This window comes from Spinacia oleracea, chromosome 2 (assembly GCF_020520425.1).
Source record: "Spinacia oleracea cultivar Varoflay chromosome 2, BTI_SOV_V1, whole genome shotgun sequence".
Lineage (NCBI taxonomy): Eukaryota > Viridiplantae > Streptophyta > Magnoliopsida > Caryophyllales > Amaranthaceae > Spinacia > Spinacia oleracea.
The window spans coordinates 13,267,697-13,411,875 of NC_079488.1; the positions used below are offsets into that span (position 1 = coordinate 13,267,697).

At 38.0% G+C, this 144,179-nt stretch overlaps 3 protein-coding genes and 1 non-coding gene across 4 annotated transcripts; 2 read left to right on the top strand and 2 right to left on the bottom strand.

The window, feature by feature from the left end:
• The first annotated feature begins 18,415 nt into the window (after positions 1 to 18,415).
• Positions 18,416 to 28,791, top strand: LOC110797994 (protein STRICTOSIDINE SYNTHASE-LIKE 4). The gene is made up of 6 exons (XM_022003121.2): positions 18,416 to 18,688; positions 19,930 to 20,145; positions 20,285 to 20,352; positions 23,153 to 23,389; positions 24,284 to 24,416; positions 28,347 to 28,791. The coding sequence occupies exons 1-6, from the start codon at positions 18,524 to 18,526 to the stop codon at positions 28,611 to 28,613; spliced, it is 1,086 nt and encodes a 361-aa protein (XP_021858813.1). The 5' UTR covers positions 18,416 to 18,523; the 3' UTR covers positions 28,614 to 28,791.
• Positions 28,792 to 29,417: 626 nt separating this feature from the next.
• LOC110797996 (proteasome subunit alpha type-6) lies at positions 29,418 to 37,841 on the bottom strand. Its single transcript, XM_022003126.2, has 9 exons — positions 37,585 to 37,841; positions 37,366 to 37,460; positions 37,202 to 37,283; positions 36,291 to 36,387; positions 32,412 to 32,470; positions 32,226 to 32,308; positions 32,016 to 32,111; positions 30,920 to 30,979; positions 29,418 to 29,826 (listed from the first exon to the last, which is right to left on the bottom strand). The coding sequence occupies exons 1-9, from the start codon at positions 37,658 to 37,660 to the stop codon at positions 29,734 to 29,736; spliced, it is 741 nt and encodes a 246-aa protein (XP_021858818.1). The 5' UTR covers positions 37,661 to 37,841; the 3' UTR covers positions 29,418 to 29,733.
• Positions 37,842 to 39,214: 1,373 nt separating this feature from the next.
• Positions 39,215 to 56,969, bottom strand: LOC110797995 (ATP-dependent DNA helicase Q-like 3). Its single transcript, XM_022003123.2, has 21 exons — positions 56,813 to 56,969; positions 55,064 to 55,186; positions 54,803 to 54,957; positions 54,571 to 54,678; positions 54,445 to 54,452; positions 54,248 to 54,331; positions 49,262 to 49,402; positions 49,131 to 49,165; positions 47,277 to 47,360; positions 46,097 to 46,185; positions 45,020 to 45,172; positions 44,829 to 44,925; positions 43,327 to 43,330; positions 43,067 to 43,216; positions 42,882 to 42,974; positions 42,720 to 42,785; positions 42,437 to 42,567; positions 42,010 to 42,107; positions 41,733 to 41,860; positions 40,457 to 40,557; positions 39,215 to 39,824 (listed from the first exon to the last, which is right to left on the bottom strand). The coding sequence occupies exons 3-21, from the start codon at positions 54,951 to 54,953 to the stop codon at positions 39,356 to 39,358; spliced, it is 2,190 nt and encodes a 729-aa protein (XP_021858815.2). The 5' UTR covers positions 54,954 to 54,957; positions 55,064 to 55,186; positions 56,813 to 56,969; the 3' UTR covers positions 39,215 to 39,355.
• Positions 56,970 to 132,654: 75,685 nt separating this feature from the next.
• LOC130468282 (small nucleolar RNA R71) lies at positions 132,655 to 132,761 on the top strand. The gene has a single exon (XR_008928688.1). It is a non-coding gene; the product is annotated as a small nucleolar RNA R71 (small nucleolar RNA).
• Positions 132,762 to 144,179: the final 11,418 nt, after the last annotated feature.

Genomic DNA, 144,179 nt, shown 5'->3' on the forward strand with positions numbered 1-144,179 from the left:
TTCCCCTGCTCACGCGACCACTTTCCCCCCCCCCTTCGCTGTTTCACCGCCGCGAGCCACCTTCCACCGTCGCCTTTGGCGCGTTTCTGCTCGGCTGCGCCGCCCGAACACAGCCACCCCAGCGTCCCGTTCTCTCCTTCCTTTCCTCCTCCTTCGTGCCCTGCTGCTGCTTCCTCTCTCCTTTTTTTTCTTTTTCTCTCGACATTCAGGAAGCCAGGAAATCAATTCCTGACTTTTGAATTCTTTCCCTATTAAACCCAAAATAAAAGTGTTGGGCCCAATTCTAACATTTGGGTTTTTGGTAAGCTCAATTCTTATCTCTATTTCCAGATTTATAAATTTACCCTTCATGTTTTTCTAAATAAATTTGTTAAAGTATTTCAATATATGTTTATATAAATAATTACTAATAAAATTGTTTATTATTTTAGGTAGGAAAATATACTTTATTATCGGTTTTACTAAAAATAAGTTACTAACCATGTTTATTAAAAATGGAATTTAAATGATATTTTGTGTAAATCAATTTATGAAATATAAATATATATTTTGATTGGTATTTCGATTAATAATATTTTCATTAAATTATGAAATTATGTTTTTATTAAAATTCGTTACTTATAAATGAATTCTTATAAAACTTATTATTCATAAAATGGTGAGTTACTAACTTAATAATTTAATATTTTGAAAGAAATTAGACTCGGGGCTCAGGACGAACGAACCAAGGAAAAAGGCCTAGCAATCATGGAATTGAGGTAACGGCTATTGCTAGTACCCGCAATCCCCTTATAAATGTATTATGAAAATTATGACGTTATGATTGGATTTATGAATTAAATGTTTTGTCATGTTTTATGGATTGTGGGAATGAAATATGATTTGTTTGAATTGTTTGTTATAATATGATTTGATTGAGTTTTCTCATAAAATGATGTTTATGCAATGCCATGAAAGAATTGTTATTTTATTGATCCCATGATCAAAACGATGTTTTATGATCTAAAAGAGTTATGTTGTTTCAACTGAAATACAAGCCAAGGCTTGGTAAAAATACATAAAACATGATAAATGAAAGTGAAAGACCTGGTTTGTCTGGCGGTATATAAACTACCATCTTCCTATCTACCGGTCATGCATGCACCACGGACATCTGTCCACCCATGGATCACGAGCCCAGGCTCCCATGGTTTATGAGCCCAGGCTCAGGGCCCAGGCCCATGTTACGATGATGAGCCCAGGCTCAGGGCCCAGGCCCAGTGGAGAATTCCTTCACGGTTCGTACTTGCCGACATCTAGCATGTTAAATTGCAAAGTTTATAAATGAATTAAATATGATGTTTTATTAAATGTTTTACCCATTCTATTCCCCCTGTGTTATTAAATAAAATGAGTTGAAATGAATTTACGTTGCTAGGGTAGTCGTTACTGAGTCTTCGGCTCACCGTTTTGTTTTCCGTTTTAGGTACTGCGGGGAACGATGGACACGAGTAGTGGCGAGGAACTTCACTATTATATTATTCACCTAGTTTATGCTTAATGTTTTAATAGTTTAATTAAAGACTTTTAGTAATTTATGTGCTTATATTTTGGGAATATAAAGGATTATTATATTAGATTTGAGGTTTTTATGGCTTATGTATGATGTTGCCTTGTAACTTCCAAAAGAGAATTACGGCAGGTAATGTCCCGACCAAATTAGGTTAATTCCGCTGCTAATTATGCCTTAATAAGTGATTTAGAGGTCGGGGCGTTACAGTTTGGTATTCAGAGCAAAGGTTCTGGACCATAAGTGCTAAACCTTACGGGTTTTTGCGCATAGTAGAATTCAATAGGCTTTAAGCAAAGAGTTTTAAGGAATAAGTTAAAAAGAATATGTTAAAATCAAGTCAAGTTAAAATGAAATGAGTGTGAGCGTAGGAACGCACGGGATAAAAGGGATTCATTTCTTATGTTATTGATGTTTTCTTGATTGAATATGTTATGCGAAATATCGATTATCGAACTTACCAACGATGCCACGAACGAAGCTCACATCAAAGCGCAACATTCACAATGACGTCTCCCACAATGATGTTTCCTATGATGATTTCTATGACGACCAACCTATAGAAGACCCCAAGGAGATGATGGAACGATTAAGAAACTGCACGTACGTTGTCAACTGAATTAGTCAAAGATTCTCGGCAAACGAAAGTTACTAATGAGCACGGAAAAGCGTCACTATTTAAGAAGTTTTCACCTTCGAATCCACCAATCTATGATCTCAAGCCAATTCGATGGAATTTAAAAGACTAGATCAATCATATGGATCAACTACTCGAAACTTTCGACATACTCTAACGAATGGAAGCGAATATCGTGCGAAAAACGAATACTTGTTATTTATGTCAAGGAAAAGATTATTTCGTTAAAGATTGTCCTAAACCATCTCCAACGAATATCGGAACATTAACCTCGACCAATCATTAACGAAACAACAATAATGCTAAATCCATCACGCCCGTCAACATACGTAAGAAATTACATGATAAAGGACAAAGGTGACGCCAACACTGATATTATTTTGATTTAGCTCTCTCTCGCTTTAGAGTCGAACTTCCCTTGATTTTATGTTTACCGTCACATGTCATGTTATGAGTTTTCTACCCTAGATAGACTAGGCAAAGTCTAAGCATTTCCTTGGAAGAAGTTAAGTTAAGCATAGTGCGAACTCAAAGATTTTGTTGATAGTTTTGAGGATTTTGATGGTTGTGAAATCTTTAAGGATAATATAAACGTTAGGAGTACCAAACGAGCATAAGGCTGTGGTTGATCACTAATTATGTTAAGATTATTCTAATTTTTAAAGTGTTAAAGTTATGAACAAAAGTGATTCTTGGGTTACCTTTCCGATGAATATTTTGATGTTTATAAGTACTAAAGTCTGTTATCTAGAAGATGATTGAGTAAGGAAGCTAAGAAGTTATACAGAAAAGTTATGAACCCAACATGAGTTATGATAAGAGACCCAGTTGAGTTGAGCCATGAATAAGATCTTGCGGATTTTACCAAAGTAAGCTATCAAGAATTAGTTTGTCGATAAGGTTTAATGATAGGGTACCGAAAGAACATAAGTTTGTGTTTTGAGTGGCGAGTCACCGATTAAATCAAGGATTATTCAAGGTTTAAAGCATGCGAGTAGAATTGATTTTTGAGTTACTATTCCGCACTCTTTATAATGATTGCTCTATGGTTGTAAGTATCTAAGTGTATTTTCAGATATGTGAAGGAAGCTAAGCTAGAATTTTAAAGTTATGTAAGAATATTATGCGAAACCAAACATGATTGAGGTTACACATGAAGTTCTGAGAATTATAAAAGAAGTTATCAAGAATTAGTCTTTCAGTAAGGTTGATGGTATTCTTGGTTTACCTTTCCGCGTCTTTAATAGGGATTATTTTTGTGTATTTATCTAAAAGGATACTTGATAATCTCCATAAAGTAAGTTGAACTAGAGAATGTAGGGTGTTACAAAGATGTTATCTATGATTTATGGTGGAAACATGAACCTGAGTTTGCGTAAAGCTTTGAGGATCTTACCAAGGTAATTTACCGAGAATTATTCTGTCTATCAGGTTGATGGTATCGATGAATGTTGTGAAATTCGAAAAGGATTATGAATGATTGAGGAATACAATGGAGTTGAGAGTAGAGAATCGACAAAATGACATGTCTATAGGACCAGGTAGTCTGAACTGAGTTTTCTATGAGCTAGATTGTTTCTAATAAAGGCACACTTGATGGCTTAGCGTTATCTGCAAAATACGAGATTCATTGATTTAAAATATTAAGGATAAGTAATGAAGTCGTATGTCTAACGATATATTTCTAGCCACGTGATTGGAATGGAACCCCTGCAACGAACATAGTCGACGAAGTTATTCAACGTAGAAGAAAAGATCGGGGTTCGAAATCAAAACGTATCGAATAAAGAAAGTCAACGACAAGATTCCTGCAGCAAAGGAGCCAATAGCAAATGGAAACGAAATATTATTCGCTTAAAAACGATATGATTTACGAATCACGATGTTGTATGAATAAGGTTAATTAATGATGAAAATTTCGGAAGCGATATGCGCTAATTGAGTCTCAAACTAAGATGTGTTACCATCACTAGTATATGAATATTATACTTATGTTAATTGTGCACGTTTCAATTAAGAATTATTTCTTTACGATATGCTTTATGGATTATGTTTACGCTGGCATGATTGTGTTGTTAATAACTAATGTTTATACATGGAAGCCGTCTCCAATGGAAGTTCTCCCGAGCTCAGAGTACGAGATTATTATTATAATAAATAACTTTTACAACTATTTGAGTATTGCAATTGATAGATAAATATTTATTTTCATTATATATACATATATTTTCAGAATTATAATTTTGCATTAAAAACTACTACTTTTGGTGGAAAATATTTTCAAACAGGATCTCGCAAAGTAAAATAGGAGCCTAGTCTATGCTAACAAGTTTGCCCCTTTTATGTTCTTTGCTCCTCGATCCTATTATATGAAATCAAGTGGAGATACGAAAGACGATGGCGAAATGTAATTGGCCTTAATGACGATTAAGGATCAATATATAATTTTGCCCCTTTTGCATTCTTTACTCTTCGATTCTAGGTCTCGAGTTGAAGCGGAGTCCTAAAAGATGATGGCGGAATGAAGGCTAGACATTGTCGGGATTGAAATAAAATTTTGAGATATTGGTTTTAAAATAAAACATCATACTTTTATTCGAGCGTTTTCAATTTTCAACAAACATTTTATAAATCTAATTTTCAAGTTTCGAGGACGAAACTTTTTCTAAGGGGGTAAGAATGTAATACCCCGAATTTTTAAAACTCGATTAATTATGCTTAATTATTTTTATTTAGCTTAAAATCGTTTTAAAGCCTTAATTTGAACTTTATTTTAATTAACGAAGTTTTATTTCGCTTGAATTTTTAATATTGCTACACGATTTATTTTTTCACTTTATAATTTAATTTTCATATTTACGAGCTTAACGAACTTTTTAAATTTTAATTATTTTCGGATTTCTAAATTTATTTTATTCGGAAACTAAAGTAATTATTTAACGTTCTTATTTTTATTCGGAAACTAAATTTATTTTTCGTTAACGATATTTTTTTTATAAACAATTAATTTAGCTAAACATTTCTATTTTTAGTAGTTTCTTAAAATAGCAACTAAAATCTAAAATTTTACCTATTCTAAAAATTATGAAAATGCTCATGCACACTCAAAGCCAAAATACACAACTCTCTTCTACTCCTCTTTCACGTGTCAACCAAGTCAATGAGCAGAAAATTTTCTTACTTTCTTGACTCCTCTTTCTCCCTAATTCAGTCCAAGTTCATTTCCTTGGGCTCCAAGTACTACAGCTTCTTCTTCAATCTACATGTCTTCAAAAACCAGAAAATTGAGATGGAATTTCAACAACAAAAAAAAAAAAAAACAAAATACAATTTCAATCATCCCTCCCATTCTCTTCTCTGTCGAACCACCACCACCCTCAGTGGCTGCTGCCACTGAAACCACCACCAGCAACCACGTCCCAGAACCACCACCACGCCTCACCCTACCTCCCCTGCTCTCTCTCCTCGGACGAACTCCCCTGCCTCCCCTATTTCTTTTTCTTTTCCCTGCTCGCAACACCATCCACGCCGCACCACCACCTCCAGCCACACTCACCCTCTCTCCGACCAACCCCGACCACAAATCCCGACAAGCCGCCGCCCAGAACTAGCCGGAAACCCCTCAAACTCCCCCTGTTTTCCCCTGCTCACGCGACCACTTTCCCCCCCCCTTCGCTGTTTCACCGCCGCGAGCCACCTTCCACCGTCGCCTTTGGCGCGTTTCTGCTCGGCTGCGCCGCCCGAACACAGCCACCCCAGCGTCCCGTTCTCTCCTTCCTTTCCTCCTCCTTCGTGCCCTGCTGCTGCTTCCTCTCTCCTTTTTTTTCTTTTTCTCTCGACATTCAGGAAGCCAGGAAATCAATTCCTGACTTTTGAATTCTTTCCCTATTAAACCCAAAATAAAAGTGTTGGGCCCAATTCTAACATTTGGGTTTTTGGTAAGCTCAATTCTTATCTCTATTTCCAGATTTATAAATTTACCCTTCATGTTTTTCTAAATAAATTTGTTAAAGTATTTCAATATATGTTTATATAAATAATTACTAATAAAATTGTTTATTATTTTAGGTAGGAAAATATACTTTATTATCGGTTTTACTAAAAATAAGTTACTAACCATGTTTATTAAAAATGGAATTTAAATGATATTTTGTGTAAATCAATTTATGAAATATAAATATATATTTTGATTGGTATTTCGATTAATAATATTTTCATTAAATTATGAAATTATGTTTTTATTAAAATTCGTTACTTATAAATGAATTCTTATAAAACTTATTATTCATAAAATGGTGAGTTACTAACTTAATAATTTAATATTTTGAAAGAAATTAGACTCGGGGCTCAGGACGAACGAACCAAGGAAAAAGGCCTAGCAATCATGGAATTGAGGTAACGGCTATTGCTAGTACCCGCAATCCCCTTATAAATGTATTATGAAATTATGACGTTATGATTGAATTTATGAATTAAATGTTTTGATGTGTTTTATGGATTGTGGGAATGAATTATGATTTGTTTGAATTATTCGTTATAATATGATTTGATTGAGTTTTCTCATAAAATGATGTTCTTATGATGCCACGAATGAAAAGATGTTTTATGGATCCCAGGATCCAAATGATGCTTTATGATCTACAAAGAGTTATGTTGTTTCAACTGAAATACAAGCCAAGGCTTGGTAAAAATACATAAAACATGATAAATGAAAGTGAAAGACCTGGTTTGTCTGGCGGTATATAAACTACCATCTTCCTATCTACCGGTCATGCATGCACCACGGACACCTGTCCACCCATGGATTACGAGCCCAGGCTCCCATGGTTTATGAGCCCAGGCTCAGGGCCCAGGCCCCATGTTACGATGAGCCCAGGCTCTTATGGGCCAGGCCCAGTGGAGAATTCCTTCACGGTTCGTACTTGCCGACAACTAGCATGTTAATTAAAAGTTTATGAATGACGTTTTTCATTAAAAGTTTATGAATGAATTAAATATGATGTTTTATTAAATGTTTTACCCATTCTATTTCCCCTGTGTTATTAAATAAAATGAGTTGAAATGAATTTACGTTGCTAGGGTAGTCGTTACTGAGTCTTCGGCTCACCGTTTTGTTTTCCGTTTTAGGTACTGCGGGGAACGATGGACACGAGTAGTGGCGAGGAACTTCACTATTATATTATTCACCTAGTTTATGCTTAATGTTTTAATAGTTTAATTAAAGACTTTTAGTAATTTATGTGCTTATATTTTGGGAATATAAAGGATTATTATATTAGATTTGAGGTTTTTATGGCTTATGTATGATGTTGCCTTGTAACTTCCAAAAGAGAATTACGGCAGGTAATGTCCCGACCAAATTAGGTTAATTCCGCTGCTAATTATGCCTTAATAAGTGATTTAGAGGTCGGGGCGTTACAGGACGTCTGGTTTATTTGGCTGTCACGCGACCAGACGTTGCCTACTCTGTACATGTCCTATCTCAATTTATGCAAGCACCAAAGGAGGCACATTGGGAAGCAGCTTTGCGAGTAGTGAGATATTTGAAGAAGTGTCCGGGTCAAGGTATACTACTTCGGTCGGACAGTGCGTTGCAGTTGGAGGGGTGGTGCGACTCGGATTGGGCAGGGTGTCCAATGACGCGTCGGTCGGTGACTGGATGGTTTGTGTCACTTGGTATGTCGCCAGTTTCTTGGAAGACCAAGAAACAGCATACTGTTTCTCGGTCGTCTGCTGAGGCAGAATATCGGTCGATGGCAGCTCTGACGTGTGAGTTGAAGTGGTTGAAACAACTACTACGCGACTTGGGGGTGACACACGACCAAGGCATGAGGATGTATTGCGACAGTCAGTCTGCGTTGCATATTGCACAGAATCCGGTGTTCCATGAAAGGACAAAACACATCGAGTCAGATTGTCATTTCATTCGAGATGCAATCAAGGAAGGGATCATCAGTCCGTCGTACGTGTCGACGAAGGTTCAGTTAGCAGATATCTTCACCAAAGCGTTGGGGAAGGCGCAATTTGAGTTTTTTTTGAACAAGATGGGCATTCGAGATCTACATGCTCCACCTTGAGGGGGGATGTTAAGATATGTTAAGATATTAGATATTATTCTGTGAATATTCTGTAGAGTCCTAACTATGGTAAGTTACCTAATGTGTACCTAGGGTTTAGGTAACTGAGTTGTACTATATATACGTGTGTTATCAATGAGAATGATACGAGATTACACAATATTTGACATTATTCCTTTAAACGTTTCATTAACATAACTCTTATCACTAAGCTATATCATGCATCTTTGACCTTCCAAGTCAAAAGTTTAAAAGATCACATAAACTAGTTTAATTAATTAGGTTTTGTTTTTGTTATGAATGAAAGATCCTTTTAGGTTTGAAAGTTGATTTGTATGACAAATTCGATGTTGGAATTATGAGAAGAAATAAATGAATAAATTAAAACACATACAAAGATTTAAGGTAGTTCACACCTTTAATTAGTGCTCGAAAATTTTCATTATCTTCTAGTATGAGCCAAAAACTCTCTATCAATTATTTGTCGATATGAAACCTTATTGTAGTTTAGTTCGGTCCCCAAATGAAATAATTTCTAGCTAGTTTGGTCCCCTCGGAAATGTAAGTCATGCACATATGAACCGGTCATTATCATATTTAGGGAAAAGGCTAGGGATACACTTGGTGTGCAAAGGTATCTTGCACACCACCAATTACACAATGCCATCTCACAAATCCCACTAAAAAAAGAGAGGGAAAAGCTTTCTGAAATATTTTTTTTGGGCGGCAAATATTTTCAGCCATTTGCGCCATTCTGTTCTTTGAGCGGAATTTAATTGCGCCAAAATACCCATTTTTCATATTTGCGCCAAACACCTCTTCACCTCAAATTTTCATCTTTCACCTCCACTAATAATAAGAGAACTACAAAGAGCCATTTTTTCTGGTTTATATTGCTAAAGCAACTGCAAAGTATGTGATTCATTTTTCCCACCCTCTGAATTTCTATTTCTCATTCTATTTTCTGCCATTTTTTAATGCATTAACTATCTAAATGAGTTATAATTTTTTTTCGAGGCATATAAAAGTCTGCCATTAAAAGAACTTCCATGGATTTAGTGATGCATATAACCTGTTTGATGAAATTACTAAGAGATTTTCAATCATATTTATTATAGTGTTTCAGTTGAGTGATGAATTGAAAGTGACAAAAGCTGGACCTATTGCAATGGCTGGAAAAAATAGTTAATATTGCAATGGATGTAACTATTATTCGTCTTTTACGAATTTGGAGATGATGAATTGGAAGTGACAATATTGAACCTTTTGTATAGCAATAAACCTGTTTTATTAAGTTATGATTTTGATTCTAGAAATTGTATAGACAATACTCCTAAATGTGTTTTGGTTGTAGAATTTGTATAAAAAATACTCATTAAAATAAAAAACAAATGAATAGGGAAAAAATAAATTATTTTTCAACAACCACATAGGTTCGAACACGGGTTTAGCTAGTGTAAGGGTAATCAAGTAACCAATTTAACGGGGGGTATCAGCACATCATAGTGGGCTACCTAAAATTTTATACAAGATACGATAGCTAATGAAGTTCATAAACAGTATGTATTCCGATTTCAGTATACATGTAATGATCCCACAAATTAAAACACGATCTCTTCAAATGCAACATTTATTAACAAGATATTTCACAATTAAAACACCCCGTCAAAAAATAAACTCGTGTTTGTTGAACTTATTCATCAAAAAATAAAAATAAAACAAATTTATCTGAATTACCCTTTGTGCATCAGGAATCAACTTGGGTTCATAATTCGACGTGGTGAAGACTCTCGTGATGAAATTAATTCATTTGTCAAGTGAAAGCTTTCACGACTTAATTCATTCGTGATGAAGTTATTTTCTTATTTTATTGTATTACACGAAGAGGTGATTTGTTAATTGATACCATCAGAATTTGAAAAATATATATATGATTAAAAGAACTAAAATCATACTCCCTCCATATAGATAAAAATGTTTTATGTTGCAAATGTTAACGTGCTGATACCCCTTTGTCATCATGGACTTATGGTCATTGCTTTACCGCTTGAACTTCAATATATTTGCGATCAACATGCCTTCCAATCCTGGCTCTAGCAAAAACAATGTTTTTAAAAAATGACATCTTTTTATGGGATCATTGATTTTTATAAGTCGTATAAATTGGTATTGTAATTGTAGACGTGCTGATACCCCTTGTCATAGTGGTGGTAACTTCAACGCTTTTGTCTAACATTCACCCGTGTTCGAATCTTAACAATAGGTTAGGATTTTATTTATTAAAAATCCCACGTTTCTTTCAATTGATGAACCAAAATCATTATGAATTTTATTTGTTGTGTTCAAAAGTAATTATAGTTGATCCTTTAAAAACAAAACATATTCTATGTACTATAAACCCTTCTCTGAAACTAAAATCATGTTATATGTAAAAAGTTGATTGTTTTGATCATTTACACAAAAGAGATTATATGTAAAACAAACCCCTCCTAAAATTAACATCATGTTAATTGTATTTGTTGTGTTCAAAACTAAATATTTTGTGGTCCTATTAAAAACAATAGATTTACGTAAAATATACCACTCCCAAAAATTCGGAAAACTTTGATCAAAATAAATAATTGTTTAGAAATCATCTCAATCTAAATCCTATATAAAAAAATAAAAAATAATAAAAAATTATGTTACAAATGTTAACAAATCATTTATGGGATCATTTTAATAAACTACAAATCATAGTTATAGAATTAAGAATATATTTTGGGTAACTCGTTACTTTTATGGAAATGATTAGATTTAGTGTAAAAATCGTCAATGTATAATTATAAGTATCATTGAACTATATATAGTATCATTATGAATAATATGAGTTATTTTTAACCGCCTATACTTCGTGATATGTGTAGCCGTAAAGTTTGTTTATGGGGACTAACACAAAATTTATTATCCCCATTGTTTATCAACATTGGTTGTAACAATTAATTAATATGAATATTACATTTAAAAAAAATATAAGTCATGATCTTAAGAAAACCCAAAATGATAGTAAAGAACAATATTGAATAATACGCGAAAAATGTCCGTACGACAATAATTTGTGTCAAGTTATATATATTTTATTTATGCTAACCTAATTTAATAATGGTACACAAATAAATAAATAATTATTTAGAAATCATCTCAAATTTTTTTAAGTTATATACTCCGTATATTTTATTTACATTAACCTAATTGTATAACGTTACACAAATATTATAATTTGAATGAAAAATAAATAATTGTTTAGAAATAATTTCAATCTAAGTCCTATATATAAAAAAATAAAAAAAATAAAAATTATGTTGCAAATATTAACAAATCAATTATGGGATCATTTTAATAAAAAAAATCATATTTATAGAATTGGAATGTTATTTGGGTAACTCATTGCTTTTATAGAAATTATTAAATTTAGTGTAAAAATCGTCAACATATAATTATAAGTATCATTTAACTATATATAGTATGAGTTATTTTTTCACGCCTATATTTCATGTTATGTGCAGCCGTAAAGTTTTTTTATGTGGACTAACACAACATTTATTATCCATATTGTTTATCAACATTGGTTATAACAAATAATTAATATAAATATTAAATTTAAAAAAAAAATATATAAGTCATGATCTTAAGAAAACCCAAATTGATAGTAAAAAATAATATTTAATAATACGCGAAAATGTTCGTATGACAATAATTTGTATCAAGTTATATATATTTTATTTATGTTAACCTAATTTTATAACGGTACACGCATATTTAAATAATTGTTTAGAAATCACCTCGATTTGTTTTAAGCTATATATATATATTTTATTTACGCTAACCTAATTGTATAACGGTACACAAATGTTATAATTGAATGAAAAATCAATAATTGTTGTGAAATCATCTGAATCTAAATAGATAAAAAATTAAAATGTCATCAGGTTATAGTAGGTTTAGGGATCATTTTAGTGAGTGATAAAGAGTCGTTGCTTGCCACCATGATTATTTACAAGGAAATAACATATTATTTGAATTTGTCACAGATCATTTACGAGATCATTTTAGTGATAAAGAAATCAGAGAACTGAGCTAATTTTGTTCTACTCCGTACAATTTTTTGGTAACTTGTTACTTTTATCGGGAGTACGCGAATATTTAATGTCCCTATTATCAAAGAGGTATATTGGAAATATAACATTGGATTTATATTTACTCTAGAAAATTATTTTAAAAACTTTACTCTTAGGATCGGAAGTTCAATAAATAGTTCCTTGTACATAATTTTTGTTTATCATACTCGGCGTGTAGTCCAATGAATAGTTCTTTGATTTTCTCTAAGATAAAATGATCCCGTATAACTATCTATTCAGATTAAAAAAAATTTTGTGTTATGCATTTACAAGGATTCGAACACAGGGCCTCTATAAGATAATGTATTGCGGTGACCAATATGGCAAGGGGGTATCAGCACATCTACAACAATATCATAAATATATTTATTGTATTTATTTTAATAAGTTATTTCAGTTTCGCTTTTGATTTTCTCTAAGATAAAATGATCCCGTATAATTATCTATTCAGATTAAAAAAAAATTGTGTTACGCAGTTGCAAGGATTCGAACACGGGTGCAGGGTACATAATCAAGGTGCGTCTTGGTGACCATCTTGGCAAGGGGTATCAGCACCTGAATATTTACAATACAAAGTATACAACAAGAATGATTATAGATTTTATGATAAGATTTCAATTACATCCTACTGTGTTAGATGGCAATAAAATGATCCTCTAAATACATTATATATTTTATTGAGCATGAACAAAGGAAATCTGATTCTGCGTTTCCAAGATTAATCTGAACTTCAATTACAATTATAGATTTTATGTTGCAGTATAAATTGTTAATTTATTAAATCTGATTTTATTAATCTGGGATTTGTTGCAAATTCATAAATTTGGGACATTCCAATTCCAATTGCAAATTCGTTAATTTGGGATTTATCAATTGCAAGTAACCACCATGAATCCGCCCAAAAAATAGCACCACCACAATTTTCGATTGTCTGTGGAGGAGGAAAATGAAGGTGGCGATTATCGAAGAGAGAAATTTGTTTTTGGGCATCGGCGCGATTAAATTCTGGGGATGGAATTTAGTTAATGAACCCTAAAGCCGCCGCTAAAAGTCACCCTTCACCCGCCGCTAAAAACTCAAGTAAAATAGATGTGTAACTCCTAACATTTTCATAAACATCTACCCAGTAAGTTGTTTACTTCTTGTTATAATACAAAATCATGACCCACCACCAAGATTAGAAAAGATAGATAGAACACATGAATGTGTTATAATATTATCTACGATTATAAATGATCATTTCACCTTTACATAAATCATATGTAGAATTCTCAAACTCGGTAAAATTAGATGTCTTATAATATTATCTACGATTATAAAATGTGTTATAATATTATCTACGATTATAAAGGATCATTTCACCTTTACATAAATCATATGTAGAATTCTCAAACTCGGTAAAATTAGATTAAAAGATTTATGTTTGCAATGACTTACGTGCTGATACCCCTTGCTACAACGGTCACTACTAAGCTGTTACAACATCTACTCTATCTGCGCAAACCCGTGTTCGATTCTTCTCAAGAGGATAAATAACCAAATTTTTTTAATTGCGGATCAAAACTATTTTACAGGATCATTTTAGTCATGAAAAAGATCAAAATATTAGATGATTTTTTGGTTACTCGTTTCCTTTATGGGGAATGCACTCATTGCATTTATGGGGAATTAAAGATAATTAATTGCTGATTGTTGAGAACTTAAAACAAATTTGAAATTCAAAATTAAAATTTCAAAACACATTTCAAATTTCAGTTTGAAATTTTCAAAATAGAAGAATTTTTAAAATTGAGGTGGCATATTATAAGTGGTGGTGTGCAAGATGCTCTTGCACACCTTGTGTACTTCTATCATCATCCCATCTTTAGAGACAAAAGCCCTATTCTTTAAGATTTATGGTTCAAGTTTTTCGTTTTAATTCAGTTCATCTTATGTCCAATAAATCCACTTTAGTTTTTCCAACAAACGCGGCCAAAAATTATTTTGTTAGAATATGTCTTGAATCGGTCAAATCCTCTTCGAACAATTCAACACGGGAATCTCGCTGCCCGATCAGCGAGTTAGGGTCCATGGGCGACGCAACATGATTTAGGGTCATTATCTTGGGCCTATTTTCTAGGCATTTTCTGCATCTATCTAGATAAAAGTACTATATAAAATCTTTAGGTAATAATCTAGTCGTATTTTGTAATCTTCATGCACTCTTCAAGATCAATAAAACTTTCATCTACTCGGTGTAGGAAATGCTACTGAAAATCCGAAAATGAGAATAAAATGTGGGCCGAATATTTGATGTGAATAAAGCTGTGACGTGTTACGAAACACTGTCTTAGAAGCAAAATTCGCCCCGACTATGGTGCAATCGTAATAGGCGTTGCCCCCCAAGATTTTACACAGCAACTCGTTTTAACGTGCACTCGAATAAAACTAATTAGGAACTCATAATATGCTCAGAATAAGATAGAGGGTAGAATGATTTTTTCAGTGTCTCAAAATTGAACTGCCCAACTGATTTTATAGGGAGTCCAAAACTGTAACCGAAGTTCAGAGAATTAATTAGTGAATAAAATCAGAATTGATTGGTGAATAAAATCAGATATTCAAAATCAAAACCGAAAATCTGAATTAAAACGGAAGCGGAAATCATGGAACCGTTTTCGTAATAAATGCGACCGTTACGTTTTTAATTAAAAATGTGGAGTGAGCTACGTAACTGAACGGTCTCATAATAACTGGACCGTCAGTTACGACTTGGCCCAAAAAGAAGGCCCTACCACACCGCGCACGTGCCACGAACCAGCCGGACGGACGGCGGCGTGCGAGTGGGGATACCCTTCCTAGCCCAAACCACTAGGGGAAACACTTCAAGAAGTAAACAACACTTCCCTATATTTAAACAAGGAGCTTCCCTATATTTAAACAAGGAGAAAAGTTCATTTTCTTTCCATGTGGGACAAAATCCTTTTCTTTAAATACTACACTTGAAAAGGCTACTTTTTATTTCCACCAATGTGGGACTTTTTCACAATATAATAAAACTCTTTCTTTGCATTGTTTCCAACACTCAGGTATATAGATGTAGCTAACATATTGTTAGTTAACCACATTAAATCTTTGTGTTCTTAATTATATTTCTTACTTCCGTTACAACATAATCTTCTTCAGTTTTCTTGTCACTTAGTAAAAAATGCAACGTATGTGCACACGTGCAAGGAGTAAAAATCGTAAGTTCTTTTTATGCATGTGTTTCTTCATTAACAATCTTCTGAGCAATATCCTGGAAATTCCCTCTTTGCTATCGTAACAAAGTAACATTAAAGACACAATAGTACTAGGATTCTCTTAGTGTAAGTGTGTGTATCACTAGTTCTTCCATAGTCTCATGACTCTCATCATTGCCTTGTGAAGCTTCGTTACTTGAATTTAAAGAATATAATCACAATACACGTACAATCATGAGTGATGGACCCATGACTGAACTGAACAAGGTTGGCGTGCGTGTTTGTACCTATGGATGAAGCCAAAAATTCATTTTTACGGGGACCAGATTTTACAGGGTCATGACAATATTGACATCATGGAAATTTATGTGAATGCTTTTGAAATAACTTGTCTGCTTCCCTCTAAAAAACATACGACGTAATAATTAGTATGCTCTAATTTCTCCACAAAATATTTAAAAAAAATATACACAACATAATTGAAATAGCATTAAAGTAGAAAAAAAATTAAAGAAAAACTTAAAAGATAGTAGGTCTTAACTCGAACCCAAAACCCCCGTTAAGAACTTCGCCTTGATTACTGAACCAAAACACATTATATGCATTATGCTTTGCTGCAATGTATATATATAATCCAATTGTGACAGGGGCCATGCCCAAAGATGGTCGTGGGCCGAGTCAGCCCGAGCCCGACCCGGCACGGGCATGAAAGAAGCATAATCCGGCACGGGCATGAAAGAAGCATAATCCGGCACGAGCATGAACGCGTGGGCCGGGCCTATGCCGCATTTTTTTTTGGAAAAAACACGACAAGACACACTAAATTTTTTAAAAAATAGGCTCAGGCACGACGGGTCAATCCGGCCCGACACGATCTCCCGTGGGCCTAGTCCATGTTTTGAACCTTTTGGCATGGCCTGACCCGACACAATACAAAGTGGGGCTGACTTAGTCCCGGCCCGTTAGACATACAACCCGTGGGGCTCGGCATGAAGCCGGACCCTACTCGACCCACGACCATCTTTAGCCATGCCCATGGCCCCGTCCCTCTTGAGCCTAACATTGTCTTTGTCTCTGTTTGTGCCCACTAGACCCTCCTACCACTTTTTCAAACAAGTACTCCAATTACGGACTCCAATTCACAGAGTATGAGAGTGGGGTCGGGATAGCTCAGTAGGTATGGTTAGAGCTTTTCTATCAGGATCAATTCTCATCCCCGCCTTTATGGCTTATTTGCACCCAAAAAGAATTCACAGCGTATGAAATTCTATATTCTTTTCATGTGGACTTTACTCTATTTTCCCTCCTTTTGTTTTTGTTTCATCAACAAGAGCTTCAGCGGATAAACGGATTGTTGATTGTTAATCCAAAAATGAAAACAAAAATATAAAAAGGTATCAATCATGACAGCTGTAATACTCCATCTGTCTAGAAATAATATTTCTAATATTTTACATACTACTTACGAGCATGTTTTTATTTAAGATTCTAGAAAATTGTCTAATTCAAAACAAAAATGGAAACTGATAATGACAAAATCTTCAAGCATACCCACTTAAATAGAGTGACGGTCGACGGATGGAAAAAGATGGGAAGACGGAAAATAAAACTACTAGTAAGAGGATATCCAATTTTAATGAGTTCATAACTTCATACCGAATTAACAGTAAAAGATTAAGGTTCTGTTCTGTTCACCTTATTTCTACTTATTTCAGGAAAAATAAGTTCAGATAAGTTCAGGAAAAATAAAGGTCGACCAAGTATAACTTATAACTAAAATAAGTTCAGATGAGTTCTGATAAGTTCAATTCGAAAAAAATAAGTGAAAATCAAGTGAATAGAACGCACCCTGAGACAACACGACAATAAAATTTACTACGTAGATAGTACTCAAAAAAAAAAAGACGACACGATAATAAATCAACCGTAAAGATTAAGGGATGACAATGGCTATAATATTTGATAGAGAATTTTTGGCATCGAACAAACTTGGGAAATCATTGTCCTCAGGACCTCAAGAGATTGCCCCGTATGTAACATTGAACATTTCGTCCATTGATTAATGATAACACAATAATAAATCAAGGATACTTTCCCCTTCCAAAAAAAGATTAACACAATAATAAATCATAACACAATAACATTGGACATTTCGTCCATTGATTAATGATATACTAGCTTACTTTCCCCTTCCAAAAAAAGATTAAGGATAAAACAATAATAAATCAACCGTAAAGATTAAGAGACAATACTACAATAAAGCTCTATTTTATTTACCTTATTTACTCTTATTTCAGGAAAATTAGTTTAGATAAGTTTACTTAACTTCAGAAAAAGTAAAGGTTATGTACCTAAGTACAAATTATAATTAAATTTAGATAATATAAGTTTAGATAAATTCAATTAAATTTAGATAATATAAGTTCGAAAAAAAAGAGGTGAAATCATGTGAATAGAACAAGTTAGAGTTGTATCTAAACCATACATTTTAAAAGCAATGGCTCATATTGATGAGAAAAAATAGGGGGAATTTCGGAAAGATAATATATGAACCATTGATTTTTCATTTGATATGCTCAAACTCTACCTTGCAGAGTTATTTTAGAACTCTAGAGGATCCAAAACCAAATAAAACGTAGGCTAAATCTACCTTAAAAATTAAGGGACGACACGATAATAAGTTTAAAAGATGCCTCTAAAAATGACATTGAGAAGGTCGGGGACCAATAAAGAGTTGTACATTTCAAACATATGTCTAAAAATAGAACTTGTTGAGTCTTTAATTTGACACCACATCTTAGGTTTCTTTTATCATCAAGCTAAGAAATAATTGCTTGATAATTTGTCATATGATATCTATCTTTCATAAGTCATAAGTAACCATGGATTCAAAATCATCAATAACTTTTCTTGCATTTTTCTTGGTAGGAAGTTTAGTAGCTTTGTCTCTTCATATATACTTATTTTCACCCATTTCACCTCAATTACTTGACGTCCCTTCATCTTCTTTAGTTAACTCCCTCTTTCCTCCCAACACTCATTTACAGGTAATCAATGTTTTAACTTGATTTTTAAGATTTTTAATTAAGTGAATACAAAGTTTCCATATGACAAGCTTGATTTTTAAATTGCTCGTCTTAAGATTCGATTTGAACTCAAAATAATAAAGGTACTCCCTCCGTCCCAGAATACTCGACCCGGTTTGACCGGCACAGAGTTTAAGGGACTTGAATTGACTTATTTATTTTAATAGGTAGTAGTTGATAGTGGGGTATTATTTTAATGTAGTTAGTGGGAGGTGGGTTAAGAGGTGGGGTTGGGTGAGAGTAGGGGTTGAATTTTTAATTATTTTTTGTATGGAGTAGGGGGTAGGTGGGTTAATAGGGGTGGAGTGAGAAACAATATAATATTGTTAGAATATTTCCATTTTTAGAAACATGTCAAGTATTAAGGGACGGCCCGATAAGGAAAACAGGTCAAGTATTCCGGGACGGAGGGAGTAGTTATTAAGATTATTTGATTGTTGGGACTTACCCTCTTTTCCACCAAAAAAAAAAGAGATTATTTAACTGTAGGGTCATATACACTTACTAATTAGTATCTGATTTTTTTTTAAGAATACCACTTATAAACTGGAATTAATAAATTATATCGGATACAACAAATTTTTAAGATTGACTCTTACTTTTTATTTTTATGATTCATCTTATTTCTACTTATTTAACAGTGGTATTATTAAAATCAATTGCTATTTGACACTTTATTTCGTAATTGGATTGATTACTCTGATTTTTGTTTGAGTTCAAGTGAACATACCCTTATTTTATATTTTATTTCGATCAGAACAAGGTCTTAAACTATCGTCTTGCCTCTTTCTTAATAAATTTAGTTTTTGGAAAGCGACATCTACATCTTCATTCTAGAATAAAAAATCCCGTTTACATTATTGTTCTTTTTGTGATATTAATTTGATTAGTCCTTTATATAAAAAAATCTCATTCACATCATTGTTCTTTTTGTGCAATTAACTTGATTAGTCCTTTGTTCTGAAATATATATATTTTAAAAGTTAAAGCGAACGGATCCTTATTTTATTCTAAGGGGAACAAAGCCTTAAATTACCGTCTTGTTTTAATAAAATTAAGTTTTGGAAGGTGATCGACATCTACAACATCTTCAAATCTAGAATAAAAAAATCTCGTTTATATCATTGTTCTTTTTATGAAATTAATTTGATAAGTCTTTTATTTCTTCTTTGTAATACTTGAATTCGGACCAATATATATAGGAAGTGACAAAGATAGGAGAAGGGCTTGTGAAGGACCCAGAAGATGTGTGTGTGGATAAGCATGGGACATTATACACAGCTAGTAGAGATGGTTGGATCAAAAGATTGCACAAAAATGGTTCATTGTTGGAAAGTTGGAAGTGGGTTAATAGTACCACTTTGCTTGGAATGACTGCCTTGGATCAAGGTGGTATTGTTGTTTGTGACACTCGACAGGTTATATACTTCATCCGTTCCTTAAATATTGCATATGTATAAGGGTTTTATTTCTTTGATGGTTTTAATTTGTCAATTATTAATTAATTTAGCAAAATCGTAGATGATTAACATATAATTCTGTATTTATTGAATTTAGGGTTTGCTTAGGGTTGATGAAGATGGAGTAACAACTTTAGTTTCGCAGTTCAACGGTTCCAAGCTATGGTACGTCGTGGTGGAATATCAATCTGTTGGATGGACAATAACTAGATGGCAATAATATACATAGTACAACATGTTTGATCACCTCAAATTATGTACCGATCGCTCTTCTATAATTCGTGGCCCCTTACAACATAAACAAACGTGAGCTCTTACAACATAAACCAATTGATTCGTCTCTTAACCTACACTCCGTAACTCACAAGTCATTAAACACACGTAGTGACTTACTGACGTAGATAATTTCAAACTACATTTGTGAGTTTAAACCCAATATACACTATAAGTTCACAATTACATTTGAAATGTTCACCAAATTGGTATTCACAATATACTAAGGTTTAAGTTAGACAATTTAATTGGAAGTAAATTTGTAGAAAGAATTTTATATGTTATTAGTTGCCTCAATATAATATCAGCAAAATCAACATATGGGTCAATCATTGTAAAAAAAATACAAGATGGGTCAATAATGAGTAAGGATAGCCCATGGGGGAAGAGCCGGGGAAAATGAATATTGAATATAGGGCTGTCAAAAATTGACCCGATCCGAGAAATCGACCGAAATCGACCGACATCCGAACCGAATATATCCGAGAAGTAGAGGCTCTTGAATCAGATCCGAACCGATCCGACATTGATCCGAAATCCGATTTGACCCGTGAATCAAAGACCCGAACCCGATCCGCTAACAACCCGAGGAGACTCGTAACCCGATTAGTACCCGATTAGCTTTAACCAAACCGAACCCGCATCCGACCCGATAGCAATCCGAAATCCGATTTTACCCGATAACAACTGCAATCGACCCGAACCGATAAAACCCGATATCCGATTTAACCCGCATTGTTCTTGACCCGATCCGAATGAACCCGAAACCGACTTTCAACCGAATTATCACCTATCCGACTTGAATCTACCCGACATCCAAAAATAACCCGACTCGATTTAACCCGATAGCCAAAAAGTAACTACCCATACTCGATTTTATTCTATCCGATTTGATCCAACTAAAATTTAGTCTACTCATTATTAATATGACTCACCTAAACAAGTGAACTATTAATTACCTAAACTCCAACTCGATATACACATTTTTGTCATATCATAGCTAATTTATTGTCATTATTCCCATATAATTAAAGGTCTTAAACATTATAAAACAGCATGAAATTAATTAAAAATTACAATACTAGTTTTTTATATCTTTGGTCTTCCCATTTCAGTATTATTTAATCAACCAAGAACTTAGTTGATGAAGTTTGGTTCTACAAATATTATACTTCAAAACATTTGTTAATCATTATTACGTTAGAGCGAAAATGTAACCTTCAGACAATTACAATATTCATTGTTGGGATATTTAATTGTCTAAATTTAACTTTATAAGTTCACTTTTACTTAATTTAGATATCTTCTATCACATTTATTTTACTTAACACTCCACTATCTTCTATCCCATTTTTTTTCTTAAGCAATAAGTAATGTCAATCCTTCGGGTGAGTTTTATGGAAACAAGTATTAACACTCCACTATGACACTATCTTCTACCACATTTATATTTCAATAAATAATACGGAGAATCTCACTATCTCATTTCACGTCTACTTTTACAATAAATTAATATTTATATGAACAATAACTTATCTTCTACTCCGTAAAATTTAGTGTCAACGAATCTTGATAAGTGTAAAGGTTAATTTTGGACGGAGGAAGTAGAATTCTAAAAATTCATTATTTGGCATGAGATATTAGAATAATAAAGCGATATGATTTGATAGTGAATTCAATAGTTACTCGATCCATTAAACATAAGAATACTACCAACCCGATCCTAGCTCAAACCGCAAACTCAATATGTAATTGACCCGGATCCGAGGTATGACCGATCTGAACTTGACCCTAACCCGAGACTCACGATCCAAACTTGACCCGAAACCGAGATTTTATCCGATCCAGACATGACACATTCCAGCAGTAAACCGGTTAAAATATTAAGTGAATCCGACATTCACCCGAACCCGAGACTTATCCGATCCGAACATGACCCGTACCCGCAGTAAACCGGTCAAAATGCAACCGTATCCGATATGCACCCGAACCAAACTAGACCCGAACCAAAATAAACCGACACAAAACCGTTTTTAACCCGAACCGGTTCAAACCGAACCCGAGATTTAGCCGAACCGAAATTACCCGACCCGAAACCGACTCGAACCCGAAACAATTAATTACCCGACTTCACCCGAACCCGAAGTTATCCGAACCGACCCGAATTGACCCGGATAGAAACATTCACCTGACATTATCCGATTTCGACAGGACCCGAACCGTTTATAACCGATCCGAAACCGATCCGATGACCCGATTTGACACCCCTAATTGAATACCAAAAAGGACTTCTGTTAGGCCCATGTGTACCAAGAAAATTAGAGTTAAGCCAACTTTTGGACCAAAGTGTCCATACATTTTGCCAACAAGTACTTTGATACTTTCCAACCATAGCCCAAGTAGATCATTGCCTCGTTCTCTTCCCCTGATATGAACTGATTTTTTTAGCTTATAACCTGGTCAGATCTGGTTTGAATATATTTTGTGAGTGTTTTTTAGTCTTGTCCTATCTGGTCTGAGTTTTTTGATCTGATCTAATAAACAATAAGGAGAAGGGGAAGAGAACAAAACCTATTGCTATTTTTCCTCCGTTCTTAGTTACGTGCACCAATTTTAACTTTTTCACTATTCACACACTTTTTATTCACTATATTTATGATTTATACGTAAGAAAAAAGTATTATGAAAACAGGTTTGCAGATGATGTGATAGAAGGAAAAGATGGTAGCTTGTATTTTAGCATAGCAAGCACCAAGTTTGGTCTCCACAATTGGTACCTTGATTTATTAGAAGCAAAGCCTCACGGCCAACTTCTTAAGTTCAATCCTCAAGCCAACGAGACATCATTATTGTTAGACAATCTCTTCTTTGCAAATGGAGTAGCTCTCTCAACTGACCAAAGTTTCCTTTTGGTATGCGAAACATGGAAGTGAGGATGATCAATTTTATCGCGATATCTTATATTATTCTTCTGTCCCGAATTAGTTTTTACTTGTCATGTCCTTACGTTTATAAAACATGACCATCATTCAAGTAGTGGCATGTAAGGTAGATTTTTAATCATAAACCATTATATACATCATAAAACGTGACACTTTTGTTTCCGGACATCTAGATTACAACAACTCCAATGGCCGTAGTTAGGGACTTGTTTGCAATATGCAAAAGTCTCAAGCTACTATCTTAACTATTGAAGTGATTTTGATAACTTAGCTTGGGAAAAAAACTGCCCAATTGGGTGATGAATTATAATTAAAATAAAATTGAAATTAATGTGAAATTGAAACCTACGACTACAATAGTAAGCAGAGCATCTTTAATGGCTAGCTAATATCATTGTAGTTTGATATGCCACATCAATTTTTCAAGCAACAACATTTTCTAGCTACAACATGCTCCAATGGTTAGCAAGTAGCTTGATTTTTGTTTAACTTCTTTATTAATTTTTTTTATTCTATTCTTACGTTTACATTCCTAATAATTAGGAAAATAAAGTAGTTGTATTTTTTCAAGCTAATTAGCTTGGCAGAGCTAATTTGCTTTGTCTAACTAATTTAACAAAATTGCTCCAATGGTTTAGCTACTTGTTTGAAAGTTTTGGAAATTGCAAGCAAGTCCCTAAATGCAACCATTGAAGTAAGTAGTTTGTCATGCCACATAATGTTTTAAACTAATTTAATTTCTAGCTAGTTTCTGTCCCAATGAGAAGCTAATTACTAAACCAGCTTGCTATTTAATTAAGTCCGCTTTTTAATTAAACATTTAATTTTAATTATAACTTGCATCTCAATTGGTCAATTTTATCCAAAAAATAAAAATCCAGGTCCAGATGCTTAAAGTATTGGCTACAAGGGGATATGCAGGGGAAGACAGAGATATTCATAGATAATCTCCCAGGTGCACCTGATAATATCAATCTTGCTCCTGATGGATCTTTTTGGATTGCATTAATACCGGTATGAACACATTTATCATCCGTCCCTTTTCAATCTTTACATTCGGTATCATACACGTGATTTAACAACTAGTGTGTTATCCGACTTTTTTTTTAAAAAAAAAATTACGTAAAAGAAAATTGTTTTTTTTTTTTTTTTTTTTTTTTTTTTTTTTGACATTAGCTTAAACAAACAAACTAATGACAACTAGAAAGAGACGGAAAATTAATAAAGGACAAAAGAAGAGTAGAAGCCGCTGTCGCCAGGTCATGAGCATGTTGAACTCGTTCCCGATCTACCTTGTTGACGCAACACCAGTTAAAGTTTTTGGCAATCCTTCTAATTTCAGCAAGCGTCCAAATGAGTTGAATGTCTGTCACATCATCCGATCTTAGCAAATCAACCAGTCGTTGAGAGTCTGAAAAAATTGTAACTCTTCCAATCCCAGCCTCAGCAGCCCAACGTAAGCTAAGAAGACATGCCGTAACCTCTGTCTGAAGAGCAGAATCCGCAGAACCAAATTGAGCTCCTCCCAGAATTCTATCACTCGGAGTATATTGGTTGTCAAGACACCAACCCATACCTGCATTCCTAGTGTTTTTGTGCCACGAACCATCAATCACGATGGTAGTAATTGGACCATGATCTTCCGCTCCAACTAAAATGACCCTCGAAAACCCTGGAGGAAAAACAGAAATCACCTCTGATGTATGCATAAACCTTAAAAAAGGTTTACGTTGATCTTGCAGAATTCCATGTTGATCCAGGCCAATCTTAATGAAAGCGAGAACAGCTGAAACAGTAGTAGCTTCCTTCCTAAAAATGCGGTTATTCCTAGATAACCACAAACCCCAAAGAGTACTAATAAAATAAATACATCTTGGGCTATTCTTGCCATCCTGACGTTGGAATAGTCGGATATAAAACAGAAACAACTCTTTGAAAGACATAGTTTCGTTGAATTCTGAATGGATTACTAACGCTCCATTCCTCCAAACTTGTTGCGCTAAATCACAAAACCGGAAGAGATGTTGATTATCTTCATCCCCCATACCACAAAGATCACACATCATAGAATGTTGAATACCTCTTTGCCCAAGATTAACCTTAGTAGCGATACCATTATGAAGAAGTTTCCACAAGAACAATTTCCATTTAGGAAGAATGTTCATAGACCATAAGGTCTTGAAATCACCATTCCCTATATCAAAGCCAAGTTCATTTGCAACTTCTGTTGCTAGCATAGCGTAGGCTGTTTTAAGTGTTAGATTCCCCGATTTATGAAATTTCCAGTAAAGGAAATCTTCAGCCTCATCAGAAGGAAGTTCCATACCTACTATTCTTCGAGCGTCGGAGAACTCGAAACAGGAATTAATTTCCCCATGATTCCAACCCGAACCCGCAGGAAGGATGAAATGATGAACCTTCCAATCCTTAGCCTGCCTGAGAGTAACCGTAGAGCTAAAAACGGGTGTATCACCATTCACCCATTTATCTCTTCCTGCCACAATCTTCTTCCCATTACCAACTTTCCAAATACAACCTCTAAGAATGTGGTTGCTGGCTCTTCCAATTCCTCGCATACCCAAAGACAAACCACGACCAACCAAAGAAGCTTGAATTCCAGTCTTTAGGGGTTTAACAAATTTTTTATTAACAACCTCAGCCAACATAGAATTGGGTTTACTATGTAATCTCTAGGCTAACTTCATAAGTAAAGCTTTATTAAGGCAAGACGAACTCCGAATTCCCAAACCCCCAAGCCCTCGAGGTAAATGTAGAATGTTCCTCTTCACCCAATGCATACCCTTGCTAGCTTTACCAGCCCAAAAAAACCTAGTGATAATAGAGTCCAATTGTGTCGTAATCGACACAGGAACTTCCAAACAACTAAAAACATGAGAAGCCATAGCAATTAGAACTGAATTAATCAAGACTAATTTTTGGCTTTGAGATAGGCAGCACGAATTCCATGCGGAGATTTTCCCTGCAACCTTATCCACCATAAATTGGAAATTAGTGTGTTTTTTCCCCGCAAGATCAATTGGAACCCCTAAATGTGTTCCAAAATTCTGGACCAAATCTATTCTCAAAATGTCTTTGAAATTTTGCCGCTCAGCTGGGGGGTATTAGGACTAACTTTAAAGAGGGATTTTTGCAAATTTAGTTGTTGACCAGAAATCCCACAAAACCGTTGGAGGATCTTAGAAATAACAGAACAACTATCCTTAGTAGCAGTGAAGAAAAGAAGAGCGTCATCCGCAAAAAATGGGTGGGTCATTTGCGGGGTTCCCCTTGTTATGTTAATACCTTTGAACTGCTTTAAATCATTTCCTAATTGAAGCATTCGAGACAAAATGTCCATGCAGAAGAGAAAGAGAAAGGGGGATAAGGGATCACCTTGACGAATTCCGCAATTTGGTCTAAACTGATCTGAAGTATGAACATTGATTAACACTTTGTAAGATACTGTTGAAATACACTGATAGATTAACTGAATCCAATGTTGCGGAAACCCATACGCTCGTAGAATTTGAAGAAGAAACGCCCAGTGCACTCTATCATATGCCTTGCTCATGTCAATCTTTAACGAAGCAAGGTAGGTCCCCCCTCGACGATGCCCATTAATTTTTTCGATAACTTCGTGACTCAGAAGAATATTATCTGTCATGAATCTACCAGAGATAAACACATGTTGAGAAGGTGAGATAATGCTGGGAAGAACCAATTTCAACCTTGCAACCATACACTTTGAAGCACACTTATACACTGTATTGCACAAGCTTATTGGCCTTAGATGCCCAGTATTTTCTGGAATATCCCGCTTTGGAATCATAACCAACAAGGAATGATTCCATTCTTTGAGGAGGTAACCTGTCTTCAAGAAACTACGAACTGCTTCACAAACCGAAAAACCCACCCTAACCCAATGTTTTTTAAAAAAACCAGCCGTAAACCCATCTGGACCTGGAGATTTTGAATCATCCATAGCAAACATGACATCCTTAATTTCTTTATCAGTAAAGGCGTGTTCCAGCATAGAGACATGAGCATCTGTGAGACGAGGCAAATCTAACTCCCTTATAACCATCTCAATATCGTCATTATGTGGTAGAGCACGATCGCAATTGAAAACATTCTTAAGGGAATCAACCACTAGTCCCTGAACTTGCTGTTGCCCCTCAACCCATGTACCATTTTGATCTTTAAGAGTCAATATTTCATTCTTTTTCATTCTTAAAAGAAAATTGTTATTATGTCGCAAGTAGGGGGGAAAATAATTCAAAAACCACAAAATTAAGTTGCTAAGTTATTTCTTAAACAAAATTCAAAGTGTCTTGTATGATTATTGCATCGTGAAAGGGTAGTAAAATTTATCACTCATCTTTAAGTTAGGTATATTTATATGGAGTATTAAAGCACAACAAATACTTGGCTAAGTTGGTAAAACTTACTTCGGTACTTATTGTTTTAATATAATAGTATAGATTAATATATATGGATACAAATTCTTTCTTTTTTTACTTAAATAATACAAATTACATTTAATTATTAATAAAGTTTTTTTTTAACCTTTGTCCAAAATCTGACATTGGAAAAGCAAGACAGATTTAATATCTCAATGGAAAAGTGAAAGAGACCTATCTCTGGTGTCCCAATGAATTTGATTGATTAATGTAATTACTTGGACAATTTTCATAGAATATCAGGTCATTACACCTAAAACAGAATACGTAAAGAATAAAAAAAGGACAGAGAATAGTTGCTTATTCTTAATTTTTTGAGGAAATTTCAATAGTCTAGCAAAGATGAGTTTAAAGACTAAACAAGCATTTTTGGTCCGTGCAATACAAAAAGTAGTTATTTCTGGTAAAATATACTAAGAACATAGGAGTAATTACCTTATTTGCATAAAATGTACATAAACAAATTGTTGTTATTGCACTTCAGATGGCAAGAAAAGGGATGGAATTTGTGCACACCTCGAAAATTGCCAAACATTTGGTAGCAACATTTCCAAAGATGATGAATATTATACAAGGCTCTCATAAGAAAGCTACTGTGATGAAGGTATCGAAAGAAGGTAATATACTAAAGAGGTTCGATGATCCCAACGGAAAAGTTATGTCTTTTGTGACTTCAGCTGTGGAGTATGAGGGAAATCTCTATTTTGGAAGCTTGAATTCCAATTTTGTTGGTAAATTATCACTAAATTAAACAACTACTTAGGAATTGATGGAAATTCTTGTATGACTAGTACAAGCTTAGGTTTGCATAGGTGTCTGAGTAGATATTAGTTACGGGCGATATCCTGAACCATTACTGGATAATCATAATAATGCTCTTATGTAAAAAACCAAAAAAAAAAAAATCATGATTGAATCCTAAAATTATATATTTATTGTCTTTGTTATGTTTTGTTTGAAAAAGAAGAATTAATTTAGTGGATAAGTCCTTGTTGTTGTTACAAACTTGAGGTCAAGTGTTTGATTATTATATAAACTTGATGCATGCAAGACCTATTGAACTTGATCACCTAAAAGAAAAAAAGTCAGATTTTGAAACATTTAAGAGGAATCTTGTTAAATTCGTCTCAATAAGTGATTTAATAATATGAAATACATTTTATATTTCTTTTGCTAATGTATAAATTAGAGATATAAATCATACAAAATATGAATTGACAAGCGTGAAAATTAATTATTAGAACATTGAACAGAGGGAGAAAATAATATGTAGCTCTTGCCAAATTCATATAGATATATATACTTCTCCGTTCATTTTTACTCGCAAGACAAATATAACAAAATCCCACGTGACTATGTTTTACCTTACATATAAATCACCAACAATGGTCTAAATATAATATGTAAATAGTGTAGAAATCACAAACGTTGCGAGTATTAAAAATCAGAGGGAGTATTTTTTATTTTAATTTTACTTCATTATTAAAGATATTAGCAGTGGAAATTATGCACAGACAAACGTAAATAGTAAAAACTAAAAGGTTGCAAACAGTACTTGAAAATTAAATCTTAGGCACTTATCAACAATGAGACTGAGCAATTCTACCAAGAAGGTGGCAATCTAGCGCACAGCTACCAAGCAACTAAACCATTTTCATCAATTTGCAGACATTCTTTCGCAATAATAACCCCCTTTTCAGTGTCATATTTTGGCCATTATCTGTGGCTACAATAAGATAAAAGCAAACAATTCTACCAAGGGGTTAACAAATTTCAAGTTACACGGTTTAGGAACATCTTTCACATCAGAAATACTAGCATACATTCGAAAACTACGCTCAGCATGCCTAGTCAAACACAACCGAATGGAATCAATCGCGCTCACTTATGGCTGTCAAATGCTCATCGATCTCCTCGGTTGTAAGCGATCTGAAAACTGGATTCGCTACCTGAACAACTCCCACCTGCAAAACAATTGACACAGTTCATGTTATACTTAGAACCCTAGTCTGACGATCATCCACATTAAAATAAAATTAAATAAAATTTACCAATGACTACCTAGGTCTTTAGTGACTTTGCAAATTATTATCTAGCTTATTAAAAGTTGTCAATTACTACTTAGGTGTTTAGTTATTGCTGTCAATTACTATAAGTGTTTAGTTATTGTTGTCAATTACTACCAAGGTGTTTAGTTATTGTTGTCAATTACTACCAAGGTGTTTAATTATTGTTGTCAATTACTACCAAGGTGTTTAGTTATTGTTGTCAATTAATAACTAGGTATTTAGTTATTTTACTTTTATTTATTAATTAAAATAATTAAAATAGAATTAACGGTTGATTATGATATGATTAGTGACTAATTGGCCGGAATATGGGTTAAGGTAGTAATTGACAACAATAAATGAACACCATTTGCCAAAAAAAAAAACAATAAATGAACACCTAGGTAATAACTGACAACTTTTAATAAGCTAAGTAATAACATGCAAAGTCACTAAAGACCTAGGTAGTAATTTGCAAAGTTTACTTGAAAGAAATTAGTTTCATGAGAAACAATATCAGACTTGGTTGGCTAGTGGACTCGAAGACTTCTGCTACAACAGGATTCAAAGAAATTATATCTGACCAATTTCAACCACAAATGTGTGAGTTTAGACACAACTCGGAGGTCAAGTGACCATATCCCTAACTACATACATCTTCTCTTTCTTATTGAAATTGCAGCAAAAGAAAGCATGTGTGAGTTGAGACACAATTTGAGGGGTTGAATGACGGGATATCTCTAACTATATTCATTTTCTCTTTCTTATTCAAATCGCAGTACAAAACATTGGGTTTTCTATTCTTCTTTGGGATTTAAGAGAAGGAAAGTGAAGGTAGAGAAGAATGAACCATTTATAGGTTCACAATTACATTTGAAATGTTCACCAAATTGGTATTCACACTACACTAAGGTATAAGTTAGACAATTTAATTGATATTGTTTCATGAGAATATATTTCAACAAAACTCATTAATAACAGAAGCAGTTTCATCAACTGAAGACAGTACCTCGATCTCAGTGGCTTTGAAATCCTCTTGCAGAACAGACTGAAGAGCAGAGATGGCAGTCTGCAAGCAAGAGAAACACAAAATTTCCAGGAACTTTTAAGATATATATACCAGGATGTTTCCACTAAAATATTTAATAATAAAGATATAGCAACGATAAATGGCAGATCACAAACGTGAACCAGCAAACACAATGTCACGAATGTGAAGGTGGCAACATATTATAGCAACAAGCCAACAACAAGACATGATGGCCACGTATATTTTTTTATGGAAAGCAAATCGAATTATATGGTAATAATTGGAAGGCAAGTATCTATAGGTTAACTTTTATGAGACAGAACTTGCACTTTTACATGTATTATAAAAAGAAATGACTAAACGACATACTAAACCTTTGTAGAGAGGAAAATATGTCTCAGGAACTTCCCTGCGCATGCATGCAACAGTAACTACGGGTATAATGGTTTTAGCAAGTAGCAACAGAATGCAATGTCATAACGACCTCTAACAAGCATGCATTAATTTAGAAAAAAACAATTACATAATACCCTATCATGAGTCACTGAATCAGAAGTAAAAGGAACCATAACATTACAGTCTCTACAAGTCTACAACAGATAACTACCACTACAATCCTGGGTCCTACCAGAAGTACAAATTTCAATATCAAATTTAACATCTAGCAAGATATTTACTACCAAGTTCATTGAACTAGTTATTAAATTGTGCTGGATTCGTATTTTCCATTTAATGTAAATTAATGAAGAAAATGAACCACCAAAAAACAGTAGATAGTCTATACATGTATAGTTGAATGTTACAAACCTCAGTTTCTTTATCAAAAAAATACTTCAAAAAATTGTTACAGTCCAGTTAAGTATGTACTATGTAGTCTCTATCCAAAGAAAGACATAAAAAGATGGTAAGAAGCAAAAGAAAAGATAAGTCAATCACAGTGCAAGACACTCTTTACACCAATTGCAAGCACAATTTAAAGAAGTATATCCTCCAACAAATAAAATAGTCAACCAGAATTGTTGATGTCACAATAGGCAATTGAGGATAAGAAAGAATAGCAGGCTAGACCGCATACCTGCACAGTTTCTTCATAGGAGAAAGCAGGATCATTTTTCATTTTCTTCTCCAGAAAATTAATAGCTTCTTGATCTTTAGATCCAGCACTTGTGGCCTATAATGAACAAGCATAATGTAAAAGTAGATTCCTGACTTGTGCTAAAATAGGATTCAAAGAAATTATACCTGAAGGAGCAAATCATAGATTAGTTTATCCAAAAAAGAATACCTTGTGACCATAAAAGTGGCCAGCGGGATCACATTTAAATAGTTGAGGTCCATTCTCTTCATCGATTCCAATAACAATAGCCACTAAAAGATGGGAAAAAAAAGGCATCAAGGAAACGCCAAATGTAAAATACAACTAAAAGGAAACGCTTTATAACGAGAAGCAGAAGTAAAACTTGGTACACACCTACTCCAAGAGGTCTCATGTAGGCATGCTGGGTATAAACTTGAGACTTATCCGCAATCCTATAAACAACAGATGAGTTGATAACATAACGTCACATGCCAAAAGTTTGGATAGTCAAAATATTATATGTTGTCACCCTAAGATATAAAATAACAAATAAAAAAAAGGAAATTTGAAATTGACAAAGCCCGTGCTTCAAAAAAAACACATCACCGCCACACAACATGAATCTAATACAAGCAGGTCTCCGATAATATACAATTCAGAAACTGAGACTGCCATTCATTTACTATCTTAAGCGCAATCCTACTTCGCTACTTCCTTTAGAGTAAACCAGGTGAGAGTGGGTAATAAAACAAATGAACCAGTCTTAGGGAAAAGTTGCACACTGAATTAGTCACTGTTTATGGCAACACATGAAATTACCATGCGCAGACAAGCCATCCAACTAAAAGCAAAATGTATATCATATTCATAAACCTCTATGAGGTATGTGCCCCACATTGCTACTTCTGGCCACACTCACTTTTGAGTTTTGACCAAGATAAATGAACATTAATCTACCAGGAGTAATGACATCCAACTATCAGATCAAGGTCAGGGTCAAGCCAGATTCAAAAGATTTAGGAGGATCTTGATGTTCATCTCACTTCATATGATCTATTCTTAGTTGCATTTTTAGTCCATTAAATCCACAAATAAAATAAAAGAAAAAAAAATCAGAAATAAAAGAAACATAAGAAAACCCTAAAGTGAAACCAAATTATAGCTAATAAAACTTCCCAAATGATTCTTTTTCGTTATTATATTTAATTTCCTCAGTTCAACAAATCAACCAGACAAGTTTTAAGCTACAATATTCACAAGAGCCGGGTTTCAGGAACCAGAAATGACACTCATTAAAAACATATAAACGTAACAAAGAGGTATGCCAAGTTACTTCAATGATCTAGAAGGCTCAAAAGATGAAAAGGAATACTTTCATGGTACAAAACCCACAAAAAGTCACCTCCTGCAAACCCCCATGCTAAAAAGAGAAAAGAAAGAGAATAGGTCACATAACCCTCTTAGTTCAGCACCAATTTTTTATAAAAATTTCAAACAAACTAAAACATGCTATGTCAAAACTAGGCCAAAACACAACTTAAATAATACTCCCTCCGTCCCGGAATACTCGCAATGGTTTGACTTTTTGCACTATTCACATAATTCACTTTGACCCTATTTTATTTATAGTATATGAAAATAAGTGTTAGCATATACTCCCTCCGTCTCTTTTTGTTCTTTACGTTTTCCTTTTTGGGTGTCTCAAAATGTTCTTTACATTTCCTTTTATATCATCACATAAATGATTTAATATTCTATCAAAATTTGTGTCCAATTACTATTTTAACCAATTAAATCCATTGATTCATTTAATCTCTCACATTTTCCCATTGTTTCATTAACTTTTTTTCATTTTTCCAATATCAGAATTTTGATAAGAGTGAAAATATTATAAATAAAAGTAATTTTTCTCGTTTACATAAAAACTTAGAAGAATCTCAATGCACTAATTAGACGTTAAAACGCGTGCAAAATACCAAACGTAAAAAACAAAAAGAGACGGAGGGAGTAATATATTGTTGGCTTCATCTTAATATATATTTTCAAAATATTAATATTTTATAAGTTTTTATAATATATAATTGAAGATATTGATGGTCAAAGTTGAGCATCGGCAAGCGTGTCCGTCAAACCGTTGCGAGTATTCCGGGACGGAGGAAGTATTTTACACAACTTGAGTCCTTAACTAACTGAGTCCAACAGGACTAAACAACTCGGAAAATCTCAACTTGTAGAATAACCGAAACATCATCAAAATAAGCAGTTCACAATGCTTCAAAAAAGTTTGAATCATCTTTACAATAATATTTCAGTAGACTATAGATTAACTTGTTTTTTAGGGTTGCAGAGGCCAGACCAAATCAGGTAGAATAACAAATCCAACCGACTTCCAGTCCCAAACTACACGAGATCGAATTGGTCTAAAGTCAAACTCAACGAGTCAAGGAAAGTAGAGCTAGACTTGCCTTCTTATCAGATGCCATTATCTGGCAACTTTCTTGCTTTAGAAAATATTAATTCTTGCTTTAACATGAAGAAATAGAAGCCAGACCACACTCTCTACAAAAGTATGCAACTTAACAAAAGAGAGTGCATATATTCCTCTTTCTTATCGGTAAAATATTCCTCTTTTCTTTTAAAAAGAATAAAAACAACTTCTCTTACAACAATGTTTCTATTTCAAGTTTAGTCCTTGTTAAAATAAAGAAGGAAGTTCCCATCATTAACAATAAAAATCCAAAACAGAAGATACGTAGAAGTTATCAAATATCAAGCCCTCAGATCCTATTGAAAATTTTCAATCTGATCTATGTTTACACATTTCACTAAAGCTCATTCCCTTCCAGAGCAGCAGCAATACTGGTAAGATGACAATCAAAAATAAAAATAAAAATAATACTCCGTAAGGAGAAGAAGAAGAAGAAGAAGAAGGTGGTAGTAGCGTGGTGGTGGTGGTTATAATGCCAAAATCCAGTGCTGCAGCTCATGAAAAGGAGGCTTATATGAAATCAACATTAAAGCATATGGATTTTCCATCACAGGGCGTTTTCTAAATTAACAAGTTTGAAAATCAGCAACCACGAGCTGCTACACCCCACCCACACACCCCCCCCCCCCCCCCCCCCCATCCATAAAAGGATAGAAAGAGACAGAGCATGGAAGCATATCGAAGATGGAAAACAGTATTTAAAAACACTTTGATATTCTAGAAGAGCAAAACAAGGACAAGGATGTATTAACCTGCGGCTAATCAGACTCTTTAACTTTCCTCTCGTACCCATGTCCGAACACTTAGAGATATCTTCGTGTTTGACACTTCTAGCTGACTTAACTATCAAGCACACAACAATAATCTCTCTTAAAAGGAAGAAGAGAGAAAAAGATGACAACATCCCATCTTAACCACAGGGACTCTCATTTGTTGGAAACAGTTCAAAACAAATAGGCAAACAGCCATTCATTTCTCTCTCATAACTCTGAGTGAGAGATCACACAAAATATACATAAAAGAAAAGGCTGAAAAGAAACTATGCACACGTTATTGCACCATAATGCTGGCTATGATCCAACAACTTTTTTTTACTCGCTAAGAACTCATTGTGCACAATACTAACCAGCTAACTGACTGCGAAATATCCTAGAGTCATCGGTAATTAGATTATAGCAAAAAATCAAAAAAGAAGCTGCCAATTGACAAGGACAACACACATCTAACCATAACAAATGCATCTTTTAACCATGTTTTTTATGATATTCAAAATAAGTTGGATGATTTTCTCATTACAGTACTTGTGTGCATTCTACAAGAGCTATGACACAACTGAGCACAAATCAGCAACAGCAGGTTCTAGAATAAATGTTGTGACTCTGTTTACAAGGTTATAACCCTGAAAAGAAACCAATGAAACCAGAAACCTCCAATCCTCCAGACGAGGCATCTTTGATTCACATCCTTGTGAGTAGGTTCATTGTTTGAATGTTGAAGTTTGTGGACCAAAAAGCTCATCCTTATTTCACTTTAAAACATTTATGATCTATTAGAAGACAATTTGTATACACTTGATAGGAAACGCTTAACAAAAGACAACCTATAACTTTCAACAAGAACACTTTCTTGATTTATGAAAGAACCAATCCATCCACATTGGAAACCACAGACTACTGATTTCACTTATCAGATGCACATCTCTTAAGAAGATGCTCTCACATCAAAATCTACAAGATAGGTTCATTATCTATCAATATTAAGAAATAATAATAAAAAGAACATACCATCTAGCCAAGGCGTCTACTGGCATTTCATATCCATATTTATGGCGAAACTCGGCTGCTTCATTCCTCGCTTGCTGAACCAAATTCCTAGCATCAGCTGGTCAAAAGAACCCGTATCGTTAACAATGAAGATTTTCCAACGATCAACAAAAAAATCCAATCATTAGGTCATAGCATTCATTCCCGACTAGCATCATTTCAATGGTAGTACATCTGCCCATCATCAACAACTTCTCAATATTACCCAAAAAAATCACTCATCGGAGAAAGAGCTAAAAACAATCCAATCATCTATAGTGCAACTACCCCCATCTAGAAAAGTATCAATAGCAATTCCATTAAATCACTCCAACCACCAAAAGAATCTAGTAAATAAGAAATTCAAATCAAGAGCACAAACCGAGACCTAATCCAATCCCGAAAAACATATCAATCATAAACTACCTTCAATCCATCAACACTACTAGTTCGAGTTCATACGAGCACAACCTTAAAAAAATCCACTCATCGGAGAAAGAGCTAAAAACAATTCACCCGTCTATATTGCAGCTACCCCTTCCAGAAAAGTATCAATAGAATTTCCATAAAATCTCTCCAACCAACAAGAGAATCTAGTAAATAAGAGATTCAAATCAAAAGCTCAAACCGAGACGTAATCCAATCCCAAAAAACATCTCAAAAATAAGCTATCTTCAATCCATCCATACTACTAATTCGAGTTCATAAGAGTCACACCTTCAAAATTCTACTTAGATACAGTTCTTAGCAACGTCGTCATGATTTCATCATCCAATTTCGTGATCAATACTAATTCAATAACAACTTCCTTTGGTCGAAATCCCAACATTTTCAATCATTTTCATATCAATCATTGAAAAAGTACGAAATCATTAAAACAGAAAATCACCCACCTGTCATTCCAGTGGCGAGCAGCCCTAGGAATTTCGTGATTTTGAAAAGATGCGAAACACTAGTTTGATCCAAAAGCTTGTCCTGTATGTAAATCCACAAATTAACAACTACTAACAACAGAAAAAAAAAACAAAAATGCAAATTGAAGAGATTAATAACTTACGGGAACTTTCTTCTGGGTGACAACACAAACGGAATCTTTACCACGAACTGCAATTGAAGTAACTCCGCCAGATTTCACTGCCTTAAATGCATACTCTATTGCAAAACAAATTGAAATCAATGGAATAATAAAAATTAGCGGAAAAAACCCTAGAAAGTAATCGAAATGCGAAAAAAGTGAAACAAGAAATGGTAGATCTTGAGGATGAAAAGAGCGTACCAACTTGAAAGAGACGACCTTCGGGGGAGAAGATCGTAATGTGGCGATCGTAACCTGCTCCGCTTCCTCTACTCATGGTGATTTGGTTCTTCTTCTGCTACCGAATGAAGTCTGTGTTTTTTTTGTTTGTTTGAGGGAGAAAGAGTGAGAGTTTGGGTGTTTGATTTTCTGGGAATGGGAAAGAGGGGGATTTTGGGGTTTTCAGTTTTAAAGTAGAGTAGCAGTGTTTGGTGCCTTCTTGCGCAAGACAGACTCCCTCTTTCCCATTCTTTTTATTTTCTTTTATGCTTTATAGGGGATATAGGATATTAGGAGTTAACCCATAATTACGAAAATTATTAAGTATACCAGCGGACGTGCATCTAAGGGTATTTTTATGTCTTTTTGTGATATCTCTCATAGTCTCATATTTCTCCTCACAAGTAAGGGGCGAGTATAACCTGGTGCACGGTACACCGGGTGCATCTAATATGTTCTTACGTAATTGGGGTTTCAGTTTTGACCAATTATTCAAGGAAGAAATAAATTTGAATAAGCAACCAGTTGTACCTACAGGCTACAGCTAAGGAGGAACTTGAGGAGGATGAAGTAGTACCTAGTCCTACAGATTGTGATCAGTATGTGTTTGAAGACTTTTGCGGAGCAGGAGCTTATGGTACTGTTTATACAGTTAAAGATACAAAGGTTGTTCTTTTGGACTTGATTTCAGTTCCATTAAGTCCATTTCATTTCAGTTCAGCTTCATACAGTCCAGTTCAATTTAGTTCAACTTCATTCAATTTAGTTCAAAAGAATGGTGGCGGTGTGTTGATTTTCTTCTTTAATAATCTTATTTTATTATTTTATTTATTATTATAATGTAAAAATTACTATTATTATATTGCACTTTTCATCTTAATGTCTTATAATATTAAATATTAAGTATTAATTTCTACATCTCAATTATTTATTTTTATTTATTATTTACTATTTATTGTTTTATTAATTACTCCGTATCAGTTATTAATTATTATTTTCTAACTATTTATTATTTTATTATTTATTATTTATTATCACTACTCCGTATTTATTATTTACTTATTCATTCAGTTTCATTAAAGTTCAATCCAGTTCAGCCAAATAAAAGCCCGGAAGAGCATACAAAAAAAAAATGCATGAATGTCAAAAAAGAAAAAAAAATGCGTGTCAATTCCTGATGCGATTTTTTCCCGCCAAAAACCACTTCCTTAAAAAGTGTATCTGTTTTTATTTTATTTTTATTCTCTACCTTTTTTTATAAAGTATTTATGTATGGAAACAAAATTTAGTTTATAAATTATGGCAATAATAGATACTACGTAATAATAATTATTCTAAATTGGTAATATTTTAGTCAAATCGCTATATTAATAGTGGAAAATATATCACTCAATATCTTGGTTAAATTACCATATTAACATTTAAAATATGCATATTAGATGAATAAATTTAAACGAGTATGTTAAAAATGTTATAACTATGTAATAGTTTTGGAGATATTCTGTTAAATATTTTGTGGAAAAGCATTATCAAAATCCGTGCGTGCACAGGATCTAATCTAGTTAGCAATAAAGGTAAACCGAGTGGTAAGACGAAAAAAACTGGCGGGTAATAAAGTCAATAAAAATGTTGCTAGAGAGTTCCCATTACTACTGGATTTACGACATGACAACATTGTCAAGTATGAGATGAGAAAGATGTTAAATAAAGTACAGAATGTCAAAGAGAAATGCCACTACTAATTAATGTAAGACTACTGCGACCTCATCCTCTTGTCTGCAGTACCAGAAACATCACCTGAATTCCTTTTCGAGTTAGAATGATGAACGGCTTGACCACCTTTCACTTTCGTGCTCCTCACAAAATCAGAGAATGAAGGAACAGGTGGTAGCACTATTTTTTTAACCGCGATATCTGATGTTTGAGCTGCTGCAGGTGGATGAACTCTAGCTTTTTCATGGATAACTTCTTCCTTCATAGGTTTAATGGAGTTATTTGAGGAGGAAGTTGATGACTCTGGAATGGATTCTTCCTTCTTTTGCTTCAAGTTTCCCATATTTGGGACGTTGGTTTGCAGCCTGGTAGTTAGATCGGTTAGACTTGCAGTTGATAGCCACCTTACTGTACTAGCCATCTGTGAAATGTAAAAAGATTTCCCGCCTTTTTCACATTTCTTGTAGCATTCATTTTCAAGGATGGTGACAGCTGATTCAATGTTAACCCTGTAAAGCAGTAATTAAGAAAATAATTAGCCAGAATTTTTTCATAATAAAATACCTATACACTTCATAAAGAAAAAAAAGGATTGGCCAAATTAGACAAAAAATCAATAAAAAAAAGTACATTTTTCCCTCCTTATATGCCAAACTACTATCACACTTATTCACACATGAGTCATTAATCCTAGTAGAAAGACACATAAGAACCAATAAACCCCTGTGAGACACATCTCAAAAGTCCGATGTCATGCTCTGTTCACCTTATTTCCACTTATTTCAGAAAAAATAAGTTAAGATAAGATAAGTTCGAGAAAAATAAGGGTTGACCAAGTACAATTTATATCTAAAATAAGTTTTGATAAGTTTAGATAAGTTCAGTTAAGTTCAGATAAGATAAGTTCATAAAAGAATAAGTGAAAATCAGGTGAATAGAACGCACCTTTAGTAAAATGATTGTCCACATGCCAATTATTTTGGGACATCCCAAAAATAGAAAGTGAAAAACATTTGCAGGAGAAAGGAACTAGCCAAAAAAATGAAGCTAAAAAGACTACGGAAACAAGTAAATTATACTATTATTTTCAAGTTCAGCAACTAATTACTACAAAAAGAAAGAGTTAAGCAACTAATTTAACCTGCCAAGCCGCTGTTGAGTCTCCTTTAAAGCGTTCGCCAGTCTTTGCTTGCATGATTCTCTTAATGCGTCGGATATCAAATTTTTGTCTTTTCTATTAGTCTGCAGTTAGTGCAATATGATTACAAAGAATATATAAAAGCATAGTAAAGAAAAGGAGGAAAGAAGGCCAATTCAGAGCTTATCAGTTTGCCACATTAAGTGGTTATTCAGACAGAAAAAGAAATAAGATCTATCAAACACCATTACAGGAACATACGCAATTTATTTATTTGTCCAAAAATTGAAGCATGCAGATCCATCTGGATCAATAAATCACAAGTTCAGGGTCATTGAGAGCAAAGATGATTCCAGGATTGCAAACGAAAAGCCCAGTCAATATTTTGCTCCCAATTTTGCTACTGAGTCATTTCTAATGTAAAATAACACAGTTTAGGTGTTGGGAGGCAAGTGATTTGAGTCAAACCTAGTAACTTAATCTCACGTGCATTACACTTTAAACTAGCAGAAATTCTTTGGAGTGCACTGAAGTTCTGCCAAATTTGTTAAGAATAATATTTGCAGGAGTCCAAAATTAGATGAAATAGAAAATTCTTCCCAAATAGAAGTCTATGAGATCATGAAAAATATTACAATTGACAAAATCTTCTGCCGTATGAAATCATTTAGCTATCAATTTCAGGAAACTTAAATGTTCAGGTAGTACTCAATTGCAATTAAAACTCCAACTACCCAACCTAAAACATTTTGCTGACATGCTTTAAGAGAGCATGACATCAGGGGTGACAAAGATAGAACAGCAGTGACGACTCGACTACTTATAAGAATAGGAGATACAAATAGTGAAATAGATGAGGAGGTCAAAATCCAACAGGCAGTCAACAGCTACTGATAATACAATATTGTCCATTTACTTGGAAATATCTTATTATCAGTAACTGTCAACTTCCTCAATTATTCATATTTTCAAGGAAATGGAAAACCAGCAAAAAAAAACAACTATTATGCCCAGTACGGACCCCGCTGCTGATGGATAACCAGGAAAAGCAAAGCGTCCTGGAACAATATGGTAAATATGAGGAATATAGCTGCTTCAATCGGGAGGAGGGTTCCGAATTTTATGATAAAGTAAAACTTAAAAAAACAACAAATGCTAGATATAGCAGAGAAGTATCCTAGAAGCTGGAAACATTGAAAGCCTCAAAGTGTTCAAGTTGCTCAGTCGTACTTTATGGTAAGGCTTATAAGAATCTACAGAATATAAAAGTGACACAGACCTCTTTTTGAGATCCTTGGTTCTGATAATACTTTTCTTCTGCTCGCTCCAAAATATCAAGTTTTTCACTTAAACGAGACTTTGATGGCAAGCTTGAGCAGCTCGAGCTCTTCAATACTTCATCGTCATCTGAGATTGAGAAAGTATCCAGTAATAATAATGAAAAGCTATAACGAGGAAAATGTATGTTACCATGCTATACCAAAATTTAATGACAAATAACAGCCAGCTTATAGCTCTACGGTGAAACTAAACCGATAAGTCAGATAAGCTAATACCATCAGAATCAGATATTTCTTCCTCAGAATCACAAGATTTATCACCACTGCGATTCCAAAATTCGCTATACTTTTCTCCATCAACAATGTTTGAGGAACTTCACAGAGAGAAAAAAAACCCGTCAACATTGACACTAAAAGTAGCAAACATGAACACTGGAAAAAGAAAATACTTATCCCGAACACTTTGAAATTACCAGCGAATGACATAAACAAATATTCCAAAAGGACAGGTTCCTATTGATGCAAATAGCTCTTTTTCATAACTCACAAGTCTCACAAAATACCAGCAAAGAGATGAAAAGGGTGAATTATAAATAATTCCCAATAAAAAATTAGTAACTCTCTAACTCTTGAGATATAAATCTCAATAAATTGTCAACACCAAAATCAGGAAAAAGATATCAAATGACGCAAACAAGGCTACCTGTTTATAACAACTCGAGACAACACGTTTCTCTGTCGAGCTGCAGAGGAACTTAACTGCTCCAGGTACTTGGCAATTAAACTTGGCTGTTTGCAGGCGTCACAGGTTTTTCTACAGAGAGATGCAGGGGCCTACAGTTTGAGTAGAAAAAATAAGATCAAAAGGAAATAGGAAGTTCATTTAAAAGGAGAAGAATAACCACTAAATACTTGTATAATATTTTTTTCTTCGGGGGGAGGAGGGGTTTTCTTAAAATAAACAGAATGTAGAAGCCACAGCCCACCTGTTCCCCAAAGCAATGAAGAATTTTCTTCCTACGGCAATCAGAACCTTCACAGTACTCAACCATCTGTAACCACCAAACATACACAATGTAGAGGCCAACTAGGAAACATAAGATCACTATCCCCCCCCACGCCTCGTCTAACCTTCATAAAAAGATCACCTGTCTAAAATCATCGAGTGACTTCTTCGACGATGCATCTGCCAAGCTTGAGGACTCTGACTTCTTGCTTTGAGGATTTTTCAAAATAAACTCCTGTAACAATGGAATTATTACAATAAAGTTTCGAGCCATTACATAGCATTGTTGTAGTTTGAATGCAAATATCCAATACTTAGAAATCCAACCATTCTCTTGCGATCATCAATGCTATAATATAAGATACTTTGACACGGCAACTGATCACGTCCAGCTCTACCAGACTCTTGATAAAATGCTTCCATTGACTTCGGGATATTGAAGTGACAGACAATTCTTACATCCTTTCTATCTATTCCCTAAAGTTCAGCCAAAAAATTCACAACATTTTTACTATATTATGTCATCGTAACAATATAGTAAATTGTAAATAGATGGGATTTCCCTGCTTAATTTTCGAAACACATACCATTCTGCATGAAACACGTCAGCTTCTATCACTTTTCAATCTCTCATCAGAGCACCATCCCAAATTGCAGCAAGTAATACAATTTATGCATAAAAAACGATGTTTAAGGTTCAGGTCTAAAGTACAAGAAGATAAACAACTATGCTTTACCAGAATGCAAAATGGAAAACAGCACACCATGTCTTACATTTGTTGTCACGCAAAGACATCCACGTAAATTATTCAAATCAGACTGGGAACAGCTTTTATTCAAACAGTCCGATTATGCAAGTTTTTGACTTAAACCTATCATTTATAGCTTATAAACACATAGATCAAATCAATAAAGCATATGATTTCTAGCTATGGATGTTACATATGTTGGATATATTTGTAACTGAGAGTTCCAGGTTTTTCGCATAAAAAAAACTGAGTTCAGATTTATGAAACATTTCAGTTACAAATTCTATCCCATTCAGTTTTAAATGTATTGTAACTGTTCCTTATTTTACGCCCCCAAGAACTGATTTCTCTTCTTAAAGTCAGTATCTTATAGTTTATTTTATTATACTGATTTTATTTGACAGATTTCACTACTTAAATCACTCTTCAGGATGCGATTTATTTTTTGACTTTAAAAGAAGACTTTTGTTGTTCATAAGAAGAGTATACAGAAAAGTCTTCTTTCTCTCTAGTTCTGAGCATTTTTATGAGTTTCTAATTTCCCCTATTTGGGTACACATTAGGGGGGAGCCGCTGTGTGAAATCTTGGGGGGCAACACCACTTCCAATTGCACCATAGTCGGGGTGAAATTTGCTTCTAAGACAGTGTTCCTAAAACGTCACAGTTTATTAATATATTAAGCAACTCGACCCACATTGTTGACCATCTACTGATTTTGCAGAGTTCTTTTCTAACAATTTAGAAGTAAAATTCGCCCTGACTATGGTGCAATCGGAAGTGGCGTTGCCCCCAAGATTTCACACAAGAATTCCTCTACTGTGCACTCAAATAGGGGAAATTAGAAACTCATAAAAATGCTCAGAACTAGAGAGAGAATAAAAGAAGAGAGAAAGAAGATGACTTTCTATGTACTTCTATGAACAAAAGTGTCAAGATAGGTAGGTGGTGCAAATTCTTCACAGCAGTGCAATGTCCGATAAGAAGCCAAAAATATACATCATAAGCAATAACACCCACACCCCCCCCCCCCCCCCCCCCACAACACACAAAATATTGGAGAACCACCAAACACCGTTTGAAACACTTTTCTATGGAAGAAATTGACATAGGTTTTTTTATTTGCCCAACTTCATTAGCCACTCATCTCTCGCTATCCCACTATAGTAATACTCTATTGGTTCAACCCATTCAACTAATAACATACATTTCTATCTGTGAAGAGTCAATGCTAACACTCATCGGGAAAGAAGTAGAAGACTTGATTTCTTATATGCACGGATGCACCAAATCAAAAACCACAGAAGTGCAATGTTATATGTATATTATAAGCAATTCATACCCAAATGCAACTGTGGCAACAACTACTTGTATCTTCGAAGAAATCCAATCATCTAAGACGGAGCTTCGTAATTTATTGTTCAAACCTGCATGGTAAGCTAAGAAAAAGAAAGAGAAACGTCATACTTCAAGCGAATAGGGTCACCAGAAGACTTATAGTGAAAATATACAGGAAAGTCCCTGTTCAGTTACCAGCGCATGATATGCCATTACTTGACAAGTGGACGGCCAGAGTATCACAAGCCGATCTTTCAAGGCAGTAGATAATTCCACAGACATCTCCACGGGATTTTATTACCCCGCATAAATCAGCATAAGTATCATCCAGAAGATCTTTATATCGAACTGCATCAACAGAAGCTTACTCAAGAAGATGACCAAAGCAATGAAACACCAATTACAAGGGTAACCATAACATATCTCATAAAACTAATAAATCGATGCTGCAATACCAGGATATTACTAAATGAAGAAAATAGGGGGAAAAAAGACAGAAAATAATGAAAGGAACAAGCTTTTTATTACAAGTAATGGTTTACTACCCCGTAAACTTCGGATTTCTGAAGCATCACATAAACATATTCGCATAATCATCAACTCGAAGAGAACATCAATTTCTTACTTCCTCTCAGATTGCTACATGAGTACTTACATCATTCCTCCAAGCCTGATATCCACCAGAAACTTAAAAAAGCACTTAAATAGAATTGTGATATACTGAAACCTTCTAAAATACTAAATGAAGTTTGATACCAACAGACAGAAACATGATAATGATGATGCACTATCCCAAAGCAAGAAGTAGTACCACAAGTGAGAAATTTGGAAATAATAGCATTCAACTGTCAGCAAAAATCCAATAAGCATTTGAATACATGATCATGCATATAACTCCAGAGTTAAGGCCGAGTTATACCTCATCAAATTACACCCAGATAAAACTATAACTGAAGAACGCAGTATTCATCTTAGGACCAACTAAGAGGTTGACTCGAGGTTTCTTGTACATTCAATACATGCCTTTGTAACCCTCATTACCGTTTACTTTTGTTAACATTCAGACAAGACAAGAAGCATATTCTTATATTCTCCTCTCAAGGCAAGGTTTTGTCACAAATTTTATTCCCCCTCTTCTATCTGCCTTCTACTCCTTATTCTATGAATGAAATAACATTAATTCCTATTCCTTGCTTTTCCTAATACACAGGTAATGGAACAAGCAAATGAATGAGAAAACAAAATCACAAATTAAGCTCACAGGGACTTCACCTTCATAATATATATTAGCGCGATTGAAGGATGATTTTAGGACTAGAGGATTACGCAAGCATAATGATTGAATCACATCAGTCTGAACCCTGCATTTGGAAGAAAAAAGAAAAACAATATAATTAAAGATTATTACATAGGGAATTGGGGATAGACAGATAGATAGATATTCCACACAATTCTTAACACAGGGAAAATAAAATCCCGTGAAGACTTCAATGTACCATTAACTAATCTGTATTCTAATCTGGATGCATCTATCCACCATGACTACGCTGCTGGAATGCTTCTGACATCCATTATACCATGATCATAGGTTGCCACCTCCTTTATGAATTGATGCAGCATAAATTTGATGAATATCATAGATAACAACTATTTGCAGTACTCTAAGTATGTGATAATTGATTTGATTGTCTCCATATTTACCAGGGTGATATGATATGCATAGAGAAGCCCTTCACATAATCTAACATCCATATGAATCATAAAATTATAATAATTCGGAGGAAATTGAGCCCGTAGAATAATCTAACATCCATATCAATCATAAAATCATAATTACTAGGAGGAAATTGAGCACTTAATCTTGTTTTCTATCTTATAGGGAAAACAACACAAGAAAAAAACTAGGAGAGGTTAACTAGAGGTACAACACAGAAAAAAGTTGTCAACAGCAGAGAGATCTCAATGGACTAAAATGGAGTATAGCCCTTCCACATAAGAAGTAGAAATTTCTTTAGTTATCCCAATATTCCCAAAATACTGTCAAAGACCTTAAGTTACATTCCCAGAACGTGCATATTGGAATTATTTGATAACGTACATCAACAAAATATTTGTAAGTGCTAGCACTTAACAAAATAGCGCAATGGATAATGTTTTGTATAATTTCAACTTCAAAGTGTATCCATTTCTGGGGTGGAGTACAACTACAGTAGAGCTGGCAGCTCCTCTAACAAGTCATAGCCAATTAGCAGCAAATTTAAGCAGATATTTCCTTCAAGGAAAAAATCATAGGAAGAGCAACTTGGAAGTTCAACAACAATTCAGTTTCAAATTGCAAAGGCTAAAATGACATCAAGTGCAAGCAATGTGATTTAGAAGTATCGTAGACAGTCTAGCAACCACTAAAATACTTCGAAATATGGGACAAATAAGAGTAGTACGTGCAACTTACTTTGGTGCAGCAGTTGCGGTCAACGCCAAAATTGGGACATCTGGAAGGATGTCTCTCAAAGAAGATAATTTCCGGTAGCTTGGCCTATAAAATTACTTGAACTGTTAATGGCACAACCATCAATCCAACCCACCAGTATAGTGAAATAGCAGAAAATCCACATAAACTCATACACCAAATTCGTACTCCCTCCGTCCCTTAATACTCGCCTCGTTTCTATAAATGACATACTTTACAGCTTTACTAATATTATATCATTTCTTTTACTTACAATGGACCCACATATATTCCTACTTCCTAAAATAACATTAAAAAAATTCAAAACCCCCCACCCAAACCCACCTCCACCCCTTTATTTGACACATTTCCCACTAACTATATTAAAAAAATACCCAACTATCAACTACCACCTAATAAATTAATAAGTCAATTAAATTGCCTAAAACTCTGTGCCGGTCAAACTGGTGCGATTATTAAGGGACGGAGGGAGCAGCGTTACCTAATCCTTCAATCAGCCCACGAACCGCGCACCGAAAAAGCGAATTACAACATCAAAATAGAATAACTTTGGTCTAATTTAGCAAATTAGGTAGCGAATTGCGAACCCGTACCCAATATCATACTAACGAACCAGGTAACACTGGGAGGGAATATCAAAAGGACTTCTAAAAAATGCAGCTGCTTGATTGATATAGCTTAAAAGTTTCAAAAACTGAACTTGAGCCCGAGGAAAGCGAAAGAATAATAAACGAGTGGAAAATCAATTATGTGACACACTGAGTGTGATGTGAATGTCATACACAGTGTGTACTCAATTTTCCTATTAGTGCCAAGAACATTTATGTGGTCAATAAAAAAAATTACAATTATAGAGCTAAACCAGTATAAATCAATCTAAAATAGAACTTGCATTCACGTCATAAGAAATCCTATAGACTTTCCTCTTTATGGCTATGGAAGCCAGTTCTAAATATCCGCAACAACAGTAAGTTATATTTCTATGTTACTCGAACTCTTCGAAAGTGTCCGACCCACTTATTAGAAAAATCTGACATAGTAACATGGATTCAAGAGGCTTTTGTGTGTTTTCCTGTCTTCAAGGACCACTCCAGGCATCATTATTCCCTTCAGTGGTTGTATGCATGTCAAACAGGGGTAGGCAAGATAGTTGGAGTCTAAGAGAAACAGAATTCTTTTCTCATGTGATGAACTACATTCGAAACATCAGACACCTACATAATGACCAGGATGTCTAGACAAGAGTCTTAATTCTTCCTGTAACACCATTTAATAACAAGTTCTCTCATACTTAACTTTATACTCCCTATGAAGTCTAGATAAAGACATTACACTACCTTCATCCCTTTCTCTTAGCAATTAGTAAGTTTCAAACTTTCAACAAAACGGGTTTCTTTTTCTTTTTTGTCAGGGCTGACTTAATTGAATTTACTAATCTAGCAAAGTGCACTATCACATTGATACTCCCTATTATGAAGGAAATTAGATGGGGGAGCTACTGCTCCAGTAAAGAAGCATGCAATAATGTGGATAGATTGTTAAAGGATAATGGCTCTCTCCATCTAACCAAAGTACTATACAGAAAAGTGTTCTTTCAACCCAAGAAAAAGGAGAATCTTCGAATTAAATCACAGTGAACAGACGTGTGAAGCTTTTGTCCTGGTTGCATTACTTGTCATATGTGAAAACATGAAGCTAAAAACCATAAATGAAACAATGCAGACAACCCACTGCAAGGAACTCATGCGAAAGATCCAGATAACAAACTCAAAAGATTCAATCTAGTATTTAACATATAGTCATTTGGTTAAGGTGAACCCATTGTATGGCACAAACCTGAAGTCATGGCCCCACGATGAAATGCAATGTGCCTGAAACATTTGATTTTAAAAATAAAAAACAATCTTAAATACTTCAGGGTAACCAATTCTTGAACTCCATTAATTAGCTCAGAAATTACAGCACACCTCATCTATGGCAATCAAATGCAACAGCCCTCTGCCATGAATTTTTGACAACTTTGCGCTGAAACCTGATGTTGCTATCAACTCCGGAGTCACGTACAGAAGCTTCAGGGAAGGTTTTCCGTAGTTCAGGTCCTCGTAAATCTAGAAGCAAGAAACAAGGTCATAGACTACAAATTGGAATATATAGGGTGAAAAGACAGATTAATGATAGTGCTTATATAGATCTAAAAATCAACATAACAGATAGACAAATTTGGTAAATATTATCATGTATTGGCTCAACGAAGCAAAGACAGAAAACTAGAAAAGTAAGGCACAAACATACTCCCTCTTTTTTTGTTATACCCACTTTCCATTTTGAGATGTTATTTTTCTACATAACTACTTTATTCTATTTTTGATAAGCATCTTTTACCATTACCCCCTTACCCCCCACAATATTTACGCCTACCCACTCCCTCACTCTCCCTTTATTCATCTCTTTCTTACACCCCTCGCCTTTCCTAGAAAAGTCTACAGTAATGCATAATTGTGATCAAATGATCCTACCAGTTAACTGCTGACTGTATCTTGACGGAAAAGGTCGCCATTTTCTAGTCATCAAAATTAATACAATAATATTTATATCTAATAAGTGACACCGTTTCAGAATATAGACGAGCCACTACCACCGCCAGCCCCACACTGGTTTATGTTCGCTATACATCTAATTAGTTATCCACGTGAAGAAAGCCTCGTCTGTATAATATCTCAAATTCTAGTACCTGAAAGCTCACTGGAGAATTTGATATTCCCGGGATATTCCCTGTTCCCTAATACGAAAGCCTCTGAAGTGGCTAGGCTTATAATGCAGATAGTCAAGACTCCAATGACTCACTTCTGCCTCTTCCAGTCTCCTTGTTTCCGCGGGAAATCTTTGGACACCTAAGTTACCATTTTGGGAGGCCACAACCCCATAAACTATCTGCCTGAAACTACCCGGCAACAAGAGCCTTCATACATGGAAAATACTAATTTGGTAGTCCCTTCGTCTCATAATATTTTTCATGGTCGTCAAACTTAATCAACCCTAACACTATTCATTTAATACGAAGTAATACTGTAATATATAAGAGAAAACATCATCATCATGAGACATTTGTTTCAATGTGTATTTTCCATAAACCAACATTTTACTCCCTCCGTCCCAATTCAAAAATCGCATTAGGTTTTTCACGGAGTTCTACGCGATAAGTTATTGGTTACTTATCTATTACATTTTATTAGAAAAGTATGTGTGATCAGGGATTGCGGATAAATTTTTTAATTTAATGAGAGAGGAAGTGAGACCCTAACTTTAAATAGTGGGAAGAGAGATAATGAAATATTAGTAGGTACATGCCATAAAAGGATATGTGTCAATTTAATTGGGATGGACGTAAAAGGAAAGTGTGATAATTAAATTGTGATGGAGGGAGTATAAGTTTAATTTATGCACAAGAAAAGATATTAATCCTTAATGGTTTAACTTGAAGAACGTGAAAGTCAAACTATGAGAACTAATGTGGGATGGAGCATGGAGGGAAAAAACATTAGTTGAATTGAAATTGTAGAGTCGTCTTTGTCGGAAATGATATTTGAGAGATCCGAGACATGATTTGAATCAATAAAATAATTTGTTGGAATTCCTAAAGTAACACATTCTTAAAGCACCGTTACTCTTTTTGTGGATTGACAATTAAGCCAGCTATACCCTTCTATTTCTGTCTTCCTTTTAATTATAAGAAAAGAATTATATTAGCAGTAGGTCTATCCTTCTATTTGTTCTCTTCCTGTCCTAGGATGTAGAGAAAATGTTGATCAGTGTGCAGGGTGGTCTTTACTACTCCGTATAAAACTCTCGTCATTTCTCTGATTCTAAGATGTAAATGAAGCTATTAGCTACTTTACCTAAAGTGCCTTGGAGAACGATAATATGTAAGAGCAGTGATAGCCCCATAGAATTCTTTGTTAATTGGTTAACTGTCCAAGATTTTATGGCTACTAGCCTACTACTAACAGCCTCTCTAGATTGCACATCCCTCATAACTTGGTCTGCAGGTCATGTGAGTCTGCTCATGAATCAGTATTCCAAATTATTGTTCGGGTTTGGAACAGAATTTTGTTGCTTCTAAACTGGACCTGTGTTTAGCTTTGAAATGGAAATCCAGATTGCTACTAGAGTGTTATGATCTCTAGGAATAAGGGTGCTATTCATAAGCTCTGTGCGACTTGTTTCACTGAAGCCTTTTATTGTGTTTGAATCCAGAAGAACAATAAGGTTAGGTATTGTCTGTCAATTAGGGCTTAATTTAAAGAAATCGTTTTCAAAACTGCAAGTAGAAGTCCTCATCAGTCAAAAGATCAGAGTGCTCGGGAGACTGCCCTGTTTTAATTTTTTGTGGTCATCAAGAATTGGTTTTTCGACTGGCCAATTGGTGTTCTGCTGTCTATGTTTCTCTCTTCTATGCAAAAAAAAAAGACTCTCCCCTTCAATCCTTCATAGAAGTGGGGGGGGGGGGGTGTTACAATGATATGCAGTTCTGTGATGGGCAGGTGTTTTTGTTGCCTTTTGCATGCAGGTGTCTTGGCTCCTTGTTCTTCTCAGGCTACTCTTTTTTAACTTAAACTTTTGTTTAGGCATTGCTGCCATTTCTGGACTTTTTGCTTCAGTTTTAGTTCCATGGATGGTTTTATTTTCAGTCTTACGAAGTACTAGTTTTCCTTTTTTTTATAAGAAAATATAATATAGTATCAGCTACAAAAATTACTCAGTAGTACATAAAAAGAGGATGAGCTTTCCTCTAAATCAGGATCTAAATTACAGATTATGCCAGTTTCTTTAAGGTTTGAATGGTTGAACCTCCCAGTTGAACAGCCCTTAAGACCCCCATGTCACGTGTTGACATTTTCCCGATGCTAAGGCCCAGCGTGTCCCATATGAGGCAACTCCCATGAGCCTGTATGCCTTACTGATGCATGTATCTTGGTACAGGTTAGTATCATTACGTGTTGTTTCCTCTACTATTGTGTTGTACAATGCTTGTTGCGCATATGGGGTAGGCTGGCCTGGATCAAGCCTCGGGGATTCAGGCGCCGTGCGGACGGTTAAAAGGCCCGTCCGTGACACGTAGTATCAGAGCCGTCTCAACATCGTCAAGTGGGGAAGGTTCCTACACCATCAAGGAACCACCAAAATTGTGATGTGCCTCCCTCCATCACGACTCGGTCTGGCGCGAGTATAAAGGGCTGTCAGCGGGATGCTTTGGTGGGGCATCAAACCAGCGTGGGTGGTGCGCTAACCATGTGAGTAGGCGATTGAGCTCGAGGGGAGCGCCCCCGACGGACCGAGGGGTTGTGTCGTGACTACTACATGGCGGAACCTGTTATGAAGGAGACGTGTTGAGCGATCAGGGAAAAATGCGTGCAACAAGCGAGGTGTTTAAAGAGGAGACGCGTTGTGCTGCTAAGGGGAGGGATTCGTTGTGCTAGCATCCTTGTCGATCGTTGGGCGAGCGCGGTGGATGCATGTCACTTGTGTTGAACGAGAGCAACATGGGTGACTTGCGCGCTGGGAAGCGGCGAGCCTCGGAGCGCCACACGAGGGCGTTTGTGGCTTAGGTGGGGGAGCTTGTCACGTGTTGACATTTTCCCGATGCTAAGGCCCAGCGTGTCCCATATGAGGCAACTCCCATGAGCCTGTATGCCTTACTGATGCATGTATCTTGGTACAGGTTAGTATCATTACGTGTTGTTTCCTCTACTATTGTGTTGTACAATGCTTGTTGCGCATATGGGGTAGGCTGGCCTGGATCAAGCCTCGGGGATTCAGGCGCCGCGCGGACGGTCAAAAGGCCCGTCCGTGACACCCAGCTGCCTTATCCCATTAGGATTCCAGATAAGTTACTTTGTCCCCTCTCCAATCTCTGTGACTCATAGTTCTGACAAGAACTATTGAATTTTCACAGGTATCATCTTAAGTAGAAAGCCACTCCTTACTATATGATCCAACCATCACAATTGGTGCCCATTTTCTTTGCACAAAACAAACACGTCACTAGTATCTGAATGGGAATCAAAAAAGAAATCAGAGGGAAATAATCAGGGTGAGAAGGAAATATTGTGGTATCTCAGATTTAAGTGCAGACAGTTTTCACGTAAGTTTTTCCATTGCATCGATTTGATCTTTCATTCCCAGTTCATTCCAAACTGAATGCAGAAAACCTAGGATATCAGAGTTCTCAAAAGCAGGGATCCAAAAGCCTTAGTTAATGTTTTCATGATAAAAGGTGGTGGTTACCATTATAAAAGGTCATGACATAACATTTATCGAAATTACAAGGGTACCATGTAAATTTCACAAAAAAATATTTACCAAATAAAACTTTCACAAGTCGAAGGGGACAATACACAAACTTCCAAACATTTTTTTTCTTAAAACAACACTCAAAACTTAATGCATTCTCTAACTCTTGTAAATATTTTTTGGTTATATAATTACTTGCTTATCAAAAAAAAAGCTTAATGCATTGAGGACACAAATTGGGTCAGATCTCAGATGCAATATCTAAAAGTAATAGCGTGCATGAAGTTTTGTCTTTATCATATTAGTATTCAGGATCAGGTGAATTGCCAAGGGATGCCTAGAGTAACCTCTACATTCCTGCACCTTCCTCTATTTGTTCTTAAGAATACATTAAGCTTAGTCCAGCAGAATTTGTATGGGAGAACAAAGTCATCAAAGTTTGAGTACATTAAGGTTAGAACTTCTACTAGGAACAACATAATCCCTTATAAATTGAATCTCAAGTATTTGTCAGATAGACAATTTAACTGTCAAGTCATAAAGCATAAACAATGACAAATCCAATTCCGTACCACTGGTGAAATGTTTGGCTTCCATTATAAGCTTACAATACACCTTTGGCAAGTGGCAACATGGAATAAAAAAAACACTCAAAAACATACCCTGTCCTTAACAGTGGATGTTTGAGTTGAGGACAGAAATTCAGCTCCAATGCCCTTCTCCTTCAAGGCTTTCACTTGGTTTTCCTAAGAGAACAGAATATCCATTTGTATATTACACAAGAGTCTGGTATATGCGAAAAAATAACACAATAACAAAAGAGAGATAGATAATTCTACAACAAACATAACGCCCTTACCATCAAAGCTGACCACGAAAATGGAAATGGTCAATTCAAGCCCTAGAATTCAAATTTGACCATAAATCAAAGATAGCATACAACATTCTTCAAGATAAGACAATCAAACAGACAAATGGCATTCACCTATAAGCGGACAAACAACAAGGACGATCCCATGTTTTGCCAGAGCAGGAATCTGATAACACATTGACTTTCCTCCTCCAGTGGGCATGAGACAAAAACAATCCCTTCCTGCATAAAAGGATCAAAATCAATACATGAATTTGATGCTAGACACAAACAAAGATGACTGAATTGCATATAGTACATCAGTAGAGATACATCATTAGCGAAACTTGAACTGAAAGACTATAACCTGATAATACAGCTTCAATGGCGTCTAGCTGCTTGCCTCGAAATTCAGAATGCCCAAAATGCCATCTCAAGATTTTGACCAAAGCCTCCTTCCCACAAATATTCTTCGGAGTCCCACAAATGTTTTGCACAGGTAATGGTGATTTCTTCATTTTACTACAGAATATTACACCTTTCATAATTAAATATTTAGTATGGAAAGGAAAAAAAAAAAAAAAGGTACGATTTCTTTTACCAGAAGTTATGGCAAAGAAAAAAATACCTGGAAAATTTTACTTCTCACTAGAGTTTTATTGGCTGCCTGAGTAGGGCCGAATGATAATTGTTTATGGTAGTCCGGGGTTTCAATGTCATTTCACAACATTGAGCAGTAACAAACGGCTACCTACAAGATCAACAAGTGCAAAAGTTGTTACACATTTTCGAAGGAAGCAGAGAAAACATAACTACAGCGAATTGAATCAAAGCCTCAAAAGAATGCATCCCCAACAGCGAGAACTCCCCCAAATGACAACTGGTCATCTAACCCTTCCGAGGTTTTATTTCCTTTTTTGGCAAATAAGGGAGATTTTATTAACCAAAGCGTGGAAAAAGCTGAAAGCTAGTCCTCTACAACAATCATACGCAAACTAAACAAACTCAAACACCAAAACAACCAGCTTTCAACTATATCAGTGTCCAGCTTTCCCCACCCTTCGTTTACAGCCCAAGGAAGCAGATACATCCTATCAGCCACAATACATCTAGCTGCAACTGTAAAAACAACTTCTCTGAAAACTTGATATATAGTCTTCTACATTCTGTCATAGATCTGCATTTCTCTGGATCCATATGCTATAGATCGTCTCAGTGAAAATCATCAGGCACAATTTAATCCTCTCCAAAGCTTGGTAATCTTAAATTTAGTGAAATACCACCAAATAATTACTTAACACACAACAATGAGTCCATCAAACCATTTCCCCACAATACTCTTATTCATGTACTTCTCAGCAACACTTTGTTTATTAAAAATAACTCCTACCTTTATAACCCAAATTGTTGCATATGACCCCCTTAGCCCTTAAACACAATGTTCAACACTAATCTTCTGGTAATCAATTTTCCATATCAAATCTCAATCCTCAATTTGAAATTGCAACCTCCAAGCTTTCCTTCCAAAAATTTATACACACATTCCTTTATTCTAAATTAGTCCAATATACATATTCTCAATTCATATGCCATGATATGAAGATCATAGCGAAACCTAAAATCAACTTCTTATCCCAAGCTTCTTTACTAAACCACCTGATACCAATTGCTAGAAGACGCCATGCTCTAGGTACGAGAATCTGACTCAACAAGGCATACGAGTAGCATAACTTCGATTTCTTATAAATTATCAACTTCATCTTAAAAGTACACACTAGAGGAAAGAGTAACAAGAAAAGGACAACATCAAAATAAAAACAGCATTTGTGTCACAAATTAGATACTAAGAAAACAGACGAGTGTGTAACAAAAAAGGGTAACATCGAAATAACACAGAATTTGCGCCACAAGTTGACCAAACATTCAATACACAAGAAAATTAACTTCGCCATTACACCATAATCCAGTAACATTAGCATAGAAAATGCGAAAAGTTTCGAAATTCCGACACTAACTGCTCGAAGGCATGTCGATTAATATCAGGACGCATTTAGGGTATCAATCGAAACAAAACAAACATCTTAACGTCAAAATAACTAAATTAAAGCAACTTAAGCATATTGTACGGACAATTGATCAAGCAATATACAACATAAAACAACTGCAAATTATCAAAATTCGTCTAAATTGAAAGCAAAAACCCTAAAACTGTCTTGGATTATGAAATTGGACATAGATTCTCGATGTAATCAGAAATTTGAGAAATAATTGGACGATAAATTGAAGCAATAAAATGAGCTTGTCGTCATTACGAAAGGAGAAGATTACAACAAACTTCGATCATGGAGGAGAGAGAAAGAGAGAGAAGGTTTCAAACCTGAAAATCGCGGGAGAATGTCCAACAATGTGAGGAGAAAGACGGTATTCCTATCAGCGAAATGCAAAGGGGAGTTTTGCCGGAGAGGAGAGACAGTGAATCAGTGAAGTATGAACTGTATAAGTTGTAAAAACCAGAATGATGCGAACCGGTAGCGCAATTCTGGCTAACTAAACTGGACCAGCCAGCATGGTCGTGTGACTCGTATTCCACACACTACTTTTAGGCCTTGGTATTTAGGCCCTATTTTTTATCGTTGAATTGAACTGAATTCAGGTTCTGTTTTTCGATTTATTTTGACTTATTTCAAATAAAATAAGTTCAGATAAGTTCTTTCAGATAATATAAGTGCAGTCAAAATAAGTCCAATAGAACGGACCTAAACTGAACTGAACTTAACTTCTTAACTTAACTGGATAATAAATAATCAGTATTACATAATAAATAAAAGATAATAATTAATAATTAAAAAAATTAAAAAAATTAATAATTAATTATTACTAATTATTATTCGTTATTTATTATTTAATAATTATTAATTGTTAATTATAATATAAATAATAAACATAAATAAATAAATAAATAATAATAATAATAAATAATAATAATAATGATAATAATAATAATAATACTAATAATACTCTCAAAAACAGAGTAATAAACAGGGAATGACGGGTTACATCCCGCACACCAGTGCAACAACAATAATAATAATACTAATAATACTCTCAAAAACAGGCGATTAGGGCACGATGTTTACGTGCGTTTAAGGTTCGCTCCTCGTCGATCATCCAGGGATCTCCGGCGTCGGCGTCGGTGTGCCGGGGTCAGGCGAGGGCGGTCAGGTGTCAGGCGACGGCGTTCAGGCGGTTTCCAGGCGGTTTCTTGGCGGTTTCGTGGGGGTTTTCGCAGGCTGTTAACATCGATTTTCGCAGCCTTTTCCGGTGGTTAAGCAGGCATTTCCGGTGGTTTTCAGGGGTCTTATGTGTCGGCGGTTTTCAGGCATTTCCGGTGGTTTAGCGCGGCTTCAGTTTCAGGTTCGTGGGTTCGTCAGTTCGTCAGTTCGCCAGTTTCAGTTTGGGTTTCAGTTTGGGTTTCAGTTTGGGTTTTCAGACATTTTCGGTGGCTTATCAGTTTTCCGGTGGTTTGGGTTTCAGTCTGGGTTTCAGTTCCGTTCGAGAGTTTCAAGTGCGTTTGTTCGTAAGTTCGTGGGTTGTTCCGTTTCAGTCTGGTTCGCAGTTTGTTGTTGCGTTTTGGGTTTGGTGTTGCAGTTTGTGTTTTTGGTGTTGCAGTTTGTGTTTCGATCATTTCCCGGCAATTTGGAGATCACTTTGGTGTTCTGTTTTAGTCGTGGGTTTCAGGTTGGTGTTCAGCTTCATTTTGGGGTTCACTTGGGTGTTTCGATCTTCTCTTGTGTGCAACAACCGTGATTGTTGTTCGTGAGTGATTTGTTTACTTGGGTGTTTTAATCGTGAGTGTGCAACAACCGTGAGTGTGTTCTCTTGGGTGATTTGTCCTCTTGGGTTTGAAATCTCAATCCTCAATTTGAAATTGCAACCTCCAAGCTTTCCTTCCAAAAATTTATACACACATTCCTTTATTCTAAATTAGTCCAATATACATATTCTCAATTCATATGCCATGATATGAAGATCATAGCGAAACCTAAAATCAACTTCTTATCCCAAGCTTCTTTACTAAACCACCTGATACCAATTGCTAGAAGACGTCATGCTCTAGGTACGAGAATCTGACTCAATAAGGCATACGAGTAGCATAACTTCGATTTCTTATAAATTATCAACTTCATCTTAAAAGTACACACCAGAGTATTATTAGTATTATTTCTCTGATCACTCACTTGCGGGATCGTCATTGTTGCACTGGTGTGCGGGATGTAACCCGTCATTCCCTTTCTACCAATTTGCAGGTTTTTACTACGGCTGAGGTGACCTTTCGTCGTATGGGAATTTGGCTATGTGGAGATTGTTTCAAGACGCAAACTCATCGTATTAGGTGTCGACATGGCAGTGGTTCTAGTACGGTTTTTATGGACCCACCTGATTCTGGGGATGGTACTATTCGTTTTACTCTCTACGGTATTCAAAAACCACAAGCTCCTGCTTCCGTGCTGTCTACTTCTGATGCGCCTCGAGAACATCATTTTTCTTTTGATGTTACTCTTCTAAACACTTTATGGTCTAAGCGGTTGCGTTCTGTGAAATCCATCCCTCCCAAATGTCGTTTGGGTTTTTCGCGAGTTCTGAAAGGGGCGCTTGATAAGGTGATTTGCAGACCAGATGACATTGCTTGTTGGGTTCAGTTGCTCGTGTTACCTCTTTGTGTCCTCAAGACTTTTTCTCCACGAAGTAATCGTGAGTGTTCCTCCGGTGTTAGGCGGCGGCAACAGGAGGAGTGTATCACCTCTGCTATTCGTTCTTGGGGTGTGCCTGGTGGTTCTGAGCAACTTGTCATAGACACATTGGCTAGCGTGTCTCCCCCTCTATTGGATGTTGACGATGACCATGATTTGGCGGAGCGTAATATTAAGCAATGCAAGAGAAAGATTTCTGACGGTCATTACACTGCTGCCGTTAGGGTTCTTTCTTCCTCAGGTCTTGTCCCTTACGATGATGCTACTCTTGCAGATTTGCAAGCAAAGCACCCTTCCGTTCAGGTCCCTACCTTACCGGATATCCCTGTTGATCATCACCTTTTTGCTTCCTCCGCTGTTGTTTTGGAGCAGATTATGGGCTTTCCGCGTGGTACTTCGTGCGGTAGAGATGGCTTGCGTGCTCAACACCTTTTGGATTGCTTGGGTGGTGCTGTTGTAGCTGTTTCTGATGAGTTGGTGGATGCTATCACTCAGGTAGTTAATCTATTTCTTGCTGGAAAGTGTCCTGCTGAGCTTGGAGGTTACATTGCTAGTGCTCCCCTTTACGCCATTGGTTAAGCCTGGTGGGGGTGTTAGGCCTATTGCTGTGGGCACTATTTGGAGGCGCCTTGTTTCTAAGGTCGGGGCTGCTTTGATTGGTCCGCGTTTAGGAAACTACTTTGGAGGTCTTCAGTTTGGAGTTGGGGTTCCAGCTGGTGGTGAGGCCATTCTCCATGCTGTCAATCGGTTGGTTGAGGCTCGTGGGGCCGATGTTGGCATATCTATGTTATTGGTGGATTTTCAGAATGCTTTCAATTTAGTTGATCGTTCGGCTTTGTTGCGTGAGGTTCGGCTCCATTGTCCTGCTCTTTCGCGTTGGGTTGAATTCTGCTACTCTTCTCCAGCGCGGCTGTATTATGGGGAGCATACCTTGTGGTCTTGTCAGGGTGTGCAGCAAGGGGATCCTCTCGGCCCTTTGCTTTTTTCTCTGGTTCTACATCCATTGGTGTGTCGAATTCGAGACTCATTTGATCTATCTCTTCAGGCTTGGTACTTGGACGATGGCACTATTGTTGGTGACACTTTGGTGGTTGGGCAGGTCTTGGAGTTGTTTTTGGAGGAGGGTCCTCGTTTAGGTCTCCATGTTAATGTTGAGAAGACGGAGGTTTTCTGGCCTTCGGAGGACCCACGCTGTCGTCTGGAGGGTGTCTTTCCTACGGATATTGCTCGTCCTGCGCTTGGTGTTAAGTTGCTTGGTGGCCCAGTCAGTACGGATTCCTCTTTTTGTAAGGAGGTTGTTTCGCAGCGTGTGTCGAAAACTGTTGTGTTGATGGATGCTGTAGCCAAGCTTAATGATCCCCAGTGTGAGTTGTTGCTTCTTCGTGCGTGTACTGGAGTTTCTAAACTCTACTTTGCTATGCGCACTTGTCCGCCTCATCTTTTCGAAGCGGCCCAATTATCTTTTGATGTGGCTCTGCGGGCTTCTTTAGAGCGCATCATGACTGCTTCGGGACCTAGGTTCGGTGACTGGCAATGGCGCCTTGCCACCTTGCCTTATTCTTATGGAGGATTGGGTGTTTATTCAGCTGGTGATGTTCGGCATTATGCTTTTCTTGCATCCCGTTTGCAGTCTTCTGGTTTGCAGGATTCGCTTCTTCGGCTTTCAGGTGTTGATGGTCCGGGACCGGCCTTTGATGATGCTCTTGGTCTTTTCAACAGGACCGTGGAGACCGACCTTATGCGTAGCCCTAGTGAGATCGCTGCCCCCAGACTCATGAAGAAATTGGCAGACATATATTTCACGAAGGTTACTGCTAATGCGGAATCCGCCTACTCCTTATCTTCACGTCTTGTTGCCCTATGGAAATCTCAGCAGGGGGATCACTCCTCAGCTTGGTTGCGGGCAGTCCCCATCTCGGGGTTAGGCCAGACTATGAACGGTAAGACTTATCGTTCGGTTCTTTGCTATCGGTTGGGTATTCCGTTGTTCTCTGATTCGACGCCGTGTTCTGCTTGCTCTCGGGTTTTCGACGGGGACATTTATGGGGATCATGCCGTGTCTTGTGCTGGGATTGTGGGTATCAAGTATCGACATAATGTTGTTCGTGATACCCTTTTGGATATTTGCTATCGGTCGGGGATTTCTGCTCGCAAGGAGGTTGATGTTGGGCTGACTAGTGTGAGCGATGAAGCTCTTCGTCCTGCAGATATATTGCTTTACTCATGGGATGGCGGTCTGGATGTGTGTGTTGACTTGACTGGGTCTTCCCCTATGACGCAATCTGGGTTGTCAGGCTTCGTTCCGGGTAGGGTTGTGGCGGTTGCAGCATAGCGGAAGCAGGATAAGTATGCGGCACGTTGTAGGGCTTTGGGTTACGGTTTCCTTCCTTTTTCCTTCTCTTCTTTTGGGGAATTAGAGAAAGGGGCTGTTTCTTTGCTGAAGCGGGTTCAGACGTACTCCAAGGCTCAGGACATTGGGGCGCGGGCAGCTGCCCATATTTTCAGCAGGATCGGGTTCGCCATAGCTAGAGGAGTGGGGGCCCAGATTGTATCTCGGCTCCCCTCCAACTTCTTGTAGTTCATTTGATTTTTGTAGCTTGTTAAGCTTGTAACGTTTTATAATAATAATAATAATAATAATAATAATAATAATAATAATAATAATAATAATAATAATAATAACAAAAACCTCTCAAACAGGGCGATTATGGGGAGTTTAGGGCAGGGCCGACGTCCATAATCCGACAGCTATTGCGGCGGTAGTAGGTTCGGCGAAGGGTTACGGCGGCGGCGCAGGTGTCAGGCATCTCTTGGGACCATTTTCAAGCATTCTCGACTTCTTTGGTGCAGTTTTCGTGTGTTTCTAGGGCAGTTTTCAGGCAACTTTTCAAGCAACTGTTCAGGCGACGGAAAGGGTTGGTGGTATTGGGTCACGTTTGTGACGGAATTATGACCATTTTGGTGGTTTTGGTCGGTTCCGGGATTGTAATCCCCCGTAAATTTATAAATTTTGTTAATATATTTTAACGTATATTATTTATATTTAAATAGAATTTTTGAATTTTAGTAATAAATATATTATTAACGTATATTTATTTTATTTTAATTACGTTCTAAATAGTTAACGATTTATGAAATCAAAATAGTTTTGAATTTTACTTTGAAAAGAATTCGAATTCAGAAAACAATCTGAATCGATTTTTGATTCATACACTCAAACCCAAATCCTAATTCTAGCCCAATTAAAATACCCAAGCCCAAATAAACCCCTAAACCCAAAAGTTTACTCACAACTCACTTATTTCTCTTTTACGTAAAACACAGCCCTAACTTTTCTTTTTCTTCTCTCGCAAGACACCAGCCACCTGCTCCGTAGCCGCCACCGTCGACGGCCAGCCACCTCACTGTGTTGCTGCCGCCGACCAACCAGCACCAACCGACGCCATTCTTCCTCTCCCCCTTCGCCTTGCAAACACCGGCACTCTTTCCTCCCTTTTCGTGCTCCTCTCAACCACCACCAGTGCAAGCAACCACCACCACCACCAGTCGCGCATCCACCGCGACGCCCTGCTTCTGCCGCGCCGACGTCCATCTCCTCCTCGCACAGCAGCAACCTTCGTTCCTCCTCTTCGTTGTTATTTCTCCCTGCTCTGCAAGCCGCGCCGCCTGCAAGACCACCGCGAGAACCTGCGGCCACCAACCGCGCCTCCTAATCCCACTGCCGCGCCTCCCTACCGCCGGCCAACACCTTATATCTTCTCCTTTTTGGTTATTTCTTAAACCCTAAGTAACTAATTATTTTAAATTAAAGTTTGTTAATTTAGATTATGTTCTTAAATTAAATTTATAATTTTTATGGTGAATATGATTTTCAGATTTGATGTTGAGATTATAAACGAATTAATTTCAGTTTTGGTTGATTGAATTATAAATTAGGGCTTATTTATGATTTATTAATTTGGATTATGTTTTCTTGAATTAAAGTTATGGTCTTGTAATTTAAATTACAAATTTCAGATTATGCAAATTATATAATAAAGTTATTAATTTTCAGATTATCAAATTACTTTGAAATATTAATTTTGATTGTTTAAAGTATGAAATTCAAGGTTTTTATGATTATTAATCATGGTAGGTTGAGTATGGATTATTGAATTTGTTGTTTGAGATACTAGGAACGTAGATTGACCTTGGTGAAGCTTTTAAATGAAGTTATATTGCTGAAAATTTAAAGTACGATGTTTGCAAAAAGTTTTCAACGAATTTCAATCACTAATTCAATAAATATGATGCTAGGAAATCAAATGTTTAAGTTTTGATATTGGGGAAAGTTCTAAATATGTTTAGGATGCATTTAGAATGCTTTGTTATGGTTGCCAATGATTAGAAATTGATTGGGATTACTTGTTAGTTGTTTTAGGCGGAGAATTCTCTTTAGGCGACTTTTGAAAGTGTTAAAGTGGCCTATCATTTTGTTTACACAAGGTACGTACATACCTATGTGCTTGGAATGTGTGCTAATTGTTGAAACCATGTTGAATTTGTTGTTGAACTTGGCTATGTTGATAGTATTGTTGAACTTGGTGATGTTGATATTATTGACGGACTTAGTCAGGTTGAAATTGCATGTTTAATACTGTTGCATGGACATATTGAACCTATATTGCATTATGAGAATTATAACATGTTAGTATGGATGATTGATGCAAACATGTTTGATTGGGAACACTAGATTACTTTGTATATATTGATTCAGATCAATTGATTGTTGTTCCCTTTTAGCTTTTCACTACTTTATGAGGGCCAAGGACCTTGTTTAGTAAGTTGAAACCTTATACCCATATAGAGGGGTTAATCAGTATTAAAGGAAAGGTTGGATTTAATTGGAATAAGTCTTGTTTGATCCCTTTATGATACTTACTTAATTCCAAGATAAAAACAGTTGTGAATACATGTGGTTTGTATGCCTTATGTGATTGTTGAGTCATAACAGGGTTTCAATTTGTAAATCATGTAAAGTGAAACTGAGTAGCAATAGCTTTAGACTGTGCACGTCTAAAGTGACGGACAAACAAGAGTTGGGGTTCATGGTGGTAGCCCATGGCCTTTAATTCGGACCGGATTGATCACTGTGTCCTATTTTTATTCAAACGTTCCTCGATATCGCAAGTCACTGAGGTTACGGAGTCGCGCCCGTACCTCATCTTCCTTAGTGAAGCCTCTAGCTAGAAAGCTCGGTCCATTGTCTATTTCAACTAAAATAATATTATTGTTATAAGTCTAGCCTAGCCTAGTCAAGTATGGTCGTCAAATTATCATGTTTGTCTGCCCTTATTTATGTTCATTAGTATCATGTTAGGATGGTTCGTTTAATAGTATCATGTTAGGATTATTATTGTTTTAGTATGTAGTACTCAGCTTTGTTGATTACGTGCTTTGTTTGTGTGTGTTGATCATGGATATGACTTATTGATCCTGTGATGACCCAACTTTGGTGAGCAGTCTCTAAGGATCAATAAGCGTTGCCCATCTACAGGTTTGAAGATGATGCATCATTGGGATCGGGATTAGAGAGCTTGTAGTTATATTTGTTTTATTAAGTGATTTGGTTTGTTAACTTAGATTTGAAAGTTGTCGTACTATTCGTATTTCCTTATTTCCGTTAATTGGTTTTGGACTTAATATGTAATCGATTATTTATGAACCTAAAAGTTAGTTTTATGTTTTCCGCTGCAAAATTCTGAATAAGCCGTACGTTTTCACACGGGCGATAATGCCTTGATAATTTTCTATAGTTATATTTATAAAAGGGTTGTTTTAGAAAAAGGGAATTGTCGGGGTGCTACAGGGATCAGTTTCAGGCGGCTTTCTTGGGCTATTTCGAGATCAGTTTCAGGGGTCCGTTTCCTTGATCTGTTTTCGGCGGATTTCAAGCGTTTGCGTTTAGTCAGGGTTGCGTTTCGGTCACGTTGGTGGTGTGGAGTTCTGGGCGCTGGCTGTAGGGTCAGTTTCCGACGGCAGTTTGGTGTTAGCGACGTGGGTGTTTGAGGCCGTGTTGCTGTTTGGTGTTTTCTGTGGTGGTCATTGCGTGGTGGTCATTAGGGGGTGTTGCGTGGTGTTTCTTTGGTGTTGCGTGGTGTTTCAGTGGTGGTCGTTGTTGTGGTGTTGCTGTTTGGTGCATAGCTTAGGTTGTTGTGTGGTTGGTGTTGTCGTGTTGTATTCGAGTTGTTGTTGTGGTGGTGTGGCATTCAAAATCAAGCAATCTCATTCATTCTTGGAGTTGGGGAGGTGTTGTTGTTGTATTGGAGTTGTTGTTGTTGTTGTTGGGTTGTGTTGCTTTTTCTAATGCCTACTGTTGTGGTACGTTTTCATTGTCCATTTGTGGGTCTTAATGGATGTCAAGATGGCGGGGGAAATGGGCTTACTAGGAGCTCTTTGATCACTCATCTTCGTGATCGTCATTGTAGTAATCATGCCGCTCAAGCAGTCACACAACACTCTCTTACCACTGACTTGGCTATTTTCACTGAGGCTGAGTTGACCTTCCGTCGTATGGGATTTGGCTTTGCGGGGATTGTTTCAAGACGCATGCTATTCGTTCTAAATGTCGTCATGGTGCAGGTACTAATTTTGTGGCCCCACCTGATGATGGGGATGGTGTTGTTCGGTTTGTGCTCTATGGTCTTTCTAAACTACAACTCAATTCTGATGTACCTAGTCATGTGGATACTACGGTGCAAGAACTTGATTGTGGTTTTTCCGTCACTCTTCTTGACATATTGCTTTCTACACGTCTTTGCACTGTGAAATCCATCCCTCCTAAATGTCGTTTGGGTTTTTCCCGGGTTTTGAAAGGCGCTTGATAAAGTGATTTGCAAGCCTGACGAAATCTCTTGTTGGGTTAGTCTTCTTGTGTTACCTTTGTGTTTCCTTAGGACCTTTAGTCTGAGGAGTAATCGCGAGTGTTCTTCTGCCATTAGGCGGCAACGACAGGAAGAGAGAATTGCTAATGCTATTCGTACTTGGAGTGAGTCGGGTGGTAGTATGTTGCTTTTGCGGGAAGCTTTGGCAGTTGGATCCCCTACTTTGATGGATGTTGATGAGGATCTTGATTTGGCAGAGCGTAATATCAAGCAGTGTCGTAGGAAGATTTGTGATGGTCATTACACTGCTGCAGTCTGTGTTCTTTCCTCTTCTAGTGTTGCGCCTTATAATGAAGCCACTCTTGCGGAATTACAGTCCAAACACCCTTCCTCTCCAGCTCCGTCCTTGCCTGATATTCATGTTGATCACCATCATCTCATGGCTACTTATGTTGTTGTTTTGGACCGGATTAGGAGTTTTCCACGTGGCACATCTTGTGGGAGGGACGGTTTGCGAGCTCAACACCTTATGGATTGTTTGAGTGGTTCTGCTGTGGATGTTTCAGATGAGTTAGTTGACTCCATTTCTGGGGTGGTTAATCTCTTTTTAACTAGGAAATGTCCTATGGGTTTGGGAGAGTATGTTGCTAGTGCTCCGCTCACACCTCTTGTCAAGCCCGGTGGTGGTATTCGTCCTATTGTCGTGGGTACTGTTTGGCGACGTCTGATTTCGAAGGTTGGTGATGTTATGGTTGGTCTGTCTTTGGGAAGTTATTTTGATGGTCTTCAATATGGTGTCGGGGTATTCTTCATGCTGTGAACCGGTTGATTGAGGATCGGGGTTCTGATGTGGGTCTTTCAATGTTGTTGTTGGATTTTCAAAATGCCTTCAATTTAGTTGATCACGCGGCCATGTTACGTGAAGTTTGCCTTCGTTGTCCGGGCATTTCGCGATGGGTTGAATTCTGCTACTCTACTCCAGCCAGATTGTATTTGTTAGGTTATGATACATATGAATAAACATAAATCATGCAGAAAAACCATAATGTCAGGAAACATATTATTTACACATAATCATTTAGCATAATTCAGATGCATACACTTTGTAGCGTGCCCTCCCTAGCTGCGCCCGAACCGAACAAGAACAAGTATTTAGGACTCCAAGTGTTGTCCCTCCGTAGATAGTCCACAGCACGTCCGGATCCGCCTCAAGATTGACCAACTAGAATCGCCCTTAAGGTACCTTAGATTTTCGGCTATTTGGGTGCAAGTGTTTGGCTGATTTTTGCTTAAAAATCTTACCTTGAATACTTCAATAATCGTCTGTTAAATATGTGACCCTAGGCCTTTATTTATAGAGTTTATGGAAAGGAATTATAATCCTACTAGGATATGGATAGGGATGGAAATATCCAGTGGATGATCCAATAACCCGGTCACCCGCTCTAATTAATCGGATGAAAACCCGAAATAAATGGATGAAAAGCGGGTGATGGGTGAAGCGGGTGATGGATGCGGGTCGGATGCGGATGTTTTTTCATCCATCACCCGACCCACCACCCGTATATCACCCGATCCATCACCCATTTATTTTATATATATTATTTTTATTTTTGTTTTAAACATAAAATGTGTTAGTAAATCCATTATTTATTAAACTTAGTGTTTGTTTAATTTTTTTGGGTTACTAAGTTATGCATGATGAGAAACAATTATATGTTTCGGTAGTAAATGTTGTATATAAGATTTTTTTTTTTTGGTTAATTATTATGCATATTCTAAGGTAATGAATTTTTAGTGGTTAATAGTTTTCACCCGAATATCACCCGATCCACCCGGTTCACCCGCGGGAGATGGATGGACGGAATGCGGGTGATGAGTAAAGCGGGTGACGGATGTACCGGGTGGAGCGGATGAAAGCGGGTGATGGATGTAGGTGATGCTCCACCCGATCCAAATCCCACCCATTTCCATCCCTAGATATGGATTTATTAATTAGAATCCTTTTAGAACTCTAAATAATAAATTTAATCTCTTAGGATTAGGATTTAATCAATGCACGAATTCCAATAGGATTAGGATTCGTTACGAACAAGAGTGTTGCACGACCACGAGGAACGCACGCACCCGCTCAGGCCTTGCGGCCCACACGAGCAGGCGCTGCCTCGCAGCCCACGAGCATAAGCCCGCGCGCGCCTATGGCCTTGCTGGGCTGGCCTTGCGCTGGTGACAGGCTAAAGTCGTATCACCTAATAAAAAATAACCTAAGGTCCACTAGCTAGGTAGCAAGGGAAGTCAGGATCGAATCCACAGGGAAACAGGCGTTCTTTCTACTATCAATTAATTAATCTAGACTATTGTGAACAAAAGTTGGTTGATGGTTTGTATGCTAAGACTACGAACGAATATTAAACAAGAATGAATCAATATATTAAGGAATCTAGGGTATAGGTTCGCCAACAAATAATAATCCAAGACATTGAACAATCACGATAATCAACAAAGTAATTAATTAGATTAGCATGCTCTCTCAAGTAGATACTAATCATAGACTTAGAATTAACGGGCTCTCGTTACGTATTAACTCTAATTCCACCTATTGACACAAGCCTAAACATCAAATCGCATCTCTCGAATCTTAATTTGATATTGCATAACTACCACAATTAAACCTGCGCAAATCTAATTGTATAGTGAAATAAACCAATCAATAGGAATCAATTACAATGCCAACAATCATAATCATTCAATCATCCCTTCATATTATTCATGGATCCCCAACCCTAGAAATTAAACTACTCAAGCATGTTGACAATAAACAAAGCAATAATCATAATTGAAAGCATTATTAAAGCAAGACAATGAATTGAAATAAGAAATAATACCTATTGAAGAACAAAGGGAAGTGAAAGCTTGAATTTTTATTGAGAAATTAAACTAAGTGTTTTTGCATAAACTAGAGAGAAAACTAGGCTAAGGAAAATAATACTAAGCTCTGTTAGGTTATGATACATATGACAATTCATAAATCATGCGGAAAAACCATAAAGCCAGGAAAGCATATTATTTACACATAATCATTTAGCATAGAATAGATGCATACATGTTGTAGCGTGCCTTCCCTAGCTGCGGCCGAACCGAACAAGAACAAGTCTTTAGGACTCCAAATGTCGTCCCTCCGTAGATAGTCCACAGTACGTCCGGATCCGCCTCAAGTTAGACCAACTAGAATCGTCCTTAAGGTGCTTAGGATTTTCGGCTCTTATGGCAAGTGTATGGCTGATTTATATTTCAAAAACTTACCCTATGAATACTTCAATCGTACCCATAAATTGTGACCCTAGGCACTTATTTATAGGAGTATGGAAAAGGAATTATAATCCTACTAGGATGTGGATTTGCTAATTAGAACTTTATTAGAACTCTAAATAACGAAGCATATCTAATAGGATTAGGATTTTAATCTTTGCACAAATCCTAATAGGATTAGGATTTCCCGCACACGCATCGTACAAGCCGTGCACCCGCGTAGGCCTTGCGGCCCACGACAGACGCACAACCCATGTGCGGTGCTGCGCGTGCGCGCACCCTTGGCTGGGCCTGGCCTTGCGCTGGGCCTGGTCGAGGCGTGCGTTGCTGCGTGCGGCTCGCTGGGCGATGGCCTGGCTTCGTGCTGGGCCTTCGTCTAGCGGACCTCGTCCGATGCTAATTCGTACGATACGCTTCCGATTAAATTCCTGATTCCGGAATTCATTTCTGATACGAACAATATTTAATATTTCCGATTCCGGAATTAATTTCCGTTTCGAACAAATATTTAATATTTCCGTTTTCGGAATTATTTTCCGATTCCGATAATATTTCCGATTCTGACAATATTTCCTGTTTTCGGCAATATTTCCGATTCCGGCAATATTTCCATTTCCGATAATATTTTCTGATACGTACCATGTTTCCGTTTCCGGCAACATCTACGACTTGGATAATATTTATATTTCCGATACGATCCATATTTCCGTTTCCGGCAATATCATCGTTTCCGGAGTATTCATTTCTTGCTTGTGACGATCTCAGCTCCCACTGAAACCAAGATCCGTCGATTCCGAATATCCATAGATAGAGTATTTAATGCCATTAAATACTTGATCCGTTTACGTACTATTTGTGTGACCCTACGGGTTCAGTCAAGAGTAAGCTGTGGATTAATATCATTAATTCCACTTGAACTGAAGCGGCCTCTAGCTAGGCATTCAGCTAACTTGATCTCACTGAATTATTAACTTGTTAATTAATACTGAACCGCATTTATTAGACTTAACATAGAATGCATACTTGGACCAAGGGCATTATTTCCTTCAGTCTCCCACTTGTCCTTAGGGACAAGTGTGCATTTCCTAATTCCTTTGTCGCTCGATGCTTGCTCTTGAACATAAGGTAAGAGTTGTCATCCTTATTATGTCCAGAGGTGTTTCTCGGTTTCAGAGTTCAACTGATCAAATAAACAGATAATCATAGCCTATGATTCATCCGAGCACGGCCATGCATTTCACAGTTTCTAGCTCTCCGAGTGGCCTTGTACAACTTTTAAGCATCTCATCCCGATTTATGGGAGGACAATCCCAATCTTGCGATCTTGAGATTAGACTTTGTTTGATAGGTGATTACCTGAGCGTTGCCTTTATAGCCTCCTTTTACGGTGCGACGGTTGGTCAACGTCAAAGCAACCAGTTCTCAAACAAGTAATCTCAAATAACTCAGGTATTGAGGATTTAGTGTCTAATAATTTTAATGAAATTTACTTATGACAGATTTTCATCTCTTACAGTAATGTTTCATAGGTCTTGTCCGATACTAGTCTTCCCAAAGTAAGTATCTATGCAAATGATTATGACATTGCCATGTCCACATAGTCCAAGAAACAGAACTACTAGTCATCTTGCATTCTAATCGTCTAACGTTTTCTATGCGTCCAATTTTATAGAAAACTCCGACCAGGACCATTTTCGACCTTTGACATTCAAGTTCACTTGATAGACATTTCTTAGTCACAGGACTGGTCCTGACAGTCTATCTTGAATATATCGTCAAATTGAAGGGACTCATCATTTAATAAACCACAAATTAAATGGAAAAATGAATTCTCTTCATTTATTGTGAATGATTAACCAATAATGTTTTACAAAGAATTAAACTCTAAAACTTTAAAACATTAAACAAGGATATCAAAGCAATTCTCCAATATGCTTGATTCCCATAGCTGCATTGTGCGAGTTGTGCTTCGCCTGCGGCAGAGGTTTAGTCAATGGATCTGATATGTTATCATCAGTTCCAATCTTTCTTATCTCGACTTCTTTTCTTTCAACGAACTCTCGTAGAAGGTGAAATCTACGAAGTACATGCTTGACTCTTTGGTGGTGTCTAGGCTCCTTTGCCTGTGCAATAGCTCCGTTATTATCACAATACAGGGCTATTGGTCCTTTAATGGAGGGGACTACACCAAGTTCACCTATGAACTTCCTTAGCCATATAGCTTCCTTTGCTGCTTCATGTGCAGCAATGTACTCCGCTTCAGTTGTAGAATCCGCAATGGTGCTTTGCTTAGCACTTTTCCAGCTTACTGCACCTCCGTTGAGGCAGAAGACAAACCCAGACTGTGATCTGAAATCATCTTTGTCGGTTTGGAAACTTGCGTCCGTCTAGCCTTTAAAAATTAATTCATCATCTCCACCATAGACCAGGAAGTCATCTTTGTGCCTTTTCAGGTACTTCAGAATATTCTTGGCAGCAGTCCAATGCGCCTCTCCTGGGTCTGACTGGTATCCGCTCGTAGCACTGAGTGGGTACGCAACATCCGGGCGTGTACATATCATAGCATACATTATTGAACCAATCAATGATGCATATGGAATCCCATTCATTCGTCTACGCTCATCAAGTGTTTTTGGGCACTGAGTCTTGCTTAGAGTTATTCCATGAGACATGGGTACGTAGCCTCGCTTGGAGTCTGCCATCTTGAATCTATCAAGCACCTTATTGATATAAGTGCCTTGACTAAGTCCAATCATCTTTTTAGATCTATCTCTGTAAATCTTTGTCTTTTTAGAACACGGGCCTGGCTTCGTGCTGGGCCTTTGTCTGGCAAGCCTCGTCCGATGCTAATTCGTACGATGCGCTTCCGATTAAATTCCCGGTTCCGGAATTCATTTCCGATACGAACAATATTTAATATTTCCGATTCCAGAATTAATTTCCGTTTCGAAAAAATATTTAATATTTCCTTTTCCGGAATTATTTTCCGATTCCGATAATATTTCCGATTCTGATAATATTTCCGTTTCCGGCAATATTTCCGATTCCGACAATATTTCCATTTTCGATAATATTTTCCGATACGTACCATGTTTCCATTTCCGGCAACATCTACGACTCGGATAATATTTATATTTCCGATACGATCCATATTTCCGTTTCCGGCAATATCATCGTTTCTGGAGTATTCATTTCTTGCCTTTGACGATCTCAGCCCCCACTGAAACCAAGATCCGTCGATTCCGAATATCCATAGATGGAGTATTTAATTCCATTAAATACTTGATCCGTGTACGTACTATTTGTGTGACCCTACGGGTTCAGTCAAGAGTAAGCTGTGGATTAATATAATTAATTCCACTTGAACTGAAGCGACCTCTAGCTAGGCATTCAGCTCACTTGATCTCACTGAATTATTAACTTGTTAATTAATACTAAACCGCATTTATTAGACTTAACATTATATGCATACTTGGACCAAGGGCATTATTTCCTTCAGTATTATGGAGAGCACACGTTATGGTCGTCAGGGGTGTAGCAGGGTGATCCCCTTGGTCCTCTGCTCTTTTCTTTGGTTTTACAACCCCTGGTTTGTATAATCAAGGACACTTTTGATGTATGTCTTCAGGCATTGTATTTGGATGACGGCACTATTATTGGTGACACCTTGGTGGTTGGGAATGTTCTGCAGTTGATTTTGGAGGACGAGCCTTGTCTCGGGTTGCTTCTTAACGTGGAAAAGACCGAAGTTTTCTGGCCTACAGAGGACCCTCGAAGTAGGCTTTTGGGGGTCTTTCTCCCTAATATTGCTCGTTCTTTGCATGGTGTTAAGTTGCTAGGTGGTCCCGCTAGTTCCAATTTAGTTTTTAGTGGTGAGCTTGTGATGCAGGGGTGACCAAGACCATTGGGCTTATGGATAAGGTTGCTCATCTTGATGATTCTCAGTGTGAGCTATTGTTACTTAGGGCATGGACCAGAGTTTCTTAAATCTACTTTGCTTTGCATACTTGTCCTCCTGGTATTTTTGAGGCGGCTCAGCGCACTTTTGATGAGTCTCTTCAATCTTCCTTTGAGCGTATTATTACTGATTTGAGGCCTGGCTTTGGCGATTGGCAGTGGCGTCTTGCCACCTTACCTTTTTCTTTTGGCGGACTTGGTGTTTATTCCGCAGGTGCTGTTCGTCATTATGTTTTTCTTGCTTCTCGATTGCAGTCTTTTGGTTTGCAGACAAAGATTCTACGGCATGCTGGCATTGTTGGTCCTGGTCGAGTGTTTGAGGATATGTTGAGTCTATTTAGTTGAACGATGGAGTATGACATTCTGAGTAACCCTAGTGAGGTCGCTGCCCCTAAACTCATGAAAAAATTGGCAAATATATATTTCACAAAGGTTACTACACCTGCAGAATCCACCTTCTCTTTATCTTCTCGACAGTCGGCGTTGTGGAAATCGCAGCAGAGAGATCACACCTCTGCTTGGCTTCGTGCGGTCCCCATATCAGGTTTTGGACAGACGATGAATGCTAAGGCTTACCGATGTGTGTTGTCTTACCGGTTGGGGGTTGGGGTTTCCTTTGTTCTCTGTTACGGCGCCATGTTCTTCTTGCTCCAGGGTCTTTGCGGGAGACATCTTTGGTGATCATGCGGCGCCATGTGTTGGCACCGTGGGTATTAAACATCGGAATAATGTGGTTCGGGATACCCTTGTTGATGTTTGTTATCGGTCTGGGATCTCGGCGCGGAAAGAGGTTAATATTGGTCTATCTAGAGTGAACGATGGAGCTCTCCGACCAGCAGACGTGTTGCTCTACTCTTGGGATCGGGGATGTGATGTGTGTGTTGACTTGACGGGATCATCTCCTTTGGCACAATCTGGGTTGCCTGGCTTTGCTCCGGGCTGGGTTGTGACCGATGCAGTTGTTCAGAAGCGGGTCAAGTACAAAGCACGTTGCAGGGCCATTGGTTATGGCTTTCTTCCGTTCTCTTTCTCTTCTTTGGGGGGAGCTGGATAAGGATGTTGTTGCGTTGCTGAAGCGGATTCAGAAGTTTTCTAGGACACAGAACATTGGAGCTCGTGCTGCTGCTCATATTTTCACCAATATAGGTTTTGCTATAGCTAGGGGAGTACGTGAGGGCCCATATTGTATCTCGGCTTCCCACTAACTATTTGTAAAATATTTGACTTTGTTAGCATTTGATTTATAATAATAATAATAATAATAATAATAATAATAATAATAATAATAATAATAATAATAATAATAATAATAATAATAATAATAATAATAATGGGAAGGTGTCGACATGGCAGTGGTTCTAGTACGGTTTTTGTGGACCCACCTGATTCTGGGGATGGTACTATTCGTTTTACTCTCTACGGTATTCAAAAACCACAAGCTCCTGCTTCCGAGCTGTCTACTTCTGTTGCGCCTCGAGAACATCATTTTTCTTTTGATGTTGCTCTTCTAAACACTTTATGGTCCAAGCGGCTGCGTTCTGTGAAATCCATCCCTCCCAAATGTCGTTTGGGTTTTTCGCGAGTTCTGAAAGGGGCGCTTGATAAGGTGATTTGCAGACCAGATGACATCGCTTGTTGGGTTCAGTTGCTCGTGTTACCTCTTTGTGTCCTCAAGACTTTTTCTCCACGAAGTAATCGTGAGTGTTCCTCCGGTGTTAGGCGACGACAACAGGAAGAGAGTATCACCTCTACTATTCGTTCTTGGGGTGTGCCTGGTGGTTCTGAGCAACTTGTCATAGACACATTGGCTAGTGTGTCTCCCCCTCTATTGGATGTTGACGGCGACCGTGATTTGGCGGAGCGTAATATTAAGCAATGCAAGAGAAAGATTTCTGACGGTCACTACACTGCTGCCGTTAGGGTTCTTTCTTCCTCAGGTCTTGCCCCTTACAATGATGCTACTCTTGCAGATTTGCAAGCAAAGCACCCTTCCGTTCCGGTCCCTACCTTACCGGATATCCCTGTTGATCATCACCTTATTGCTTCCTCCGCTGTTGTTTTGGAGCAGATTATGGGCTTTCCACGTGGTACTTCGTGCGGTAGAGATGGCTTGCGTGCTCAACACCTTTTGGATTGCTTGGGTGGTGCTGCTGTAGCTGTTTCTGATGAGTTGGTGGATGCTATCACTCAGGTTGTTAATCTCTTTCTTGCTGGAAAGTGTCCTGCTGAGCTTGGAGGATACATTGCTAGTGCTCCTCTTACGCCACTTATTAAGCCTGGTGGGGGTATTCGGCCTATTGCCGTGGGCACTATTTGGAGGCGCCTTGTTTCTAAGGTCGGGGCAGCTTTGATTGGTCCGCGTTTAGGAAACTACTTTGGAGGTCTTCAGTTTGGAGTTGGGGTTCCAGCAAGTGGTGAGGCCATTCTCCATGCTGTCAATCGGTTGGTTGAGGCTCGTGGGGCTGATGTTGGCCTCTCTATGTTATTGGTGGATTTTCGGAATGCGTTTAATTTAGTTGATCGTTCGGCTTTGTTGCGTGAGGTACGGCTACATTGTCCTGCTCTTTCGCGTTGGGTTGAATTCTGCTACTCTTCTCCAGCGCGGCTGTATTATGGGGAGCATACCTTGTGGTCTTGTCAGGGTGTGCAGCAAGGGGATCCTCTCGGCCCTTTGCTTTTTTCTCTGGTTCTACATCCATTGGTGTGTCGAATCAGAGACTCATTTGATCTATCTCTTCAGGCTTGGTACTTGGACGATGGCACTATCGTTGGTGACACTTTGGTGGTTGGATAGGTCTTGGAGTTGATTTTGGAGGAGGGTCCTCATTTAGGTCTCCATGTTAATGTTGAGAAGACGGAGGTTTTCTGGCCTTCGGAGGACCCCCGCAGTCGTCTAGAGGGTGTCTTTCCTACGGATATTGCTCGTCCTGCGCTTGGTGTTAAGTTGCTTGGTGGCTCAGTCAGTACGGATTCCTCTTTTTGTAAGGAGTTGGTTTCGCAGCGTGTGTCGAAGGCTGTTGTGTTGATGGATGCTGTAGCCAAGCTTAATGATCCCCAGTGTGAGTTGTTGCTTCTTCGTGCATGTACTGGAGTTTCTAAACTCTACGTTGCTATGCGCACTTGTCCGCCTCATCTTTTCGAAGCGGCCCAATTATCCTTTGATGTGGCTCTGCGGGCTTCTTTAGAGCGCATCGTGACTGCTTCGGGACCTGGGTTCGGTGACTGGCAATGGCGCCTTTCCACCTTGCCTTATTCTTATGGAGGATTGGGTGTTTATTCAGCTGGTGATGTTCGGCATTATGCTTTTCTTGCATCCCGTTTGCAGTCTTCTGGTTTGCAGGATTCGCTTCTTCGGCTTTCAGGTGTTGATGGTCCGGGACCGGCCTTTGACGATGCTCTTGGTCTTTTCAATAGGACCGTGGAGACCGACCTTATGCGTAGCCCTAGTGAGATCGCTGCCCCCAGACTCATGAAGAAATTGGCAGACATATATTTCACGAAGGTTACTGCTGATGCGGAATCCGCCTACTCCTTATCTTCGCGTCTTGTTGCCCTATGGAAATCACAGCAGGGGGATCACTCCTCGGCTTGGTTGCGGGCAGTCCCCATCTCGGGGTTAGGCCAGACTATGAACGGTAAGACTTATCGTTCGGTTCTTTGCTATCGGTTGGGTATTCCGTTGTTCTCTTATTCGACGCCGTGTTCTGCTTGCTCTCGGGTTTTCGACGGGGACATTTATGGGGATCATGCCGTGTCTTGTGCTGGGATTGTGGGTATCAAACATCGACATAATGTTGTTCGTGATACCCTTTTGGATATTTGCTATCGGTCGGGGATTTCTGCTCGCAAGGAGGTTGATGTTTGGCTGACTAGTGAGAGTGATGGAGCTCTTCGTCCTGCAGATATACTGCTTTACTCATGGGATGGCGGTCTGGATGTGTGTGTTGACTTGACTGGGTCTTCCCCTATGACGCAATCTGGGTTGTCAGGCTTCGTTCCGGGTCGGGTTGTGGCGGTTGCAGCGCAGCGGAAGCAGGATAAGTATGGGGCACGTTGTAGGGCTTTGGGTTACGGTTTCTTTCCTTTTTCCTTCTCTTCTTTTGGGGAATTAGAGAAAGGGGCTGTTTCTTTGCTGAAGCGGGTCCAGACGTACTCCAGGGCTCAAGACATTGGGGCACGGGCAGCTGCCCACATTTTCAGCAGGATCGGGTTCGCCATAGCTAGAGGAGTGGGGGCCCAGATTGTATCTCGGCTCCCCTCCAACTTCTTGTAGTTCATTTGATCTTTGTAGCTTGTTAAGCTTGTAACGTTTTGGTGTTTTCCCACAATAATAATAATAATAATAATAATAATAACAATAATAATAATAATCTAATAATAATAAGGAAAATTTGGTAATATTAATCCAACCTTTGACCGATTTTCTTTTATTAAGCCCACCTACGACATATTTTTTAATAATCCCACCTTTATTACCCAACAACTTTTATTGGGCCCAACAGGTCATAAAACTGTTGTAAGCCGCATTATTTCTCTACATGGCAGTACTCTCTCTCTCGATATATTCAGTCATCATCATCAATTCATCACCATCTCGTTGACTTTTTCACCGATTACCGGCCACTTAAGCCCAATAAAAGTCGTCGGGTAGTAAAGGTGGGATTATTAAAAAATATGTCGTAGGTGGGATTAATAAAAGAAAATCGGCCAAAGGTTGGATTAATATTACCAAATTTTCCTAATAATAATAATAATAATAATATTAATAATAATGCAAAAACAATAATATTAATATTAACCTAAGTTGAATTGAGTTAAATTGAATTGAACTTAACTTAACTTAACTGAACGCTCCTGAACTGACTGCCAGTTAAGTCCTGAAATTACAGTTAAGCCAAAAAGAACAGGGCCTAAGATATTACAAACTTGTAAGGTCGTGGATGCCAACTAGCTTAATTAGTAAAGTCTTGAGAGCATTACATTGGTGGGAAATTTGGTTCCCCATTTGAGAAAAAATGAGAAAAAGAACGTCCCACCAATGATGGAGGCTTCCCATAAAATGTTGAACCTAATAAATGTGGGAACTTCTAAGAGCATCCACATTCATGGGAAATCACCCTTCCCATTTGAGCAAAAATGGAAAAGGGATGGTTCCCATGAATGTTCAATGTGTCTAATAATTAGAAAACAAAAGGGGAGGTAAATAATATAGGATGCTTCCAATATGATAGTGGTCCCAAAGCTTTACCAAGTGGGATGGGCATCCCCTTCAATCAGCCCACACGTGATAATTCTTTAAAAAAAAGCCAAAAAATGCCAAATGACCGTTGGATTTGAAATGCAGCAGCAACAACATAACATTTTCTAACGGCAATATTACCGTTTACTAAATAAACGGTAAAAATACAATGTATTAAAAAAAAATACACCAACAATCATATTTTTTAATCCTCTATAAATAGAGACCAATATTGATATATTTTCAACACATCAAAAAATCCATAATTTTTCATCATCCTTAAAATTTTCCATCTTTATAGTTATGGATCCCAATCATCCTAATTATGAAAATAGATATCAAAGAGACTCAAATTACCAACAAAATCCAAACCAATCAAATCCAAATTACCAACCAAATCCAAATTACCAACGAAATCCAAATTACCAACCAAATTCAAATTACCAACAAAATCCAAATTACCAACAAAATCCAAATTACCAACCAAATCCAAATTACCAACAAAATTCAAATATTACTTTTGATCCAAACATGCTAAACAATCCTCAATTCCTTGCTATGTACCAAGCATTTTTACACCAGAATACTTCACAACATTCCTCACCCGGCACACTGCGTCCAACATCTCCACAAGTAGATCCATATCCCACAACTCCCTGAGGTGACTGGAGTAGCACCAGAATGCCGTTTGAGAACCAATATCCAACGCAATCACTCGGTGAGGATGAAGATGAGGATGAAGTTCAAGTTCAAAACACTGAAGTAATTAAAGGTAAGAAAGGGAAGCAGAAGAAGGGCAGGTGGTGTGCATTAGAAGAAAAACGCTTGGTGTCTACTTACATTAATTGTTCCGGTGATCCGGAGCAAGGAATAGATCGGAAAAGGGTGCGTTACGGAATGAAATCAAAGACTCCTACAACGCAGCAGTTGTTAAAAACCCGAATGTCTTGCACAAAAGAACCATGAAATCTCTTACAATGCATTGGGGTCAAATCAACGAAGGTGTTACTTCGTAGGTTGCAGCACTTGGTTTAGCTGAGCGTTTGCAAGCTAGTGGTGAGGTTATTAACGAGCTAGAGGCAAAATCACAGGAACTTTACAGACAACAAAGGGAAGATGGTCAACCTTTCACATTTCACCATTGTTGGCTACGAATGCAACACCTTCAAAGATGGATGCCTGGTAGAGATTCAACCATTGTGAGTGAAGGAAGTTCTAAGAGATCAAGCGATGAAGACGGAATGCCAAAGAGTCCCGACGGGTGAAGAAAGTGAAAGCCCAGAAGAAATTGAAAGGTGTTACAACTAGGTTGGATGAAGTCAACAACACTTTAAGTGGGATGTCAAATTAATGAGCGAGGTCTGATAAGAAAATTAATGTCTGATATGCTCGAGTACTAAGAACATCGAGATGAAACAAAATTAAGGTTTAAGATGTTTCAATTGTTGATGACAAAATTGTCTCTTGAACCATTTAAGGAAGAGTATCTTGCGAAGCTGAAGGAAGAGTTTATGAAGTAACTCATGTTTTATGATAAATGTAATTGTGTTTTAATGCTTAATGTAGTAGTATTTTATGATTAGTGTACTTGTATTTTAGTGTTTAATGTATTATTTATTAGTATTTTATGATCAATGTATTTGTATTTCAGTGCTAAATGTAATCGTGTTTTCGTTAATGGAATTACTAATAAATTAAAATTGATATCTTATCCACTGACATTATAGATTGCATTCTTATTTTAATTATAGACTGGATTCTCATGAATAGATTAAAATTTTATCTTCAAAAATAAAGGATGACAATCTTATCAACAGAAATAGATTGCAATCTTATCCGCATAGATAGAATGCTATCTTATCCGTAGAAAAAGATCGCAATCTTATCCGCAAAGGTATGGAATGCAAAGTTATCAGTAGACATAGATTGCAATCTTATCCGTATATTTCTATGAAAGAAGAATTATATTGCACTTGTTTTTCACAACAACCTTCTTCTTCCAACAAACACTAGAGATTCCCCCTCTTCAAATTCCTTACAAACATGAACCCAAATGAAAATTCTTCTAGCTCAAGTGATGATTTCTTTGATGACTATGTTAACAACATCATCGCTGTGAATGAGTGTCTAGATGAAGAAGAAGATTACATAATTGAGCAAGCTGCTTAATTGATTGTTGCCCCAATCGCAGAAGAATCCAACAATAGAAGAAGATCTTACAAGAATAGTAGGTACATTGATAGAGATCGTGAAGCTGCAAACACGAGGTACATAAAATCCAAATTACCAACCAAATCCAAATTACCAACCAAACCAAAATTACCAACAAAATCCAAATTACCAACCAAATCCAAATTACCAACAAAATTCAAACATAAATTTTGATCCAAACATGCTAAACAATCTTCAATTCCTTGCTATGTACCAAGCATTTTTACACCAGAATACTTCACAACATTCCTCACCCGGCACACTGCGTCCAACATCTCCACAAGTAGATCCATATCCCACAACTCCCGAAGGTGACTGGAGTAGCACCAGAATGCCGTTTGAGAACCAATATCCAACGCAATCACTCGGTGAAGATGAAGATGAAGTTCAAGTTCAAAACACTAAATTAATTAAAGGTAAGAAAGGGAAGCAGAAGAAGGACAGGTGGTGTGCAGAAGAAGAAAAACACTTGGTGTCTGCTTACATTAATTGTTCCGGTGATCCGGAGAAAGGAACAGATCGGAAAAAGGGAGCGTTATGGAATGAAATCAAAGGATCTTACGACGCAACAGTTGTTAATAATCCGAATGTCTTGCACAAAAAACCATGAAATCTTTTAAAAAGCGTTGGGGTCAAATCAACGAAGCTGTTACTTCGTGGGTCGCAGCACATGGTTTAGCCGAGCGTGTGCAAGCTAGTGGTGAGGTTATTAACAACCTAGAGGCAAAAGCACATGAACTTTACAGACAAAAACAGAAAGATGGTCAACCTTTCACATTTCACCATTGTTGGTTAGGAATGCAACACCTACCAAGATGGATGCCTGGTAAAGATTCAATCATTGTGAGTTAAGGGAGTTCTAAGAGATCGAGCGATGAAGCCGGAATGCCAAAGCGTCCCGACGGGTTAAAGAAAGTGAAAGCCCAGAAGAAATTGAAAGGTGTTGTTAGGATATGATACATATGACAATTCATAAATCATGCGGAAAAACCATAAAGCCAGGAAAGCATATTATTTACACATAATCATTTAGCATAGAATAGATGCATACATGTTGTAGCGTGCCTTCCCTAGCTGCGCCCGAACCGAACAAGAACAAGTCTTTAGGACTCCAAGTGTCGTCCCTCCGTAGATAGTCCACAGTACGTCCGGATCCGCCTCAAGATTGACCAACTAGAATCGCCCTTAAGGTGCTTAGGAATTTCGGTTATTATTGCAAGAGTGTGGCTCAATTTTCTTTCAAAAACTTACCCTTTGAATACTTCAATCATACATATAAATTATGACCCTAGGCCCTTATTTATAGAGGTTTGGAAAGGGAATTGGAATCCTAGTAGGATACGATTGAATTAAACTTAGAATCCTACAAGGACACTAATTAATTAAATAATCCTAATAGGAATAGGAATTTAATCATACATCAAATCCTAATAGTTTTAGGAATTATGCATGGACACAAACACACACACGAGCATGACCCGCAAGCATGCAGGCCATGCCCGCGCACAGCCCACACGCCCACGAAGCCCATGCGAGCTACCACAGCCCACGAGGCTGCCATGGCCTAAGCTGCGCGCTGGGCCTGCCTTGCGGTAGGCCTGCCGCAGCCTTGGGCTGTGTTGTGGCGCGCCATTGCTTGCTGGGCGATGGCCTGGCTTCGTGCTGGGCCTTCGTCCGGCAGGCCTCGTCCGATGCTTATTCGTACGATACGCTTCCGATAAAATTCCCGGTTTTCGGAATTAATTTCCGATATGAACAATATTTAATATTTTCGATTCCGGAATTAATTTCCGTTTCGAACAAATATTTAATATTTCCGTTTCCGGAATTATTTTCCGATTCCGATAATATTTCCGATTCTGACAATATTTCCGTTTCCGGCAATATTTCCGATTTCGGCAATATTTCCATTTTCGATAATATTTTCCGATACGTACCATGTTTCCGTTTCCGGTAATATCTACGACTTGGATAATATTCATATTTCCGATACGATCCATATTTCCGTTTCCGGCAATATCATCGTTTCCGGAGTATTCATTTCTTGCTTGTGACGATCTCAGCTCCCACTGAAACCAAGATCCGTCGATTCCGAATTGAAGGAAATAATGCCCTTGGTCCAAGTATGCATTCTATGTTAAATAAATGCGGTTCAGTATTAATTAACAAGTTAATAATTCAGTGAGATCAAGTGAGCTGAATGCCTAGCTAGAGGCCGCTTCAGTTCAAGTGGAATTAATGATATTAATCCACAGCTTACTCTTGACTGAACCCGTAGGGTCACACAAATAGTACGTAAACGGATCAAGTATTTAATGGCATTAAATACTCCATCTATGAATATTCGGAACCGACGGATCTTGGTTTCAGTGGGAGCTAAGATCGTCACAGGCAAGAAATGAATACTCCGGAAACGATGATATTGCCGGAAACGGAAATATGGATCGTATCGGAAATATGAATATTATCCAAGTCGTAGATGTTGCCGGAAACGGAAACATGGTACGTATCGGAAAATATTGTTGGAAATGGAAATATTACCAGAATCGGAAATATTGCCGGAAACGGAAATATTGTCAGAATCGGAAATATTACCGGAATCGGAAAATAATTCCGGAAACGGAAATATTAAATATTTGTTCGAAACGGAAATTAATTCCGGAATCGGAAATATTAAATATTGTTCGTATCGGAAATAGATTCCGGAAATGGAAATTTAATCGGAAGCGTATCGTACGAATTAGCATCGGACGAGGCCTGCCGGACGAAGGCCCAGCACGAAGCCAGGCCATCGCCCAGCAAGCACGCACGCCACAGCCCAGCGCGCACAAGGCCGCGCATGCGTGGGCCGCGCTGCGTGGGCTGCTGCTCGCATGCGTGGGCAGCCCTTGTGGCTGCCGTGTGTGTGTGAGTTTGAGCTCATGCGAGATTCCTGAATCTGCAAGAGTCAGTGTATGATTAAATGTCTATTCCTATTGGATAAATTGATTAAGTAGAATTCATGTAGAATTCTAATTCCAATTAATTCGCATCCTACTAGGATTACGATTCCTTTTCCATAACTCTATAAATAAAGGCCTAGGGGTCATAATTTATATACAAGTTTCAAAGTATTCAAAAGTGAGTTTTTTGAGAGAAAATTAAAACCCATCTTGCCCCAAAAGTGCCGAATTTTCTGAGTACCTTAAGGGCGATTCTAGTTGGTCAATCTTAAGGCGGATCCGGACGTGCTGTGGACTTTCTACGGAGGGACGACACTTGGAGTCCTAAAAGACTTGTTCTTGTTCGGTTCGGGCGCAGCTAGGGAAGGCACGCAACAAAGAGTATGCATCTAAACTATGCTAAATGATTATGTGTAAATAATATGTTTCCTGGGTTAATGGTTGTTTCCGCATGATTTATGTAAATGTCATATGTATCATAACCTAACAGTGGTATCAGAGCCCCTTATTATTTTCATAATCTAAATTGCATGAACATGGTTAAATATTACAAATTTGCAAGAATTAAAAGGGGTGATTAATTTTCGTAATTGTTAATTAATTGCAAATTGCGTTTATTTAATTATATGTACGCAGTTTTTCGGCAGTTTCTTCATTACTCATCCGAATTGAGTGATTTTTGTGTCAATTCCGCATGTACAAGGCATTCTAAAATTTTGACAAAAATAGTATTTTTCTGCCGAACCCAGAATTCTCAAATTCGAAGCCTAACTATGACTTTTCGAAGGTTTTAGTTTTTCGAATGCAAAATTTCGTAAATTTAAGATGTTAAATTAAATATTTGCGATTCTTGTTGATAAATCTTGAATTTTTGATTGACCTACTGCATATGTTTAACAAGTTTGAATGCCTAGTCTTGTTAATTATGCAATCTAATTTGTAATTATGATTAATTTGTTGAAAATTAGAATAATTTAGAATTAATTTGATTTTCATAATTAATTATAATTTAATTAGAAACCTATGATTAAAAACCACCATAAAAATTGTAAATTTACGATAAATTTTAAATTTTTATGACCTAGACTTGAATCCATATCAATTGGAAATCAATTGGATAATAAATTTTCGATTTTTCGCCCTAAAATTATGAAATTAATATTATTTATTAATTTGTCATTAATTTTAAATATAAATTTTAAATTTTTATGCGATTCGTTCAAATAACTTGCACGCACGAAGCAATGGACGCTTCGTGTTACCCTTAAGGGGTGTTGTATAATGCGGGCATGCGACGACGAGCAAGGGAGCTCGTCGCCCGTGCGGCACGAATGCAATGAGCAAGGGCGTAGTGCACGAGCGCAAGGCAGCAGCCCTGCCTTGTGTCGTGTGCCACGAGCAATGAACGGATGGGCATGGGCGAGGGGCGAGCCAAGGCAGTCGCGTGTGGGCAGCAAGCGAGCTGCGCCACAGCGCGCGCTGCCTCGCACAACAGCGCGCAACCTCGTGCGCAGCGAGCGCAAGCTCGCGTGCCACGAGCGCTGCGCACAGCATCACTCGCGCGCACAGCGCGCGACGTCGCCCGCCCAGCGAGCGATGTCGCGCACCAGCGAGCGATGGCTCGCGCGCGCGCAGCGAGCGATCTCGCGCGCCAGCGAGCGATGGCTCGCGCGCACCAGCGAGCGATGCAGCGCCCCAGCGAGCGATGGCTCGCGCGCACCAGCGAGCGATCTCGCGCACCAGCGAGCGCGGTAACGCGCGCGCGCTGCGAGCGATAGCTCGCGTGCGGTGGGCGCTGTGCGGAGGCTTGCGTATGGGACAGCAGCAGCTATGCAACGAGCGCATGGGCTGCGCGCACATGGCCAGCAATGGCTGTGTGCGTACAGCCCATGGGCGTGCAACGCGTAGGATGTTTGCGTTTCGATTAGATCGTTTTTGAATGTTTAATTTGAAAATTTCAGTTCACGTAATTTTAATTGATTTTAAAATTAATAATTTGAATTAATTTCTTGGATTTTAATTTTGAATATTATAATTATAATAAATGGCATTTATTCTAATTATTTTACTAAAATTAAAATCATAAATTAATTTAAATGTGACTGAAATTAAAATTAAATTTTTGGATTCAATTATAAATTTATATGAGCTTTAAATTTTAATTAAATTTGTATGTTTCCGGTTAGACTAGAAATACAATTTTATGTTTAAAATTAGTAAAGCATATGAATTTATTGGTTTGAGTGGGAGTGCTTTTAGTCATAAACTCTTGATTAGGTCTACAAATCCTTAAGGTTAAAACAACTCGATTAGAATTAATAAGGACTGAATAATTGGTAGATTATTGGTGACCTTGATTAATTGCTGCAAATGTTTACGTGATGCATAATGTGTTTTAACTAACCAGCTATGTGGGCCATTCATGATAATGAATGGGTGAATGGTATATATTGTATATGTACTGTTTTGCAGGTTATGAAGTGACTAGTATGGCCCAAATAGGATAGAAAATATGGTCTGCGTACCATTAATTTGAATGTAATTGGTCTAAAGCACCAAAGTTATTTTTCAATTCAAATATGGTCTGCGTACCATCAAATAGTTGTAATTAGTTATAACTTATCCTATTTGAAGAAAATAGTGCCTCCCACGGAGATTTTCAAGACGGACTTTGAAGTCAAAGCTTCAAGATGAAGTCGGGCCATACTAGATCACAAATATCTTATGCATGTTTTAAGTTATTTATTGCTTTAAATATGTCTTAAAATGCATGAGATCAAAAGCTTGATTATGTTGCATGATTAAGGATTTTAGTTCACTTAAAATCTAACCAACATAGTAAGAGCCTTAAGTTCCAAACTTAAAAATTGAGTTAAAAGGTGCCATGCCAAAATATACACTTGCTTGGATATCCTTTACATCAATCTAGTAATAGTTTTCGCTCAGCGAGGTGTTACTTATTGGTCCTAAAGGGGCAAGGTACACAAATAATTGTGAGTACATGTTAGTTTTGGTGAAACTCAACGATATAAGTAAGGAGTCCTTTTATGTCGTGGCAAATTCGATAGGTTTACCTAATAAGTTCTTAGACGTACCTATCAACCAAGAATAGTTTCTAGACTATTAGCAAAAGGCTTTTGCTTACCTAAGATGTTCTAGGATTAAGTCGACAAACTGTGCTTAGTTCTTCAATGATTTTAGGATCTTGGAATCATTTTATTCACACCTGCCGGAACACATAACTTGAATAAAATGCTTAATAAACATTGAATTATGCATGAATGCTAGAATTTAAGTTTATTAAGAGAAACTGTGAATGGTTATTTATTTGTTTATTCTTTTCAATTGTAGTTTTTAAATATGGCAAACAACAATTCATTCAACATTCGATCAATTCTCGAAAAGGAGAAGTTGAACGGGAAAAACTTCCTTGACTGGCAAAGGAACTTGCAAATAGTTCTTATGCAGGAAGAAAAGGAGTATGTCCTAGATGAGGCGATGCCCGAAGCTCCAGGCGACGGGATCACTCAGGCAGCCCTCAATCGTTGGATTGATGCCAACAAGGATGTGAAATGTCTAATGCTCGCCACCATGAGTGCGGATCTGCAGAAAACGTTCATCAACTCAGATGCTTTCACAATCATCAGTGAGTTGAAGAACATGTTCCAAGATCTGGCTCGAGTCGAAAGATTCGAGACTCATAGGCAAATTCTTGAGACCAAGCTTAAGAGAGGCGAGCCCGTAAGTCCACATGTTCTCAAAATGATTGGACTCATTGAGAATATGAGTCGGCTGGATCAGCAATTTTCTCAGGAAATGGCTATAGACACCATCCTCCATTCTCTTCATAGCGGGTATGATCAGTTCAAACTGAACTACAGTATGAATAGTCTGGACAAAACGCTCACTGAGCTTCACGGTATGCTGAAGACCGCTGAAAAGACGCTCAAAAGTGATAAGCAGGATGTGCTTATGGTGCGTGGGGGCAAGTTCAAGAAATCTGGAAAGAAGAGGAATGCTAAGAAAGGTGGCAACAAGGCCAGCCCAACTAAGCATACTGGCGCCAAATCTGCAAAGAGGAAGGTCAGTCAACCCACTTCTGAATCCGAATGCTTCTACTGCAAGAAGAAGGGGCATTGGAAGAGAGATTGCTTGAAGCTAAAGGAAGATCAGAAGAACGGAACAGTCGTTCCATCTTCAGGTATTTTCGTTATAGACTGTATACTTGCTAATTCAACTTCTTGGGTATTAGATACAGGTTGTGGCTCACACTTATGTTCCAATCCACAGGGACTAAGAAGAAGTAGAAAGTTAAGCAAGGGAGAAGTCGACCTACGAGTGGGAAATGGAGCACGGATTGCTGCATTAGCCGTAGGAACTTACTATTTGTCGTTGCCCTCCGGGCTAGTTTTGGAACTGGAAGAATGTTTCCATGTTCCAAGTCTTACTAAAAACATCATTTCAGTTTCTTGCTTAGATGCTAAGGGATTTTCCTTTATAATAAAAGACAATAGTTGTTCGTTTTATTTTAAAGAGATGTTTTATGGATCTGCTAGATTAGTCAATGGACTTTATTTATTAGATCACGACAAACAAGTATATAACATAAATACCAAAAAGGCCAAAAAGGATGATTCAGATCTCACCTATCTGTGGCATTGTCGATTAGGCCATATAAACTTGAAACGCTTAGAAAGACTTCAAAGGGAAGGAATTCTAGAACCATTTGACTTAGAGGATTATGGTAAATGCGAATCATGTTTACTTGGCAAAATGACAAAGCAACCTTTCTCTAAAGTTGGGGAAAGAGCAAATGAACTATTGGGTTTAATCCATACAGATGTATGTGGACCAATGAGTACAAATGCTAGAGGTGGTTTCAGCTACTTTATCACTTTCACTGATGACTTCAGTAGGTATGGTTATGTCTACCTAATGAAGCATAAGTCTGAATCCTTTGACAAATTCAAGGAATTTCAGAGTGAAGTAGAGAATCAATTAGGCAAGAAGATCAAGGCACTGCGGTCTGATAGAGGCGGTGAATATCTGAGCTATGAATTTGATGACCATCTGAAAGAATGTGGAATTCTATCAGAATTGACTCCTCCTGGAACACCACAATGGAACGGTGTGTCAGAACGGAGGAACAGAACCTTTCTAGACATGGTCAGGTCAATGATGGGTCAGGCCGAACTTCCATTAGAATTTTGGGGACATGCACTAAATACAGCTGCACTCACTATAAATAGAGCTCCGTCTAAAGCTGTCGAAAAGACTCCATACGAATTATGGTTTGGAAAGCCTCCAAATGTGTCTTTTCTTAAGATTTGGGGATGTGAAGTATACGTCAAACGATTAATTTCAGACAAACTTCATCCAAAATCTGACAAATGTATCCTTGTGGGCTATCCAAAGGAAACAAAGGGGTATTACTTCTACAATACATCTGAGAACAAAGTGTTTGTTGCTCGAGATGGTGTCTTTTTGGAGAAAGATCACATTTCCAAAATGACAAGTGGGAGAAAAGTAGACCTCGAAGAAATTCGAGTCGAACAACAAACTCTAGAGAATGCTCAAGATGACATTCAGGATGAAACTCAGAGATCTTTAGAAGAATCTGGTGAGAATCATGGTCAATCTAGAAATGTTACCCCGCGTAGATCGCAAAGATATAGATCTCAACCGGAAAGGTACTTAGGTATTTTGACGAACGAGAGCTATGACGTTCTATTACTTGAAAGTGATGAACCTGCGACTTACAAGCAAGCTATGACGAACCCTAGCTCCAAGCAGTGGCAAGAAGCCATGCAATCTGAATTAGACTCCATGTCTGAAAACCAAGTATGGGATTTGGTCGATTTGCCAGATGGCTACCAAGCCATTGGAAGCAAATGGGTTTTCAAACTGAAAAAGGACAAGGATGGGAAACTTGAAGTTTTCAAAGCTAGATTGGTTGCGAAAGGTTACAGGCAAGTCCACGGTGTGGATTACGATGAAACCTTTTCACCAGTTGCAATGCTAAAGTCTATTCGAATAATATTAGCAATCGCTGCATATTACGATTACGAAATATGGCAGATGGATGTCAAAACTGCTTTCTTAAACGGCGTTTTAACAGAAACTGTGTTTATGACACAGCCTGAAGGTTTTGAGGATCCAAAGAATGCTAAAAAGGTATGCAAGCTAAAGAAGTCAATCTACGGATTGAAGCAGGCATCCAGGAGCTGGAATATACGTTTTGATGAAGCAGTCAGTGACTTTGGTTTCATCAAGAACGCGGACGAATCTTGTGTATACAAGAAGGTCAGTGGGAGCAAAATTGCTTTCCTAGTATTATATGTCGACGACATATTGCTTATCGGAAATGACATTCCTATGTTGAACTCTGTCAAGATTTGGCTTGGGAAATGTTTTTCGATGAAGGATCTAGGAGAAGCACAGTACATATTGGGCATCAAGATTTACAGAGATAGATCTAAAAAGATGATTGGACTTAGTCAAAGCACTTATATCAATAAGGTGCTTGATAGGTTCAAGATGGCGGACTCCAAGCGAGGCTACCTACCCATGTCTCATGGAATGACTCTAAGCAAGACTCAGTGCCCAAAAACACTTGATGAGCGTAGACGAATGAATGGGATTCCATATGCATCATTGATTGGTTCAATAATGTATGCTATGATATGTACACGCCCGGATGTTGCGTACGCACTCAGTGCTACGAGCAGATACCAGTCAGACCCAGGAGAGGCGCATTGGACTGCTGCCAAGAATATTCTGAAGTACCTGAAAAGGCACAAAGATGACTTCCTGGTCTATGGTGGAGATGATGAATTAATTGTTAAAGGCTATACGGACGCAAGTTTCCAAACCGACAAAGATGATTTCAGATCACAGTCTGGGTTTGTCTTCTGCCTCAACGGAGGAGCAGTAAGCTGGAAAAGTGCTAAGCAAAGCACCATTGCGGATTCTACAACTGAAGCGGAGTACATTGCTGCACATGAAGCAGCAAAGGAAGCTATATGGCTAAGGAAGTTCATAGGAGAACTTGGTGTAGTCCCCTCCATTAAAGGACCAATAGCCCTGTATTGTGATAATAACGGAGCTATTGCACAGGCGAAAGAGCCTAGACACCACCAGAGAGTCAAGCATGTACTTCGTAGATTTCACCTTCTACGAGAGTTCGTTGAAAGAAAAGAAGTCGAGATAAGCAAAATTGGAACTGATGACAACATATCAGATCCATTAACTAAACCTCTGCCGCAAGCGAAGCACAACTCGCACACTGCAGCTATGGGAATCAAGCATATTGGAGAATGGCTTTGATGTCTCTGTTTAATGTTTTAAAGTTTTAGAGTTTAAATCTTTGTAAAACATTATTGGTTAATCATTCACAATAAATGAAAGGAATTCATTTTTCCATTTAATTTGTGGTTTATTAAATGATGAGTCCCTTCAACTTGACGATATATTCAAGATAGACTGTCAGGACCAGTCCTGTGACTAAGAAATGTCTATCAAGTGAACTTGAATGTCAAAGGTTGAAAATGGTCCCTAGTCGGAGTTTTCTATAAAATTGGACGCATAGAAAACGTTAGACGATTAGAATGCAAGATGACTAGTAGTTCTGTTTCTTGAACTATGTGGACATGGCAATGTCATAATCATTTGCATAGATACTTACTTTGGGAAGACTAGTATCGGACAAGACCTATGAAACTTTACTGTAAGAGATGAAAGTCTGTCATAAGTAAATTTCATTAAATTATTAGACACTAAATCCTCAATACCTGAGTGATTTGAGATTACTTGTTTGAGAACTGGTTGCTTTGACGTTGACCAACCGTCGCACCGTAAAAGGAGGCTATAAAGGCAACGCTCAGGTAATCACCTATCAAACGAAGTCTAATCTCAAGATCGCAAGATTGGGATTGTCCTCCCATAAATCGGGATGAGATGCTTAAAAGTTGTACAAGGCCACTCGGAGAGCTAGAAACTGTGAAATGCATGGCCGTGCTCGGATGAATCATAGGCTATGATTATCTGTTTATTTGATCAGTTGAACTCTGAAACCGAGGAACACCTCTGGACATAATAAGGATGACAACTCTTACCTTATGTTCAAGAGCAAGCATCGAGCGACAAAGGAATTAGGAAATGCACACTTGTCCCTAAGGACAAGTGGGAGACTGAAGGAAATAATGCCCTTGGTCCAAGTATGCATTCTATGTTAAATAAATGCGGTTCAGTATTAATTAACAAGTTAATAATTCAGTGAGATCAAGTGAGCTGAATGCCTAGCTAGAGGCCGCTTCAGTTCAAGTGGAATTAATGATATTAATCCACAGCTTACTCTTGACTGAACCCGTAGGGTCACACAAATAGTACGTAAACGGATCAAGTATTTAATGGCATTAAATACTCCATCTATGAATATTCGGAACCGACGGATCTTGGTTTCAGTGGGAGCTAAGATCGTCACAGGCAAGAAATGAATACTCCGGAAACGATGATATTGCCGGAAACGGAAATATGGATCGTATCGGAAATATGAATATTATCCAAGTCGTAGATGTTGCCGGAAACGGAAACATGGTACGTATCGGAAAATATTGTTGGAAATGGAAATATTACCAGAATCGGAAATATTGCCGGAAACGGAAATATTGTCAGAATCGGAAATATTACCGGAATCGGAAAATAATTCCGGAAACGGAAATATTAAATATTTGTTCGAAACGGAAATTAATTCCGGAATCGGAAATATTAAATATTGTTCGTATCGGAAATAGATTCCGGAAATGGAAATTTAATCGGAAGCGTATCGTACGAATTAGCATCGGACGAGGCCTGCCGGACGAAGGCCCAGCACGAAGCCAGGCCATCGCCCAGCAAGCACGCACGCCACAGCCCAGCGCGCACAAGGCCGCGCATGCGTGGGCCGCGCTGCGTGGGCTGCTGCTCGCATGCGTGGGCAGCCCTTGTGGCTGCCGTGTGTGTGTGAGTTTGAGCTCATGCGAGATTCCTGAATCTGCAAGAGTCAGTGTATGATTAAATGTCTATTCCTATTGGATAAATTGATTAAGTAGAATTCATGTAGAATTCTAATTCCAATTAATTCGCATCCTACTAGGATTACGATTCCTTTTCCATAACTCTATAAATAAAGGCCTAGGGGTCATAATTTATATACAAGTTTCAAAGTATTCAAAAGTGAGTTTTTTGAGAGAAAATTAAAACCCATCTTGCCCCAAAAGTGCCGAATTTTCTGAGTACCTTAAGGGCGATTCTAGTTGGTCAATCTTAAGGCGGATCCGGACGTGCTGTGGACTTTCTACGGAGGGACGACACTTGGAGTCCTAAAAGACTTGTTCTTGTTCGGTTCGGGCGCAGCTAGGGAAGGCACGCAACAAAGAGTATGCATCTAAACTATGCTAAATGATTATGTGTAAATAATATGTTTCCTGGGTTAATGGTTGTTTCCGCATGATTTATGTAAATGTCATATGTATCATAACCTAACACGAATATCCATAGATAGAGTATTTAATGCCATTAAATACTTGATCCGTTTACGTACTATTTGTGTGACCCTACGGGTTCAGTCAAGAGTAAGCTGTGGATTAATATCATTAATTCCACTTGAACTGAAGCGGCCTCTAGCTAGGCATTCAGCTAACTTGATCTCACTGAATTATTAACTTGTTAATTAATACTGAACCGCATTTATTAGACTTAACATAGAATGCATACTTGGACCAAGGGCATTATTTCCTTCAGTCTCCCACTTGTCCTTAGGGACAAGTGTGCATTTCCTAATTCCTTCGTCGCTCGATGCTTGCTCTTGAACATAAGGTAAGAATTGTCATCCTTATTATGTCCAGAGGTGTTTCTCGGTTTCAGAGTTCAACTGATCAAATAAACAGATAATCATAGCCTATGATTCATCCGAGCACGACCATGCATTTCACAGTTTCTAGCTCTTCGAGTGGCCTTGTACAACTTTTAAGCATCTCATCCCGATTTATGGGAGGACAATCCCAATCTTGCGATCTTGAGATTTAGGCTTCATTTGATAGGTGATTACCTGAGCGTTGCCTTTATAGTCTCCTTTTACGGTGCGACGGTTGGTCAACGTTAAAGCAACCAGTTCTCAAACAAGTAATCTCAAATCACTCAGGTATTGAGGATTTAGTGTCTAATAATTTTAATGAAATTTACTTATGACAGATTTTCATCTCTTACAGTAAAGTTTCATAGTTCTGTCCGATACTAGTCTTCCCAAAGTAAGTATCTATGCAAATGATTATGACATTGCCATGTCCATATAATTCAAGAAACAGAACTACTAGTCATCTTGCATTCTAGTCGTCTAACGTTTTCTATGCGTCCAATTTTATAGAAAACTCCAACCAGGGACCATTTTCAACTTTTGACATTCAAGTTCACTTGATAGACATTTCTTAGTCACAGGACTGGTCCTGACAGTCTATCTTGAATATATCGTCAAATTGAAGGGACTCATCATTTAATAAACCACAAATTAAATGGAAAAATGAATTCTATTCATTTATTGTGAATGATTAACCAATAATGTTTTACAAAAATTTAAACTCTAAAACTTTAAAACATTAAATAAGGACATTAAAGTCATTCTCCAATATGCTTGATTCCCATAGCTGCAGTGTGCGAGTTGTGCTTCGCCTGCGGCAGAGGTTTAGTCAATGGATCTGATATGTTGTCATCAGTTCCAATCTTGCTTATCTCGACTTCTTTTCTTTCAACGAACTCTCCTAGAAGGTGAAATCTACGAAGTACATGCTTGACTCTTTGGTGGTGTCTAGGCTCCTTTGCCTGTGCAATAGCTCCGTTGTTATTACAATACAGGGCTATTGGTCCTTTAATGGAGGGGACTACACCTAGTTCACCTATGAACTTCCTTAGCCATATAGCTTCCTTTGCTGCTTCATGTGCAGCAATGTACTCTGCTTCAGTTGTAGAATCCGCAATGGTGCTTTGCTTAGCACTTTCCAGCTTACTGCACCTCCGTTGAGGCAGAAGACAAACCCAGACTGTGATCTGAAATCATCTTTGTCGGTTTGGAAACTTGCGTCCGTATAGCCTTTAACAATTAATTCATCATCTCCACCATAGACCAGGAAGTCATCTTTGTGCCTTTTCAGGTACTTCAGAATATTCTTGGCAGCAGTCCAATGTGCCTCTCCTTGGTCTGACTGGTATCTGCTCGTAGCACTGAGTGCGTACGCAACATCCGGGCGTGTACATATCATAACATACATTATTGAACCAATCAATGATGCATATGGAATCCCATTCATTCGTCTATGCTCATGAAGTGTTTTTGGGCACTGAGTCTTGCTTAGAGTCATTCCATGAGACATGGGTAGGTAGCCTCGCTTGGAGTCTGCCATCTTGAACCTATCAAGCACCTTAATGATATAAGTGCTTTGACTAAGTCCAATCATCTTTTTAGATCTATCTCTGTAAATCTTGATGCCCAATATGTACTGTGCTTTTCCTAGATCCTTCATCGAAAAACATTTCCCAAGCCAAATCTTGACAGAGTTCAACATAGGAATGTCATTTCAGATAAGTAATATGTCGTCGACATATAATACTAGAAAAGCAATTTTGCTCCCACTGACCTTCTTGTATACACAAGATTCGTCTGCGTTCTTGATGAAACCAAATTCACTGACTGCATCATCAAAACGTATATTCCAGCTCCTGGATGCCTGCTTCAATCCGTAGATTGATTTCTTTAGCTTGCATACCTTTTTAGCATTCTTTGGATCCTCAAAACCTTCAGGTTGTGTCATAAACACAGTTTCTGTTAAAACGCTGTTTAAGAAAGCGGTTTTGACATCCATCAAATGTATTTCGTAATCGTAATATGCAGCGATTGCTAACATTATCCGTATAGACTTTAGCAATGCAACTGGTGAAAAGGTTTCATCGTAATCCACACCGTGGACTTGCCTGTAACCTTTTGCAACCAATCTAGCTTTGAAAACTTCAAGTTTCCCATCCTTGTCCTTTTTCAGTTTGAAAACCCATTTGCTTCCAATGGCTTGGTAGCCATCTGGCAAATCGACCAAATCCCATACTTGGTTTTCAGACATGGAGTCTAATTCAGATTGCATGGCTTCTTGCTATTGCTTGGAGCTAGGGCTCGTCATAGCTTGTTTGTAAGTCGTAGGTTCATCACTTTCAAGTAATAGAACGTCATAGTTCTCATTCGTCAAAATACCTAAGTACCTTTCCGGTTGAGATCTATATCTTTGCGATCTACGCGGGGTAACATTTCTAGATTGACCATGATTCTCACCAGATTCTTCTAAAGATCTTTGAGTTTCATCCTGAATGTCATCTTGAGGATTCTCTAGAGTTTGTTGTTCGACTCGAATTTCTTCGAGGTCTACTTTTCTCCCACTTGTCATTTTGGAAATGTGATTCTTCTCCAAAAAGACACCATCTCGAGCAACAAACACCTTGTTCTCAGATGTATTGTAGAAGTGATACCCCTTTGTTTCCTTTGGATAGCCCACAAGGATACATTTGTCAGATTTTGGATGAAGTTTGTCTGAAATTAATCGCTTGATGTATACTTCACATCCCCAAATCTTAAGAAAAGACACATTTGGAGGCTTTCCAAACCATAACTCATATGGAGTCTTTTCGACAGCTTTAGACGGAGCTCTATTTATAGTGAGTGCAGCTGTATTTAGTGCATGTCCCCAAAATTCTATTGGAAGTTCGGCCTAACCCATCATTGACCTGACCATGTCTAGCAAGGTTCTGTTCCTCCGTTCCGACACACCATTCCATTGTGGTGTTCCAGGAGGAGTCAACTCTGACAGAATTCCACATTCTTTCAGATGGTCATCAAATTCATAGCTCAGATATTCACCGCCTCTATCAGACCGCAGTGCCTTAATCTTCTTGCCTAATTGATTCTCTACTTCACCCTAAAATTCCTTGAATTTGTCAAAGGATTCAGACTTATGCTTCATTAGGTAGACATAACCATATCTACTGAAGTCATCAGTGAAAGTGATAAAGTAGCTGAAACCACCTCTAGCATTTGTACTCATTGGTCCACATACATCTGTATGGATTAAACCCAATAGTTTAGTTGCTCTCTCTCCAACTTTAGAGAAAGGTTGCTTTGTCATTTTTCCAAGTAAACATGATTCGCATTTACCATAATCCTCTAAGTCAAATGGTTCTAGAATTCCTTCCTTTTGAAGTCTTTCTAAGCGTTTCAAGTTTATATGGCCTAATCGAAAATGCCACAGATAGGTGAGATCTGAATCATCCTTTTGGCCTTTTTGGTATTTATGTTATAAACTTGTTTGGCGTGATCTAATAAATAAAGTCCATTGACTAATCTAGGAGATCCATAAAACATCTCTTTAAAATAAAACGAACAACTATTGTCTTTTATTAAAAAGGAAAATCCCTTAGCATCTAAGCAAGAAACTGAAATGATGTTTTTAGTAAGACTTGGAACATGGAATCATTCTTCCAGTTCCAAAACTAGCCCGTAGGGCAACGACAAATAATAAGTTCCTACAGCTAATGCAGCAATCCGTGCTCCATTTCCCACTCGTAGGTCGACTTCACCCTTGCTTAACTTTCTACTTCTTCTTAATCCCTGTGGATTGGAACATAAGTGTGAGCCATAACCTGTATCTAATACCCAAGAAGTTGAATTAGCAAGTATACAGACTATAACGAAAATACCTGAAGATGGAACGACTGTTCCGTTCTTCTGATCTTCCTTTAGCTTTGAACATTCTCTTTTGTAGTGGCCTATTCCATTACAATAAAGACAGCTTGATGTGGACTTGTCCTGCTTTGATTTAGCATTGCCCTTGGACTTTCCACTTTTCTTGAACGGTCTCCCTTTAGCCTTGAGTAAATCTTTGGCTTCACAGTCCAGTATTATCTCAGCCTTTCTGACAAGGTGAACAAATTCTGCAACTGTTTCTTCTCTTGGTTCACTTAGGTATAGTTGCTTGAAGCGACCAAACCCACTGTGTAGTGAATTGAGCAAGATAGAGACTGCCATCCTTTCGCTTATTGGTGTTCCTAGTAGACTTAGGCGATCAAAGTATGAACGCATAAGATCCACATGGAACCTCAGTGGGACGCCTACCCTCTGTTTAGTGCGAAGGAGCTGAACATGTGTTTCTTGGACTTCCATCCTATAACACCTGTTGGGAGAACTAACCTTTAGACCAGACATTGATTCAATCAACTCATGGACGTTCAGGTCCCTGTCCCCCGTGCTTCCACGACAGATATCCCTCAGATCCTTGATGATCGTAAAAGGTTCATAAGCTACAAACCTTCTAGCCCATTCATCAGGGATATTGTTCAGCATGAGACTCATAACCTTTTTGAGATCCGCATCCCAGGCGGAAAATCTTTCAGGGGTCATGTCTCTGGCATAGTAGCTTGGCATGGGATGTAATAGTACATACTCAAGTCCATTGAGTCTGATTATTTCAACTAGCTTAGCTTCCCATTCAAGAAAATTCGATAGGTTCAGCTTGACCATAAGCTCAGAACCCATGATGATGTTTTGATTGTTGTTTGCGATAGTTAAAACTACAATTGAAAAGAATAAACAAATGAATAACCATTCACAGTTTCTCTTAATAAACTTAAATTCTAGCATACATGCATAATTCAATGTTCATTAAGCATTTTATTCAAGTTATGTGTTCCGGCAGGTGTGAATAAAATGATTCCAAGATCCTAAAATCATTGAAGAATTAAGCACAGTTTTTCGACTTAATTCTAAAACATCTTAGGTAAGCAAAAACCTTTTGCTAATAGTCTAGAAACTATTCTTGGTTGATAGGCACGTCTAAGAACTTATTAGGTAAACCTATCGATTTTGCCACGACATAAAATGACTCCTTACTTATATCGTTGAGTTTCACCAAAACTAACATGTACTCACAATTATTTGTGTACCTTGTGAAGGAAATAATGCCCTTGGTCCAAGTATGCATTCTATGTTAAGTCTAATAAATGCGGTTCAGTATTAATTAACAAGTTAATAATTCAGTGAGATCAAGTGAGCTGAATGCCTAGCTAGAGGCCGCTTCAGTTCAAGTGGAATTAATGATATTAATCCACAGCTTACTCTTGACTGAACCCGTAGGGTCACACAAATAGTACGTAAACGGATCAAGTATTTAATGGCATTAAATACTCCATCTATGAATATTCGGAACCGACGGATCTTGGTTTCAGTGGGAGCTAAGATCGTCACAGGCAAGAAATGAATACTCCGGAAACGATGATATTGCCGGAAACGGAAATATGGATCGTGTCGGAAATATGAATATTATCCAAGTCGTAGATGTTGCCAGGAAACGGAAACATGGTACGTATCGGAAAATATTATTGGAAATGGAAATATTACCAGAATCGGAAATATTGCCGGAAACGGAAATATTGTCAGAATCGGAAATATTACCGGAATCGGAAAATAATTCCGGAAACGGAAATATTAAATATTTGTTCGAAACGGAAATTAATTCCGGAATCGGAAATATTAAATATTGTTCGTAATCGGAAATAGATTCCGGAAATGGAAATTTAATCGGAAGCGTATCGTACGAATTAGCATCGGACGAGGCTTGCCGGACGAAGGCCCAGCACGAAGCCGGGGCCATCGCCCAGCAAGCATGCGCGCCACAAGCCCAGCCAAGGCAGCGCCCAGGCCTACCGCAAGGCAGGCCCAGCGCGCGCCAAGGGCCACGGATGCGTGGGCCGTGCTGCGTGGGCTGCTGCTCGCACGCGCATGGGCAGCCCTTGTGGCTGCCGTGTGTGTGTGAGTTTGTGCTCATGCGTGATTCCTGAATCTACAAGAGTCAGTGTATGATTAAATTTCTATTCCTAATTGGATAAATTAATTAAATAGAATTCATGTAGGATTCTAATTTCAATTAATTCGTATCCTACTAGGATTACGATTCCTTTTCCATAACTCTATAAATAAAGGCCTAGGGGTCATAATTTATACATAAGTTTCAAAGTATTCAAAAGTGAGTTTTTTGAGAGAAAATTAAAACACATCTTGCTCATAAAGTGCCGAAATTTTCTAGTACCTTAAGGGCGATTCTAGTTGGTCAATCTTAAGGCGGATCCGGACGTGCTGTGGACTATCTACGGAGGGACGACACTTGGAGTCCTAAAAGACTTGTTCTTGTTCGGTTCGGGCGCAGCTAGGGAGGGCACGCAACAAAGAGTATGCATCTAAATTATGCTATATGATTATGTGTAAATAATATGTTGTCCTGGGTTAATGGTTGTTTCCGCATGATCTATGTAATGTCATATCATATGAATCATAACCTAACAGTGGTATCACGAGCCCCTTATTATTTTCATAATCTAAATTGCATGAACATGGTTAAATATTACAAATTTGCAAGAATTAAAAGGGGTGATTAATTTCCGTAATTGTTAATTAATTGCAAATTGCGTTTATTTAATTATACGTACGCAGTTTTTCGGCAGTTTCTTCGTTACTCATCCGAATTGAGTGATTTTTGTGTCAATTCCGCATGTAAAAGGCATTCTAAAATTTTGACAAAAATAGTATTTTTCTGCCGAACCCAGAATTCTCAAATTCGAAGCCTAACTATGACTTTTCGAAGGTTTTAGTTTTTCGAATGCAAAATTTCGTAAATTTAAGATGTTAAATTAAATATTTGCGATTCTTGTTGATAAATCTTGAATTTTTGATTGACCTACTGCATATGTTTAACAAGTTTGAATGCCTAGTCTTGTTAATTATGCAATCTAATTTGTAATTATGATTAATTTGTTGAAAATTAGAATAATTTAGAATTAATTTGATTTTCATAATTAATTGTAATTTAATTAGAAACCTATGATTAAAAACCACCATAAAAATTGTGAATTTACGATAAATTTTAAATTTTTATGACCTAGACTTGAATCCATATCAATCGGAAATCAATTGGATAATAAATTTTCGATTTTTCGCCCTAAAATTATGAAATTAATATTATTTATTAATTTGTCATTAATTTTAAATATAAATTTTAAATTTTTATGCGATTCGTTCAAATAACTTGCACGCACGAAGCAATGGACGCTTCGTGTTACCCTTAAGGGGTGTTGTATAATGCGGGCATGCGACGACGAGCAAGGGAGCTCGTCGCCCGTGCGGCACGAATGCAATGAGCAAGGGCGTAGTGCACGAGCACAAGGCAGCAGCCCTGCCTTGTGTCGTGTGCCACGAGCAATGAACGAATGGGCATGGGCGAGGGGCGAGCCAAGGCAGTCGCGTGTGGGCAGCAAGCGAGCTGCGCCACAACGCGCGCTGCCTCGCACAAGTGCGCGCAGCCTCGCGCGCAGCGAGCGCAAGCTCGCGTGCCACGAGCGCTGCGCCCAGCACTACTCGCGCGCACAGCGCGCGATGTCGCTCGCCCAGCGAGCGATGTCGCGCCCCAGCGAGCGATGGCTCGCGCGCACAGCGCGCGATGTCGCCCGCCCAGCGAGCTATGTCGCGCCCCAGCGAGCGATGGCTCGCGCGCACAGCGAGCGAGCCAGCGCGCCCAGCGAGCGATCTCGCGCGCGCGCACTGCGAGCGATAGCTCGCGTGCGATGGGGCGCTGTGCGGAGGCTTGCGGTAGGACAGCAGCAGCTATGCGACGAGCGCATGGGCTGCGCGCACATGGCCAGCAATGGCTGTGTGCGTACGGCCCATGGGCGTGCAACGCGTAGGGTGTTTGCGTTACGATTAGATCGTTTTGAATGTTTAATTTGAAAATTTCAGTTCACGTAATTTTAATTAATTTTAAAATTAATAATTTGAATTAATTTCTTGGATTTTAATTTTGAATATTATAATTATAATAAATGGAATTTATTCTAATTATTTTACTAAAATTAAAATCATGAATTAATTTAAATGCGACTGAAATTAAATTAAATTTTTGGATTCAATTATAAATTTATATGAGCTTTAAATTTTAATTAAATTTGTATGTTTCCGGTTAGACTAGAAATACAATTTTATGTTTAAAATTAGTAAAGCATATGAATTTATTGGTTTAAGTGGGAGCGCTTTTTAGTCATAAACTCTTGATTAGGTTTACAAATCCTTAAGATTAAAACAACTTGATTAGAATTAATAAGGACTGAATAATTGGTAGATTATTGGTGCCCTTGATTAATTGCTGCAAATGTTTACGTGATGCATAATGTGTTTTACTAACCAGCTATGTGGGCCATTCATGATAATGAATGGGTGAATGGTATATATTGTATATGTACTGTTTTGCAGGTTATGAAGTGACTAGTATGGCCTAAATAGGATAGAAAATATGGTCTGCGTACCATTAATTTGAATGTAATTGGTCTAAAGTACCAAAGTTGTTTTTCAATTCAAATATGGTCTGCGTACCATCAAATAGTTGTAATTAGTTATAGCTTATCCTATTTGAAGAAAATGGTGCCTCCCACGGAGATTTTCAAGACGGACTTTGAAGTCAAAGCTTCAAGATGAAGTCGGGCCATACTAGATCACAAATATCTTATGCATGTTTTAAGTTATTTATTGTTTTTAAATATGTCTTAAAATGCATGAGATCAAAAGCTTGATTATGTTGCATGATTAAGGATTTTAGTTCACTTAAAATCTAACCAACATAGTAAGAGCCTTAAGTTCCAAACTTAAAAATTGAGTTAAAAGGTGCCATGCCAAAATATACACTTGCTTGGATATCCTTTACATCAATCTAGTAATAGTTTTCGCTCAGCGAGGTGTTACTTATTGGTCCTAAAGGGGCAAGGTACACAAATAATTGTGAGTACATGTTAGTTTTGGTGAAACTCAACGATATAAGTAAGGAGTCCTTTTATGTCGTGGCAAATTCGATAGGTTTACCTAATAAGTTCTTAGACGTACCTATCAACCAAGAATAGTTTCTAGACTATTAGCAAAAGGCTTTTGCTTACCTAAGATGTTCTAGGATTAAGTCGACAAACTGTGCTTAGTTCTTCAATGATTTTAGGATCTTGGAATCATTTTATTCACACCTGCCGGAACACATAACTTGAATAAAATGCTTAATAAACATTGAATTATGCATGTATGCTAGAATTTAAGTTTATTAAGAGAAACTGTGAATGGTTATTTATTTGTTTATTCTTTTCAATTGTAGTTTTAATATGGCAAACAACAATCAAAACATCATCATGGGTTCTGAGCTTATGGTCAAGCTGAACCTGACAAATTTTCTTGAATGGGAAGCTAAGCTAGTTGAAATAGTCAAACTCAATGGACTTGAGTATGTACTGTCACATCCCATGCCAAGCTACTATGCCAGAGACATGACCCCTGAGAGATTTTACGCCTGGGATGCGGATCTCAAAAAGGTTATGAGTCTCATGCTGAACAATATCCCTGATGATTGGGCTAGAAGGTTTGTAGCCTATGAACCTTTTACGCTCATCAAGAATCTGAGGGATATCTGTCGTGGAAGTACGGAGGACAGGGACCTGAACGTCCATGAGTTGATTGAATCAATGTCTGGTCTAAAGGTTAGTTCTCCCAACAGGTGTTATAGGATGGAGGTCCAAGAAACACATGTTCAGCTCCTTCGCACTAAACAAAGGGTAGGCGTCCCACTGAGGTTCCATGTGGATCTTATGTGTTCATATTTTGATCGCCTAAGTCTACTAGGAACACCAATAAGCGAAAGGATGGCAGTCTCTGTCTTGCTCAATTCACTACACAGTGGGTTTGGTCGCTTCAAGCAACTATACCTAAGTGAACCAAGAGAAGAAACAGTTGCAGAATTTATTCACCTTGTCAGAAAGGCTGAAATAGTACTGGACTGTGAAGCCAAAGATTTACTCAAGGCTAGAAAGAGACCATTCAAGAAAGGTGGAAAGTCCAAGGGCAATGCTAAATCAAAGCAGGACAAGTCCACATCAAGCTGTCTTTATTGTGATGGAATAGGCCATTACAAAAGAGAATGTCCAAAGCTAAAGGAAGATCAGAAGAACGGAACAGTCGTTCCATCTTCAGGTATTTTCGTTATAGACTGTATACTTGCTAATTCAACTTCTTGGGTATTAGATACAGGTTGTGGCTCACACTTATGTTCCAATCCACAGGGACTAAGAAGAAGTAGAAAGTTAAGCAAGGGTGAAGTCGACCTACGAGTGGGAAATGGAGCACGGATTGCTGCATTAGCTGTAGGAACTTACTATTTGTCGTTGCCCTCCGGGCTAGTTTTGGAACTGGAAGAATGTTTCCATGTTCCAAGTCTTACTAAAAACATCATTTCAGTTTCTTGCTTAGATGCTAAGGGATTCTCCTTTATAATAAAAGACAATAGTTGTTCGTTTTATTTTAAAGAGATGTTTTATGGATCTGCTAGATTAGTCAATGGACTTTATTTATTAGATCACGACAAACAAGTATATAACATAAATACCAAAAAGGCCAAAAAGGATGATTCAGATCTCACCTATCTGTGGCATTGTCGATTAGGCCATATAAACTTGAAACGCTTAGAAAGACTTCAAAGGGAAGGAATTCTAGAACCATTTGACTTAGAGGATTATGGTAAATGCGAATCATGTTTACTTGGCAAAATGACAAAGCAACCTTTCTCCAAAGTTGGAGAAAGAGCAAATGAACTATTGGGTTTAATCCATACAGATGTATGTGGACCAATGAGTACAAATGCTAGAGGTGGTTTCAGCTACTTTATCACTTTCACTGATGACTTCAGTAGGTATGGTTATGTCTACCTAATGAAGCATAAGTCTGAATCCTTTGACAAATTCAAGGAATTTCAGAGTGAAGTAGAGAATCAATTAGGCAAGAAGATTAAGGCACTGCGGTCTGATAGAGGCGGTGAATATCTGAGCTATGAATTTGATGACCATCTGAAAGAATGTGGAATTCTATCAGAATTGACTCCTCCTGGAACACCACAATGGAACGGTGTGTCAGAACGGAGGAACAGAACCTTGCTAGACATGGTCAGGTCAATGATGGGTCAAGCCGAACTTCCATTAGAATTTTGGGGACATGCACTAAATACAGCTGCACTCACTATAAATAGAGCTCCGTCTAAAGCTGTCGAAAAGACTCCATACGAATTATGGTTTGGAAAGCCTCCAAATGTGTCTTTTCTTAAGATTTGGGGATGTGAAGTATACGTCAAACGATTAATTTCAGACAAACTTCATCCAAAATCTGACAAATGTATCCTTGTGGGCTATCCTAAGGAAACAAAGGGGTATTACTTCTACAATACATCTGAGAACAAAGTGTTTGTTGCTCGAGATGGTGTCTTTTTGGAGAAGGATCATATTTCCAAAATGACAAGTGGGAGAAAAGTAGACCTCGAAGAAATTCGAGTCGAACAACAAACTCTAGAGAATGCTCAAGATGACATTCAGGATGAAACTCAGAGATCTTTAGAAGAATCTGGTGAGAATCATGGTCAATCTAGAAATGTTACCCCGCGTAGATCGCAAAGATATAGATCTCAACCGGAAAGGTACTTAGGTATTTTGACGAACGAGAGCTATGACGTTCTATTACTTGAAAGTGATGAACCTGCGACTTACAAGTAAGCTATGACGAGCCCTAGCTCCAAGCAGTGGCAAGAAGCCATGCAATCTGAATTAGACTCCATGTCTGAAAACCAAGTATGGGATTTGGTCGATTTGCCAGATGGCTACCAAGCCATTGGAAGCAAATGGGTTTTCAAACTGAAAAAGGACAAGGATGGGAAACTTGAAGTTTTCAAAGCTAGATTGGTTGCAAAAGGTTACAGGCAAGTCCACGGTGTGGATTACGATGAAACCTTTTCACCAGTTGCAATGCTAAAGTCTATTCGAATAATGTTAGCAATCGCTGCATATTACGATTACGAAATATGGCAGATGGATGTCAAAACCGCTTTCTTAAACGGCATTTTAACAGAAACTGTGTTTATGACACAGCCTGAAGGTTTTGAGGATCCAAAGAATGCTAAAAAGGTATGCAAGCTAAAGAAGTCAATCTACGGATTGAAGCAGGCATCCAGGAGCTGGAATATACGTTTTGATGAAGCAGTCAGTGACTTTGGTTTCATCAAGAACACGGACGAATCTTGTGTATACAAGAAGGTCAGTGGGAGCAAAATTGCTTTCCTAGTATTATATGTCGACGACATATTGCTTATCGGAAATGACATTCCTATGTTGAACTCTGTCAAGATTTGGCTTGGGAAATGTTTTTCGATGAAGGATCTAGGAGAAGCACAGTACATATTGGGCATCAAGATTTACAGAGATAGATCTAAAAAGATGATTGGACTTAGTCAAAGCACTTATATCAATAAGGTGCTTGATAGGTTCAAGATGGCAGACTCCAAGCGAGGCTACCTACCCATGTCTCATGGAATGACTCTAAGCAAGACTCAGTGCCCAAAAACACTTGATGAGCGTAGACGAATGAATGGGATTCCATATGCATCATTGATTGGTTCAATAATGTATGCTATGATATGTACACGCCCGGATGTTGCGTACGCACTCAGTGCTACGAGCAGATACCAGTCAGACCCAGGAGAGGCGCATTGGACTGCTGCCAAGAACATTCTGAAGTACCTGAAAAGGCACAAAGATGACTTCCTGGTCTATGGTGGAGATGATGAATTAATTGTTAAAGGCTATACGGACGCAAGTTTCCAAACCGACAAAGATGATTTCAGATCACAATCTGGGTTTGTCTTCTGCCTCAACGGAGGAGCAGTAAGCTGGAAAAGTGCTAAGCAAAGCACCATTGCGGATTCTACAACTGAAGCGGAGTACATTGCTGCACATGAAGCAGCAAAGGAAGCTATATGGCTAAGGAAGTTCATAGGAGAACTTGGTGTAGTCCCCTCCATTAAAGGACCAATAGCCCTGTATTGTGATAATAACGGAGCTATTGCACAGGCAAAAGAGCCTAGACACCACCAGAGAGTCAAGCATGTACTTCGTAGATTTCACCTTCTACGAGAGTTCGTTGAAAGAAAAGAAGTCGAGATAAGCAAAATTGGAACTGATGACAACATATCAGATCCATTAACTAAACCTCTGCCGCAAGCGAAGCACAACTCGCACACTGCAGCTATGGGAATCAAGCATATTGGAGAATGGCTTTGATGTCTCTGTTTAATGTTTTAAAGTTTTAGAGTTTAAATCTTTGTAAAACATTATTGGTTAATCATTCACAATAAATGAAAGGAATTCATTTTTTCCATTTAATTTGTGGTTTATTAAATGATGAGTCCCTTCAACTTGACGATATATTCAAGATAGACTGTCAGGACCAGTCCTGTGACTAAGAAATGTCTATCAAGTGAACTTGAATGTCAAAGGTTGAAAATGGTCCCTAATCGGAGTTTTCTATAAAATTGGACGCATAGAAAACGTTAGACGATTAGAATGCAAGATGACTAGTAGTTCTGTTTCTTGAACTATGTGGTCATGGCAATGTCATAATCATTTGCATAGATACTTACTTTGAGAAGACTAGTATCGGACAAGACCTATGAAACTTTACTGTAAGAGATGAAAGTCTGTCATAAGTAAATTTCATTAAATTATTAGACACTAAATCCTCAATACCTGAGTGATTTGAGATTACTTGTTTGAGAACTGGTTGCTTTGACGTTGACCAACCGTCGCACCGTAAAAGGAGGCTATAAAGGCAACGCTCAGGTAATCACCTATCAAACGAAGTCTAATCTCAAGATCGCAAGATTGGGATTGTCCTCCCATAAATCGGGATGAGATGCTTAAAAGTTGTACAAGGCCACTCGGAGAGCTAGAAACTGTGAAATGCATGGCCGTGCTCGGATGAATCATAGGCTATGATTATCTGTTTATTTGATCAGTTGAACTCTGAAACCGAGGAACACCTCTGGACATAATAAGGATGACAACTCTTACCTTATGTTCAAGAGCAAGCATCGAGCGACAAAGGAATTAAGAAATGCACACTTGTCCCTAAGGACAAGTGGGAGACTGAAGGAAATAATGCCCTTGGTCCAAGTATGCATTCTATGTTAAGTCTAATAAATGCGGTTCAGTATTAATTAACAAGTTAATAATTCAGTGAGTTCAAGTGAGCTGAATGCCTAGCTAGAGGCCGCTTCAGTTCAAGTGGAATTAATGATATTAATCCACAGCTTACTCTTGACTGAACCCGTAGGGTCACACAAATAGTACGTAAACGGATCAAGTATTTAATGGCATTAAATACTCCATCTATGAATATTCGGAACCGACGGATCTTGGTTTCAGTGGGAGCTAAGATCGTCACAGGCAAGAAATGAATACTCCGGAAACGATGATATTGCCGGAAACGGAAATATGGATCGTGTCGGAAATATGAATATTATCCAAGTCGTAGATGTTGCCAGGAAACGGAAACATGGTACGTATCGGAAAATATTATTGGAAATGGAAATATTACCAGAATCGGAAATATTGCCGGAAACGGAAATATTGTCAGAATCGGAAATATTACCGGAATCGGAAAATAATTCCGGAAACGGAAATATTAAATATTTGTTCGAAACGGAAATTAATTCCGGAATCGGAAATATTAAATATTGTTCGTAATCGGAAATAGATTCCGGAAATGGAAATTTAATCGGAAGCGTATCGTACGAATTAGCATCGGACGAGGCTTGCCGGACGAAGGCCCAGCACGAAGCCGGGGCCATCGCCCAGCAAGCATGCGCGCCACAAGCCCAGCCAAGGCAGCGCCCAGGCCTACCGCAAGGCAGGCCCAGCGCGCGCCAAGGGCCACGGATGCGTGGGCCGTGCTGCGTGGGCTGCTGCTCGCACGCGCATGGGCAGCCCTTGTGGCTGCCGTGTGTGTGTGAGTTTGTGCTCATGCGTGATTCCTGAATCTACAAGAGTCAGTGTATGATTAAATTTCTATTCCTAATTGGATAAATTAATTAAATAGAATTCATGTAGGATTCTAATTTCAATTAATTCGTATCCTACTAGGATTACGATTCCTTTTCCATAACTCTATAAATAAAGGCCTAGGGGTCATAATTTATACATAAGTTTCAAAGTATTCAAAAGTGAGTTTTTTGAGAGAAAATTAAAACACATCTTGCTCATAAAGTGCCGAAATTTTCTAGTACCTTAAGGGCGATTCTAGTTGGTCAATCTTAAGGCGGATCCGGACGTGCTGTGGACTATCTACGGAGGGACGACACTTGGAGTCCTAAAAGACTTGTTCTTGTTCGGTTCGGGCGCAGCTAGGGAGGGCACGCAACAAAGAGTATGCATCTAAATTATGCTATATGATTATGTGTAAATAATATGTTGTCCTGGGTTAATGGTTGTTTCCGCATGATCTATGTAATGTCATATGAATCATAACCTAACACCTTGCCCCTTTAGGACCAATAAGTAACACCTCGCTGAGCGAAAACTATTACTAGATTGATGTAAAGGATATCCAAGCAAGTGTATATTTTGGCATGGCACCTTTTAACTCAATTTTTAAGTTTGGAACTTAAGGCTCTTACTATGTTGGTTAGATTTTAAGTGAACTAAAATCCTTAATCATGCAACATAATCAAGCCGCAATCTCATGCATAATTAAGACATATTTAAAGCAATAAATAACTTAAAGCATGCATAAGATAAATGTGATCTAGTATGGCCCGACTTCATCTTGAAGCTTCAACTTCAAAGTCCGTCTTGAAAATCTCCGTGGGAGGCACCATTTTCTTCAAATAGGATAAGCTATAATTAAACTAATTACAACTATTTGATGGTACGCAGACCATATTTGAATTGAAAAACAATTTTGGTACTTTAGACCAATTACATTCAAATTAATGGTACGCAGACCATATTTTCTATCCTATTTGGGCCATACTAGTCACTTCATAACCTGCAAAATGGTACATATACAATATATACCATTCACCCATTCATTATCATGAATGGCCCACATAGCTGGTTAGTAAAACACATTATGCATCACATAAACATTTGCAGCAATTAATCAAGGGCACCAATAATCTACCAATTATTCAGTCCTTATTAATTCTAATCAAGTTGTTTTAACCTTAAGGATTTGTAGACCTAATCAAGAGTATATGACTAAAAAGAGCTCCCACTTAAACCAATAAATTCATATGCTTTACTAATTTTAAACATAAAAATGTATTTCTAGTCTAACCGGAAACATACAAATTTAATTAAAATTTAAAGCTCATATAAATTTATAATTGAATCCAAAAAAATTGAATTTAATTTCAGTCGTATTTAAATTAATTCATGATTTTAATTTTAGTAAAATAATTAGAATAAATAAAATTTATTATAATTACAATATTCAAAATTAAAATCCAAGAAAATAATTTAAATTATTAATTTTAAAATTAATTAAAATTACGTAAACTGAAAATTTCAAATTAAAATTTCAAAACGATCTAATCGCATCGCAACAACCCCACGCAACGCACGCCCATGGGCCACACGCACACAACCATCGCTGGCCATGTGCGCGCAGCCCATGCGCTGCGTCGCATCGCTGCTGCTCACCATCGCAAGGCATCAATCGAACACGCGAGCTGGTGCTCGCTGCGCGCGCCAGCGCTCGATGCACGCGAGCCATCGCTCGCTGCGCGCCCCAACGCTCGATTCATGCGAGCCATCCTAACTTGTTAGCTTGCGCTCGTGGCACACGAGCTTGCGCTCGCTGCGCGCGAGGCTCCGCACGCTTGCGCGAGGCAGTGCGCGCTGTGGCGCAGCTCGCTTGCTGCCCACACGCGACTGCTCGTGCCTTGCTTTCGCCCTTGCCCATGCGCTCATTGCACATAGCCCACGACACAAGGCAGGGCTTCTGCCTTGTGCTCGTGCACCATGCCCTTGCTCGCTGCATTCGTACCGCATGGGCGACGAGCTCCCTTGCTCGTCGTCGCATGCCCGCACTATACAACACCTCTTAAGGGTAACACGTAACGTCCATTGCTTTGTGCATGCAAGTTATATGAGCGAATCGCATAAAAATTAAGAATTTATTTTCAAAATTAATGACAAATTAATAAATAATATTAATTTCATAATTTTAGGGCGAAAAATCGAAAATTTATTATTTAATTGATTTCCGATTAACATGGATTCAAGTCTAGGTTATAAAAATTTAAAATTTAACATAAATTTACAATTTTTATGGTGGTTTTTAATCACAGGTCTCTAATTAAATTATAACTAATTATGAAAATCAAATTAATTCTAAATTATTCCAATTTTCAACAAATTAATCATAATTACAAATTAGATTGCATAATTAACATGGCTAGGCATCCAAACTTGTTAAACATATACAGTAGGTCAATCAAAAATTCAAGATTTATCAACAAGAATCGCAAATATTTAATTTAACATCTTAAATTTACGAAATTTTGCATTCGAAAAACTAAAACCTCCGAAAACTCATAGTTAGGCTTCGAATTTGAGAATTCTGGGTTCGGCCGAAAAATACTCTTTTTGTCAAAATTTTAGAATGCCTTTTACATGCGGAATTGACACAAAAATCACTCGATTTGGATGAGTAACGAAGAAACTGCCGAAAAACTGCGTACGTATAATTAAATAAACGCAATTTGCAATTAATTAACAATTACGAAAATTAATCACCCCTTTGAATTCTTGCAAATTTGTAATATTTAACCATGTTCATGCAATTTAGATTATGAAAATAATAAGAGGCTCGTGATACCACTGTTAGGTTATGATACATATGACAATTCATAAATCATGCGGAAAAACCATAAAGCCAGGAAAGCATATTATTTACACATAATCATTTAGCATAGAATAGATGCATACATGTTGTAGCGTGCCTTCCCTAGCTGCGCCCGAACCGAACAAGAACAAGTCTTTAGGACTCCAAATGTCGTCCCTCCGTAGATAGTCCACAGTACGTCCGGATCCGCCTCAAGTTAGACCAACTAGAATCGTCCTTAAGGTGCTTAGGATTTTCGGCTCTTATTGCAAGTGTATGGCTGATTTATATTTCAAAAACTTACCCTTTGAATACTTCAATCGTACCCATAAATTGTGACCCTAGGCACTTATTTATAGGAGTATGGAAAAGGAATTGTAATCCTACTAGGATGTGGATTTGCTAATTAGAACTTTATTAGGACTCTAAATAACGAAGCATATCTAATAGGATTAGGATTTGAATCTTTGCACAAATCCTAATAGGATTAGGATTTCCCGCACACGCATCGTACAAGCCGTGCACCCGCGCAGGTCTTGCGGCCCACGACAGACGCACAACCCATGTGCGGTGCTGCGCGCGCGCGCGCCCTTGGCTGGGCCTGGCCTTGCGCTGGGCCTGGTCGAGGCGTGCGTTGCTGCGTGCGGCTCGCTGGGCGATGGCCTGGCTTCGTGCTGGGCCTTCGTCTAGCGGGCCTCGTCCGATGCTAATTCGTACGATACGCTTCCGATTAAATTCCCGATTCCGAAATTCATTTCCGATACGAACAATATTTAATATTTCCGATTCCGGAATTAATTTCCGTTTCGAACAAATATTTAATATTTCCGTTTTCGGAATTATTTTCCGATTCCGATAATATTTCCGATTCTGACAATATTTCTTGTTTCCGGCAAATGTTCCGATTCCGGCAATATTTCCATTTCCGATAATATTTTCCGATACGTACCATGTTTCTGTTTCCGGCAACATCTACGACTTGAATAATATTTATATTTCCGATACGATCCATATTTCCGTTTCCGGCAATATCATCGTTTCCGGAGTATTCATTTCTTGCTTGTGACGATCTCAGTTCCCACTGAAACCAAGATCCGTCGATTCCGAATATCCATAGATAGAGTATTTAATGCCATTAAATACTTGATCCGTTTACGTACTATTTGTGTGACCCTACGGGTTCAGTCAAGAGTAAGCTGTGGATTAATATCATTAACTCCACTTGAACTGAAGCGGCCTCTAGCTAGGCATTCAGCTCACTTGATCTCACTGAATTATTAACTTGTTAATTAATACTGAACCGAATTTATTAGACTTAACATAGAATGCATACTTGGACCAAGGGCATTATTTCCTTCAGCTTCAATACTAGAAAATAAAGTGTACTCTAAAAACAATTAAGGCTTGTTTATATACTTTGCCCAAAATAAAGCCTAAAAAACGGAAAGAAAACTCGCGCATAAGTGTTGGGGGTTGGCGTCGCCCGATCGGGCGTCGCTTCGCCCGATCGGGCGATCCACTCGATAGTCGGCCCGATCGGGCCGAAATCCGCCCGATCGGGCGGATTGTGAACTCTCCACATAGGCTCCAGGATGACCACTCGATCCGGATCGGGCGAGCTGCGACCGATCGGGCGCGCGTTGATGAATCCAAATTGCCAATCATTCCGCCCGATGGTTGAATTTCGCCCTCAGCTTCCAGGGCGATTTGCAATCTTCATTGTAGCTCGCCCATATCATTGATTCTAACTGACAGGCTAAATCGCACTCCTATCAAAGATAAACCTAACGTTCACCAACTAAAAATATAGCAAGGGAAGCAGGGATCGTACCCACAGGGAAACAGGCGTTCTTTCTACCATTAAATTACTAATCTAGACTACTGGTAACAAGAGTTTGGATTGGGTTGTGTATTAAACTAAAGCAAATAATCAAATCGGAAAATAACAATATTAAAGGAATCTAGGGCAGCGGTTCACCATAAATGCAGACCGGGATTGGATAACGAACAATGACAATCAATTAACAATCATAACTAGGAAAACATGCATCTCTCGAATCTTATGAATTCCTTAGGATAGAACAACTAGCGGGCTCTCGCTACGTACTAGAAATAATTCCTATCTAATAGCCACAGACCAAAAACATTAGATTTATACCTCTCGGCGCATAATCCAAGGTTAATCAAACTCAAATCAAAATAGTCCGACCGAACAGAATTGACGAGCAATAATAATAAGCTATAGAAATTATAATCAATAAATCAAATATCATGTCCACATATAATCCCAATCATGCATTCATGGATCCCCTAAACCCTAGAAATTAAACTACTCACTCATGATAATAAATAACAAAGCAATTAACATAATAGAAAACATGATTAAAGCAATAAGCTAAATTAGAACGAGAAGCAATACCTAATTGAAGAACAATGAATAATGAAAGCTTGAATTTTTATTGAGAATTAAACTAAGTGTTTTTGCCTAAACTAGAGAGAAAATTAGGCTAAGGAAGTAATACTAAGCTTCAATACTGGAAAATAAAAGTGTTTTCTAAAAACAATTAAGGCTTGCTTATATAGTTTGCCCAAAATAAAGCCCAAAGAACGGAAAGAAAAATCGCGCATAAGTGCTGGGGGTTGGCGTCGCCCGATCGGGCGTCGCTTCGCCCGATCGGGCGATCCACTCGATAGTCGGCCCGATCGGGCCAAAATCCGCCCGATCGGGCGGTTTATGAACTCTCCATACAACCTCCAGATTGACCGCCCGATCCGGATCGGGCGAGCTGCGCCCGATCGGGGGCGCGTTGATGATTTCATATTGCTTATAATTCCGCCCGATGGTTGCATTTCGCCCACAGCTTCCAGGGCTATTTGCAATCTTCAATGTAGCTCGCCCATATCACTGAGTCTAACTCCCAGGGCTCAACCATAAGCATCCAAGGCTCCCGAAAGTCGACGATGGAGGTCCCGAACTTCGCGGACTCATATAGTGGCCTAGATCAACAATGAAACGGGTCTAAAACGACCAATTTCTCATAATCAAACCTGAAACTCAAGGCACACTCAATAACACACATTAGTACTAGAAACGGCTCCTAAGAGCACGTTTGACACATAAAAGTACTAAGGGACGGGGGTATAAATACTATATAAAACATGCATATCAAACCTCCCCAAGCTAGATCCTTGCTTGTCCCTAAGCAAGGAAATCATCGATGAACACAAAACCAACTTCACCCCCGACATAATTCAAAAATGAAAAACATAATTCGAGGCAAAATCCAACAAGCATGCATCAATGTTAACCAATCAAATTCATTCAACCGCCAATCCACCTCAACAATCGTCACGCAAAGCGAACCACAACTGTACAATGGAATTCAAGACTAGTGCTCACACACTCGTCACTCATTTATGTGGCGGATAAAAAATGTACCCGTTCGCTCCCCTCCCAACATATATGTGTACAATGCCCTCCCAAACTCACAACACTCGTGTGTCTAGAAAAACATGCACTCAACCTAGTAGTCGACTCGGAATGTGTCATGTCATAACTTGCATTGATAAACAACTACTTTGACATTAATATGACTCTATGCACAAAGGTCGGAAGGTCTTCAAAGCTTGTAATGATAGGCTTAGGTAGGGGTGCGGTAAATTTGGGTAAAATGTGAGCTTAAAGCCTTGGCTTTGGGGAGCATAAATCCTAGAAAAACCATGATCAACCACAAATGATGACCACAACTTCCCACTCAACACATGATGAAACAAAAAACAAACCACACTATACTTTCTTGCCTTTCTTTCACAATTAAAATCAATCACTCATAAAGATAAGAAATTACAATACTTGAGTGAAACAATGCTTTGAATTTTCCTGAGAATAACGATTTTTCCTTCTTTTTTTTTCTTGCTCAATCTCATTTTTTTTTTCTTTTGGAACCTTCACACGATTTCTTTTTTTTATTCTCCTCATCTCATTCATTTTTCATTTCATTTTTTTTCAACAACAATCATGATAAGAAGAACTTCCCTTTTCAATACTCAATATGCTCAAAATGTACCACACTACGACTCCCTCACCTCACTACTATTAGCTCCCCAAGCTAGGCTTGGGACTAGTAACCAATGGGGAATTTACGGGCTTGTAATGTGGTTAGTCACCGAATAAATGGCACAAGCACAACATGGGTAGAAAAAGAGGGAACAAACGTATCTAATTTCATCTGAAGGCTACCTAAATAGAAAAATGCCTTCGTCCTCCACAATGTGCATGTATATGAGTCATAAAACATTACTAATAGTTGCAAACCAATACTCAAAATCAATGGCACACCAGGAAGCTATCACACATACTAACCAAGTCAACTAGTCAAGCACCAAGTCCACAATTAGTTAGTCGGAGTTGACTCATGTTTAGGCATCAAAACAATCGAACATCAAATCATGGCTAACACATCTACATTGCCCATCATCAAACACCAAGAATCAAAACAATTTTCAATCAAAGGGGCACAGGGAAGCATGATTTTGCATTCATCGGAACGTATTTTTGTATTTTTTTTTTCAAAGCAATAAACTAATCTAGAAAGTATTAAACACACCAAAATAAAGAAATGCGAAAAGAAAAGAAAAACATACCTACAATGTATAAGTAATGTGAAACCCTCCCCAAACCAAATCAGACAATGTCCTCATTGGCTCAAGGGTATCGAACCAACTCGATCTCATCTCCATCATTGATGGCCATTGCCGCCATCATCATCATCATCACCATCATCTCGGCCACCATGCCCACTAGGACCCGCTCCCCACCCTCCGTACTGGGTGGGTGTGAAGGTGCCCATAGAACCCGGAGCTCCATATCCCTCCGCGGGATAGGTATACCAGGTAGGGTGCTCGTAATCTGGGGCAATATAGCCCTGCCTGGCATACTGATCATAAAATGGGAACATGGTCCTCTGGTGATCAGCTGCGAACTCCCGGAACCCGAGCTCAAGTCTGCTCAACCTCTCATCAATGGACCCCTGCTCCTCATGCACTACCGGGCCACACTGGGGCCTCCCCGTGTGTCGACGCCCCCTCCTGAAGTAGGTGCGAGGCTCTGGCTGGTACTGATGGAGCTCTGGCTGAGGGTCAGGCTGGGGCTGGGGGTCAGGCTGAGACTCTTACTCAAATCCAACAAATAGATAATAAGCCTGACCGGGTCTGAAACTAGTGCGGCCCTGAGGGTCAGGCAAGGTGAAAAGCCCGTTTCCCTCGAACATCCAGTACATGGCTCCCGGCCTAAATAACCCATGCTCCCCCTGTAGCCTACGGAGTCCAGCAAAATAAGCCAAATCAAGAAAATTGCTACCCAGAACTGGAATCTGGTTAGCCTCAGTAAAGTTGGCCGTGGCCATGGCTATGTGGGTGATCAACCCACCAATGGTAATTTTGGTAGTATGTGTGGAAGTGGCTATGGAGTAAAATTGAGAGGCCATGTGATGTGCAAGGTTCATTTTGTAGCTCTCCTCTCCTTCTGAAACGTAGCCACCTAGGATCTCTAGCTCCATACTCCTAATGTTCTGGGTCTCATCCCTACCAAAGATTGTAAATCCTAGGAACCTGTAAAAGACAATGGGTACCGGGTGTTGTATCTTGGAAGCATGCAAATGTTGCATACTCCCGGGATTATCATTGCCCGTAAGCTTTCCCCACATGGTGCAGTTGTTATGGGTCTCCTTAGGCTTCCTACTATATGTGGTAGACAATCCAAAAATCCTACCAAAATCAGATAAGCTCATGGTGTAGGTTCTATTCATCACACGAAATTGAACCGATGACACGGTTCGATAACCATCCCTACGCACATTAAAACTACTCAAGAATTCTAGAGTCAACCATCTAAATGTGAGACGGAGCATACTATACATGTTACTCATACCAACACCAACAAAAACACGTTTTACATCACGCTCAATTCCCATTTTATGCAAGGATTTTTGACATATAAAGCGAGTAGGGATTACCTCCCTCAATTTGAGGTGCATGAATCGTGCTCGTTGCTCCTCCGTAATAAAGATGACATCCGGAAAATCCGTGTCGGGCTCGAATTGCGGTGGTGGAGGTGGTGGTGGAGGTTCCCGAGCTCGGCTCGTGGAAGCCTCATGTTGATTTCTTGATACCATCGTGCATTTTCTTTGTGGTCTATTTGCCATTGATGAAAAATCTGAATTTTTGAGCTTTTTGGGTGAATTTGGGGATTTTGTGGGGATGAGAGAAAACTCAAATCGGTTAGGTGTAGGTTGTAGAGGATGATGAGAGGATGATTTTGATGAAAGAATTGTTGAATTTGGTGGAGATTTGAGGGAGATATGGTGGTTTGAAGTTTTTGGAAGTTGGGGTTTAATGGAGGAAGTGAGAGAAAATTAGGTTGAAGATGAAGAGGAAGTGAAGAAAGAAAGGGTGGAATCGTGGTTTATTGCTGAAATCGCGTCGCGCCCGATCGGGCGACATTCCGCCCGATCGGGCGGGATGCGATCCTTTTCTTTTCATGCGTGCGCGCCCGATCGGGCGCACCTCGCCCGATCCGGATCGGGCGATTTGCGAATGCTCATTTTCTTGACTTTTTCCTGCCCAGAATCATCCTTGACTTTTCCTCGAAAATTTCATCAACCGCCCGATCGGGCAAAATAATTTCGCCCGATCGGGCATTCTGTTATTCCAGTAGGAACACGCACAAGAGGGGGGGGGGTGAATTGTAATTAGAACTTTGATAAAGTTTCTTGCGGAACTTAAGAAACAATCAAGGAACTGAGAATAGAGAAGACAATAACAACAATTGTGAAAACTTCTTGACACTAATCAAGAAGAGAATTCTTTTATTATAGTAATGCCTCGATTACAATAATCTCTCCAACACAAGTTCCTCTCAAACTCGTGTTCCTCACAGTAATCTACTTCGATTACTACTCCTTAACTTCTCTCTCTCAGACTTAAACTCTAAGTCTAAACAGGATAACTCTATCCTCACTAATACAAAATATAATTCGTGTTTGGATAACTCTAGATATTAATAATGCTTTTGTGTGGATATAAGGAACTTAGGAACTTTGAATTAACTAGGACACAAACTGTTTTAGAAAATCTTAGACAATACGTTTTTAGGAAAGCAAGAACTCTTAGAATGTTTGTGTACCTTAAACCAAAAACGATTTCCCTTTTATAGTGTTTATCCCTAGGGTTAGTTCCCTTCAAAACCTCAACTGCTAACTGCCAGCACTTTGGTCTCCACGTCCCTTGACTTGAGGAACAAGGGGAAGACCACTTCCCACGTTCAGCCATAAAGCAGTTAGTGGTTTGACTCAATCAAACCCTAAAATATTTCTTTAAAACAGATTTTATTTATCTACAAAAACTTAGGAGAATTTTTAGGAAAATAAGTTTTGCTTAAATAAAATAAAACGTAAATCTATTTTATATTAAATATGTAAAACTTATTTTTATTTATGTAAATGTTTTCCATAAAAATTGCTTCCAATAAAATAAATGGCCTAATTAAATCACAAGTTCCTTGAGTACTCTATATACCATTAGCATAATTAATATTTACATAAAATTCTAAGTACAGTAGACTACCTAGACTTTTATGTCTTCCCTTTGTCTGGAACTTGCAACTCAGAAGCTTCAGACGTTCCAGCTAAGGAACATTGATGAGTTCCTCTCTTGCTAACACAGGAACTCTATTCGGAACTCTTGATATGTAACTGTGTTGCTCCTCTTGTGACTTCAAACTGGAACAGATACAACTTCCAGCTCTAGAACTCCAGTGACTGTTCCAAGTGTACATCAGGAACTTCACCAGCTTATTCAAGTTCCTATCCTAATAGAAACTTGGGCATTTACCTGTTCAAAGTCATTTAGCAACCATAATCAGGAAGTTTGCAATATGTGTGTGTCATCAACCAAAACTTAGGAACAACAATATTCCCCCTTTTTGGTGATGACAACACTTGCAAAAGAGAGATTCAGAGAGATTGATGCAGGAACTGGGATTGAGTGTGCCTTGGAAGTTTGCACCCTTGACTTCCCCCTGTTGACATCAACAAAAAGCATAGCACGAAATATAGCCATTCCAAACACAGTGCCCCACGATCAACGTTTGGCAAGTTAAGCTAGCCTCAAAGTATTAAGCCAACTCATACAAAAAATTGAAAGCAAGCAGTAATGATCAAAACTAGAAAGCACAGATATGTGTAACCAAGCAAGTCAAAATAAGATGGAACAAATACCCAAGTTTGAAAATTATACAAACCGAAAGCAAATTAAAAAGATTGTTCCATGGCAAAAGATAAAAGAAACATGGGATAGGTGATTTAGGCTTGGGATGGGGAACCAGAACCAGCAGTTTCTTCTATCACAGTCTCCTCAAAAGATTCCAGATTGTTGATTTTGGTGAGGATTGTGGCACGAGTTGCATTGGCTTGTTCTGAGTAGTGGTGAAGATTGTTTTGGAGAGTCTTTACACTTGTAACCAATGCACCTATGTGGGCCTGCATTGAGCTAATCCTGTGATCTGTTCCCTCCTGTAGTTCCACCAGACGAGCAACTGTTGCCTTCAGCTCCAATATCTGATCATCCTTTGTGTTCCAGGCACCCCCATGATCTTGAACATGTTCCTGTTCAGATGGAACACGACGAGCTTTGGACTTTTTGGAGGATCTGGGTGTCCTTTTTCTTGGCCCAACAGTTTCAGGCAGTTCCTCTTGATTCAGTGGAACAGCATCCTCCTCTATGGGCATCTCCTTGACATCCCCTTCCTCATTTATTTCCATGAAGACAGGCCCTCTTTTCTTGTTCTCCTTCATTGCCACCCTCAAGCTCTTTCTTTTTCCTACACTCTTCCTGTTCCCTCGAGATAAAGGGACCTCTATTTGTTCGAGTTCCTCCTCCTCCTCCACTTCTTCTTTAACTACAGTTCCTTCCTGATCTTCCTCATCTTGTTTCTCTTCCTTTCCAGCCCTAATGACTTTACCCTGAACCACTTTAAGATTTAATAGATGGAGCATTTCAAGTTGAAGGATTTGGGTGGATTTTAAGGGAATCACAAAGTATGGGCTAAGGTCAACTGAGAAGCTTTTGAAGATTTCTGTAAGAAGGGAGGAGTATGGAATTTTGAATTTGGGGATACAGGTGGATAAGTGTTTGATCATGATTGCAGGAAAGTTTATGGGAATTTTCCTTTCAAGACAATACATGAGACATGCATCAAACAGACTTGCTATGTTCCTTTTCTGAGTTCGAGGAACTACACATCTCCACACAATATTAAACAGTAATTTTTGAAGAGGTGAAAAGCAGTTGTGTGAGGTGGAGGTGGATACTTTAGGATCTCCTCCAATGGAACCAACTATATCTTTCTCATCTACATTATCTATGGTCACTGTGATTTGACCTTTGAGCCACATATCAAAACCCCTATTGGGTGTACCAAACAGCTGTTCCAGATAAGAGGCATCAAATTCGATGCGAGTTCCATTCACTTTACTTGAACATACATTATCAACACATGCAAAGTTCTTGCAGAATTCTTTCATAGCTTCAGGAATTAAGGGGGATTTGGCATAGGTACTCAACAGACTTACCCATTTTTGTTGTTCAAGAATTTCCATCAACTCTTTAAATTTCGTGGCTTCACACCATGTTGAGTTGATTGCGAACCCCTCGACCAGGTTGTTTTCCTTTGCAGTGAGTTTCTTGGACCCTTTTGCTTCCCCCTGAGTTTGAGCATTCTCCTCTGTTTCCTCGATGTTTTCACCAGAAGCTTCCACTCGTTGTTTTTTGGATTTTCTTGTGGAGGATCTAGGGTTTGAGATTGGGGATTTCATTTCGATGTCAGTGTCGGTTTGTTCCCCCTGAGTGATTGCGAGCATTGGATTGTGGGATCGAAGAGGAATTGACGATTGAATGGGTGAGGTATCCATGGGAACTGGAGATGAAGGGTTTCTCTTTCGTTTGAGGGATGTGAGATCAGTGTTGTTGCTTGTGAGAACCATGGTGGAGGTTTTTATAGGTGAAAGGAGAGGTGATGTCAGTGGAGAAGGCGTGTGGGAGAGAGAGAAAGGGGGTTGCATGGATTGAATGTGGAAAGGGAAGAGTTTCTCCTATTTATTGCCAATGGAACCGTTCCAAACATTCTTTGAATATGGGTATTCGGTTTTGAATTTTAAAAAATAAATAGATAAAAATAAAAGGAAAATGAAAAAAAAATTGTGTTTGACTTTGACTTGCTTAATTTCGTATCTCTGACTTAACTAGTTTGAAAGGAACTGCTTACCTTGCTCATTTGGAGTGTGAGTGAATTTGCCACGATGGTAAGCTTCAACTATGTTTGCACACAAGATTTTGTGTTTGTAATAGTCTATACGGATATTTCATGAAATACCCCCGAGGTTTAAGTTAATTCACCAGGTACCCTCGTTGTTTCAGTAATCTACCAGGTACCCCTCAGGTTTCATTTTCTCGCATGACTTAACCCTGCCGTTAAGTGGCCGTTAGAAACTTTTTTTCACCAGGTACCCTCGTAATTTATTTCACCAGGTACCCCTGAGGTTTTTTAGATTTTCACCAGGTGCCCTTGTGCTTTATGGTAATTTCACCAGATACCCCTGCTCAGCAACGGCTAGTTTCACCAGGTTTTGTTCTGTAACAGTTGCTGGGGGGAGGGGAATATGAAGTGAAAGAGGGGGCTGTCAAATACCCTATTAAGTTTGATGCAAGGACTTGTGGTTGTGGTGTATGGCAAATATCTGGCATACCTTGCAGACATGGCCTTAGGGTTATTTACCACCAAAGACTTGAGGCTACTGATTTTGTGTCTCACTACTTCAAAGGGCAAGCATACAAGTTAACTTACTCAGAGCACATACACCCCATGCCTGACCCAACCCAATGGCCTTCTTTTGACCTTCCTATTATCCTCCCACCACCCATGAAGAGAGCATCAGGTAGACCCCCTAAACTGAGAAAAATAGGTAAACATGATCCAAAAAGGGGAAAGAGAAATAGCACTGTGAGGTGTGGTAAGTGCAAGGAGGTGGGACACAATGCAAGGACATGCAGAGGTGGGGCCACAGCAAAGCAAAAGAAGGATGCTGCTGCTGCTGCTGGTGCTTCTGGTTCTGCTGGTGCAGCTGGTTCTGGTGCAGCTGGTTCACAGCAAGGGGGAGATCAAGGTGCTTCCAGTTCACAGCAACAACGTAATGCATCAAGTAAGGGAAAAAGGAAGCGTACTTGATTTTGTGATTTATGCATAACTTTTTGCTAAACTTATCATGTATATCTTTTGCCAATGGGAGCAAGTTTTTGTAGAGCTACACTTAAAGTTTTTGCGTGTCGGGGGCACACTTTTGTAAAGCTACTTAATTCGGAAATGAAATATCATATTATTGATGAAATGTCATCATTCACTTTCTCATTACAAATACTAGAATAAAAAACATTACAATGCCAATATTGATAGTTCCATGCATTAATTTCTTTTGCTGCTTGAGTTTCTTCTTCATTTGGTGAATTTCTTCATCCAAGCTTCTGTTTTCTTCAATTTCTCCTTCCTTTGTGCTACCTCTGTTGTTTCTGATTGGCAGTGGTTGCTTAATGCTTCCCTTGCACCACTTGAAGTTGTCACATAAGTCACACTTGTAATATAGTCTTTGAGGATTTTTCATTGTTTCAGAACTTCTTATTGCAAATTTTTTCCCACATATGTTGCATGTTTTGTTTGGAACTACAACGTATGAGGATTCATACGTTGTAGAAGAAGATTGGGATTGAGAATATAAGCTCATTTGAAGGTGAGTTGGGAATTAGGGAAAATATGAGTTGGTTAAGGGGAAGAACAGAAACTTGTAGTGAAGAGTTGCAGCGGCTCCCCCTTTAAATAGAGAAGGCTTACCAACGGCTAGTTTTTTTTAAAAAAACTAGCCGTTGGTGAGCAGGGGTATCTGGTGAAATTACCATAAAGCACAAGGGCACCTGGTGAAAATCTAAAAAACCTCAGGGGTACCTGGTGAAATAAATTACGAGGGTACCTGGTGAAATTTTTTTTTCTAACGGCCACTTAACGGCAGGGTTAAGTCATGCGAGAAAATGAAACCTGAGGGGTACCTGGTAGATTACTGAAACAACGAGGGTACCTGGTGAATTAACTTAAACCTCGGGGGTATTTCATGAAATATCCGTAGTCTATATGTACCATGATTTTTGCTTTTGCCTTAGAGGAACTTCAATTTGGCAATTACCTTAGCTTGATCATTCCGAGTTCCATTCTCATTTTCTCATGTTTCTCTCTGTTCAAAGGCTTAGTTAAAATATCAGCAATTTGGTGATCAGTTTGGCAAAAATCTAATTTGATCAAACCTTTCTCAACATTATCTTTAAGGAAATGGTGTCTAATGTGGATGTGTTTGACTCGGGAATGATGAACCGGATCTTTTGAAATACAAATAGCACTAGTGTTATCACAATAGATAGGAACACAATCATAGATAATACCAAAATCTCTTAGCTGTTGTTTTATCCATAGAATTTGTGAGCAACAAGCTGCAGCAGCTACATACTCAGCTTCAGCTGTGGATAGAGCAACAGTGTTCTGTTTCTTGGAACCCCAAGAAACCATGCATGGACCTAGGAACTGTACCATACCTGATGTGCTTTTTCTATTCACTAAGTCACCTGCATAATCAGCATCCGCATATCCTCTTAGCTCGAAAGATCCACTTCTTGGATAGTATAGGCATAGGTCATCAGTTCCTTTGAGATATCTTAGTATTCTTTTCACCGCAGTTAGATGGGACTCCTTTGGATTCGATTGAAATCTTGCACATAGTCCTACACTAAAAGAAATGTCAGGTCTACTGGCTGTTAAATATAATAGTGATCCAATCATACCTCTGTATTTCGTTTGATTCACACTTTTCCCATTTGGATCAGTGTCTAATCTGGTAGCAGTTCCCATGGGAGTGTGATTTACTTTGGCTGATTCTAGCTCATATTTCTTTAGGAGTTCCTTTACATACTTTTGTTGGTGTATCATGATTCCCTCCTCGGTTTGCTTGATTTGTAAACCAAGGAAGAAGTTGAGTTCCCCCATCATACTCATTTCAAATTCACTGCTCATCAAGCTTGCAAAATCCTTGCACAAATTTTCATTAGTTGCTCCAAATAATATATCATCAACATAAATTTGAACTACTAACAAGTCAGTTCCTCTAGATTTTAAGAATAAGGTTTTGTCTATTCTACCTCTTTTAAAATCATTTTGAAGGAGGAACTTTGATAATCTCTCGTACCAAGATCTAGGGGCTTGTTTTAGTCCATAGAGAGCCTTATCTAATTTGTAAATATGATTTGGAAATTCGGGATTTTCAAATCCAGGGGGCTGTTCCACATAAACATCTTCCTCTAAGAAACCGTTTAAGAAAGCACATTTAACATCCATTTGATAAAGTTTAAAACCCATGAAAGCAGCAAAAGCAATTAAGATTCTAATGGCTTCTAATCTAGCAACAGGTGCAAATGTTTCTTCAAAGTCAATACCTTCCTGTTGGTTATAACCTTTGACCACTAACCTTGCTTTGTTCCTTATGATTGTTGCATGTTCATCTTTCTTGTTCCGGAACACCCATTTCAGCCCTATCACCTTCTGGTGCTTTGGTTTGGGTTCCAAGTGCCATACCTTGTTTCTTTTGAATTCATTTAATTCTTCTTGCATGGCAATGATCCAGTCAGCGTCTTCCAGAGCCTCAGTGTGATTTCTTGGCTCAAATATGGAGAGGAACGCGTGGAATGCGCAAAAGTTCCTTAGTTGTGACCTTGTCTGAGTTCCTTTTCTGATGTCACTCACAATGAGTTCCATTGGGTGGGACTTTTGATGCTTCCAAGGTTTAGGTTGAAATTGAGCTACTGGTGTTGTGGCATTTTCGTCAGTTCCTTCTATGACCTGAGTTCCCTGTTGGTCATTGTGGGGTTCCTCTGGTGTTGCTTCTGGATCTTCTTGGTTTTCTGCTTGTTCCTCTAGTACGGGAACTTCTTGATTTTGTTGAGCAGTTCCTCTGGCTGTGTGTTTGCTTGGTTGGAATTCCTCATCATTTTCTGCAGCACGAGATAAACCAATCTCGAAAAATTCTTGTTCCTGTACTATGTCAGTTTTGTTAGATTCATCAAATATTATATGTACACTTTCCTCAACACACATAGATCTTTTGTTATAAACTCTATAAGCCTTGCTATTTAAGGCATATCCTAGGAACACTGCCTCATCGCTTCTTTCATCAAACTTCCCCAAGTTCCTTTTTCCATTGTTGTGGACAAAACATTTGCTGCCAAAGGCTCTAAAGTAAGAGATGTTGGGTTTTATACCTTTTAGTAGCTCATAGGGGGTTTTGTTTAGGATTGCTCGAATCATAACTCTATTTATAATGTAACAAGCAGTATTGACTGCTTCAGCCCAGAAGTTCCTAGGCAGGGAACTGGCTATTAGCATGGTCCTTGCCATGTCCTCTAAGGTTCTATTTTTCCTCTCAACAACTCCATTTTGTTGTGGAGTTCTGGGAGCTGAGAAATTGTGGTCCATACCTTGTTCCTTGCAGTATTCATCGAATTTGTAATTTTCAAATTCTGTTCCATGATCTGATCTTATATGGATCAGTTGGTGACCTGTGGTTTTCTGGATTTTCTTTGAAAATGTAACAAACTCATCAAACGTTTCATCCTTGCTTGTTAGAAATATGACTCAAGTAAAGCGAGAGTAATCATCAACAATAACTAATACATATTTTTTCCCACTTCTGCTTTGAATTCTCATTGGTCCACATAAGTCCATATGGATGAGTTCCAATGGTTTTGTGGTGCTTACCAATTTCTTAGATTTAAAGGAACTTCGGACATGCTTGCCTTTTGCACATGCATCACACACTTTATCAGTTAGGAACTTGATTGAGGGGAGTCCTCGAACCAGTTCCTTTGATCTTAGTTTGTCAAGCAGAGAGAAACTAGCATGTCCAAACCTCCTGTGCCATAGTAGGGAATTTTCTTCAAGGGCACTGAGGCAGGTTAGATTGTTCCTGGGAACTGTATTGAGATCCACAGAATATGTGTTCCCTTTACGAGTTCCTTCCAAAATAACCTTCCCAGTGTTATTGTTTATGATTTGACAGTTTTCAGAAGTAAAACTTACAGAGTTTCCTTTGTCACAGAATTGAGAGATGCTTAGTAGACTGTGCATCAAACCCTCGACTAAAAATACATTTTCAATGGCGTAGGAACTTGACCTTCCAACTTTTCCAATTCCAACAATTTCTCCTTTCATGTTGTCTCCAAAGGTCACAGTTCCTCCATTGTAGGCTTCTAGTGAGAGGAATTTAGATTTGTCTCCTGTCATGTGTTTGGAACACCCGCTGTCGAGATACCACGAGCTGTTCCCCTTCACTAGAATCTGTAAAGAGATCAAAGGTTAGTTATAGGAACTCGGGTTTCCTCGAGTTCCTTTTCAACTATAACTTCAGACTTCTTAACCCATTTTTGCTTTACATATTTTATGTTTCTTTGATCCTGTTCCTTCATCTTGGAACACTCAGTACTTATGTGACTTCCACTTCCACATGAGAAACAGACTTTTACACTAGGAAGATCCACATACCTTTTCTTATGACTAGTTTTATGGTTAAAGCCCAATCCTTCTGTTCTCTTAGATTGAGCATTCTCAATCCATTTGGGAGGAACTTTAGGTGGTTGTCTCTGTGCCCTGGCCATGGATAGTTCCCTTTCCAGTTTCTCTTTTTGTTCCTTTGTGGTGATCAGATCTTTGTTTAAATTTTTTAAGTCGATGTTAAAAACTCCCATGTTGATTTCCAAGGATTTTGTAGGATCTAAACTTAGATTAAACATCTTATATTGACTGAGTTGAACTTGTAGAAGGATGTTTTCATTTCTAATTTTTTCGAATGCCTCATTAATAGAGGTATTTCTATCTAGTAATTCAAAGAACCTGCCTTGGACATCAGATCTAATATTGTTCAGATAATTTATGTGGTCTTTACTGAGTTCCAAGGCTCTATCACTTTGTGCTTTTAATATACTTAGCTTTTTGTAATCATCTAGAGTTTCTAGCAACAGTTCAATTAGTTTTGACTTTGAGAGACACTGAAGAGTGGAGGAACTTACTTCTTCTGATGGAACTTGATCAGTTCCTTCTGTTCTAGCCATAAGGCAGAGATTTGCAGTTTCTTCATTTGGTTGTTCCTCATCGTCTTCTGAGTCTGTTGCTTCGCCCCATGCAGCTATCATGGCCTTCTTGAAGTTTGGTCTGTTGAAGGTAGACTTGTTAAAGCGATCTTTGACCTGTTCCTTCCCTTTTCCTCTGGTCTTGTCGTTCTCCCACAGAGGGCATTCACGAATTTGATGATCAGTTTCTCCACATTTGAAGCAACCTTGCTCAGTTTTGGAACTAGTGATTTTCTTGGCAAAGTTCCTTCCTTTCTGGTTTCCTGGTTTGAAGTTCCTATAGAGCTTTCTCATTCTTCTGACCAGCATGGCAGCCTCTTCTTCATCTGGTTCAGATTCATCGAGTTCCTCAGCCTTTAGAGCAAGTCCTCGACTTCTTGAGCTCTCAGGAACAGCAGCTCCAAGATGCAATTCGTGTGTCATCAAGGAACCAGCAAGTTGTTCAATGTTGAACTTGGTGAAGTCCTTGGTCTCAAACAGTGCAGTGACCTTTGTTCTCCAACGATCATCTTGTGGCATGCTTCTTAGTATTTTTCTTACCTGTTCATCTGTGGGAATGATTCTACCAAGAGAAACTAATTCATTGGTTATGTTAGTAAATCTAGTGAACATTTCTTGAATAGTTTCTTTTGGAAGCATTTCAAATCTTTCATATTTAGACATCAAAAGGTCAATTTTGGAACGCTTAACTTCATTAGTTCCTTCGTGGGTTACTTGAAGTAGTTCCCAAATCTGTTTTGCGTTCTTGCACCCCATGACTCTGTTGTGTTCATGAGGTCCAAGCCCACAATGCAAGATTTTGACAGCCATGGCATTCATCTCATATTTATCAAAGTCTTCTTTAGAAAATTCAGACATTGGTTTAGGAACTACCTCGTTTTCAGCATTGGTCTTTGTTACCTCGAAGTCTCCAACTTCAATTACACGCCAAACTTGGTAATTTTCAGCTTTGATGAATATCTCCATTCTATTCTTCCAGTATGAGTAGAACTTGCCATTGAACATAGGTGGCCTTTGTGTCGAGTAACCTTCTTCCAGTTTCTCTTGTGAGTTCATACTTTCAGGAACTTGACTCAAACAGGGTTTCCTGTGTTTTAGTGAGTACTGGCTCTGATACCAACTGTTATTCCAGTAGGAACACGCACAAGAGGGGGGGGGGGTGAATTGTAATTAGAACTTTGATAAAGTTTATTGCGGAACTTAAGAAACAATCAAGGAACTGAGAATAGAGAAGACAATAACAACAATTGTGAAAACTTCTTGACACTAATCAAGAAGAGAATTCTTTTATTATAGTAATGCCTCGATTACAATAATCTCTCCAACACAAGTTCCTCTCAAACTCGTGTTCCTCACAGTAATCTACTTCGATTACTACTCCTTAACTTCTCTCTCTCAGACTTAAACTCTAAGTCTAAACAGGATAACTCTATCCTCACTAATACAAAATATAATTCGTGTTTGGATAACTCTAGATATTAATAATGCTTTTGTGTGGATATAAGGAACTTAGGAACTTTGAATTAACTAGGACACAAACTGTTTTAGAAAATCTTAGACAATACGTTTTTAGGAAAGCAAGAACTCTTAGAATGTTTGTGTACCTTAAACCAAAAACGATTTCCCTTTTATAGTGTTTATCCCTAGGGTTAGTTCCCTTCAAAACCTCAACTGCTAACTGCCAGCACTTTGGTCTCCACGTCCCTTGACTTGAGGAACAAGGGGAAGACCACTTCCCACGTTCAGCCATAAAGCAGTTAGTGGTTTGACTCAATCAAACCCTAAAATATTTCTTTAAAACAGATTTTATTTATCTACAAAAACTTAGGAGAATTTTTAGGAAAATAAGTTTTGCTTAAATAAAATAAAACGTAAATCTATTTTATATTAAATATGTAAAACTTATTTTTATTTATGTAAATGTTTTCCATAAAAATTGCTTCCAATAAAATAAATGGCCTAATTAAATCACAAGTTCCTTGAGTACTCTATATACCATTAGCATAATTAATATTTACATAAAATTCTAAGTACAGTAGACTACCTAGACTTTTATGTCTTCCCTTTGTCTGGAACTTGCAACTCAGAAGCTTCAGACGTTCCAGCTAAGGAACATTGATGAGTTCCTCTCTTGCTAACACAGGAACTCTTGGCTATGAGTCTGTAATAGTTCTTGTGGATATTCGGAACTCTTGATATGTAACTGTGTTGCTCCTCTTGTGACTTCAAACTGGAACAGATACAACTTCCAGCTCTGGAACTCCAGTGACTGTTCCAAGTGTACATCAGGAACTTCACCAGCTTATTCAAGTTCCTATCCTAATAGAAACTTGGGCATTTACCTGTTCAAAGTCATTTAGCAACCATAATCAGGAAGTTTGCAATATGTGTGTGTCATCAACCAAAACTTAGGAACAACACATTCCACTCAACTTCTGCGCTCGATCGGGCAAACAAACGCCCGACTCGGGCGTTCCACTCGCCAGACCGCCCGATCGGGCATGCTGCGCCCGATCGGGCAAAAATAAGCTGCATTAATTTCATCTATGAGCGCCCGATCGGGCGGTTCGCAGCGTGCTTGGCCTTGTACGTAATTTCACTTTCTTGAACTTGGAGCTTTAGGCCTGCACATTATTAAACACCCAAACAGCGTAATGCCCTCTTCTCGCCTCACTAACACCAAAAACAATACTTAAACACACGTAGGTATGGAAAATACTAACTAAACACACAAAAATTAGAATCAAAAATCAAACTTATACTACTAAAGCAATAAATGGATAATGAAATACTCATCCCCTATTAGATTGATGTAATGTCCCCATTACACAATCTCCGTTTATGCGCAGACAATCGTCATGAAAGGGATGAGAGCCACGACAGCTCATCGAATGGGGGCACCAAAGATGGTGCCATCTGGTGTCACATCGATTGCCTTGGATGAGCTATGTGGTGCGGGAAGTGACAGACCACGACCCTGATCATGAATACGGTGTCCACTGTTTACAGAACTTTCGGCCTTTTGGGTCGCGGCATCATCAACCCGTCCCTTCTTTCGAACCCATGCCGAAGAGTCCATACTCCGATCACCTCCACCTGCAAAACAATTTGAAACATGTGCTTTTTCCGAGGAGTTATTAGAGTTAGTATGAGTCAATTCGGTATTAAAATAATCATTAGAAACATTGACTCCAAAACATGACTCCTCTACCATAGGGCTCTTGGCAACATGGGTTAAATTGAAAGTAACCTTATCATCCCCCACATTTAAGGTCAGCTTGCCATTCTTGACATCTATGATTGCCCCCGCAGTGTGTAGGAAAGGCCGACCTAAAATAATAGGAATTTGCCTATCCTCTTCCATGTCTAAAACAACAAAATCAACAGGAATAAAGAATTTACCTACTCTAACAGGCACATCTTCTAAAACACCTAGGGGGTATTTTACAGATCTATCAGCCATTTGCAGAGTTATGTTGGTAACTTTTAAATCACCCATGTTCAACTTAGCACATACAGACAGGGGCATGACACTAACACTGGCACCTAAATCTAATAAGGCTTTATCAATAAAAAGGTTGCCAATATTACACGGGATAGAGAAACTCCCGGGATCCTTCAACTTGGGTGGAGACTTATTTCGTAGTAAGGCACTGCATTCTTCAGTAAATGCAACAGTCTCCACCTCACTAAACGCTCTCTTCCTAGTCAAGATGTCTTTCATGTATTTAGCATATGCAGGTACTTGAGTAATCAATTCAGTGAAAGGGACCGTTACCTGCAGATTCTTTACCACTTCTAAGAACTTACCAAACTGCTTGTCTAGCTTGTTCTTTAGCTGACGATGAGGGAAGGGAAGTTTGATAGGTGGAACTTGTATCTCAACTTTCGTCTCAACCCTTGTATCAGCTTCCTTATCCTTGACCACCTTCTCACTTTCTCTTGGACAACACCACTAACAGATACTTCAACCCCTTCCTCTATAGTCATAGGTGGCCCATCATACTCATATCCACTCCGCAAAGTGACAGCATTTACAGACTCTCTGGTCACAGGCTGTGAAGGGAGTTGACCTTTGGGTCTCTCTGCAAGAGCGGTAGCCATTTGTGCCAACTGTTTATCCATGATCTTGTTATGAGCAGTGAGGGCATCGATTTTGGCATCCTTTTCGCTCAGAGATCTCTGCAATTCCAACATCATATTCCTCATCTCTACAAGCATGGGATCAGGTTGTGTGGGTTGAGGTTGTGGAGGAAAGCCAGGTGGTCCACTAGGCTGCGAGTTGTAGTTACTCCGCGGTTGGTAGGGTTGTTGTGGTGGTGGAGGGTGTTGAATCTGGTGGGGCTTCTGAACATTAGTACTCCTATATGATAATAGGGGGTTGTTTTTATACCCCTCATTGTATGAGTTGGAATACGGATTGTTTTGCTTGTAGGACTGGAATGCATTGCATTGTTCGATGGAGCTCCGGCATTCCTGTGCATAATGGCCTTGCATCCCACAACTATTACAGACATTAGCAGATTGGGCACTCATTGCAGCGACACTAGCATGTTGGGCGGATTGGGAGGATGCGATCTGTATATTATCTAGCTTGTGATGTAGGGAAGTTAGCTGAGCAGTAAGCTGTTCAATAGAATTCATCTCATGCTTAACACCCCGGTCGACAAAACCTCTAGCATTTCCATATTGGGCACTATGGATGGCCATTTCCTCAATCACCTCTAAAGCTCTAGGCACCTCCAGTTGCATAAATCTCCCACTGGCAGCTGAATCCAAAAGACACCTAGACTCATTACCCAGACCATTATAGAACTGCTGAACCAGGAACCAATCCTCCAAACCATGGTGTGGGCACTCTCTTTGCAAGTCCTTGAATCTTTCCCAAACCTCGAACAAACTCTCATCCGCTTGTTGAGAGATACCTAATATTTGTCCCCTTAGACGGGCTGTCTTCTCAGGTGGGAAATATTTAACATAGAACGCAAGGGCCAAGGAATTCCAATCGGTGATTTTCATAGCTGCGCGGTTGAGACTGTTAATCCATAGCTTTGCCTTCCCACTCAATGAAAATGGAAAGAGTATCTCCATGGTCTGCTCCGGTGTTAAATTCTTCTACTTAATGGTGGCACAATACTGAATGAAAGACTGAATATGGAGATTGGGATCTTCACCCTTTTCCCCACCGAATTGGTGTCTCTCGATCATGTTTATCAGCTGGGGTTCGATCTTGAAATTCTCGACCGCAATGGAAGGCATGATTGCTTTGGGAAGCATAGAAAGACTTGGTTTAGAATAGTCTGTAAGCCTTGGCACAAGTGGGGGTAGCGGTGGTGGTGCTTGGTCACCCATCTCTGAATCTGTATGGAATAGATTGCTAATCAGATAGTTGGATTCAGAGTCAGAATGGCCTCTCAACTGTTCAACGAATCTACGTCGTCTACGGAAAGTCCGTTCAGGTTCAGGATCGAACGAAGTCAGATCGCTGGTATGGACAGTCCTGGGCATAAACAAGCAAAAACTAGAAAACAGTCGTGAGATCCGGTCTCAAGGAACAGGAGTCCCTTGAGAAGTAACAAACAATAATCTAGAAAAACAATTAATAACAGAAAATAAAACCGTTTCCCCAGCAACGGCGCCAAAATTTGACAGGCTAAATCGCACTCCTATCAAAGATAAACCTAACGTTCACCAACTAAAAATATAGCAAGGGAAGCAGGGATAGTACCCACAGGGAAACAGGCGTTCTTTCTACCATTAAATTACTAATCTAGACTACTGGTAACAAGAGTTTGGATTGGGTTGTGTATTAAACTAAAGCAAATAATCAAATCGGAAAATAACAATATTAAAGGAATCTAGGGCAGCGGTTCACCATAAATGCAGACCGGGATTGGATAACGAACAATGACAAACAATTAACAATCATAACTAGGAAAACATGCATCTCTCGAATCTTATGAATTCCTTAGGATAGAACAACTAGCGGGCTCTCGCTACGTACTAGAAATAATTCCTATCTAATAGCCACAGATCAAAAACATTAGATTTATACCTCTCGGCGCATAATCCAAGGTTAATCAAACTCAAATCAAAATAGTCCGACCGAACAGAATTGACGAGCAATAATAATAAGCTATAGAAATTATAATCAATAAATCAAATATCATGTCCACATATAATCCCAATCATGCATTCATGGATCCCCTAAACCCTAGAAATTAAACTACTCACTCATGATAATAAATAACAAAGCGATTAACATAATAGAAAACATGATTAAAGCAATAAACTAAATTAGAACGAGAAGCAATACCTAATTGAAGAACAATGAATAATGAAAGCTTGAATTTTTATTGAGAATTAAACTAAGTGTTTTTGCCTAAACTAGAGAGAAAATTAGGCTAAGGAAGTAATACTAAGCTTCAATACTGGAAAATAAAAGTGTTTTCTAAAAACAATTAAGGCTTGCTTATATAGTTTGCCCAAAATAAAGCCCAAAGAACGGAAAGAAAACTCGCGCATAAGTGCTGGGGCTTGGCGTCGCCCGATCGGGCGTCGCTTCGCCCGATCGGGCGATCCACTCGATGGGCCAAAATCCGCCCGATCGGGCGGTTTATGAACTCTCCATACAACCTCCAGATTGACCGCCCGATCCGGATCGGGCGAGCTGCGCCCGATCGGGCGCGCGTTGATGATTTCATATTGCTTATAATTCCGCCCGATGGTTGCATTTCGCCCACAGCTTCCAGGGCTATTTGCAATCTTCAATGTAGCTCGCCCATATCACTGAGTCTAACTTCCGGGGCTCAACCATAAGCATCCAAGGCTCCCGAAAGTCGACGATGGAGGTCCCGAACTTCTCGGACTCATATAGTGGCCTAGATCAACAATGAAACGGGTCTAAAACGACCAATTTCTCATAATCAAACCTGAAACTCAAGGCACACTCAATAACACACATTAGTACTAGAAACGGCTCCTAAGAGCACGTTTGACACATAAAAGTACTAAGGGACGGGGGTAAAAATACTATATAAAACATGCATATCACTAACTCCCGGGGCTCAACCATAAGCATCCAAGGCTCCCTAAAGTCGACGATGGAGGTCCCGAACTTCCTCGGGCTCATATAGTGGCCTAGATCAACATGAAACGGGTCTAAAAAGACCAATTTCTCATAATCAAACCTTAAACTCAAGGCACACTCAATAGCACACATTAGTACTAGAAACGGCTCCTAAGAGCACGTTTGACACATAAAAGTACTAAGGGACGGGGGTAAAAATACTATATAAAACATGCATATCAGCTGGGCCTGGCGAGGCTGTGGTAGCTCCGTGTTTGGGCGCTTGGCTTGCTGGGCGCGGGCCTGGCTTCGTGCTGGGCCTTCGTCTGGCAAGCCTCGTCCGATTCTAATTCGTACGATGCGCTTCCGATTAAATTGCCGGTTCCGGAATTCATTTCCAATACGAACAATATTTAATATTTCTGATTCCGGAATTAATTTCCGTTTCGATCAAATATTTAATATTTCCGTTTCCGAAATTATTTTCCTATTCCGAGAATATTTCCGATTCTGACAATATTTCCGTTTTCGGCAATATTTTCGATTCCGACAATATTTCCATTTCCCATAATATTTTCCGATACGTACCATGTTTCCGTTTCCGGCAACATCTACTACTCGGATAATATTTATATTTCCGATACGATCCATATTTTCGTTTCTGGCAATATCATCGTTTCCGGAGTATTCATTTCTTGCCTTTGACGATCTCAGCTCCCACTGAAACCAAGATCCGTCGATTCCGAATATCCATATATGGAGTATTTAATTCCATTAAATACTTGATCCGTTTACGTACTATTTGTGTGACCCTACGGGTTCAGTCAAGAGTAAGCTGTGGATTAATATAATTAATTCCACTTGAACTGAAGCGGCCTCTAGCTAGGCATTCAGCTCACTTGATCTCACTGAATTATTAACTTGTTAATTAATACTGAACCGCATTTATTAGACTTAACATTATATGCATACTTGGACCAAGGGCATTATTTCCTTCAGTCTCCCACTTGTCGTTAGGGACAAGTGTTCATTTCCTAATTCCTTTATCAATCGATGCTTGCTCTTGAACATAAGGTAAGAGTTGTCATCCTTATTATGTCCAGAGGTGTTTCTCGGTTTCAGAGTTCAACTGATCAAATAAACAGATATTCATATCTTATGATTCATCCGAGCACGGCCATGCATTTTACAGTTTCTAGCTCTACGAGTGGCCTTGTACAACTTTTAAGCATCTCATCCCGATTTATGGGAGGACAATCCCAATCTTGCGATCTTGAGATTAGACTTCGTTTGATAGGTGATTACCTGAGCGTTGCCTTTATAGCCTCCTTTTACGGTGTGACGGTTGGTCAACGTCAAAGTAAGCAGTTCTCAAACAAGTAATCTCAAATCACTCAGGTATTGAGGATTTAGTGTCTAATAATTTTAATGAAATTTACTTATGACAGATTTTCATCTCTTACAGTAAAGTTTCATAGGTCTGTCCGATACTAGTCTTCCCAAAGTAAGTATCTATGCAAATGATTATGACATTGCCATGTCCACATAGTTCAAGAAACAGAACTACTAGTCATCTTGCATTCTAGTCGTCTAACGTTTTCTATGCGTCCATCTTTATAGAAAACTCCGACCAGGGACCATTTTCAACTTTTGACATTCAAGTTCACTTGATAGACATTTCTTAGTCACAGGACTGGTCCTGAAAGTCTATCTTGAATATATTGTCAAATTGAAGGGACTCATCATTTAATACTAAACCCAGATTAAATGGAATATGAAAATACATTTCATATATGATAAATGTTCAACCCTTATGTTTTACAACCATGGGCCTCAAACCCATCTTTAAAACAGTTCATGGAATTCAAAGCTATGCTTGATTTCCAGTGCCACAATGTGAGTGTTGTTTTTCACTTGTTGCATAGGTTTAGTTATCATGCTTTGCCAATCTTAATATCCTTTTCATCGAATGTTCTTCGAGATAGATGATAAGATCTTTTGAGTATGTTTATTTTGTGATCAAGTCTTTCTTGCTATAATGTTGGTTCTACGCATTTCTCAATGAAGAACCATCAAGTTAGCAGACGTTTTTCTTGCTTCAAGAGTGGTTCTACGCATTTTTCAATGAAGAACCATCAAGCCAGCAGATAGGTGATCTACCCAAGTTCAGTGAAGAACTTTAAACAACCCTGTTTTATTGCTTCTTAGGCAATAATTACTTTTACTTCAACTGTTTAGGTTGCTAGTGACGCTTTGTTTGGATTTACTTAACCAAGCAGTTCACGGATATGTGGAAGACTTTCCAGCTTTATCTTAGAACATAGAAATTAATATTTAATTTCCCACGCAACAACTCATGGTCTCCAATCCATGTTGCCATTTCAAAACACGATGCTCTATAGCTCGTCCTTGCCAATGGTTAACTCCAAGGGAATCTTGCTTGATCCTTTGCCAGTGTTTATGCGTGTAGCATCAATATTTAGCATATCTTTATTTCCTTGAATCAAGAACTATTCCTATGTACTTCTTCAAGTACCATCAGTTTTTCTTGATCTCAATCTAGTTGATCTTTACTTAGATCAATAGAGATTGGTACATGTTCGTCATGCCTAAAGTCATACGATACATTTTTGGCGATCCTTATATTATATCATACATGATAAATTCTTTTGCAGAATAATTCCCAATTGAATTCTATTCATGTAACTTTAGCTTATCTAGTTTCAGTAGATACTAAATCCAGCTAAATTCTTTGACATATAATATAGGTTAAGAATCTCTCTTAAATGCTTATACATAGTTCAAACATTCATTACTTAGATTTATTCATATGGATCGAATATCTCAAATGGAGTCTTTCGTGTTTGATTTAGTAAATGCCATTACTTAATCCAAAAAAATATCATAAGATCTTTGTAAATAGATCTTAATACCCAGTATGTACTAAGTTTCGCCTTGGTCCATCATTGATGAAGAATTTCAAATCTAAGTCATTAGCATTTGAATGTTATTTCACAATAGAGAGATATGTGTGTGATACACATAGGACCAATTAAGTTTTTATGTACTCCCACTAAACTTCTTATACATCTATAAGAATCATGTACATTTTATGAAACTAAAATGCTTATTAGCTTCACTAAAATACATTTTCAATTCCCAATTGCTTGCTTAAATCTGTACTTAGATTTGATAAGCTAGCTTTCCTTTTCAAGAATTTATTTGGATCCACAAATCCTATGACATGCCATGTACATAGTTTCTTCCAACATTTGACTGAGGAAGATGTTTTGTAATCCAATTGCCATATGTACCAATATGCAATCATTGCTTGAATTATAGACGTGAGCATTACGATTATGCATGAGGTTTCAACACAATCCATGCCATGCACTTGCTTGTAACCTTTCGCAACTAATCTAGCTTTGTGTGTGAACACAATTCCATGTTTGATGGTTTTTATCCCTAAAACAATTTGCAACCAATAGGTGTTAACCTATTCTTGGAAATCAACAAAATTTCAATTTTGTCATTAAAACATTGAGTATGTTTTATGGCCTCTAACCATTTAAAACAGTGAGTCTATATATGGCCTCTAACCACTTTAGGGAATTAATATTTCGTCATAGATTTCTTACAAGTCACAAACTCATTAATCTACATGATAATAGTTTGAATGCAAGTTGTAGGTTTCTTCACTATCTAATAGAAGAATATCATAGTTTCAGTGATTTGATCTCTATGCCTACTTGGGTATAGAACATCAAACAATAGAATATCAATAGCCACTTGAAAGTCCTTTGAATATTCTGTTCTCCTTGAAGCACTTGTAAAGTCTTCTAAGAGATGTCTATTCTTTAAATCCACTTCTAAAGTCCTTAAGAATAAGTGTTCAGATTTTCTGAAGAACTTTGAAAAGCCTCCTTAATGTCCGTTTATGTTTGTTGTTCGCCTCGAAGACTTTCGAGGTCTATTTTCTCCCACTTGTCATTTTGGAAACGAATCTCCAAAAGGACATCACTTCGAGCAAACAAACATTATGTTCTCAAAAATTCGTGGTAGAAACAATACCCTTGTGTCTCATTTGAATAAATCACAATGAAACATATATCTATACTTGGGCCTTAGTTTGTTGAATAACAAACACGAAGCTCCCACTGAGTTTAGCAACTCTTTAGATATATAATTATGAAAAGATATTCTAAAATTACTTTTCAATAGCTTTGACGAATTTGGTTTAGTTTGGTGGTAGTTGAGCATTTTGTTTTAGAAATTATAGGAAAAGTCTTTATGATTCATCATTGATCGAATCAAGTACCAATTGACTTCGATCATTCCACTTAGATATGACATATCTCATGGAGCTAGATTGTGAAATTACAACACACAATCATTGATGATCATTTTTGGTCTCAAGCAATCATTAACATGATCTATCCTAGATATTTATGATTTCTTACCAAGTGGGATTTATACTTCTGAATCTTTGAACTAGCCAAACAGATTTAAACTTATATCACATTGAGTAAATAAACTAATATGCACTCAAAACCATGTGAAATAATAAAGTCATAAAATCTTTCTTTAGCTTTGAACTCTATTGTCTAGGCGTTCTAACAATAGTTCATATCTTTTGTTACTTTCGACAAGTAAGACTAGCTTGTCTTGAATGATCTAAAAATCAATCAACTTTCAAAAGTCCATCAAAATAGAGCTTTTGAATGTTAACTTGTTGATATGGTCTAAGCAACAATGCCAAAGATTAGTGGAACTCAAATCAAGAGATTGATTTGAACCTAGTAAAGTTTTATTGTTAAAGATTTGTTTGTTTTAATCAAGCATATTGACTCAACCCGTAAATGACCATTTCATCCAAATAAACAAACAAACATTGTTTTTGTTTTTCTTGAATGTGAGTCTTTCTGTGTTTGAAAACAGAAATTTTGGTATGCTGATTATGGAACAAAATAGCCATTAAGTTCCAGCCTTGAAAGGACTTAAAACAAACTAGATTACCCTACAACTAATGTAGCATTGCCATTCTTCATTTCCCACTTGTAGGTCATTAGTGTAGCCTAGCTTCCATTATTTGAGTTATTACCGAAGTAAGAACCTCAAGCGGTATATGATACCAAGGAAGTTTGATTGCTAGGTCACTGCTCTTTAAACGTAAACTTATAGGTAGAAACGGAATTGTAAGTTCCTTTCATTTGTTCCTTTGTTTTCCTATTTCTTGTACCCTTTCTTATAGTCTTAAGAATTGAATTCTCTAGTGTTGACTTTTATACTTTGCTAGACATGTCCAATGTCATTCCAACTGCAGCACAGGATAAAAAACAGACCAATGAAAAGTTCAAAACATTTGGATTGCAATATTTGACGAATCTATTTACACCGGGTAAAGAATTGTTTTTGTACGTGCTTAAAGGTCCTATAGCACCTCTAGGAAGTTGGGGTGCTACTATGTTGTCTTTACAACAAATTGAAGCAGCTACTTGTGATGCTTACTTGTGCTGCCTTGTTGCGTATTTCTCTTGTTAATTACTCCCTATTTGGGAACTAAACTGCTTCCTCATGAAATTGTAATTAAACTAGCATTTCTGCTGCTAATAGTTTCAAATGTGTCAGAAATAAAGTGTACTAAAAATATCAGGAACAAATTAAGCATATTTAACACACAAAAAAACATCATTTATCAAACTAGATTAAGCATATTCACCATTCAAAAACATCATAATTATCATATTCACCATTCAAAAATAACTTCATATAGTGACAGATATACTGAAACAATATGTAGTATGGATCAAAAACATCATAATTAAGCATATTCGCCATTGTTGCTTGGATCACACTTGTAGTATACCCTTTGTGGATTGAGTGTTGTATCGGAGCTACGAATGACAAATTTCCTCCCACGATAACAGATTTTATTTGGGACTCTAACATATGTGGACTCATTATGTGTGGATGATGATTTTGAATGATAACTCATGACACAAAGTGAGATGAAACTACAACAAAACAATTTGATGACTAAATAAACACTCAGAACAGGGTTATTTATACTAAAACAATAAGCTACGACTATTTTTCAATCCCAAAAAACTAGCCGTTGGGCTTTAAAAAGGTAATTTTACATTTGGGCATTTGGTGAATTATATTTTAAAATAGGGGTATTTGGTGAAATAAGTTACATTGTAGGGGCATTTGGTGAATTAGAAAAGTAGGCTAACGGCGGACTAACGGCGCGTCATTAGTAAGGGTAGTTTGGGTATTATATTAAAGGTGAGGGGCAATTGGTGAATTTCTGAAAGTTGAGGGGCATTTGGTGAATTTCGTGAAAATTGAGGGGTATTTCATGAAAAATCCGTTTTATTTATGTTGAATATTCTGTTTCAACTAGATGATCTTACCAGAAGCTTCTAAAGTTCTTTAAGCATCGATCTATTCGAATGTCTAGGGACTAGACTCATTCGAGAATTAAATGGACAAAGATATTAGGTTGTTAACCATTGGTAAGGCTGAGCGTTTAAACTCAATGCTTTATGATCTCAAAACTACATTGTATTTTGAATTCACAAGCACCAATCGGTTTTCCATTCGACTTTGATACTCGAAAACAACCATAAAAGTCGCTAAAAGAAACGTACATTTTAAATTGCTCACATCTCTCATTTCCGTGAATTGTTCTTGGATTCACTACCAATCGAGGAAATTTACTGTTACCTTTCTAAAAGGGTTTATTGCAGTACAAGACATTTAATTATAAACAATAATTAAAACATACATTGAAGCATGCAAAGTCTAAACATTCATCATGAGTAATAACTTGAAAATTAAAGCAATCATGCCATTCAAACAAGTTATTAGCATTTTATTCGATTTTATTGTTCCGGCAGGTGTGAATAAAATGATTCCAAGATCCTAAAAACCATTGAAGAATTAAGCACATTATGTATTTAGACTAGAAACTACTCTTGGTTGATAGGTACGTCTAAGAACTTATTAGGTAACCTATCGATTTTGCCACGACATAAAAGGACTCCTTACTTATATCGTTGAGTTTCACCAAAACTAACATGTACTCACAATTATTTGTGTACCTTACCACTTTAGTATCGATAAGTAACACCTCGCTATGGCGGAAAACTATTACTAAGATCGATGAAAAAAGGATATCCAAGTAAGTGTTATTTTGGCATGGCACCTTTTAACTCAATTTTTAAGTTTGGAACTTAAGGCTCTTACTATGTTGGTTAGATTTTAAGTGAACTAAAATCCTTAATCATGCAACATAATCAAGCTTCGATCTCATGCATATTTAAGACATATTTAAAAGCAACAAAATAACTTAAAACATGCATAAGATAAATGTGATCTAGTATGGCCCGACTTCATCTTGAAGCTTCAACTTCAAAGTCCGTCTTGAAAATCTCCGTGGGAGGCGCCATTTTCTTCAAATAGGATAAGCTATAATTAAACTAATTACAACTACTTGATGGTACGCATACCATATTTGAATTGAAAAACAAATTTGGTGCTTTAGACCAATTACATTCAAATTAATGGTACGTAGACCATATTTTCTATCCTATTTTGGCCATACTAGTCACTTCATAACCTGCAAAACAGTACATATACAATATATACCATTCACCCATTCATTATCATGAATGGCCCACATAGCTGGTTAGTAAAACACGTTATGCATCACATAAATATTTGCAGCAATTAATCAAGGGCACCAATAATTTACCAATTATTCAGTCCTTATTAATTCTAATCAAGTTGTTTAACCTTAGAGGATTTGTAGACCTAATCAAGAGTTTATGACTAAAATTGCTCCCACTTAAACCAATAAATTCATATGCTTTACTAATTTTAAACGTAAAAATGTATTTCTAGTCTAACCGGAAACATACAAATTTAATTAGAATTTAAAGCTCATATAAATTTATAATTGAATCCACTTATTTAATTTATTTTCAGTCGAATTTAAATTAATTCATGGTTTTTAATTTTAGTAAAATAATTAGAATAAATGAAATTTTTTAATAATTATAATATTCAAAATTAAAATCCAAGAAATCAATTTAAATTATCAATTTTAAAATTAATTAAAATTACTTGAACTGAAAATCTCAAATTAAAATTTAAATCGATTTAATCGTAACACGACGAGCACTTGTGCTTGTGCCCAAGCCCCATCGTGCGCACGATTGGTCGCTGCACAAAACACGCACATCACCACGCAACGCACAGCCATAGGCTACACGCACACGCAGCCATCGCTGGCCACGATGCGCGCAGCCTTTGTGCTGTGTCGCGTCTGCTGCTGCTCACCCTCGCAAGGCACCGCTCGCTTGCACGCGAGCCATCGCTCGCTGCGCGAGCTATGCTTGCATGCGCGAGGCACTGCGCGCTGTGGCACAGCTCGCTTGCTGCCCACACGCGACTGCTCGCTTGCCTTGCCCTCGCCCACGCCCACGCCCATCGCATAGCACACACGGCCAACAGCTTTGCTTTGCGCGCGCGCTACGCTATGTTGCTCGCTGCATTCGTACCGCACGGGCGACGAGCTCCCTTGCTCGTCGTCGCGTGCCCGCACTATACAACACCCCTTAAGGGTAACACGTAGCTTCCATTGCTTTGTGCGTGCAAAATTCATGAGCGTTTTCCTAAAATTTAAAATTTTTAATTTAAAATTAATGACAATTAATAAAACATATTAATTTCATAAAAAAATCGAAAATTTATTAATTAATTAATTTCCGATTAACATGGATTCAAATCTAGGTCATAAAATTTAAAATTTAACATAAATTAACAATTTTTATGGTGGATTTTAATCATTGGTACCTAATTAAATGATTAATTAATTATGAAAAACAAATCAATTCTAAATTATTCGAATTTCAACAAATTAATCATAATTACAAATTAGGTTGTATAATTAACAAGTCTAGGCATTCATAATTCTTAAACATATACTGTAGGTCAATCAAAAACTCAAGATTTATCAACAAGAATCCCAAATACTTAATTTAACATCTTAAATTTACAAACTTTTGCGTTCAAAAAACTAAAACCTCCAAAAAGTCATAGTTAGGCTTCGAATTTGGGAATTCTGGGTTCGGCCGAAAAATACTCCTTTTTTCAAAATTTTAGAATGCCTTTTACATGCGGAATTGACACAAAAATCACTCGATTTGGATGAGTAACGAAGAAACTGCCGTAAAACTGCGTACATATAATTAAATAAACGCAATTTGCAATTAATTACGAAAATTAAT

Excerpts from the sequence above, each read along its gene's own strand:
- LOC110797995 (XM_022003123.2), bottom strand. The coding sequence starts at position 54,953 with ATGAAGAAATCACCATTACCTGTGCAAAACATTTGTGGGACTCCGAAG. Across the intron at positions 49,403-54,247 it reads CATCCACTGTTAAGGACAGG|ATTTACGAGGACCTGAACTA; the intron begins GTATGTTTTTGA and ends TCTTGCTTCTAG. Across the intron at positions 44,926-45,019 it reads TAATGGCATATCATGCGCTG|CTTACCATGCAGGTTTGAAC; the intron begins GTAACTGAACAG and ends TCTTTTTCTTAG.
- LOC110797996 (XM_022003126.2), bottom strand. The coding sequence starts at position 37,660 with ATGAGTAGAGGAAGCGGAGCAGGTTACGATCGCCACATTACGATCTTC. Across the intron at positions 37,461-37,584 it reads AGGTCGTCTCTTTCAAGTTG|AGTATGCATTTAAGGCAGTG; the intron begins GTACGCTCTTTT and ends GTTTTGCAATAG. Across the intron at positions 29,827-30,919 it reads TCAAAGCCACTGAGATCGAG|GTGGGAGTTGTTCAGGTAGC; the intron begins GTACTGTCTTCA and ends ATTGTTTTGCAG.
- LOC110797994 (XM_022003121.2), top strand. The coding sequence starts at position 18,524 with ATGGATTCAAAATCATCAATAACTTTTCTTGCATTTTTCTTGGTAGGA. Across the intron at positions 20,146-20,284 it reads TTGTTTGTGACACTCGACAG|GGTTTGCTTAGGGTTGATGA; the intron begins GTTATATACTTC and ends TATTGAATTTAG. Across the intron at positions 23,390-24,283 it reads TTGGTATGCGAAACATGGAA|GTCCAGATGCTTAAAGTATT; the intron begins GTGAGGATGATC and ends ATAAAAATCCAG.